A 134,300-nucleotide genomic window follows, 5' to 3' on the forward strand; every position below is an offset into this window, starting at 1 on the left:
GTCATGGACAGAATAAGCAGTTTCATGACTTTTCTCACCCCATTCTCCCCCCCCCCATCTTCACTGCAGTATGTCCAAAATTCAGGTGCCAGAATCCTGACCAGGTCTAGTGCAAGTGTTCACATTACTCCTATCCTGGAGTCCTTGCACTGGCTTCCGGTCAAATTCCATGTAGACTTTAAAATCCTCATGCTCACCTATAAGGCTTTACATGGCTTGGCACCTCAATACCTGTCTGAACTATTATCGCCCTACTCCCCACCTCGCAACCTCCGCTCTTCAAATTCTGCCCTCCTTACTGTCCCCCAAGCCCGTCTACATTGTATGGGCGACAGGGCCTTCTCCTGTTAAGCCCCCAAGCTCTGGAACTCTCTGCCCAAGGAAATCCGAGAGTCACCTTCTCTAAACTCCTTCAAACCCAGACTCAAAACCTTCTTCTTCAGAAAAGCCTTTACTGAACTGGTTCCATTCTTCACCCCTCTGCTCTTCTTAATACCATCTTCCACGGTCTCCACTATTGTTATTGTTGTATTGTTGTAATTGTAATTGTGTCTTATCTTGTGAAATCTTCTTATTTATTGTTGTAGTCTTCTTATTTATTGTCATTGTCATCCTGTAAAGCGCTGTGAGAAGCCACCTTTAAAGGCGCTATATAAAATAAAGTTTTTTATTATTACTACCGCTTTTCCACAGAGCAATCAGCTGGCTTTTATCATAGCCTTCCAGTTTATCTGGAATGCAGGGGATATTTATCTGACAGGGCCCGGCGACCTTTGCACCCACTGCTCTGCTGCTCCATCTGCTAACTGCTACCCCCCTCTGTGCACACAGACACACAAACACACTTCCTTCTCCTTCCGTCTCTGTGACAGCTCAAGGCTGTGCTGTCCCACCTCGTGACGCAGGAGGAGAGCAGGGGCCGGATCGGCCCGATCAGACTGTCCCCAGGTCTGTACCCCACAAACCCTCCTGGTGCCCCCTTCTCTCTTCTGATCAAAACTCCAACGCACATTGAAACCTACCTCACGTGGCAAGACATGCACTCCCCATAATTCTGTATCCTTTACTTCATTGTGTTGACGTATGTTTTTACACCACTGTTGTTGTTTTGCACATTGCCTGTCGTCTGTGTCTTTCGTTTCTTGCACATATTGTTTTTTGTACTACTTACCCCCTGAGAGCTAGCTAAATAGCATTTCTTTATACCATATACCTGTGTATGAGTATAATGACCATAAACTTGAACTTGTTTCCCAGATACAGGGGCTTTGCAAGAGAGTGGCCTGATGGGTTGATTAATGTGTGTGACAGTGCGTGACCGAGTGTGCTTGGTTCTCTGTTATGTGTGTCTGTGTGTTTGGTTCCCTATAATATTTTTCTCTTAGTCTCTGCAAGACCTGTCTGTGTCTCTATGACGTTTGTGTCTCTGTAATGTGTGCGTCTGTGTGTTTGTATCTCTGTAGTGTGTCTATGCATCTCTGCAACGTTTGTGCGTGTGTCTTTCTCTTTGTGTGTGCCATAAAAACCCACCTGTCTTTTTAACTTTTGTGTCAGTGTGTGTGTGTGCGGTTCATTCCTCTTCCCAGGACACCGTTACTGATTAACCCTGAGAGAGGGAGCGAGCAGGTCGACCCAGCACTCAAAGTGACAAACGGGGCAGAAGGGACGCTTTTACCGAAACCCTGCCTCTCTCTTACACTCCTCTCATTTGTCGTCGTTCAGTTTCTGTACAGATTATTATTTATTTATCGGTTTTAAGAGTCGTGGTGTTTTATCGAACACAGCGAGATCACAGCAGTCCGAACCTCGGCCGTTCAGACATCCGTTGGTCTGCGTTGACTTCTTTATTATTATTATTATTATTTTTAACTTCAACAGTGGGACGAGAGACCGTGGAAAGCTACGTTTTGTCATCTCTTCACATCTCACGGGTGAAGGGAGGAGACGGTAACTTTCTCTGGTTTAATTCTTCTCTGACCTTTTTATTTTTAAAACAATTTCTTGATCCTGACCTACAGTTTGTTTTTAATTGTTCTTGGTGGAAGCGGAACGCCCAACACGCAGAAGCAGCCTGGGAAAGCAGGATTTGGAAGGAAAACGCGTTTAATTCACGTCCTAAAGGAAAAAAAAAAAAGAACTGGAGATTGAAAACGGCAAAGCTACGTTTTACGGATCACTTTCGGAAATACAAAAAAAAAAAGAACAACGAGCACGGAGGTTTTTTTTTTCCCATCATATAAAAATGATTAACTGCCACATATAATAATGACGCTGTCACAGCCTGAACTATTAATATACCGTATCTAAGGTTGTATTTCTCTTTCTGAAAGGGGAAGTGTCGATAAAGTGCCACTGACGGACCTCATTTACGCAGCCCAGAGGTCGTTTTCTCATCTTGACGAGGGGGAATGTAGGTGTGTGGCTTCACCTGCGCGATTTATTTAATCCACATCCACCGCGAAACGAGACTTTTTTGGGCCTCAGAAACGGACGATTTCTCCCCGGAGGGAGAGGGCGGCCGGCGCCGCTTCGCCTCGTCTGAGCGAACGGGCGGGAACGGGCGCGAGGGTCGCCGCCGCCGCGGCCATGCCGGGGGCCGCGTGGGCGCTGGGCGCGCTGGCGGTCGGCGCGCTGGCCGGCCTCGCGCTGCGGCCCGGGGCCGACGCCTGCCTCTTCCAGCCGCACGTGCTGAACGTCATCCTGCTCAACGACACGGAGTCGCCCTGGCGCCTCAGCCTCGTGAAGCCCGCCGTGGAAGCGGCCCTGGAGTACGTCTCGGAAATCAACATGCAGGAAGGTAACTTCGGCGTCTACATCACCCCAGCCGTTACGCTGGGGGCTCCAGTCCCAGTACAGTAGACCAGTCCTGTTACACTGGGAGCTACAGTCCCAGTACAGTAGGACAGTCTGTTATAATAGGAGCTACAGTCCCAGTCCAGTAGGACAGTCTGTTACACTAGGAGCTACAGTCCCAGTGCAGTAGGACAGTCCTGTTACAATAGGGGCTACAGTCCCAGTACAGTAGGACAGTCTGTTACAATAGGAGCTACAGTCCCAGTACAGTAGAACAGTCCTGTTACAATAGGAGCTACAGTCCCAGTGCAGTAGGACAGTCTGTTACACTGGGGGCTACAGTCCCAGTGCAGTAGGACAGTCTGTTACAATAGAAGCTACAGTCCCAGTACAGTAGGACAGTCCTGTTACACTAGGAGCTACAGTCCCAGTACAGTAGGACAGTCCTGTTACACTAGGAGCTCCAGTCCCAGTGCAGTAGACCAGTCTGTTACAATAGGGGCTCCAGTCCCAGTGCAGTAGGACAGTCCTGTTACAATAGGGGCTACAGTCCCAGTGCAGTAGACCAGTCTCTTACAATAGGAGCTACAGTCTCAGTCCAGTAGACCAGTCTGTTACGATAGGAGTTACAGTCCCAGTCCAGTAGAACGACTGTTGTTATGAATTTGAAACCCCTGTGTTAAGCCCCAGGTGCTTCAGTCTGTCTGTCTTTCTGTCTGTGTGTGAGCAGGTGTGAATATGACCATGAACGCCACCTTCCGCGGGTTCAACAACGACCTGTACGTGAACAAGGGCTGTCACAGCACCGGTTGTGAGGGGGTGCAGATCCTCAAAGACCTCAGAGTAAGTAGGTGACTGTGTGATTCCAGGGGTTCAGGCTCTGTGTCGGGGGAACCGTCTCTCTCTGATGCGGTTCAGGCTCTGTGTCAGGGTAACTGTGTGATTCTGATGGGGTTCAGACTCTATTGTGGGGTACCAGTGTCTCTCTGTTGGGGTTCAGGCTCTGTGGCGGGGTAACTGTGCGCCTCTCTTTGCCAGATCACAAACGAGCTGGGCTGTGCTGTGCTGGGGCCGTTCTGCACCTACGCCACCTTCCAGATGGTGAAGTGAGCATCCGATTCCTCTTCCTCCCGTCTCCCCTCCTCCCATCCACTCTCTTCCTCCTGTCCCTCACGCTCGGTCAGCACCGTCAGGGAAAACCAGGTCTCTGCTGTGTGCGGTGCTGCTGGACCAGGTGGTGGCACTCCTTCCTCTGAAGTGTGGTAACACCGGAGACACTGTGCTGTAGGGGGGCACTGTCCCGACTAGTTACTCATTCAACATCCCAGAGTGTTGTTTGTAGGAATAGGAGTGTTAAAACCTGGTGTCCAATCTGGGATCCCTAAAGTTGGCCCTTAACTCAACAGGTGATTTGCCGGTGCAGAATGACCACTGTGTGTCTCCCAGGTGGGGCAGAATGACCACTGTGTGTCTCCCAGGTGGGGCTGCTGGTGCAGAATGAGCACTGTGTGTCTCTCAAGTGGGGCTGCTGGTGCAGAATGATCACTGTGTGTCTCCCAGGTGGGGCAGAATGACCACTGTGTGTCTCCCAGGTGGGGCTGCTGGTGCAGAATGACCACTGTGTGTCTCCCAGGTGGGGCTGCTGGTGCAGAATGACCACTGTGCGTCTCCCAGGTGGGGCAGAATGACCACTGTGTGTCTCCCAGGTGGGGCTGCTGGTGCATAATGACCACTATGCGTCTCCCGGGTGGGGCAGAATGACCACTGTGTGTCTCCCAAGTGGGGCTGCTGGTGCAGAATGGCCACTGTGTTGCTCAGGTGGGGTCGCCAGGTGACCTGACCCTGGGCCATCGGGCCGTCTCACAACTTGGTGTGGCACTAACGTCCTGGCTGAGCTCCCTTGCGTCTTCTCAAGAGGAGAAACCGCTGCGGTTGTGTGTTGTGTCCTGGTAGCCTGGAGACGGTGCTGGGGCTGCCCATCATCTCGGCCGGCAGTTTCGGGCTGTCCTGCGACTACAAGGCCAACCTGACCCGCATGCTGCCCCCCGCGCGCAAGCTGTCCGACTTCTTCGTCTCCTTCTGGGACCTGCAGCTGGACGGGCTGAAGCCCCACTGGACCACCACCTACATCTACAAGAAGCCGGAGAACTCGGAGGACTGCTTCTGGTGAGGGCTCCTCTCCCTCATCTCCTCCTCTGCCTTGTCACTGCCTCTCCCCGGTCATGGTCTCCCCACCTCTCCCCCTTCTCCTCCTGTCCCTCCTCTCCTCCCCAGCTGACATCGTCCCGGCTCGTGCTCAGCACATGGATGTGGCAGGGAATTTCTGGGCGAGGTAGGGGGCTGTGACCTGCCCAGCAGTCCGGGGGCAGAACGCCCCGGTGTTGAGGAAGAGCTGAGTGTGCTGCTGTCAAAGGGGTGGTGCCGTGTCTGGTCTGTCACCACCGATTACAAGCATGTCACTCTCTTTTCTCCTCCCCTCTCCCCCTGCTCCTCTCCTACCTGACCCCACCCCCACCCCACCTAACCCCCCCCTCCCCTACCGGACTCCACCCACACCCTCCCTCTGACCCCGCCCGCCCCTACCTGACTCCACCCATGCCCTCCCTCTGACTCCGCCCACCCCTACCTGACTCCACCCACCCCCTCCATCTGACCCCACCCCTCCCCTCTCTCTGCAGGTATATGAATGCGCTGGAGGCCGGTTCCGCCCACTTCTCCCAGACCATCAACCGCGTGGTCGTCCGCACGGTGAGGGACCTGCACGACATCCTCCAGGCCAAAAACAGAACCAGCAACTGTAAGCGTCTCCCCACTCACGTTCCTGTCCTCGGTCACATCGCTGTTTACGGCTTTATTATCTGCGGCTTGAGGGTTGTATTATCTGCGCCCTTCGATCGCCTGTTTGTTTCTATGCAAATCTTACCGCAGTTCAGCCGGACAGCATAACCGTCCTTTTCTTCAGGCGCTTTAACTTCTCCCTACAGCCCCTACACATGCTGTCCAGGTGACGCAGCCTCTAGAATCACCCTCCTTGTGTGTGAGGTGGAGCCCCGTGTGGGGGGGGGATTCCCACCTCACTGCACCCCAGTATTAAAACGGAGCGACTGTTGGGCTCACCTGCCTCTTGGAAATGATTAAAAAAATTGTTTTTTTCCCCGTTATCGTCTGACGTTTCCTCCTCCTTCTTCCTTCAGTGATCATCTTATGCGGGACCCCCGAAGAACTGGAGGAGCTGATTGGGGGGCAGAAGGTGGATCCGGACACCGTCTTCCTCCTGGTGGACGTCTTCAAGTCAGTCGCTGGTCTCCCTAGTTTTCCGCTGCTAGCGCCAGGATCGCCCTAGAGCCCGTCCTGGGTCCCGTGCAGGTCGGGGTGATACACACCACCCAGCACGCTGCAGAGCGCGCCCCATCCCAGCAGCGAGAGAGATGGTCAGGCAGAGCGGCACAGTGGCTGCTGCGATCTGTAATCCGTTAAGATGGTTACATACATTATTAGAAGGAATAGCAGACAGGATAGGAAGATAAGAGCGTCTCTTGCAGTGGCTTATGGGTCTGAATATTAATGAGTGCCATGTCCAATCACAAGGCCCCAGGAGGCAGGGTTGTGAGCAGGCTGTCTGTGTGTCTCTTACCCTGCAGCCATGTGTACTACACCAACGCCACCGCCAACGCCACCATGAGGAACGTGCTGGTGCTCACCATGCCGCCCGCCACCTACAACCACACCTCCATTGCCGGGCTCCCCGCCACTACGGTAAGAGCGCCCCCTGACTCTAATTCTGGGGTGCAACACTGGGCGACCACAGAGCAAGACTATGAGCGGGGTTTTGAGTGGAGAAAAGTGCGATCGCAGGGGTCAGCATTGCCCCCTCGCAGCGCCGGGGCCCTTGGGTTCAATTCTGGACCTGGGGTGCTGTCTGGGTGGAGTCTGCATGTTCCTCCCCATGCTCACGTCGGTGCCCCCCCACAGCTCAGAGACCTACTGGTAGGTTTATTGGCCCTGGTGTGAGTGTGTGTTTGTCAGCTCTTCTACAGTGGGCTGGGAACCTCATGATGGAACATTATCTATATAATATGTACTCTCACCCAGGGCAAATAGAATTAAACAACAGTCATGGCGATGATAATGATGATAATGATCTCCCTCTCTCCCTCTCTTCTCCCTCTCTTTCACACCACATCTTCTCTTCTCTCTCTCTCTCCCGTTGACCTCTGTCCTGTCTCCATCTCTGCCTTCTCCTCTCTCTCTCTCAATCTCTCTCTCCTGTGTCCTCTCCTCTCTCTCCTCTCACCTCTCTCTGTGGCGTCCAGCTCCACAATGACTTTGTGATGGGGTACTTTGAAGGCGTGCTGCTTTTCGGCCAGGTGCTGAGGGATATCCTGAAGCAGGGCGAGGAGAGGAAGAGGAGAGGAGAGACGAAGCCGGGAGAGTTCACGAACATGTTCAGGAACATCTCCTTCGATGGCACGATGAGTCATCTCTCGTTTACGTCAGATAAGAATAATGATTAGTGAGAGTTGGGAGCTCGTGAGTCCTGTGCTGATTGTGGAAGGTGACGGGGCTCAGTAACGTGAGACTGTGAGAGAGGTTCCAGACAAGAGCAGTCCATGGGTCACAGCTCTCTCCATGGGCTGCTAGTAGCTTATTGATCCAAGGATTTCTGTAGAATTCCTGGGAATGTATTGTTCCAGACACCCACCACCCTTTGTGCAAAGAGGCACGTCCTGTTTTCTGTCGAAGCGTCTCCTGTCCAGTACTAACAAGCACTTCAGTAAGACAGAGAGCAGGACCAGTAAAAGGCCACAGAGGGGAGAGTGTTGGTCGGCCTGCGGTGTGTTTTTGTGAACGTGCTCGTCTGTGCGCAGGTGCGGGCGGCCGCATCGAGCTGGACGAGTTCGGGGACCGAGACGTGAACTTCACGGTGATGTACATCTCCACCCTGGACAACCAGGTGAGGCGCGGGGTGGGAACGAGGCCGGGGTGACCGGGTGTGCTCCCAGCAGGGGGCGCCATTTCACAAAACATCTGCGGAGGGTGAAGACGTGTGTGAGAGTGTGTGTACTTGTGTTTGTAAGTCTGCAGGTGTGTGTGTGTGTGTGTGAGAGAATGTAAATGTGTGAGCATGTATGTGTGTGAGATTATGTGTACTTGTGTGTGTGTGTGTGAGAGAGTATGTGCATGTGTGTATGTGAGTGTGAGACAGTTTGTGTAGTGTACACTATATGTGTGCGTTTGCATGTGGCTGCGAGGAGCTGACTCTCCTCTCTTCTGTCTGCAGTACAAACCCCTGTTCCGCTTCAACACGGCCACAAACGACACCTTCATCCTCGACAGCAACCCCAGCTTCATCTGGGCCAAGAGGCTGCCTGAGGACAAGCCGCGCCGAGGTAGGGTCTCACTGCACCGTGTAGCACAATCTCAGGGTCTCACTCCACCCTGCAACTCAATGTCTCACTCCGCTGTATACCTGTGCTCTGTGTGTGTGTAGTGCTGTCTGACTGCAGACTGTGCTCTGTGTGTGTGTAGTGCTGTCTGTCTGTAGACTGCTCTGTGTGTGTGTAGTGCTGTCTGACTGTAGACTGTGCTCTGTGGTGTGTGTAGTGCTGTCTGACTGCAGACTGCTCTGTGTGTGTGTAGTGCTGTCTGACCGTAGACTGTCCTTTGTGGCGTGTGTAGTGCTGTCTGACTGTAGACTGTGCAATGTGGTGTGTGTAGTGCTGTCTGTCTGTAGACTGTGCTCTGTGTGTGTGTAGTGCTGTCTGACTGTAGACTGTGCTCTGTGTGTGTGTAGTGCTGTCTGACTGTAGACTGTGCTCTGTGTGTGTGTAGTGCTGTCTGACTGCAGACTGCTCTGTGTGTGTGTAGTGCTGTCTGACTGTAGACTGTGCTCTGTGTGTGTGTAGTGCTGTCTGACAGCACATTGCACTCCTGACGCCACTGTGACATCGTGTCCCCTGCTTTAGGAAACTTCACTGAAAACGCAACTGTCATCGCCCTGGCTGTCATTGTAGTCCTTGTGGCTGTGATCGCAATCATTGTGGTTAGGTGAGCACACCTGGGCATCTATAATCAATTTGAATGTGGTCCATTTCTTTCAACACAAGCTTTTAAGGCTGAGACTGTCCACTGTGTCAAAGAATGTGATTGGTGTTTTGGAGAATACCAAACTGTGGGTGGTGGGGGGGGTATGGGACATACCAAACTGTGGGGGGTATGGGACATACCAATGCCATGTGTGGTGGTGGGGGGGGAGTCTCACATTATGACTGGCCTGCAGGCAGTATCGGAAGGAGAGGTACCTCCAGAATAAGAAGTGGTCCCACATCCCGGCGGACCAGATCAGCCCGCTGGACTCCCGGGAACACAGCCTCATCTCCCTGAAGGTGAGCGATAGGTATCACAGTGGCGTCAGGAGTGCAGACGACATGATCGGCCAGGTTTCATCTACTTCAAAGGTCTCAAACCCAGTTCCTGGCAGCCTTGTGTCTCCTGGGTTTTGTTCCAGACGGGATAGTCAATTAAACAATTTAAGCTAATTATTTCCCAAATTTTATATGTAGAGAATTTTTCCTGATGTCTTCCACTGTTCCCTCTCTGGTCCTGGGGAGCCCCAGGTCTGTTCACCTTCTAGGTGACCCCCAGACCAGCTGTTCTAATGACTGGGATCAATTAAGCAAACGATTTGTCCAGTAAGGGAACTGAAGGATTTTCGTGGACCCATTCGGTCTCTAAATTACCTGATCTAGCAAATTATCCGTTTGACTGACGCAGGGGCAGGGCTGCAGAGTCCCGACGTCCCCTCTCTGGTCCCCCACCAGAGGTGGCGCCCCCTGCTGCCAGTGCAGCTTGCGGCTGCTCGCCGTCCCTCTCTGACGCTTCCTCTCCCCCTCCGCAGATCGATGAAGACAAGAGGAAGGACAGCACCGAGTGGCTCCGCCGGGGACGCTACGACAAGAAGGCAAGACGTGGTTCCCCTGCGCCCCCACCCCCTTCGGCCCGGCCCGGCCCGGCCCGTCAGCGCTCCGACTCCTCCCCCTTCCTGCTGTTCCCTTCTCGAGGCCGGAATCGCTCAGCGGCTGTGTCACATCGCCGCTCTGCGCGCGCGCGCCTTCCTCCAAGACCCCGGCGCCTCACAGCGCCTCCCCGGAGGCGGGGCTCTCACCCCCGCGTCACGGCGGGCCCGCAGGAGCCAGAGAGGCCACAAGGGGGCGCCGGGTTGTCAACACCTTGGCCAAGGCCAGGCCAGTCTGCACTGGGGCTCCACGGCTTAGAGAATCCCAGTTGCCGCCGACTAGTGGCACAGCCGGGGCTTTGAACCTGCAGCTCCTGGACCGCAGGGCTCCACACTGGCCACAAGCAAGGCTAGCAGCTTGACTCATCAGCCCCTGCAGGGCAAATCCCATTTGGCCACCCCATCGGCGGGAACAGTACCCTTCGTAATCCAGTGCCCAGATAACCCTGACATACTGGTCTCTGCTCTGGGTGAGCCATTGATTGATGGACTGGCCCAGTACTCTAGGCTGTGGTCTCCCAGTCTGTCCTCGTCGCCTTGTGGAGGCCACTCCAGCTGAGCTCCCTGTGGCTCACTAGAAGCCTGCATCCGCAGCAGGTGGCCCAAGGAGAACTCTCCCTGGTTTCCTGGTTTCATTCGCTTCCGGGCCCCGGACTCTTGGGTGCCGGGAACGCCGTGCATCCGAGAGGCGTGGGGCCCAGCCATAGGGGGGACTCGCGCGGCGGGCAGGCGGCTTCGGTCGCGCGCCTGTCCCTCTGGGCTGATGCGTCGGTGCGCCGTTGCCGTTGCAGGTGGTGATTCTGAAGGAGCTGAAGCACTCGGACGGCTGTTTCACGGAGCAGCAGAGGATCGAGCTGAACATGGTAAAGCCCGGTGCCGGTACCTGTGCCCATGTTGTGCAGTGCTGTTTGATCGCCACCTGCTGGCGGCCTGTGTGCGTTGCAGCTGGTAGTGATGCCACGTGGTCCGGTAGTTCGTGCTTTTAGGCGACGAGGTAATGCAGTTAGTGAAAAGACTGGAGCAGCTGTTGCTCGGTTTCCGGGGGCTGTTCTCAGGCCCGCATGTTTCCTGCGTCTGCAGCTCTTGCGGATTGACTACTACAACCTGACCAAGTTCTACGGGACGGTGAAGTTCGAGCATGGCGTCTTCGGGGTCTTCGAGTTCTGTGACAGAGGATCACTCAGGGTAAGACCGCTTTGTGACTGGAACTGCACACTGTAGACTCCTTCAGCCCGGAGATCACAGCCAGGGTCCCAGTCCAGGATGAGCCCCTACAGCCCGGAGATCACAGCCAGGGTCCCAGTCCAGGATGAGCCCCTACAGCCCGGAGATCACAGCCAGGGTCCCAGTCCAGGATGAGCCCCTACAGCCCGGAGATCACAGCCAGGGTCCCAGTCCAGGATGAGCCCCTACAGCCCGGAGATCACAGCCAGGGTCCCAGTCCAGGATGAGCCCCTACAGCCCGGAGATCCCAGCAAGGGTCCCAGTCCAGGATGAGCCCCTACAGCCCGGAGATCACAGCCAGGGTCCCAGTCCAGGATGAGCTCCTACAGCCCGGAGATCACAGCCAGGGTCCCAGTCCAGGATGAGCCCCTACAGCCCGGAGATCACAGCCAGGGTCCCAGTCCAGGATGAGCCCCTAGGTAGTCAGGTCCTATGCTTACTCACGCTCTCGCTGACGTCTCTGTTGTGTGTGCTCCCTGCAGTACGTCCTCAACGACAAGATCTCCTACCCAGAGGGGACCTTCATGGACTGGGAGTTCAAGATATCAGTGATGTACGACATCGCCAAGGTCAGCTGGCTTGAAGTCACACCACTCGGGGCATGTCTTTGTGCACCAGTGTGTTGGCATGTCTGTATGCACTCGGGGTGTGTCTATGTGCACCAGTGTGTTGGCGTGTCTGTATGCACTCGGGGTGTGTCTATGTGCACCAGTGTGTTGGCGTGTCTGTATGCACTCGGGGTGTGTCTATGTGCACCAGTGTGTTGGCGTGTCTGGGTTTTTGTGCTTGCTCATGTGTGGTGGTGTGCCAAGTGTGCTGGGCTCTACAGGAAGAGCTTGGACATCAGCAGGCAGCACTGCAAGGCTTATCTGTGTGTGTGCTTGACTGCCCAGGGCATGTCCTACCTGCACTCCAACAACATCGAGGTCCATGGCCGCCTCAAGTCCACCAACTGCGTGGTGGACAACCGCATGGTGGTCAAGATCACCGACTTCGGCTGCAACACCATCCTGAGCCCTGGCAAAGGTAGGACTGTCATCCTCTATCTCTCCCCGCGTCTGCTCCGGGCCCCATCTCCTCTGACCTCGGGTCTCTGAGCCGAGAATGGCCACTTCAGTCTGCACCAGCCTGGTTCTAAAGTTGCAGGTGATAAAACCAGCAGCTAATTGGTGCATCATCCAGGTGGTGGTGGAGGGGAGTCCCCATAATCTGTACAGCACTTTGAGTGGAGTGTCCAGAAAGGCACTATATAAGTGTAAGGATTATTATAAAACTGATTGTCCTAAATCAGGACTGTCCACTGAACCTAAATTTCCTGGAAAGCCTGGCTCTGCCCATACAGCTCTTGAAAGCAGAATGTCTGCATCTCTGTAAGTAATAAATACCCCTCCTGCCCCTGTGTGCCAGACCTGTGGACGGCCCCGGAGCACCTGCGCAAGGAGGGCATCTCGCAGAAGGGCGACGTCTACAGCTTCGCCATCATCTCCCAGGAGATTATCCTGAGAAAGGCCACCTTCTACACCGAGGCCTGCTCTGACCGGGCAGGTACAGCAGAGCCTCAGCCTTCCCACAACACCATCCTGTCCTGTACCAGTGCCACAACGCCCTCCTGTCCTATAGCACTGCCACAATACCCTCCTGTCCTATAGCACTGCCACAATGCCCTCCTGTCCTATAGCACTGTCATAATGCTCTTTCTATCCTATATCACTGCCACAATACCTAATCTGTAGCATTGGTGTGATATCCTCCTTGTTACTCTTTTAACATGACCATAATGCCGTTAGTCTATACTGAAAGCATTGCCACAGTGTTGTTTTGCTGCCCTATAGCATTTCCACAATACTCTTACTACTACAGATACCTTATAGCTCTGCCTCAGGACCCTCTGTACTGTCCTTTGGCACCACCACAATACCCTCTACTCAGGGACACGGGGAACCTTGCAGATTCAGCCATCATAGGCTGGTGTCCATTACAGTCACTAACGAGGCGTCTTTCTCTCCCTGACTAGAGAAGCTGCACAGGGTCCAGTACCCGATCGCCCTGTCCTGCGTGTTCAGACCTGACCTGAATTTTGAGACGGCGGGGGAGAAGGAGCTGGAGGTCAGTGCCGCGCTCCCTGTGTTTTAGATCAGACACTCCCTGTCCTGGTCACCGAAGGCCATCGTCCGCCTGGGCTCTTCCCACTGTCCCCTGCCTCAGATCTCAGAAACCGCTCATCTCACGGAATAATGAGTCCAGGTATCAAATTAGGAGCTCAGGGAGGAGGGTGGGGAGACAATGAAGAGACCCCGTGACCCCCAAACCTTGTTTCTGAGTGAAGGAGCACTGCTCGAGAAGCGCATTCACATGCCCCCCTGGACGCAGAGACAGTGACACCTGTTGGACGGGAGGCGTGCATGACCTGGGGTTTGTTGCTGTCAGGTGTACGTGCTGGTGAAGAGCTGCTGGGACGAGGACCCGGAGAAGAGGCCGGACTTCAAGAAGATCGAGAGCTCCCTGGGCAAGATCTTCAGGTGAGTCCTCCCTTCGGGTCCTCGCTCATTTTCCATCCGTCACAAGACGGACGCCCTTCCCTGTGGGAAGCTACAGGCCTTGGGAGCTCCCACTGCAGTCTTCCTCTTTCGCCTTACTCGCTCCGTGCTTGACCACCACAACGCCCTGCTTATGCTACAGCTCTGCCACGAAGCTCTGGTTCCTTTATGAAAGAAGGTCCTGGGGCATGTCCACTCTTGCGCCATACTCGCACAGGGCTTGACCTTACTCTCTGGCTTCCTGTGCCGCACCTGATGGGGACACTATATTGTAAAAAAGGTGCCTGACTCCCTGTGGTCATTAAAAATCCCAAGGCATTTCTCGAAAAGAGTAGGGGTGTTACCCCCAGTGTCCTGGCCAAATCTCCCCCTGGCCTATACCATGATGGCCTCCTAATAACCCCCCTCTCTGAACTGGCTCCATCACTCTGCTCTCCTCCCCACTGAGAGCTGCTTACCTGCACCACTCTGTGAACTGTGCAGCCCTTGGCAAAGCAGACCCAGGGATGTGGACCAGTGAAGACTCCATTATGGGCATCAGCGCAAGTGAGGGAAGCTTCACTGCTGGCTTTGTTCAGGCCTTGAACATGAGACAGTACTCCCATCCCTTTATACACGCACGCCCTGAATATACCAAACAAAGCCTCTCATAACACCCATGTGAGACTGGGCATTTTGAAAAGGGGTTACCCGCTGTGTCTATTTACAATCATTAGAGGGACTTTGGTGGCCTCTAGTGGCAGCTCTGCTGCAACTGCAGCTCCACCTGCTGGCCCACCATGTGCACAGGAAGTCTTGGGCTGGTTCAAGCCCACGTTCTGCCAGTAAGGTTCTGCGTGCCGTACGCTGAGGCTTGTCCCCCCGCGTCCCGGGATCCCGCAGCAACCTGCACAACCAGGCCAACGAGAGCTACATGGACAACCTGATCCGGCGGCTGCAGATGTACTCCCGCAACCTGGAGCACCTGGTGGAGGAGCGGACGGCCCTGTACAAGGCCGAGCGGGACCGCGCCGACCGGCTGAACTTCATGCTGCTGCCCGGGTGAGCGCCCGCCCCCGCTTACAGGACAGGCCCAGGACAGTGTCCTACACCCTCTGTACGTGCATAGGGAATACAGCATAGTCAGGGTGTCAGAGTACAGTACATACATACCGAGTACAGTGCCTGTAGTGATGGTGTAAGAGTATATACGGTACATACATAACAGTATATACAGTGTACATCGGTATATACGGCGTAGGGACGGACAGCGAGGGTGTACATCGGTATATACGGCGTAGGGACGGACAGCGAGGGTGTACATCGGTATATACGGCGTAGGGACGGACAGTGAGGGTGTACATCGGTATATACGGCGTAGGGACGGACAGTGAGGGTGTACATCGGTATATACAGGTGTAGGGACGGACAGTGAGGGTGTACATCAGTATATACGGTGTAGAACGTGATAGTATGACAGTATAGCCCTCCTCTCTGCTCCAGGCCGGTGGTGCGCTCTCTGAAGGAGACGGGGCGTGTGGAGCCGGAGCTGTTCGAGGAGGTGACGGTCTACTTCAGCGACATCGTGGGGTTCACCACGCTGTGCCAGTACAGCACCCCCATGGAGGTGGTGGACATGCTGAACGACATCTACAAGAACTTCGACCGCATCCTGGACCACCACGATGTCTACAAGGCATGACCCATCACAGAGTAGAAGTGATACACGCTAGTGGGGTACTCAGCGGCCATTGTAATTGTATTAGAATGAGGTCATTTGTCTTTCCGCTACAGTTCATCAGTGCTAGAAGAACACGTGGAGGCTGATGTATTTAAGAATCTACAAGGGACTGAAGCTCCATACAGACTGACCTGCTTTGTTTCATCCTGGTCTTTATCCTGCTGTTTCCTCAGCCGTTTCCTTCTTTGCTTGTGCATCAGTTTACCTGTTTGCCCAGCTGGAAAGGGAGCAATGACCTGACCCCTGACCCCTGACCCCTGACCCCTGACCCGGTCTGTGTTCCAGGTGGAGACGATCGGTGACGCCTACATGGTGGCGTCCGGGCTGCCGCGGCGCAATGGCAACCGCCACGCTGTGGACATCTGCCGCATGGCGCTGGACATCCTGGCCTTCATGGGCACCTTCCAGCTGCGGCACCTGCCAGGACTGCCTGTGTGGATCCGGATCGGCGTGCACTCCGGTACGGTACCAGGGAATACCGGGATATCACTGTCGCGTGGACACAGGGTGACCGACACACACACACACAGGACACTGCTGCATGGACACAGGGTGACAGGGTGACTGACTGACTGACACACACACAGGACACTGTCACATGGACACAGGGTGACTGACACACACACACACACACACACACACAGGACCCTGCTGCATGGACACAGGGTGAATGACACACACACACACACACACACACACACACACACACACACACACACACACACACACACGACCCTGCTGCATGGACACAGGAGACCAGAGCTTTTCAGAAGTCAGCTCTCTACGTTGAGCTAGCAGGTGCCCCCTCCTTGTTTCCGACGTGAGGACTCCCAGAACACCAAACCTCCCGGCAACAGTATCCCACGAGGCTGCTGCTGGGATAGCAGGTGACGCAAACATTATTCAGACCCCAGTGCGGTCAGACCTGCTGCACACACAGGAGAGGCTTGCAGGAACATTCACCTTCTGGATGCTGGCAGTGAACCTCAGAGGACACTTGTTGACTGAGACTGACCACCATGGACACAGGCGATAGTGTGGACATGTCACTGTTCCACAGAATACCCAGAGACTGACGCCTGAGATGTTGGTATCGTGATGCTGCAGTACCTGTGATGGAAACGGCGTAGGAATACTGCTGTTAACAGATGCTTTGTGGCCAGACAGACGACAGTACAAAGTCTGGTACTGTGGGGTGTCTGTGCGGTGTGGGGGGTGCTCTCTGAGGACACCAGGGGTCCACCCCCACAGTTAGCTGACGGCCGAAGTTGCCCTAACTCCCCTGTCTGTCTGTTTCTGCCCCTGGCACAGGGCCGTGCGCGGCTGGCGTGGTGGGGATCAAGATGCCACGGTACTGCCTGTTCGGAGACACGGTGAACACGGCGTCGCGCATGGAGTCCACAGGGCTGCGTAAGAACAGCGTGCACTGCTCACATGACACCACACGTCCCCTCCACACATACATAGCATACACACAGCACACCCACAGAGGCATATAGCACCAAGAAAGAAATTTGCCCCTTTCACTCATACTGTATATTACACACAGCACACAACATGCCCACAGACACACACACAACACGCATACAGCACATATCACACACACAGCACCCGCACATCACGAACACGCACTCGGCACGCTTACAGCACGCACACAACATACTGAGCACATGGGAGCAGCAGGGAGAGTGTCTGGTAACGGGCCATTAGTGGAAGACACTCAGCCCTGCTTGCCCTCTAGCTCCAGGTGACAGCCCTCCAACAGCCCCACCCCGCCCTTAAACTGACCTTCCTACCCCCCCCACCCCCACCCCCGTTACAACTCCCCTCTCTCTCCCGCTCCTCCTCCAGCGCTGCGCATCCACGTCAGCCAGCCCACCGTCAGCATCCTGCAGAGGACCGACTGCAAGTTCGAGTTCGAGAGGCGGGGGGAGACCTACCTCAAGGTAACCCGTTTCGCCCCGCAGTGCCGGAACCGAGGCCGGGCTGCACAGTCTGCATCAGCCCGAGCATCACTCGCACAGTGCGGGGAAGAGGCCCGTTCAGGAATTGCAAAAAACTGATAGCGGGAAATTTCGGTTGGCAGTTTTTGTGCAGAGTAAATGAGCATAGTAAAGTATCGTGTGCGTTGTTTTGCAGTTCCGTCGTACAGCTTAGTTTTGGAAATGCGTTGATGTTGGCTAAGGGGTGCGCAGAACTGCCTGGGACACGACAGTCTAACATCAAACTCTAAAACTGTACCAGCTTGTACAAGAGTCACTTTCGACTTGCACACATTTTGGTGTAAATAAGGGCTGTCAGATCTGATCCCATCCTCAAGTTGGAGCTATCTGTGCCTCACAACTGACCCCACAGTGCCATGTGTCCGTACAGAGTCTTGCGGCTCTATCTGCATCATGACTGAGCACCTAGTGCCGCGTATCGTTCCAGGGCCGAGGCACAGAGGTCACATACTGGCTGACTGGAGTAAAGGGACAGGCCTACAACCTCCCCACTGCGCCCACTGCGTGAGTATGAGCACACCCCACTGAGCAAGAGGCTCTCCTGCACTCCCACTTAGCAACAGGTTCTCCTGCACTCCCACTGAGCAACACTCCCCATCTCTCTCGGCAGTGAGAATTTCCAGCGCCTGCAGGCAGAATTCGCGGAGATGATCGTGTCCTGTCTGGAGAGGCGCTCCCCGGGGGGGACAGAGAAGAGGAAGACGTTGTCCACCCGGCTGAGGAAGAAGGAGAGCAGCGCCGGGGAGCTCCCGCTTGAGTACCTGCACCTGGTCGTCACAGACAAGTTCAGCACCTACCTGTAGAGCTGCTGGGCTCTCCTGCAGTCCTGCTGAGCAACTTGCTCTCCTGCTCTCCTGCTGAGCAACACTCTCTTCTGCACTCTGAGCAAAAGGTTCTCCTGAACTCCCACTGAGACAGGACCAGCAATGGACTCTCCTGCACTCCCACTGAGCAACACTCTCCTGCACTCCCGCTGAGACAGGACCAGCAACGGACTCTCCTGCACTCCCACTGAGCAACACTCTCCTGCACTCCCGCTGAGACAGGACCAGCAACGGACTCTCCTGCACTCCCACTGAGCAACACTCTCCTGCACTCTCGCTGAGACAGGACCAGCAACGGACTCTCCTGCACTCCCACTGAGCAACACTCTCTCCTGCACTCCCGCTGAGACAGGATCAGCAACGGACTCTCCTGCACTCCCACTGAGCAACACTCCTGCACTCTCGCCGAGACAGGACCAGCAACGGGCTCTCCCACTGAGTCTCCAGTCCACCGTTATGGAAGAAACATACTGGTCTCCGGCCTTTGAACACTCTCTATCCTCAATCCATACCTAGCGATAACTAATATTTAAAGGCCTGCAGCAATGCAAAATTAGATTAGTCTACGTATGAATATCAGAGATTTATAGAGATCGTGATAATTTGTGTTTTTGGCTAGTCTCTGTAACTGCAAGTCGGTATTTTCCTTGATTCAGAAAGATATTTATTACTTAGCACAACTTGAGCACAGTGACAAGGATGTAGATAATCTGTCTCGCTCTCATATTATTTATAAATAGAAATGTTATGTGCCTTTTTTGTCTCGTAATTACTATAACACGTGAAAGATGTTTCAACACTTCAGTAATTAAAGATCAGGTATTTTTTTTGTGGTGTCTAAAAACCCTTTTTGTGCAGTAGCTTTTAATTCACGTTGTTTTTATTTTCCAAATAAAGATTTATTCTGAATAATTTCAGTGCCTTTGTGATACATTTGTTTGTTTTTAATTCACAAAAGGCCCACAGAGTTCATTCAATGACTCCGCACTCCAAGAATAAGCTCCCCCCCCCCATCTATGATATTCAAAAGCGGAGAAGGAAATTCGAGTGCATTGTGGGAGCCTGGCTGTGGGAAACTGGAGGGACACAGAACCGGTCCCTTCCAAGTTCTGAGCACAACAGGTCCACCCAGGCCTGGGTTCATTACGGATTTCTCCCAGAGATCCAGAGGGCTGCGCTGATCCAGGGTTCCCTCGTCCAGCCCCCAGGCATTTCCGGTAGCGAACCTGCTCTGCCGATGCAGAACTTCAGCCCGGTGCGGCCTGGCTGCTCACCCAGAACCGGGCCGCACTCCATGTGCGGAGGACATGGAGGTGTGCAAACGAGTGGCGTAAATCCGGGGGCGACAAGGAAGCATCCCTTGCAGGACCCTGGGATCGCAGTTCTTTCTGGTTCGGAATTAAAGGTCTTCCCTCTTCTCTAGCTCATGGACGGAAACGGAGCGATTCTCTGGGCCCAACTGCTCCCGACCCAGGACCACAGGGCCCGCGAGGCTGGAGCTGCACGGGCTGGCTCTTGCTCGGCTCGACAAAGCAGCCAGAGTAAATCGACCCAGTCCTGTACCGTACAGAGCCTTCGACGCCCAGGCGGGACTGTGCGACAGGGATCAAACAGCCCAGCACCAGAGAGAGAAACACTGGTCAAGAACTGGGAGAAGTGAGAAGGAGGAGACCCAGATACCAACAGGCAGGCCAGAGCAGTCACATGCAGCACACTCTTCCCAACCACTCCCCACAGCCAGGCCAGAGCAGTCACACACAGCACCCTCTTCCCAGTCCCAGCATAACCCGATCTTGCACACATGCATCTGGGGGTGAAGTGACAGATTTAAGGACCTGAACCAACCCTATGAGGCAAACGCAAAAGGAAGTGTGACAAAAACTGCTTGAACGACAGAGTGCATCCATGACAGTGTAATATTTAAGACAAGCAACTAAACATTTTACATGGAAAAAAAAAAAACATTTTACAAAGTGGAAAAAAAAATAAAAAAAAGTTTTTTCTCTTTCGATTTTGCACCTGGTATCAGGGAAGCACCGCTGAAATGAATGCACTAGGAAGGCAGAAGAATGATCACAGAGTAAGACGGGAAATGTCCAGCTCGGGTGGTGGATGTGCTGGCGAACTGTCTGAGGCCAAGTCTGCACCCACGGTTCGAGAGAGGAGCGACCTCCTCGGATCTCTTGCCTATTGCAACTCCACAGTGTTGGCAGTCTGTCCTCGGCCAGTGAGCCCCACCCTCACTAGATCTAAAAGTATGCACACATAGCCCCTGGTTCTGGGGAGCCCCGGTCCCACAGATTTAATAGGCGACCCTGAAACCACCAGTTTCTAAACGCCTGGAACAGTCCTGTTGTGACCATCGAAGCAGGAGGTCTGATGCAACAAAGCAGCATCCTCCTACACGGAAATCCCACGACCCCTGTAGATCTTGGCGACCTCAGGCCCGTCCCGACTGAACGGAGACAGTTAACTGGCTCATTCGACCAGACGCCATGTGTTCCAGGTCTGTACAGAAATTGATGAGTTAAGGGAGAACTGGAAGACTTATTAGAGCTCTCCAGACCAGGGTGGGCGGCACCCATCCTGACCGTTGAGGGTCACCGGGAGTGCAGGGAAAGCAGTACATGCACGACAGGTGTGCAGGTACGCCCAAGCCCTACGGGTTTCCGACCAGGTGCAAAATGTTTACAGTAAACAGACCTGGCGTCGACGCACAGAGTGGGGATACTGTACACACCTGGCTCCTACTGCTGGAGAGGGAGGATACACTGCAGGTGCAGGATGGTGGCCCGCCGCCCAGGAGGTGGCGATGGAGAGCCAGCACTGGCCCAGCTGAGGTACACTGTCCCTGGGCCAGGAGGCTGGAAGATGTGTCTTTGGTTCCCAGTCTGCATCTCGAGATTTGTCCACGCAAAACATCGATACACGCGCACAACCTTACAACCTGCGGAGAAGATTCCGAGGTGGGTCCCCAAAGCGACCGTCTTGCAAATTAAAGTACAAATAATAAATACGCACAATTCCGGTTTCCGACACGGCAATGTCGTCTTGGTATCAAGGCACCCGATGTTCTGTATTGCTATTGACGCGCCGCAGGGCACCGGTCGCAGCCGGCTCGCTGCAGGGTGGGCCTGGGACAGAACGACAGCGCACGACTCCACTGGGGAAAACAGTCCTACATCCTACACCCTGTGCCCGTGGATCTGGAAAAGCTGCAAGGAGAAGAGAGAGAGAGAGAGAGAGAGAGAGAGAGAGAGGCACGTGAGAACGCGTTTTGAGCTGCTGCCGTCACTGACAGCCACTCCGAGACACCGCCATCCCAGAATTCGGTGCTCCTCTCGGCGAGGAGACTGCGGACCGACGGGCACGTGGATCCTCGCTGCCCCACGGAGAAAAAACAGTTCCGGAATTCCGTCTGGACGCCTCTTTTAAAAGCCGGACAGCGAAACGACTCCACACCACACCCGAGCTCAGGCCCATTCCCTCAAGACGCTATTCTCCCGTCTTTTCTGAGATCTTTAAACCCCGAAGAGACACAACACGGGCAAGAAGAGCTGAACGGAGCGCTCCGCATTGTCACTTTGTTCAGGGTCTCATTGGGGACACCTGAAATTAAAGCCCAGCTGGGCTGCGATGGCCCGTGGGCTCTGCTGGTGAAGAGGAGCAGGGCTCAGCTCGGAGTGCGAAGGTCTCTGCGCTGCGACGCAGATGGCACACTACCGGAGTGAATCTAGCCCCGAGGGCCCGCAGACTTCTTTTTTTTTTTTTTATGAACAAGCCTTGCATGCTGAATCAGAGCGCGCGCCTCGAAACACATTCGACCGCACGAAGAGAAAACGACCGATGTCATTCTGTCAGTTCAGGGACAACGAAAAGGCCACAGCGCTGGTACATCTTTTCAAATCTGCGAGGTCAAGGGTGTCAAGAGCCGAGAGAGGGAGGCAGTGTGGGCTAGTGGTGAGAGCCGAGAGACTGGGAGAGAGAGGGAGGGAGGCAGTGTGGGCTAGTGGTCAGAGCTGAGAGACTGGGAGAGAGAGAAGGGAAGGCTATACAGTTTTACAGCTGTATTACAAAGCAGTGCTGACAGACGGAGAGCCTGTGTGGATATATAAGAGCGCCCCCTACACCAGGATCCCCCAACACACACCATGTGGCACACCACTTCTAGACCTACTGCTACCCACCACCAGCACAACAACCACAAGACTGGGGTTTTTCTCACCAAGAAAGAACAGCGCCTCATTTTTTGTAACACGCAAATATATTTTTAATCACTAATCCACTCGTTCGGTTGGGCACTTCCCTCCCCTTCCGTCTCCTCCCTCGCTCCTTCCTCCTGCACTCCTGGGGGCTTTGCCAACGGGAAGAGAAAGAAGGAAAAAAATAACTAAAAGAGAAGTCGAGACGGAGTATAAGAGGTTGAGGAGAGCCAAACCATGTCCTGTGTTTCTTGCCATCTTACCTGCTGGGGAGGTGCGAGTGGGGAAGGAAACTGGCGTTGCACAGTGATCAGAGGGTGAAAGGGGAGACGCCGTATGGTATCGCACACTGGTGCAACAGTGAAAGGCTCTCCCCTAACAACTTAGCTCTGGCCAAAACTAAAGGCTTGTGCACCACATTCGCACACTGCGCACTCCTCCCAGCCAGTCCCTCCAGCCAGGCCAGAGCAATCACACTTCCCAACCAGTCCCCCCCACCCAGGCCAGAGGAATCGCACTCAGCACACTCCTCCCAACCAGTCCCCCCCAGCCAGGCCAGAGCAATCGCACTCAGCACACTCCTACCACCCAGTCCCTCCAGCCAGGCCAGAGCAATCGCACTCAGCACACTCCTACCACCCAGTCCCTCCAGCCAGGCCGGAGCAAAAGCACCCAGCACACTCCTCCCAACCAGTCCCTCCCAGCCAGGCCAGAGCAATCACACACAGCATTCCTCCCAACCAGTCCCTCCAGCCAGGCCAGAGCAATCGGACTCAGCACATTCCTCCCAACCAGTCCCCAGTTTCCTACCTTGGTCTTGTGGGTCTGCTCTGGGCCTGCCCCCCCTCCAGAGGTGTGCAGCTCCTTGGACACAACACACAGGAACTCCGCCTGGTCCTCAGTCCCGTAGCTGTAGGACGAGCCGATGTTCACCATCTGCAATGCAGGGCAGTTGTCAGGGCCTGGGCCAGGGTGCGAGACAGCGCTCACCGCAATCCAAAAGGCTTCTGGTCTTGCCCCAACCCGTCCAGGTCCAGCCCAGGCATGAACCCCTGAGCTGTCTTTAAAACCCGGTTAAGTAAAAAAATCAAGTGATGAATTCACGAATGAAGACCCAGCAACAAAAGAATGGAAACGGATCACCCTTTAGAGGCACAAGCACTGCACACACACGCAGAGAGGACCCACCTGCTCGAACCTCCACCCATCGGACATGGTGGACACCATCTGGGTCAGCTCCTCCTCCTGGCACTGCAGCACCCGGTACACGTGCTTGGGAGGAACCTGCTGGCATGGAGAGAGGAGAGAGGAGAGTCAGGAGATGGGAGAGGACGAATGGGAGAGAGGTGGGAGGGGAGAACGGACAGAAGGAGTGGGAGAGGGAGAGAGAGTGGGAAATGAAGGAAACACTTAAGTGACACTTCTTCAGAAAGAACAAGGTCCCCTAAAACGAAGTGGGGTTCTTTAACATCCGCACAGATCCCCGGGGTGTTAAAACACAGGAACTGTCCGGCCTTCCAGCCCCACACCCACACTTACACAGAGACAGGGGGTAGGAAAGACAGCAGCGTCGAGGAGGACGGGGAACTAGAAAGGTTCTCAGGTGTCAAGGACGTCCTGGATGCTCACCTGCGTCGCCTTGCAGTCGCGTTCCTGAATCCTCTCCTTAATTAGTTTAATTAAAGGCGTGATGTTGTAGAATTCGGCTTCCTCCAAAACACCTGGAAAAACAAACAAACAGCACTTAAAAAAAAAAATCTCACACATTCTTAAGACAGCTGCAGCCTGCAACCTACAGCCCTGAGATCACAGCCAGGGTCCCAGTCCAGGATGAGCCCCTACAGCCTGGAGATCACAGCCAGGGTCCCAGTCCAGGATGAGCCCCTACAGCCCTGAGATCACAGTCCAGGGTCCCAGTCCAGGATGAGCCCCTACAGCCTGGAGATCACAGTCCAGGGTCCCAGTCCAGGATGAGCCCCTACAGCCCAGAGATCACAGCTGAGCTACGGATCCGAAACAAGCTCGTATGAGTAGGAACAGTGACAAAGGCTCAGCGGGACTCTTGGTCTGTGGTCTGTGAACAGTAACGGTTCGTTAACAGTGTGTTATTACAGGACAGAAGCAGCCCCCGTCCGCCACTAAGGCAGGGAGCGTGTTCGCCCTTCCAGGAAGGCAGCAGAGCGGAGAGCAGGGAGGCCTCACCCTCCTCGGCCAGCTCCTTGTTGTACACCAGCTTGCCGTGACGAAGGTAGTTGAGAATGGGGCCGAAGTAGGTGGGGTCTCTGTCGATCACGTACGCCCCGGTCTCGTCCTGTGAACAGACGGAGCCGAATTAGTGTCAGACTAATCGACAGACAAATACAGGTGCTTCTCCTGCCTGCTCCTTGCTCTTATTAGACAGGAAAACAAGGAAGAGGAAGAGGAAAAAGGGTTTTGGGGACCTGCGTGTAGGGTGACAGAGGAAGAGGAGGAGGGTGGGTTTTGGGGGATGCCAGACAAGCCCAGGACAGCTGATCAGACACCCCACTGACGCTCAGGTAAGGGGGGCGTCTGCGAGAGGTTCCCCAGCTTTACTCACACCCTGCTGCAGCACGCAGGGTCAAGATGCCAGTCCAGCACCCCGCGAGGAGAAACCGGTACAGGCCGGTCCTGTTTCCGCTCGGCAGGTTCCCTCCAGAGCCTGCTCTCCCGCTGTCCACAGACGCGCTGGTGCGGGCAGGGTGACCGACTCCCGGGAATACGGCTGTGTCTGTGCCCGTGTGTGACCGACCCCTGCACCCTCCCCACTGGTTGAACCAGACCTTCGATCCAGCCGTTTCCGGAAAGAAAGCCTGTTCCCCACTCCCACCGCCCTTCGCGTACAGAACTGCCGCCTGTTCTCGGTTGGAAAAGCTGTCCCCCGCAGCCGGGAGCGGGCTCCTAGCCATGGAGTGGAACGGCCCCGTCTGGAGGGCCTGCACGGCGCTTCCTGAACAGCAACCCCAGCGATAAGATCAGCTGCTGGGAAAAGGGCCTGTTTGTTCTGGTCTCTCGGCTGTTGTGCCTGCAGGACAGGACTGCGCCGCAGATCCCCTCCACACACGCGCTCACATGCACACACACGCACGGCAACAGGCCTTCTGCACGCAGCCAGAGAGCAGGCACGAGAGAGAGAGACCGCACGGACTCAGGTGGGACCAAAAGCTTCGAATTTCAGGAAAGCAGAGTTCGAAAGCAAGAGGCGAAGCTTAAGAGAGGATAAGGCAGGGGCTGAAATCGAAGGCCACAGTTTAAACAGGTCTGGTCTGAAGCACAAGACATTTATCCCAAGCGGGACGAAAACAGGTTCCCAAACAGCTGAGCGCACCTAACTCGGAAAGGAAAAGAGGGGAAGAGAAAGAGCTTCGTAAAATAATCCAGCAATAAAGCAGGATCCAGTTAGAGGAGAGGAGCGCAGTTTATCGTGCGCTCAGGCTAAAGGCGTATCGGGGAAGCCCAGGAGATAGACCGAAAGGAGGCTAAAAAAAAATAAACAAACATCCTTCCGAGACACAAACGGGACCTTTCTAATCACGCCAGGGAGCGGGCCGAGGTGCAGAACAAGGGTTTCAGCTCAGGTGTTCGCCGAGGAAGGAGGCAGCAGCACAGCCCCGGGCAGCGGAAGCACTCAGGTCTGTGTCAAACACAAGAGGGAGAAGCCCTAAGGTCACTAAGGCCCGGCGGGAGCCCGCCAGCTGGACTCCAGGAAACGAGAGGCGTCGCTCAGACGCCGCTGAGATCGCACCCCGAGACAGGGCCCGCACCCGGGACTGGAGAACCGCTCAGGCAGAGCCCACCCACAGGGAGGGCGCCCATCTCCAGAGCGGGGTCTTGTTGGGGGTCCCTGAACGAGCAACAACGGTCTCGATGAACGTCCATCTCCAGGAGCCTCGATGGGATGGGGATGATGGAGTTAGGGGGAGCAGGGGCCCTCAGCTCTTCCCAGTTTATATCAACGACCTGGATTCCAGTCCAGTTAAGTGAACGAGTCAACACTGGAGGGGAAACCTGCAGATTTAAGAGGAGTTCACTTCATTGGCCAGATACAATTTCTTGCACTAGGAATCTGTGAGCAGCAAACTAGAGAAGCCACAAATGAAATTCGAGGGGATCTGGTTTCTAAAGAGAGGCGACCCAAGAGACCAGCGGACTCTTTAGAGCTGAGCGGAGAAGACGGGGTGGACCCGAAACCACTATCCAGAACCCTCCCAGTCACCCACCAGGTGAATCCAGCGGACTCCTTCAGAGCCAGCAGAGTAACACCCGCTGCTGGCCAGGTGGGAACTGAAACCGTGTGGAATACCGTTTGAAACAGAGAACAGGAGGCAGGTCTTTACACAGAGGGTGGCGGGGGTGTGGAACGAGAGCTGGACCCCATTCCGAATTGTCGCCATGGCGGACACCCTGGTTTCCCTTCAGGAAGCAGGAGGAGATCCTCGGAGTTCACAACCAAACGGTTCTTACATGTAGGGAGCAGACGCACACCCAGATCTTAATCACGAGCACCGAGCAGCTGAGCCCCAGACACAAGAAACTCAAGTGTGTGTGTGTGTGTCACGGGGCAGCAGGCCGGAGGGAACCCGGAGCCCACCCCCACGCCAACGCCCACGCCCCGAGACCGCATGTGATTGTCTTTGTCGTGTGTCACGTTGCGCTACGAGGTGAAGATGGGGACACAGCCCGGGTCGGGACGGGTCGGGACAAGGTCAGATACCCCCCCCCAACACCCCGATCCGCCCCACCTCACCGTGTCGGAGTGCAGGTCCTGATGCTGACACAGCCGGTACAGGAAGGAGGTCTGCTCCTTCAGCAGGGTCTGGCGGGTGGTGAGGAACACGGTGCCGCCCACGTTCAGCCGGACCCACTTGCCCCTGCCGTTGGGGCCGCTGGTGCCGGTCCCGGCGGTCCCGGTATCGTGGGAGGCGCAGTCCGGGCCGGCGCTCCCGGGCTCCGGGCAGACCGAGGTCGGGGTCGCCGCCGCGGTGTCGCAGACCTCGCCGTCCGCTTTGGAACCGGGGTCGCCCGCAGCGGTGGCGGTGCCGGTGCCGGTACCGGTGCTGTTGCTGTTGTTGTTGTTGCTGTTGCTATGACACGCACAGGGGGGCCCAGCCTCCGCCGCGCGCTGCTGCTGCTGCCGGCACCCCCCGCTCCGCTTCTCCTCCGTTGCCATTTTGACGGGTTTCCCGAGACAAAAATCTCACGGCTCCCTCTTTCTTCCTTCCTTCCTTTCTATCTATCTTTCTCCCCTGGTTCCCTCTCTCTCTCTCTTTTTCCCTCCTTCTCCTCGCCCCACGCCTCCTCCCCGTGCCGTGCATGCGCAGACGGGAAGTGTAGTCTTTAAACAGCCCGTGCGCGGTGCATTGTGGGGTCTGTAGGCTCCCCACTGGGAACGCCGTCGTGTAAATCGGGGTTTCCTGCGTGCAGTCGAGTGCAGGCTTGAGCAGTCACCCCAAATCGCCGATTTCTAAAGGGGAGCATCTCGTCATTCATAATTCAAATCCAGCGAGTACCTTAATTTATACAGCTCTTGTCCATGAAGACGGTTCACCGTTGCTGCCCCTGGTGATCTCTGAATTTCTGGATTTCCAATTACATGCTTAATTGTTCGTTTTTTTTTACGATTGACACCTGTATCCCCAACATATTTCCCAAAACTCTGAATTCAACTGAGTTCATAAACATACTGGATCACCTTCTAACACAACTAAACTGCGATAACTTTCATTTTATACTTCAATTTCATATGATATATTGTTTGCTTTTCTCACGGCCTATGGCTGATTAAGGCACGGTAACCCCCAGTGTTGACAGCACGGTAACCCTCACCCCCAGTGGCACAGAGCTCTTATATTCCTGCCCCAGCGCGGAGAGCAATAAAACTCTGGACAGCTGCAGTTCAAGTCTGAGGTTTTTATTTGCAGATAAAAAAGCAGCTTAAACGAAGCCCCTATAACTACGACCTTCGTTCATGAGGTCAGTCAGGCGCACGCATGACCACAGACACCCCCAGTTCTCGGCTGGTCGGTTTGACAAAATGGGATTTTTTTTCAAGAGAGCGCGGACGCAGGATGTCACGACAGGCAGCCGCTGCAGTTCCTGGCCTCACGGTGCAGCCCCGAGCCTAGAAGCGACCCCCCCCGGTGGCGGGGTATCACGGTTCTGGGGCCGCTGTCTGCACCCCGGCGCACCGTCCTCTCCGCTTCCCACTCAACACCGCCGCCTAGCGGACACTCCGCGCAACCGCGCAATCCGACTTCACTCGGCAGGCGGCGCGTCAGATGAGCAGACGAGTTTCCCCCCACAAACACACACAATAATAATAATAATAATAATAATAATAATTGCTTACACTTATAAAGCGCTTTACAGGTCACGGGGATCCCCTCCACCCCCACCAGTGTGTACCCCACCTGGATGATGCTCCAGTCCGCTCCCCACACACCAGCTCTCAGTGGGGAGGAGAGCAGAGTGATGAAGCCAGTTCAGAGAGGGGGGTTATTAGGAGGCCATGAGGGGTAAAGGCCAGGGGGAGATTTGGCCAGGACGCCGGGGTAAGACCCCTGCTCTTTTCAATTCCTCTCCCTGATCAATTCAATTCCGACACCCTGATCCTCCGAGCAGCTGTCGGGGGAGGTGGGGGGCGCCTCGCACGTAACCCCCTCCCCGAGCCCCGAGTCGGGAAGGGAGTGACAGGAATCGGGAAGGAAAACAAAAATCAGGGAGAAAGAGAGAAAGTGATCATCCCAACCCCCAACCCCTCACCCCCCCGGGGTCACCGTGCAAGGGAGCAGGGACAGGAGGCGCAGACGGATGAGGAAAACAAACGGGGGCGCCCCTGGAGGTCTCCCCCTGCAGCCGAGCCAGCGGGCGCCCTCCTGACCTCACAGAGGTCACACAGTCGGTGTAGCGGGGCTCTGATCGCAACGCTGCCGCAAGAGGCAGGGGACACAGGAAACAGCCGCTCGCCCCTGCGTCCGGGGGCCGGGAGGGGCCGGGAGGGGCCGCGCCAAGACAGCAGCAGCCCAGCGCCCTGCTCGCCTGAGTCGAGCCCCGGCAGAACGAAGAGGCCCGGCCCAGGGCAGGGCGCCCCCTGGGGAAGACGCGCGGCGGCCTGCGTCTGCGCGGGGTGTCCGGCGGGAGGCGTGGGGGCCGATGAGCGCAGTCTCCGCGGCCTGTCGAGCGAATGCAACGCGACAGCGGCCTTCCGCGGGATCTGACCTTTAACCCCCCTCCCCCCTCAATCGGCGCACTGCACCGTTTTGGTGGTCACCAGGGCGGCGCCGCCGAGCTCAGTGGCAGGTAGCGGAAAGCCGTGCTCTTTCCTGCCGTTGCAGATGTACACCTTCAGACGCCCCTCCTCCTCCTCCTCCTCCTCCTCGCCCGCGGGAGAAGAGTCTGCCAGCGTCCGGGGCGCCTGCACACCGGCCGCCACCCCGTTGCCGTTCAGGTGTGGACAGGAAGTGGGCGGCTGGTCGTCCTCCTCGCCCGGGGGGGCGCCCCCCGCTCCCACCCGCTGCAGCTCGCTGGGGGGTTCTGCTTCCGGGTCGGCTGGAGGGGAAACAGGAAGCACGTCAGCGTCACCGCCCACCGGCCAGGTCACAGCGGCGTACTGGCCTGTGACTACACGTGCGCCAACGCGGGACCCCCGACCTGCCGGGTGGGAGGGCGCGTGACGCCGCAGGACCGACGAGCGGCCCACTCTCAGGAGACAGTGCGGGCCACAGGCTGGGCCGGGTCAGTACCGCCATGCGGGTCCTCTAGGGAAAACCAGGTTGCTGCTGTAATGGGTGTTAGGGAACCAGTAGGTGGCGCTTTTGCCTGTGGCCACTGGTGCTGGGAGCTGTGTCTTGCCCTGGGGGGGCAGCTGGTGCAGACTGGGAGCTGTGTCTTGCCCTGGGGGGGCAGCTGGTGCAGACTGGTTGCTGTGTCTTGCCCTGGGGGGGCAGCTGGCGCGGACTGGTCGCCGTGTCTTGCCCTGGGGGGGCAGCTGGCGCGGACTGGTCACCGTGTCTTGCCCTGGGGGGGCAGCTGGTGCAGACTGGTCGCTGTGTCTTGCCCTGGGGGGGCAGCTGGTGCAGACTGGTCGCTGTGTCTTGCCCTGGGGGGGCAGCTGGTGCAGACTGGTCGCTGTGTCTTGCCCTGGGGGGCAGCTGGTGCAGACTGGTCACCGTGTCTTGCCCTGGGGGGGCAGCTGGTGCAGACTGGTCGCTGTGTCTTGCCCTGGGGGGGCAGCTGGTGCAGACTGGGAGCTGTGTCTTGCCCTGGGGGGGCAGCTGGCGTGGACTGGGAGCTGTGTCTTGCCCTGGGGGGGCAGCTGGTGCAGACTGGGAGCTGTGTCTTGCCCTGGGGGGGCAGCTGGTGCAGACTGGTCGCTGTGTCTTGCCCTGGGGGGGCAGCTGGCGTGGACTGGGAGCTGTGTCTTGCCCTGGGGGGGCAGCTGGTGCAGACTGGGAGCTGTGTCTTACCCTGGGGGGGCAGCTGGCGCGGACTGGGAGCTGTGTCTTGCCCTGGGGGGGCAGCTGGCGCAGACTGGGAGCTGTGTCTTGCCCTGGGGGGGCAGCTGGTGCAGACTGGGAGCTGTGTCTTGCCCTGGGGGGGCAGCTGGCGCAGTACAGCCCCACCTATATGTAAGAACGCTTTATAGATACATAGGCTTCTTCTTCTCTTCATTAGTCCTCCTCCTCTGAGCACTGATGCGCTTGGCCACAGTGCTCAAAACAAGCACACGACAGGGGTGTTTATCACTCCTTCAAGTCGCCTGAGGCAGGGCCCAGCATTTCGAAGAGGCGACACCACGAACTGCAGATTCACAATTTCAGCCCTTCAGGTATGACCGGTCCCGAAGAATGAATCTCAAGGATCAGCGAATCAGCGACCTGGTAGAAACCGCTGGTCTGATTCGGGGCTGCATTCGCAGTTTCCTGGGACCGTCCTGTGACTGGCGGGTACAACCCCCCCCTTTCACTTCCTGAGGTCAGAGGTCAGCGCTTCCTGCTGGGGGGTCAGGACGGTATTCGCAGCGCAGTGGGAGGAGCAGCGCCCCCAGGAGGCTGCACCACGGGCGCCAGGCCCTGCGGGTTCAAGAGAAGGCAGAGTCTCTGCAGCTGTGGGTTCGAGCGGCGGGCCTGACCTTGCCAGGGGCCCCTCGCAGCAGCAGATGTGAGCAGGGCAGGAGATTTGGGTTGTCAGGGTCCCTAGAGACAGACTCTGAAAACAGAGAAACGGAAACCTTCGGGGTGGGGGGCGGGGGGTGTCACGGTTGGGCTGCTGCAGACCAAACTCACCCCCCCCCTCCCCCATGTACACAGACCTCACCAAACCCCACGGGGCAGAGAGACAGAGAGGGGCGAGTCAGAAAGAGAGTGAGCACGAAAGAGAAAGAGAGAACGGGGGCGGAGAAAGAGAGAAAAAGATCCGGACTGGGAGAAAGAGAACGAGACAGAGAGCAAGTAAGAATGAGAGAAAGAGAAGCGATGGAGAAAGGCAGGCAGATAACCCCCAGCGGGCCAGGTGCAGCGCTGCAGGGCCTGACGCAGACGCTCACCCGCGCCCAGGTGCAGCTCCAGCAAATTCCACTGTGGTTTGGAAAGGAGTTATCGAGAAAACAGCAGGAGCGGACAGTCGTAGTCCCAGAGACCCCCAGTCCGGTTTTATGGCTCGACTCTGCGTCGTCCGATTCAGAAGGCTGGCATTTTCTCTAAGATCAAGGTGAAATGCCAACACTCTGTAGCTTCCACAGCCCTCGGAGGGCCAGTCCTGGGCTTCACCAAGCCCATGAACTTGCTACGTCACTCAGAACTCACATGTTCTAAGTCTATACTAAACTGCCGATTTAAGGGTGACCTACTGTACAAGACGTACTCGACTGGGGCTGTCCAGGACCAGGGATGGGGACCCCTGATTTAGGATGGCCCCAGCACAAGACCTCCTGAACTGTGGATCTCCAGGTCTTAAGCTGGGGACCCCTGATTTAAGGTGGCCCCGACACCCAGACTGAGGCTCCCCAGTACCAGGGCCAGAGACCCCTGATTTAGGGTGACCTATAGACTAACTGGACAGGTGCTCTCCAGGACCAAAGCTGGGGACCCCTGATTTAGGGTGGCCCAGACACAATCCCCCCTCGGAGTGGGGCTCCCCCCCCGCTGCCCCAGCCCGCAGTCTCACCTGGTGTGCGCGCGTGCTGCCTCCGGTACTTCCTGTAGATGATGAACCAGAGCAACAGGGCCAGCAGGGAGCTACACATCACCCCCAGCACGCACCCCCAGGCCAGGGGGCTGACCACCGGCGCGCCCGCACCGGGGGGGGTCTCGGCGCTGGCCTCCAGGACGGGGGCGGCCTCTGTTGAGGGAGCAGAAACACCGCGTTCAGCCGCGCACCCGCAGGGGAGCCCCTCCGCTCCGAGGGACTGCGGGGCCATCCCGAGCCCCAGTTCTCCCGGCGCGTTCCGCAGACAGGTCCCGGGGGGGGCAGTGAGAAAAACCGAGCAAATACTCATCCGTCGGGTCTCTCAGCGCGCCTGGGGGCGCCTGCTCGTTCGCGCGCAGCGAGCTGGCGTGAGCGGAGGACGACGCTGTAAAACGACGAGATGTGGCGCTGGCCCACGAACCGGACCGTGGGGAACTCCCGCCCCTGCGGACAACAGCAGAACCCAGCAGGGGGGCGCTACACCGGCTCAGTCTCCCCCACCCAACCTCGGGTCCCTCGAGGGACCGGAGTACATGTCTCATACTGTATATGTATGAGTAAGAAGTGAGGTCATCAGAATCCCCCCCCAGTCTGTGGGAGGCCAGTGATTCATGTGGGGGTTGCAGTGTGGAGTTCCCCAGAGAGGGCGACATCGACCACGGTGACATCAGCGCCCTCCGATGTGTTGTGCCATTGTCCAGAGAGGAAGGGGTTTTCCACTGCTCCAGCTCCTCACTGTGCCGGCTCACAGCCTGTCACTGGAACAGGCCAGCTGCAATGTCTCCATTTACAGTACATGTACTGCTACTCACACAGCTATTCCTGCTCGTGTGCGCTCTTTTATATCGAGATGCGGTCATTCATATCTGTGTGTGCTCTTTCATATCGACATCCGGTCGTTCATATCTGTGTGTGCTCTTTTATATCGACATCCGGTCGTTCATATCTGTGTGTGCTCTTTTATATCGACATCCGGTCGTTCATATCTGTGTGTGCTCTTTTATATCGACATGCGGTCATTCATATCTGTGTGTGCTCTTTTATATCGACATCCGGTCGTTCATATCTGTGTGTGCTCTTTTATATCGACATGCGGTCATTCATATCTGTGTGAGCTCTTTTATATCGACATCCGGTCATTCATATCTGTGTGAGCTCTTTTATATCGACATCCGGTCGTTCATATCTGTGTGAGCTCTTTTATATCGACATCCGGTCATTCATATCTGTGTGTGGTCTTTTATATCGACATCCGGTCGTTCATATCTGTGTGTGCTCTTTTATATCGACATACGGTCATTCATATCTGTGTGTGGTCTTTTATATCGACATACGGTCATTCATATCTGTGAGCTCTTTTATATCGACATCCGGTCGTTCATATCTGTGTGTGCTCTTTTATATCGACATACGGTCATTCATATCTGTGTGCTCTTTTATATCGACATCCGGTCGTTCATATCTGTGTGAGCTCTTTTATATCGACATCCGGTCGTTCATATCTGTGTGTGCTCTTTTATATCGACATGCGGTCATTCATATCTGTGTGTGCTCTTTTATATCGACATGCGGTCATTCATATCTGTGTGTGCTCTTTTATATCGACATGCGGTCATTCATATCTGTGTGTGCTCTTTTATATCGACATCCGGTCATTCATATCTGTGTGTGCTCTTTTATATCGACATCCGGTCATTCATATCTGTGTGAGCTCTTTTATATCGACATCCGGTCATTCATACCCGTGTGAGCTCTTTTATATCGACATCCGGTCGTTCATATCTGTGTGTGCTCTTTTATATCGACATGTGGTCGTTCATATCTGTGTGTGCTCTTTTATATCGACATACGGTCATTCATACTCGCGTGCGGTCATTCATATTTACACACGGTCAATCAAACTTGTGGGCATTCATTTATATTTAAACACGGTCATTCATACCCACGCATGGTCATTTATATTTACACACAGTCATTCATACTCGTGCAGGCTCATTTATACTTGTGAATATACTGGGCCACAGCGCTCTATATTTACTGTATATATATGGTTCCGCATATGCAAGCACGGTCTTCTCAGGCATTAAGCATCTGAAGACCCTTCAGGTCGTGAATCACGAGGCCACTGAAGAAAGCAGAGTGAGAAGAGGGAAAAAAGCTTAATGATCAGACAAGCGGACAGACAGGTACACACACAGGCAGGACGTCACACGAGGACAGGTAAGGAGAAGGAGAGGTGAGCACACTAGTGTAAAGAGAGACAGGTACAGACAGGCAGGACGTCACACGAGGACAGGTAAGGAGAAGGAGAGGTGAGCACACTAGTGTAAAGAGAGACAGGTACAGACAGGCAGGACGTCACACGAGGACAGGTAAGGAGAAGGAGAGGTGAGCACACTAGTGTAAAGAGAGACAGGTACAGACAGGCAGGACGTCACACGAGGACAGGTAAGGAGGAGAGCTCAGTACACAGGTGTGAAGACAGACACACAGGGCAGTGTGTTGATGGCCAGGCCAGTCTTACCTGTGGTGAGGTTCTTCTGCGCCTTCATGCACTGTCGGACCAGGCTATCCCAAAAGAGTCCGGCTGCACAGCCCTCTCCCTTCACAGGCCCTGCAGCCAGTTCAAAAAGCCTTTCGTCACACCAGGTGTGCGAGCAAGTCAGGCGTGCCAGTCAGGACAGACAGACAGTACACAAGACTCTGTGCCAGTCAGGACAGACAGACAGTACACAAGACTCTGTGCAAGTCAGGACAGACAGACAGTACACAAGACTCTGTGCCAGTCAGGACAGACAGACAGTACACAAGACTCTGTGCCAGTCAGGACAGACAGACAGTACACAAGACTCTGGTGCCAGTCAGGACAGACAGACAGTACACAAGACTCTGGTGCCAGTCAGGACAGACAGACAGTACACAAGACTCTGGTGCCAGTCAGGACAGACAGACAGTACACAAGACTCTGTGCCAGTCAGGACAGACAGACAGTACACAAGACTCTGTGCCAGTCAGGACAGACAGACAGTACACAAGACTCTGGTGCCAGTCAGGACAGACAGACAGTACACAAGACTCTGGTGCCAGTCAGGACAGACAGACAGTACACAAGACTCTGTGCCAGTCAGGACAGACAGACAGTACACAAGACTCTGGTGCCAGTCAGGACAGACAGACAGTACACAAGACTCTGGTGCCAGTCAGGACAGACAGACAGTCCACAAGACTCTGTGCCAGTCAGGACAGACAGACAGTACACAAGACTCTGTGCCAGTCAGGACAGACAGACAGACAGACAGACAGACAGTATAGGAGATTCTGGTCCCAGTCAGGACAGACAGACAGACAGAACACAAGACTCTGGTGCCCACCAGGACAGACAGACAGTACACAAGACTCTGGTGCCCATCAGGACAGACAGACAGTCCGCGAGGCTGTGGTGCCAGTCAGGACAGACAGACAGTATAGGAGACTCTGGTGCCAGTTAGCAGACAGACAGGACATGAGGCTGTGGTGCTGGTCGGGACAGACAGACACTGCAGGGAAGTGTACCGGTATCAGGAGTTTTCTCTTCTGAGACGCAGGCTTTCACCAGAGTGTCCCAGGACATTCCAGGCGGGCAGCTCGTGGCCATGGCGTGCTGATTCTCGCCGACCGAATGTCAGGGCAACCGGACCGTCTCCGAGCAGGTGCCACGCGCCGGGGGAGCAGGGCAGAGCCGAGGAGCGGAGCTGCAGAGAATGCGTCTCGGGGGCGGCCCTGGGGAAAGATCATGAAAAGACGAGATGAGAGATGACAAGGAAGAAGGAAAAAAACAGCCAACAGCAGCGTTTCACTTCTGCTTAGCGGTGGCAGGAAAGAGTGATTCACCGCGCTGCCGTCTCCAGGGAGCTCCGGGGCCCTGCTGACCCGCAGACCAGCCTGCTGTTCTCACCAGCAATTATCAGGGCCTCAGGGCACACACAGCTGAGGCCTTACGCACACGTGTCCCCCCACAAGCACACACACACGGACGTGTGCACAATCACAAGCACACACACACCCATGGATGTGTGTGCACAATCACAAGCAAACACACTTCCACGGTTGTGTGTGCACAATCACAAACACACCCACAGACGTGTGTGCACAATCACAAGCACACACACACACGGACATGTGTGCACAATCACAAGCACACACACACCCACGGACATGTGTGCACAATCACAAGCACACACACACCCACGGACATGTGTGCACAATCACAAACACACCCACAGACGTGTGTGCACAATCACAAGCACACACACACCCACGGACATGTGTGCACAATCACAAACACACCCACAGACGTGTGTGCACAATCACAAGCACACCCACAGACGTGTGTGCACAATCACAAGCACACACACACCCACAGACGTGTGTGCACAATCACAAGCACACACACACCCACAGACGTGTGTGCACAATCACAAGCACACACACACCCACAGACGTGTGTGCACAATCACAAGCACACACACACACCCACACCCACGGACGTGTGTGCACAATCACAAGCACACCCACACCCACAGACGTGTGTGCACAATCACAAGCACACCCACACCCACAGACGTGTGTGCACAATCACAAGCACACCCACACCCACAGACGTGTGTGCACAATCACAAGCACACACACACACCCATACCCACGGACGTGTGTGCACAATCACAAGCACACACACACACGGACATGTGTGCACAATCACAAGCACACCCACACCCACAGACGTGTGTGCACAATCACAAGCACACACACACACCCATACCCACGGACGTGTGTGCACAATCACAAGCACACCCACACCCACAGACGTGTGTGCACAATCACAAGCACACACACACCCACAGACGTGTGTGCACAATCACAAGCACACACACACCCACAGACGTGTGTGCACAATCACAAGCACACACACACACCCATACCCACGGACGTGTGTGCACAATCACAAGCACACCCACACCCACAGACGTGTGTGCACAATCACAAGCACACCCACACCCACAGACGTGTGTGCACAATCACAAGCACACACACACACCCATACCCACGGACGTGTGTGCACAATCACAAGCACACACACACACGGACATGTGTGCACAATCACAAGCACACACACACCCACGGACATGTGTGCACAATCACAAACACACCCACAGACGTGTGTGCACAATCACAAGCACACACACACCCATACCCACGGATGTGTGTGCACAATCACAAGCACACCCACAGACGTATGTGCACAATCACAAGCACACACACACCCACGGACATGTGTGCACAATCACAAACACACCCACAGACGTGTGTGCACAATCACAAGCACACACACACCCACGGACATGTGTGCACAATCACAAACACACCCACAGACGTGTGTGCACAATCACAATCACAAGCACACCCACAGACGTGTGTGCACAATCACAAGCACACACACACCCACAGACGTGTGTGCACAATCACAAGCACACACACACCCACAGACGTGTGTGCACAATCACAAGCACACACACACACCCATACCCACGGACGTGTGTGCACAATCACAAGCACACCCACACCCACAGACGTGTGTGCACAATCACAAGCACACACACCCACAGACGTGTGTGCACAATCACAAGCACACACACACACACCCATACCCACGGACGTGTGTGCACAATCACAAGCACACCCACACCCACAGACGTGTGTGCACAATCACAAGCACACCCACACCCACAGACGTGTGTGCACAATCACAAGCACACCCACACCCACAGACGTGTGTGCACAATCACAAGCACACACACACACCCATACCCACGGACGTGTGTGCACAATCACAAGCACACCCACACCCACAGACGTGTGTGCACAATCACAAGCACACCCATACCCACGGACGTGTGTGCACAATCACAAGCACACACACACCCACAGACGTGTGTGCACAATCACAAGCACACCCACAGACGTGTGTGCACAATCACAAGCACACACACCTTCCCAGAAACTCAAACACAACCACGTTCCTTCACAAACACACAGAAGTACACACACCCCAACAGAAGTGCACTCAGCATCACACAAGCGCACACTCACAGATACAAGCGTGCACAGGGACATTCCCACAGTGCACGGATGTCAGGAATTAGTTATTAATTATTCATTGATTCGTTCTTAATTGCGCGAAACACTGGCGCAGAGTTAAAGAGACAGCCCAGCACTGCTCTGAGGCAGGGATGAGGCCGGAGTTCCTCCGTCTCACGTGGAGAGTGACGTTCCTGTTCCCCGTCACGCTGCGATTCCGCCCGTTTCGGCGAAGCTGCGGGTGCGTCACCCCCTAAGCCCCCCCGCCCACGTCGCCCGAGCTCACCCGGGCTATTCTGAAAGACAGCAGCCGCGCCGGGACGCTGCTCGGGGGGGGTTTCGGTTCTGCTTTCGCTCCCACCTCGGCTGAGAGAAAGACCGAGAGAGAGTCACTCCCCACCGAGAGCAGGCTGCAGGGCTCGCTGGGGTCGTCACACACAGCCCCCCCCCGCAGGGAGAGAGAGCTCAGAGGAGCAGGCCATTCAGCCCTCGGAGCCTGTCGTGTAGCCAGGAGCGCATCTGGAGAGAAGCCGGGGTATCGGCTTCAACAACATGGCTGGGCAGCTTGTTCCCCACCCCCACCACCCTTGGTGTAAGGGACGCACCTCCTGTCCCGACTGGAGCGCCGCTTCTTGGGAGGAAAGAGGGGATCGATGTGTGTGACATGGCTGACAGTGCAGGACTGTGCCTGTGCCCTTGAGGATTCTGACTACAGGTGTCCTTGTAGTCTCCTTCATGTAAGACTAAAGAGCCCCAGTTCCTCCAGCCTGTCCCTCAAGCTGCTCTTCTGATTCTTTTACAACACCGTGACCAAGCAGAGCTACCAGATTTCACCAGGCCCTTTGAACCCTGCAGATGCGTTTACAAAACCGGTCTTCACCTGCCAGCTCCTCTGTTTTTAAACAGCCCACCCGGACCGGTCAGCCAGCCCAGACAGAGCTTTATTCGCCACTCAGCACAGAGTTAAAAAAATATTTAAAAATCATCACAAATCATGCAAACTCGTAGGCTCAAAAACAATGATCCAGCCACCCGGGATCGAGAGAAACCTGAGCAGCCCCTGAGTGGAGCCTAGTACTCCAAAACTCACTTGCAGTATATTTTCATACACTGTGAACCAATCTACTCAGAATAATTACGTACACAGACCAGGATTAGGGAAAAAAAGTGTTCTAGAACAGGAATATGGAATATAGATGAGATTCCCAGACAGACAAGCCAAAATTCCAGATCCCGTTCAGACACAATGACAAGCACAATGGAAAAAAAAGGGCAGGGATTAATCCGTTAGTCGCAGTTCATGAGCTGATTGGTGATCAATGCAGGAAACAATGCGAGCAGCGCCGCCGTCGTGCACCAGGGTAGAAACGAGCAGCCCCACTCGTAACCAGTGCCCGTTTCCCAGGCCCTGCAGTGTGGGCGCCAGGCTGCCCAGCCTGCCTCGTGGCAGAAGGGGTTGTATCTGCTCCGTTCTGTGCCCGGTGTTGTGCAGCAGTCCCTGTGTGTGAAGGCGTCTCAGATTCTCCCCCAGCGTCCGGTGCAGCAGGCGAAAAGTCGTCCGACAACTCCATAACAGCCTTTTCTCCCATCACTCTCCTCTCCCTCATTCCCTCACTCCTGTCCCCCTCCTCCTCTCCCTCGCCACTCACTCCTATTCCTCTCCTCCTCTCCCTCACTCCTATCCCCCTCCTCCTCTCCTCCTCTCCCTCACTCCCATCTCCCTCCTCCTCCTCTCCCTCGCCCCTCACTCCTATCTTCTCCCTCTCCCTCACTCCTATCTTCTCCCTCTCCCTCTCCCTCACTCCTATCTCCCTCCTCCTCTCCCTCACTCCTATCTCCCTCCTCCTCTCCCTGGCCCCTCACTCCGGGGCTGGAACAGCAGGGGCCTCATGCCCACGAAGGTGAAGTTGTAGGTGTCGGGGAGCCCCCGGTGCGCCGTGCCGTTGAAGTGGCTCCAGGAGAAGGCCGGCAGCCCCCCCTGCACTGTGGGCCCGCTGATGGCCTCCGCCGCCAGCTGCTGGGCCAGAGCGTAATCAGTCACCTGCAGGAGAGGAGAGGAGCGGGGTCACACCCTGGGTCCCCAGTCCTGCTGCTCTGGGGAGGGGGGTCAGTGTGTCTAGAGCAGGGGTCCCCACTCTCTGGGGAGGGGGGATCAGCGTGTCTAGAGCAGGGGTCCCCACTCTCTGGGAGGGCAGGGCCCAGTCAGTTCAGGACGGGTCGACTTCAGTGTTTGTGACGATTGAGGGTTCACAGTCTCCCCCAAGGCAGCGACCATGCCCGCCCAGCAGGGGGCCGCGCTGGGAGAGAGAGGGCGGCCGTGTGCAGGGATCTGGCCGTACCTTGGTGTCGTAGCAGCCTTCGGGAGAGGGGTGCTCCGACTGCAGGTCGTTCCGGCAGCAGATGGCCAGACAGGGGTTCTCCTCGGAGTAGGGGTCCCGCTTGTAATCTGACCACAGGAGGGGTGGACATAATTAACCAATCGGAGGGCAGCAACTTCCTGGCATGGATTCGACATGAATCCAGGAACTATCCCATGGAACCTAGACATCCCTCTCCCTCAAACCTCCGGAGGAGTGCTTGCTCGTGACCGCATCTCCGTTTCTGGATTTAATGAGCTGTCTGAGCTTGTTGCGCAGAGGACAGGGTAACATGAGACATTGTGCACACACCTGCAGAACCACACCTGCGCAGAGGAGGGGAGCTCGGGAACAGTGCATTCCCGACAGCTGACCGTTTTGGGGAACCCCCCCCCCCCCGGAGACTCCGGTTAGCTATCTAAGGCCAGGCTGGGACGTCCTGACCGAAGGGGTTCCTGCGAGACTCCGGCGATGTGCAGCAGGCAGGTCGGCCGCGTCAGTCGGGATGCTGGATTGGAACAAACCTCCGGATTCAGGGACCACGCGGAGCGCTCCGGGGTCCCCCCACCTACCGTTGAGCCGCATGATGTGCTTGAGGGACCGCAGGTCGGACACGCCCGCCTGGTCCCGGCGGAAGATCTTGGCGCGGGCGCACAGGTCGTAGGAGAACTGGTGCCCGTATTCCTGCCGCATGGCCGGGTAGCCGCTGAGGTTGTAGATCTGCTCGTGGAAGGGCACGTTGTAGGAGGGCCAGTACCCTGCACGGGGGGAGGGGGGACACAGGGCTCAGGGGGCAGGAGCCGACACCGACAGCCAGGAAACCAGGCCAGGAGACACGGACACTAGGGACCTGGTGGACAGGTACAGGCAGGAGGGAGACCCGGCGGACAGGTACGGGCAGGAGGGAGACCTGGCGGACAGGCACGGGCAGGAGGGAGACCTGGCGGACAGGCACGGGCAGGAGGGAGACCTGGCGGACAGGTACGGGCAGGAGGGAGACCTGGCGGACAGGTACGGGCAGGAGGGAGACCCGGCGGACAGGTACGGGCAGGAGGGAGACCCGGCGGACAGGTACGGGCAGGAGGGAGACCCGGCGGACAGGTACGGGCAGGAGGGAGACCTGGCGGACAGGTACGGGCAGGAGGGAGACCTGGCGGACAGGTACTGGCAGGACATGGATATTATCCTGTGAATGAAGCCCAGAAAATGTGACCGTCCAGACTCGCCCTGCTTTGAGAGTAAACAAGCTGCATTAATGAGGCAGACAGCTGGGCGATGGGATCTGCAGACAGAGACGGAGCTGTTCTAAGCGAGAAGGCCGGGGGCAGGGGACCGCAGAGAGGTCCCTTTCAGAAGACGAGGCAGAGCGTGGGCACAGACACAGAGGAGGGAAGGAGGGGCGCCGGGGCTCACCCCTGCGCAGGGTCTGCGTCTGGTCCGAGTGCACCACCAGCCCGGGGATCTGCTCCACGATGACCAGGGCGCCGTCCTCGATCCCGTGCCCGAGGGACACCCGGCTCAGGTCCACCACCATGTACTGGTTATTGTAGGTGCCTGCAGGGGGGCGACATGTGGTTCAGGTCGGGCGCGGGGCTGCATGTCAAGAGCTAAGCTTTGGCCCTCCGGTTCCAAAGGCTGGAGCACTACTCTTCCACTCCAGGACAGCACCTTCTTGTTTTATAAATATTCCATATTATATTAGCAGAAAAGCTTAAAACTACCACTTTTTAGACACCCTATTTCACATATTAGTTAAAGACTTAGGGAGAAATGGAATACTGGTGTGTACTTGACCGAGACCAGCCATATACTGTAGGTTTATGTTCCAAAATGAATATCGTTTATGGCCTTCACACGTGTTACAGTATGCTCCTATTCTTTTTATGCTCAGCTACTAAGATTTCCCTTCAGTGGTAAAATTCCATATAAATATTCAATACTAAAACGGGCACAGTAAAGACATTTAAATCTTTCTACGACCGACCAACGCACCACGAGTGCCCCTCGTTGAGAAACCAATCACGTACCGCGGTATTGCGCGAGGACGTAGCCAATTACCCGCGGTACGTGTCTGTGCCGCGCACTTTGAATGGCTACATCTGTACCTCTAATATACACCAGATGTGCTCTGTAGGTCACAACAATATCTGATGGAAAGACCACGCCTCTCCTTTCACTGCCTCAGACCATGTCGGTAAATGCACAGGAGTGGACGATGGGTTCTGCAACATATACTGTAAAAAAAGGGGACTGACTGGCTGGAGGTCAGAGCTGGGCTCACCGGAGTTGTATCTGGAGAAGGTCTCTGCCCACTGCTGCCCGTCCTGAGCCAGTGCATTTGCCAGGCGCACCCTCTGCCAGGCCAGCAGGCTCTGAGGGGTGATGAGGTCAAACAGTGATCTGTTGAACATGCTGTTGGTGGTCTGGATCATCACCAGCCCGCTGCCCAACAGATAGAAATCATCCAGGGACACCAGTAAACCTGCAGACACAGAGAGGGGGGTTCATACGGACACACTGACTGGACACTCCAGTACATGAACACTGCACTGAGAGAGAGAGAGGGGTTCATACAGACACACTGACTGGACACTCCAGTACATGAACACTGCACTGAGAGAGAGAGGGGTCAATACAGACACACTGACTGGACACTCCAGTACATGAACACTGCACTGAGAGAGAGAGGGGTTCATACAGACACACTGACTGGACACTCCAGTACATGAACACTGCACTGAGAGAGAGAGGGGTTCATACACACACACTGACTGGACACTCCAGTACATGAACACTGCACTGAGAGAGAGAGAGGGGTTCATACAGACACACTGACTGGACACTCCAGTACATGAACACTGCACTGAGAGAGAGAGGGGTTCACACACACACACTGACTGGACACTCCAGTACATGAACACTGCACTGAGAGAGAGAGGGGTTCATACAGACACACTGACTGGACACTCCAGTACATGAACACTGCACTGAGAGAGAGAGGGGTTCATACAGACACACTGACTGGACACTCCAGTACATGAACACTGCACTGAGAGAGAGAGGGGTTCACACACACACACTGACTGGACACTCCAGTACGTGAACACTGCACTGAGAGAGAGAGGGGTTCATACAGACACCCTGACTGGACACTCCAGTACATGAACACTGCACTGAGAGAGAGAGGGGTTCATACACACACACTGACTGGACACTCCAGTACATGAACACTGCACTGAGAGAGAGAGGGGTTCATACAGACACCCTGACTGGACACTCCAGTACATGAACACTGCACTGAGAGAGAGAGGGGTTTATACAGACACACGGACTGGACACTCCAGTAGATTATTACAGCCAGCCCCAGCCCAGGCCCGCACCAGGATAGCTGCTGAAGGACAGTCTCCCGGTGGCGGTGTGGGGCTCGGTCAGCCGGATGTCCCAGTGCTTGAAGATCCGCAGGGTGGCAGCGTAGGTGTACCAACTGGAGTGGGACATCAGCAGGTTCTCATAGCCGGGCAGCACCTGAGACAGAGCAGGGGAGAGTGAGGGGACACAGCCCGGCTGACCGGCCTGTCCAGAGAGGACAGGATCAGTGACCACAGCCCGGCTGACCGGCCTGTCCAGAGAGGACAGGATCAGCGACCACAGCCCGGCTGACCGGCCTGTCCAGAGAGGACAGGATCAGCGACCACAGCCTGTCTGACTGGGCTGTCCATAGAGGACAGGATCAGTGACCACAGCCCGGCTGACCGGCCTGTCCAGAGAGGACAGGATCAGTGACCACAGCCCGGCTGACTGGGCTGTCCAGAGAGGACAGGATCAGTGACCACAGCCCGGCTGACCGGCCTGTCCAGAGAGGACAGGATCAGTGACCACAGCCCGTCTGACCGGGCTGTCCAGAGAGGACAGGATCAGTGACCACAGCCCGTCTGACCGGCCTGTCCAGAGAGGACAGGATCAGTGACCACAGCCCGTCTGACCGGCCTGTCCAGAGAGGACAGGATCAGTGACCACAGCCCGTCTGACCGGCCTATCCAGAGAGGACAGGATCAGTGACCACAGGCTGGACAGATAGACTGGACACAGACAGACCAGAGAGGACAGGATCAGTGACCACAGGCTGGACAGATAGACTGGACACAGACAGACCAGAGAGGACAGGATCAGTGACCACAGGCTGGACAGATAGACTGGACACAGACAGACCAGAGAGGACAGGATCAGTGACCACAGGCTGGACAGATAGACTGGACACAGACAGACCAGAGAGGACAGGCTGCGCTCCCACTGCCAGCAGGGAGAAGCCCAGACTGAGCTGTACTTCCTGCTGCACTGGGATTAGACAAGGGTGATCCGAGTTCGGCACAGATCTCCGCCAAATCACGCCGGCAGTGGAGGGGAGCAGAGTATAACCCCACAGCAAATGACCTCTGACCTTGATGAGGGCGGAGCAGTGTCCCATGGCAGGCTGGCCGGGGTACCTGAGGAGGCCGGGGGGTTTCGAGGGGGGGTCTGGCACCAGGGCAGGGATGAGATCCAGCAGGTCCCCCAGCGCGTTGAGAAACTGCACTGCGAACAGAGGGAGGGGCTGGGGGAGACAGGGGGGGTGTGACTCCACGGCCACTGCTGCAGTCAGTTCGGTGAGCTGATGGACCATGTGCACAAGCGTGCTGCCCTGCTGACGTGCGTGGGGCTCCAACACGAAGACAGAGAACACAGAACAGCAGCAGCACCAACAACACGTGAAATAACATACAGCTTAAAAAAAAACCATCAGTGTGAGTCAGTTCGTGGCAGGAAACTCACACCCAGGCAGTGAGGGTATGAGGGTAGTATCGCCTCATACCCAGGCAGTGAGGGACTGTAACATGTAGAATCGTGCCTCTATATTCTATTCATGCTGCATTGCATTGCCCCGTTGGAGAACTGTGTTTTACAGCACGCTCGCCACACAACACAGCTGTGGCAGACACAGCTTTACCCACGGAGAAGCCAGTGAAACAGTGCTACGGTAAGATAAGGGAGAAGACAGTTATAATCCGTTTGTCTGAAAGAGCTCCTGCACTGGGGATGGAAGATTTCCTGTGTCTGTTAGTATCCCACAGCATTACAAGCAGGGGGCTGCGACAGCATGCGCAGGCAGCAGAGGAACAGGAAACACAACGTTTCGGCTGTGGAGTCACAGCGGATCTCGCCCCCCCCCCCCAGTGAGCACACAGGCCCAGTCCACTCTGAGCGTCTGTTACAGGGAAACAGCGTCCACAGGTGCGGGTTTGCTTGCGTTTGGCGTGGCTCAACGCTGCCCTCTGGTGGCTCAACCCCATTTTTACACATCCCAAACCCGGCTGCCCTGTCACTGGGACCTACAGCGGCCGGCTGACTGACCGACACTCAGACTGACCACAGGCCGGGCTGGCAGCCAGGAAGGAGAGGAGATCAGTACCAGATCAGTACCTCAGCAGCTGTGTTGTGTTGTGCAGTGTTGTCTTATCCTGTGTGCTGTTGTGCAGTGCAGTGTTGTCCAATACACTGTCTTTTAGAGTGTTGTGCAGCAGGTGCTGTGTAGTGCTGTACACTGTAGTGTTGTACACTGCAACACTGTATTGTGCAGTGCGGTGTACCATTATATAGGCTTGTACAGTGCAGTGTTGTGTACTGTTGTGCAGTGCAGTGCTGTGTAGTGCTATACAGTGTTGCACACTGAGGTACCTCCCTCTTGTTCTTCTTGGCCTAGTCCGCAGCTCCTGACTGCAGCCCGCTCAGTAGTACAGTGTTGTGTTGTGTTGTGTTGTGTTGTGTTGTGTTGTGTTGTGTTGTGTTGTGTTGTGTTGTGTTGTGTTGTGTTGTGTTGTGTTGCGTTGCGTTGCGTTGCTTCGTGCTGCAGTGCACACTTCAGTACCTCCCTCTTGATCTTCTTGGCCTAATCCCAGCTCCTGCCTGCAGCCCGCTCAGTAGTACAGTGTTGTGTTGTGTTGTGTTGTGTTGTGTTGTGTTGTGTTGCGTTGCTTTGTGCTGCAGTGCACACTTCAGTACCTCCCTCTTGTTCTTCTTGGCCTAATCCCAGCTCCTGCCTGCAGCCTGCTCAGTAGTACAGTGTTGTGTTGTATTGTGTTGTGTTGTGTTGCGTTGCTTCGTGCTGCAGTGCACACTTCAGTACCTCCCTCTTGATCTTCTTGGCCTAATCCCAGCTCCTGCCTGCAGCCCGCTCAGTAGTACAGTGTTGTGTTGCGTTGCGTTGCGTTGCGTTGCTTTGTGCTGCAGTGCACACTTCAGTACCTCCCTCTTGATCTTCTTGGCCTAATCCCAGCTCCTGCCTGCAGCCCGCTCAGTAGTACAGTGTTGTGTTGTGTTATGTTGTATTGTGTTGTGTTGTATTGTGTTGTGTTGCGTTGCTTTGTGCTGCAGTGCACACTTCAGTACCTCCCTCTTGTTCTTCTTGGCCTAATCCCAGCTCCTGCCTGCAGCCTGCTCAGTAGTACAGTGTTGTGTTGTATTGTGTTGTGTTGTGTTGCGTTGCTTCGTGCTGCAGTGCACACTTCAGTACCTCCCTCTTGTTCTTCTTGGCCCAGTCCGCAGCTCCCGCCTGCAGCCCGTCCAGCTGGGCCACCAGGAAGCCGGCGTGGCGCCACAGTGGGTCGGAGGCGCTGTGGTTCCGAACCTGTGCCCTCACCCAGGCGTCCTGTTTCCTGTGGGCATGGGGCAGAGACTCAGGCAGGGGCGCAGACAGCCCGGTGGACCCCGGGGCCCGTCTGGGACTCGGTCCTCAGTGCTCCAGGGTTCTGCGTGACCCCTGTCACCCCGCCTGGTGCCGGCTGTCCGGATCCCTTCACTGGTCTCACACAAACACAGAGCGCTGCGAGACCAGGCCCACGCTGCTTAAACTCCTCTATATTCTGAGCTCCACACAGAGACAAAGACGGGAGACGTCTTCCGAACCAACAGTGAAACTCCAATCCCAGGGCACAAAAGAGCCAGCTACAGGGCAGCGCATTTCAAACTGAGAACAGGGAGCGCTTCTTTACACAAAGGGTGGTGGGAGCGTGGAACAAGGTCCCCAGCTGTGTGGTGGAAGCCGATACCCAGGCTGCTTTCCAGACACAGCTGGATGAGACCCTCCAGTCAGGACAGGAAGCCAGATCTTTGCACAAAGGGCGGTGGGAGTGTGGAACAACCTGCCCTGCCTTGTTGTCGAGGCTGATACTCTGCCTTCTTTCAAGAAAGAGCTGGATGATCAATTAATCACTCAGCTGCTCATGACTGTATCCTTCCCTATGTTACATACAGGGAGTATGTGTATTTGTGTATTTGTTCATGGGTTCATGTTGTTAAATCCATTATCTATTGTGTACATGTCTGCAATGCAGATGTCCCATCTGGGGCAGTAAAGGAAGTGAGAAAGACAGGGGCTCAGTAAGTGAAGCGATTAACAGGATCCTCCCACCTCATGAAGTCCTGCACCGGGCCGAGAATCTTGGGGTCGCTGATCAGCTGGGGGTACATGTTGGCGTAGTGGTCGAACATCAGCCTGGGGGGACCAAGAGAAACCGACTGAAACCCCAGAAAAAAAAGAAGCCTGTTTGATTTCAGCTCTCGGGGGCTTTGGGGTCTCAAACTTACGGCGCAGTCAGGAAGCCCTCCAGGTACCCCGCGAGGAAAGAGGTGGTCTCGTCGGACTGGGGGGTCTGCCCGTAGCCGGCTCGCAGCTCCAGGACCCCCCAGCCGATCTGGGTCAGGGTGTCGCTGTAGTAGCCCTGGGCGTCGCCCTGCTTCTCCATCACCCCGTCCTTCAGCAGCACGCGCTTGTGAGACGGGTCCCAGTACACTGTGGCCATGTGCTGCTCTGAGAGAGCGGGATCACACTTCACACACTCCACTGGAGCAGGAGTGCTACATCACACTCTCACACACTCCACTGGAGCAGGAGTGCTACCTTACACTCTCACACACTCCACTGGAGCAGGAGTGCTACATCACACTCTCACACACTCCACTGGAGCGGGAGTGCTACCTTACACTCTCACACACTCCACTGGAGCGGGAGTGCTACCTCACACTCTCTCACACTCCACTGGAGCAGGAGTGCTACCTCACACTCTCACACACTCCACTGGAGCAGGAGTGCTACCTCACACTCTCACACACTCCACTGGAGCAGGAGTGCTACCTCACACTCTCACACACTCCACTGGAGCAGGAGTGCTACATAACACTCTCACACACTCCACTGGAGCAGGAGTGCTACATCACACTCTCACACACTCCACTGGAGCAGGAGTGCTACCTCACACTCTCACACACTCCACTGGAGCAGGAGTGCTCCATCACACTCTCACACACTCCACTGGAGCGGGAGTGCTACCTCACACTCTCACACACTCCACTGGACTGAGAGAGCTTAGACTGAGATCACAGCTGTTCACAAACAACACTCTTAAAATATACACACAGATGCTTTGACACACACACACCAATAGCCGCACACGCACACACAGACAGACTCACACACTCGACCACATACACCCACATTCAACACACGAAAAATACCGACTCTCACGGCTCCACTGGGAGCGACAGTCCTGTTCACCGCGTTATTTCTCACGTCTTGTTCATAACTTGTGAATCGTGTGTGTTTTTTTACAGAAAACTGTTTTCCCCATGTTGATAAGAAAACACGTTCTTACACGCCTTAAAAATGTACTTTTCCCACCCTGTGCCCTGTGTCCTGCTGTGTGTGTGACACACTGTTTTGAACATTTACTGCCCGAAAAACGATATCGGTAAATTATTAACTTTCTTCCCCTCCATTTCGTTCGTCTCCCTCTGCATTTACCCTAAGCTTTCACAAATTCGATCTTTGCCAGGAGCAAAAGCGGGCACGACCAGCTCCCCACACCTGTGGAAACCCCAGGCGGAGGACGGGGAAGACAGTCAGACAAGGGACAGAGAGAGAGAGAGAAGACAGGATAAGGTCCAGGCAGGCTGGAGAAGCCGACCCCCGGCGGTGGAGACTCACTGCTCGCCTGGGGGACCGGCGCGCACACGGACACCAGGAGCAGCGCCAGCGCCGCCAGCAGCGCCAGCCGGGACGCACGAACCGCAGCCATGGGCGGACTTCAGGGGCCGGTCAGGAGCGACACCGCTGCCGCTGCTCAGCCTGTCCAGCAGCCTCGACAGCCCGTCCCCGGGAGCTGGGCTGGCAGCACGACCGCGCTCGGAGGGAGGGAGGGGAACCGAGACTGGGGGCGGGTGCCCGTGCGTCAGGCTCAGGAAGTGTCCGACCGAAGTTCTGCTTGCGGTCTTTGCACTGTGATTCGAGAAAGTAATTTTAAAAAAAAATGCTTTACTGATAACAACTAACAAAACACGAACACCGCTAATTGACATTTAACGACATGAAATACTGTACACATGCATTCGAAGAATAGTCGGAGGTACTTAACTGATTTACAGAAACAGCTTATCATAACTTGACACGTCAATGGTATTTTGTTTTAATCGTTTCTCCCCTCTGCCCTGCCTCACCGCCGAGCCTGCGTGTGCTTGTCACTGTGATACCCAGCCGACAGCTGTGCTGACCGGGATCTGAGAAAGCGCGCCCGCCCGCCCGGACTCCTCAGGTGTCACGGGTTCTCCTCGGCCTGGTTCCGCGACTCCAACTGGACGGGCTGCACCGACACCGCGCTGAAACACGACTTCTGCAAACTCTCTGGCATAACTCACTTCACCATCGGAGTGCAGAGCAAAGATTTCACATCCTCTTTCCATCTTAAGCAACCAGCTCATACAGTTGTGTATAAACAGGCAGCTCTGCGGCTAAAATCTCGCTCAGGCAACTGCGGCACATAACGATGAAGAAATAACGGTCTGGCTGTGGTCAGAATACCTACCCCCACTAAATTAAGAAAGCATATATTACGTGGAAAATTCACAATTCGATACAACGGCGTCAATTATTTATACTAAAACAATATACAACACAATTAATTTTAAATAATAAAAAAAAAACAAGCCCACCCCAGATGGGACTCGAACCCACAATCCCTGGCTTAGGAGGCCAGTGCCTTATCCATTAGGCCACTGGGGCTGATTACAACACGTGATGGCACTCGCAGGGTTTTATCACTTCCCAGCGGCCCCTGCGCTGACAGGGCAACGTCGCGCATGACGCCATCTCCATGGAGACGGAGCTTATCTCGGAAGCGCCGCTTGGGCGCTTCCATTTCGAAACTCGGCAAGGGGGGGAAAATAAGTATGTATTGTCGAAATGTATACCACATCAAAACTATTCCCTGTCGTATTGTGGATTACTTAAGCATTATAATCTTAAACGTCTTATCCACGACAAAAACCTCAGGCTGTTTTAATGTAAATCACACGATAAGAATGTATTTTGTTTTCTTCTCCACCCCCGATGTAGTGTCCGTTGAAGACTTGATACGCTCGCACAGGCGCAGTAGCCGTGTTGATGCCGGAGAGCTGCAGCGAGTGTTGCCCACTTCAAACGCGTTTGTGAATTACTTTACTATCAAGTGTACACTTTGTGTCAAGAGCAATAGTAGCCAAAGCGCGTCGAAGGTGCGGGAAGTATTATACCGGACTGCAGGACATCACGGTAAGTCCATTCCAGTTTTCTTCGTTGACACTGTTGGCAACAGTGAGAAAATGATCGGGCCACATAAGTGTGCCTTAAACCGCGTCCGATCGGCATTTAACTAAAAAAACAACAACAACAGCTCGTGTCTTCGCCCTTTTCCGTATCGTGTTCTGCGCGGTGAAGCTGTGCTGATGTGCCGTGTCTGCATGGCCCGGAGCCCAGAGAGCGGACCTCTGGGTTAGACGCGCTCAGCAGCGCCGGACACAAGACCCCCAGGCGAGGCTCTCTGCCCCGCCCTGCAGCGCCGGGTTTGCAGGCGAGCGGAGCCGCTCGGACCCGTGAGGATCAAACCTCCCCCCCTGAGCTGCCCTGAGCTGCCTGCTCTTTCCCCGTCGGCCCGGCTCGCTCAGCTGGCCTCGTCGTCACTGAAAGTCTCTCCTTATCTGCCCGGGCTGCTGAGCTGGCGGGTTATTATTATTATTATTATTATTATTATTATTATTATTGGTAAATAATAGGACGTGCTGGTATTGAGAGACTGTCAAACGCTCGGCCTGCGAGGATGGGAGCTGGGGGGAGACGGATATTCTCTGGGCAGTTTTACTGCTGATCAGCCACATTGACACACCTGCTGCGTTCTCGGCTGCCTCTCCCTCTTCCCGATCTCTCTCCCCTTTTCTCCAGTCACGCTTTTCCCAGAACACAGCAGAAAGGAATATTAAGGTAACCCTGTCCACCAGCTGGAACAGAGAGTCCCGTGCGGCTCCGGGCGTGATCAGCAGCAGCAGTGGTCGTGATTGATCTTTCGGTGGGGCTGTGTGCTGCTGCTCAGCGGGTTCCAGCAGGGAGGTCCTGTCTGTGTGGGGTCCCCCTCTGACCTGTGTCTGGTTCTTCTGTAGACGCCGCCGCCATGCCCCTGTTTGGGAAGAGCTTCAGCCCCAAGAGGACTCCGCCCAGGAAATCAGCCTCTCTGTCCAACCTGCACACGGTGAGCCTGTCCACAGCACCTACTCACAGCTGTCCTGTCCAGCTCTGGACACTGGCCTGGCTGTGTTCTCTAGGGTCTTCCTCACAGCGGTCCTGTCCAGCTCTGGACACTGGCCTGGCTGTGTTCTCTAGGGTCTTCCTCACAGCGGTCCTGTCCAGCTCTGGACACTGGCCTGGCTGTGTTCTCTAGGGTCTTCCTCACAGCTGCTGTCCTGTTCAGTCCCAATTCCAGTGTATTCACTGCTCCCTGCAGTAGAGCTCCCCCTGGTGGACAGAAACAGACTACTAGGGGATTTAGAATTGAAGGTGTTCAGTGGAGGGTTGTCTGGGTCTGGGACTTCTCTCTTCTGACCCCTGTTCTTCTCTCCTTGCTCTGCCACAGCTGGACCGGTCGACCCGGGAGATCGAGCTGGGTCTGGAATATGGGGCGCCGGCGATGAATATTGGGGGGCAGAGCCTCAGGTTTGAGGATGGGCAGTGGATCACAGGTCAGCACTGATCGCTTGTCCATCTGAGCCACACTGACACCCCTAATCCGTAGGGTGTAGCGATGTTGCACTGTGATTTAAGTACTTCTGCAGTTGTAGGAAACATAAGAATATGAAACATTTGAGTGTATGAAAACGATAGGAGACCATTTGGCTACCAGTAGCTAATTAATCCTATAAAGCTAAGTGCTTTATAGCTATACAGTTGAATTGGTTGTATTGAAACAGACAGTATCACCAATAAATCTAAGTGCTTTATATGAAGCTAGAGGTGGTGTTTTACTCTGGTGTTGTGTGTGCGCCTGCTGCTATAAGACTTGCTGTGTTGAGGTGTACAAGTGTGCTGTACGGATCCAGTGTGTGTGTGTGTGTGTGTGTGTGTGCCGTGTTGAGGTGTACAGGTGTGCAGTACAGATACAGTGTGTGTGTGTTGCCGTGTTGAGGTGTACAGGTGTGCAGTACGGATCCAGTGTGTGTGTGTTGCCGTGTTGAGGTGTACAGGTGTACCGGTGTGCTGTACTGATCGGTCTGTGTCTGTGTGTCTGGTGTTCAGAGTCCGGCGGCAGTGTCTCTCACAAGGAGGTCCAGAGGCTGAAGAAGAGGAACCTGCAGCTGGAGGAGGAGAACAACCTGCTGAGGCTGAAGATCGACATCCTGCTGGACATGGTGAGCGGGGAGCACGGCCCCCTCTCCCTCTCCCCACCCCTCCCTCACCCTCACCCTCACCCTCTCCCCTCCCCTCTGCCCTGAGCCTGACGCAGCTCACCTGCGTGTCTCTGTCCGCCGCAGCTCTCGGAGACGACGGCCGAGTCCCACCTCATGGAGAAGGAGCTGGAGGAGGTGAAGAACCACAGCCGCCGCAGGAAGTGAGAGGAGGGGGCCGTCCCGGGACCGCCACCACCCCTGGGTGGGGGGAGAGAGAGAGACAGGGGCCGTCCCAGGACTGTTCGAGACGCAGCCGGACAGCAGTGAGGAGCAAGGAGGAGGGTCTGTCTGTGTGGCCTGAGCCTGTAGATCCTGACGTATCAAACTGCACTGTACAAGTACACACAACGCTCCCCCACATCCAGAGAGCAGCTCCTTCTGCGTGCTCTTGCTGTGTCTGTTCAACACACTCTCTTGCACCAGAAGGACTGTATTCCAGAGGAGGGCCTGCTCAGTTTTCCTGTCACTTTGTGCTTCACGTCTCCTTCCTTCGTCTAGAATAATTGCAGCCGCTTCGTTCCTCGAACGGTTTGTAACGGGTCAGTCAAGCCTGCGGAGCCAGACGTTCCTTCATTTGTTAGCTTTCAAGTCGAGGGGCGAGAGGAGAGCAGCTGCAGTCCAGGATGAAAAGCTTCAAGGCCCTGGTACAAAGGATCGGCCAAAACCAAGCCTTGCGTTCACCACTTGGCTTCCACGTCCACTGGAAGAGTTGGGTCAATTGGACACAGGAAATAAGGATGAGGAAACGCAGCAAGACCTGCAGGAATGATGAGCTGCCCCCTGGTCCCACGGACACCCCCCTCCTGCCTGTCCGTCGTCAGTGAAGAAGGTTTATACAGTCGAACGGGAACATTGGGATTCATTCGCTGCCTGAAGAGCTGTCTGCAGGAATCTGGAAGGCAGTGGGAGACTCATGCTATGGCTGTTGTTTTTTGGGTAGTAGTTGTGCTTTCAGTGTTTGTGTTGAATTTTTCATTTTAAATTAAATTGGTTGACCTAGTTCTTGTAGTCCTTAAATTTCTTATCTTCACAAAGACCAGTATAGGGTACAAGTTTATGCGCCTTATTAACTAAAGATACAAATGAATGTACCAGAGACACTGCTGTCCCTGTCCTCTCACACTGCCCCTGAATTCACACACTGAGACACTCCTGACTGGACTGGAGACACTGCTGTCCCTCTCCTCTCACACTCCCCCTGAATTCACACACTGAGACACTCCTGACTGGACTGGAGACACTGCTGTCCTTCTCCTCTCACACTGACACACTCCTGACTGGACTGGAGACTGTGCTGTTTTCTCATTTTGTAACTAAATTCTGCCCTCAGCGGTCTGAGTGCCGAGGAGCTGTGGTCCGGGGAGGAAGTGGGCTGTTGTTTTGCTGATTAATCTGCAGGTTGCTGCAAGGGGCCGGGGACAATGGGGCTCTTTGTGTGTGGTGACACGAAGGGGATTAAGGGCGAAGCTGAGGAGCGCCAAGCCACCCTCACAGAGCGAGGCACGCGGCCGGCCCCCCTCGCCACGCAGCTCCCCAGCTCTCCAGCAGGGGGGGCTCTGGGGATGTGCCACCCGAGAGCTCTCACCTCCACCCCAGCCCCTGTCAGGTGGACCAACCTGGAGTTTTTTATTCTCTCTTTTTACCTGTCAGCGTGGGACTTAAATCTTCATGCAAGAGGAACAAACTCCGCCTGCTCTTTATTCAGAGAGCTCCCTGCAGTGCCCAGCGCGACTTTAAAAACCTGCCATCGATACGACACTGAGCGGTTTGGCAGAGAATGCCCCTTGGGCACGAGACTGTAGCACCGGGCTCGTCGGGGTCTCTGCTTTCCTCACCCGGCAGGTTGCAGCTCCAGTGTCCTGCTGCTGGCAGAGAGGGTTTTGGGGGACATAAAAGTGGCGAAATTAAAGGAAATGGAAAAATCGAGTGGCCTTGTTTGTTGGGCGAGGGAAGCAAGTGGCAAGTTAAACTCATCTGGAGCAGGAGGAGGCCGGGGTTTGCAGGCGACGGGTGCGTTGTGCTGGCTCTGGCCACTGGACACTGGCCACTGGCCACTGGACACTGTCCGGGAGAAGAGTGAGCGAGGGCGGCTGTTTCAGGCCGGGCTGGGGTGCCGAGCTGGGATCTGGGAGTCCTGGCTCAGGAAGGGGGAGGCGGGGTGGAGAGATGGAGGGAGGAGGGGTGGAGTTGCGTCTCACGGCCCTGGTTAAATTAGCCCCTTGAGAGGTGGGAAGTGGAGAGAGAGAGGGAGAGGGAGGGCAGGGAGAGAGCTGTTCAGAGAGCTGAGCCGGAGGTGCAGGGACAGCCTTCATCCCCGGGAGGACTCTGGAAGGGGCTGGCTTGTGTTTGGAAGCTGGGCTCCGGATTCGCACCATGGACCCCAGGACAGCGGAGGAGCAGCGGCCCTGACTGGACTATCGCTCCAGCCGCCGGAGGCTGAAAAGGGGCAGCGCGGCTCCTGGCCCTGACCGCAGCTCTGTCCGGCTGCACCGAGACCGAAACACAGGGACAGGCGGCCGCACGTGGGAGGAGTCGGGGAGACCGGCAGGTGAGTGAGAGATCCCACAGGTGAACTGTCTTTTCTCTTCTAACCCTGATGGAGCCTGCAAGCAGCTTTCACAATGCTGAACTCCCCCCTGTACTTACCCCGAGATGGTGACTGTTTACACTGAACCCCCGATGAGAAAGACAGGTTAAAGGGCTGTCTGAGTCAGGGAGTACTGTGAGGAAGACACCTCAAAGAGAGACAGGTATATATAAGCTGTGTAGGGCCATATCCCCTTTGAGCTACGTTAGGCACTATAACTATTATGGTGCTTATTGTGGTTCCTTGTATTCATACAGTAAAGCTTGGCTGGACAGACACTTCGGACTCTAATTTCTTGGTTTCTACAACCCTAATGTACTTCACGTGGAATCGTCCTTTCGTTTGCGATCGCTCCTTCGGGACGAGCTGAGAAGGTGTCGCACTGTGTTGAAGTCCAAAAGATGTCGGTTTTGGAGAATTTATAGTGGAGGGTTTTACCTGTTCTGTTCTAAGTGCTTGATCGTCAAGTGCTCACGCTCAGGGGACAGCAGCTGGTGGACTGGGAGGAAAGTCCATCACTTCCTCCTCACCTGGTTTAAATCCTGTTCCTTAAACGGAACCGCAGTTGTCTTCTGATCTGCAGAGCTGGTGCCGTGCCCTAGTCTGAGGACAGGGTCATTCTCCATAACCGGAGCTTGAGAAAAATCCTGTTTGGAATTATTTCAGTCACCCCTGTCGCTGTCAGGACTGGGCTGAGACCGGTCGCTCTACAGGGGGAAGGAGTGATTGTTCTGCAGCGTCACGTGCCTGGGAGCAGGGCGTCCTGGAGCTCGTACCCAGAGCCACGAGCGCAGTGGCTCCCGGCCAGGCCTGTCTGCGTGGAGGCTGCGTGCTGCACGTTCTGCCGGCTCTAACGAGGCTGTTTTAATAACCTCTGAGCCTGATATAATCCTCAAAGCCTCTCATCTGGTAGGGCTAATCGCCGCCCAGCGCCTCTTGCCCGTGTCTAGGCGAGGGCGAAGGGCAGATGATCTCGCGGAGCTGCCCCGCGGAGACCTGGGCCTGGGAGAGGGACCCGGAGCGGGACAGTGACCTCTGACTGGTCCGCGTGTCGCCCGGGCTCACAAGCATGGCTCACCTGCCCAACACCCCTTAGAGCCCAGCGGCTGAACGCTGGGTTTTCTGACACGTGCGAGGAGTGAGGAGTGACTCACAGGCCCCCTCGCTGGGGGGGGGGTGACACCCCGGCCCCCGTCTGACGGCCCTAACAACTCTCTCTGCTCAGATGATCAAATAGGGATTATTTCCAGAAAAGAGGGCCTTTATTTTCGGAAGGTCTTAAGCTGGTCAAAGTGGGTCAGTCAGGGAGGCCCTTGCTGAAGGACAGAATGAACTGCTCAGATGCAAATCTTAATTAAGATGGGGAGAAAAAAAAAGAAAATTTGGAAAGAACGGTTTAACTAGGCGTGAAAAATTAAGGAATCACGCTGTACGGACCAGTCTCTTGACACCTCTTTTGCTCCCTGAGTAGTTTCTCATCCAAAATAATCCCCTGTGCCCACCCCAGAGTGTTCTGGAAATCCCAGCCAGGGTCCCAGTCCAGGATGAGCCCCTACAGCCCAGAGATCACAGCCAGGGTCCCAGTCCAGGATGAGCCCCTACAGCCTGGAGATCACAGCCAGGGTCCCAGTCCAGGATGAGCCCCTACAGCCCGGAGATCACAGCCAGGGTCCCAGTCCAGGATGAGCCCCTACAGCCCAGAGATCACAGCCAGGGTCCCAGTCCAGGATGAGCCCCTACAGCCCAGAGATCACAGTCAGGGTCCCAGTCCAGGATGAGCCCCTACAGCCCGGAGATCACAGCCAGGGTCCCACCCTCCCACCACTATGTTTACTGTGCCTTTAAGCTTTCAGCACTGACTTACACAAGAAAACGGGGGAACATCATGTTCCTGGTGTTGAAAGGCTTTCAGAGATTACTGTTAGCATGTTATGTGCCTGCTAATCGTATTACAGTTGTGATTGTTTTGTATTAATTCGCCGTGTGTGCACTCGGGGGTGGGGCTCCAAATGCCGACCAGTCTGAAGCAGCGGCAGGCAGCCTCAGCCCAGCGGGCCCGACCGGGGGCTGGTTGTCCGGCGGTCCAGCTGAAGCTGACTGGTGTTTCCTCTCCCCCCGGGGGCAGGGCGATGGGCGCGAGGGGTCGGAGGGCGGCGGCGGCGGCGGGGCCCCCGGATGGCGGCTGGGGCTGGGTAGTGCTGCTCAGCTGCTTCGTCGTCACGGGCTTCTCCTACGCCTTCCCCAAGGCGGTGAGCGTCTACTTCAAGGAGCTGATGAAGGACTTCGGTGTGGGCTACAGCGACACGGCCTGGATCTCCTCCATCATGCTGGCCATGCTGTACGGCACCGGTGAGCAGAGAGGCTCGTGGCGCTCCACAGCGGCCTGGCGGCAGGGAGAGGCCCGCTCGGGAATACCGGAGCCCTCCGTGTGGCGGTCCGGACATGGGTTCGAAATACACACCATACTGGCTGCAAGAGTCTCTCCCCTGTAAACACGACCCTCATGGCGACACCAGAGTCGGTCTTCGGATTAGCGCAGCCCTCCGAGAACGATTGAGAGCAGCAGGAAAGAGCACTGTTGCTCATTCCTGATCGTTCTCTGCAGACGGCCCCCTTATCGTACCAACTTCAACCTGCGTTCAGGCTGAACTCTTTTCACTAAACTGCGCCGTGACCCCTTGCGAAAGGTGAACATAAGACGTAGGACAGGAGGGAGACCTGGGGATCTGGGTTTCGGGGCGTCATCACGAGGCGTCCCTCCGAAAGAGAGGCCACAGTGCCAGGTCCCGAGGGGCAGCTCAGTTTCCTAGGGAGACCCTGTATTGCCCGTTCCATAAAGACATACGATTTTCAGCCTGATTCTAGTTAAAAGTTATAGAGAAAGGGCAGACGTTGACCCCAGAGGCTGGAGGGAGATTGACCAGGCTGGGACCCAGTGAGGACCGGATATCCGGCTGCACACTGCTGTTAACAGGAGGCCTGCACAGCTGGAAAGCACTTGCTGATAAGGAACAGGCTCCCCGGGCACCTCAGACACTGGCTGTCACACAAAGACCGCGGTGCGTTCGTATCCCCGTCCCCCGTGACGCGGACTGACCCCCCTCGCCTCGCCCCTCCCCTCCGCAGGCCCCGTCTCCAGCATCCTGGTCAACAGGTTCGGCTGCCGCCCCGTGATGCTGCTCGGGGGTCTCCTGGCGTCGGCCGGCATGGTGGCCGCCTCCTTCACCACCAACATCATCCAGCTCTACCTCTCCGCCGGGGTGCTCACAGGTAGGAGGCCCCGCCTTCACTCGCTCTCTCGCAGGCGGTCAGCCACGCAGCTCACAGGTAGGACGCCCCAACCTTCAGTCGCTCTCTCGCAGGCCGTCAGCCCTGCCGGATTCCACAGCAGGACGCCCTGCGTTCAGTCGGTCTGTCATGAGCCCTGCAGGCTGTCCAGCAGTCCTGTCGGGAGTGATCTCGTGGGTTGCAGTCTGGGAAGAAACCGCGGCAGGCAGCGACTTACTCCTGTCTCTCTTCTCTCTGCTTCTGGCTCTCCTTTACCGTCTTGCCTGCCCTCCTTACCCTCTCCTCCCCCCGCCCGCAGGTCTGGGCCTGGCCCTGAACTTCCAGCCCTCCCTCATCATGCTGGGCAGCTACTTCGACAAGCGCCGCCCGCTGGCCAACGGGCTGGCGGCCGCGGGCAGCCCTGTCTTCCTGACGGCGCTCTCCCCGCTGGGGCAGGTGCTGCTGGACCGCTACGGCTGGCGGGGGGGCTTCCTCATCATGGGGGGGCTGCTGCTGAACTGCTGCACCTGCGGGGCCGTGATGAGGCCCCTGGGGCGCCGTGGCGGGGGGCGGGAGGGGGCGGCCCCCCAGGAGCTGAAGGAGATGCTGCCGTCCAAGGGCGGGGCGGAGGGCGGGAGGGCCGGGAAGAGGAGCGACCGGAAGAGCAGGAGGAAGCTGCTGGACTTCAGCGTCTTCCGCAACCGGGGCTTCGTGGTCTACGCCGTGGCCAAGTTCGTGACCGTGCTGGGGCTGTTCGTGCCCCCCATCCTGCTGGTCAACTACGCCAAGGACCAGGGGGTGCCTGACCGGGAGGCGGCCTTCCTGCTGTCCATCATCGGCTTCATCGACATCTTCGCCCGGCCCACCTGCGGCGTCATCGCCGGGCTCCGCTGGGTGCGGCCCAGGGTCGCCTACTTCTTCAGCCTGGCGCTGCTGTTCAACGGGCTGACGGACGTGTGCTCCGCCCGGGCCACGGACTACCGGGGCCTGGTGGTCTTCTGCGTCTTCTTCGGCGTCTCCTACGGCATGGTGGGCGCCCTGCAGTTCGAGGTGCTCATGGGCATCGTGGGCTCCTCCGCCTTCCCCAGCGCCCTGGGGCTGGTGCTGCTCATCGAGGCCGTGGCCGTGCTCATCGGACCCCCCTCCGCAGGTGGGGCGTCGGGGACGGGCGCTAGAATGGGGAAGGAGGGAGGGGAGGGGAGGAGAGAGGTGGGACGAGGACTCGGGGGTTTAAACTGCAGGCTCCTGGGCTGAAGTGGTGCTGTAGCTCAGTGGTCAGCATCGCTGCCTCACGGCGTTGAGGCCCCGGGTTCAGGCGGGTCCCGTGTGGCGGTTGTATGTTCTCGCCGCGGTCACTTCCGGGTGCTCCGGTTTCTTCCCACCGTCCAGAGGCATGCTGGTACGTTAACTGGCTTCTGGGAAAACTGGTCTGGGAAAAGCGTGGGTGTGTGTGTTTGTGTCTCTGCGTGTGCCCTGCGATGGACTGGCCTCGCGCCCAGTGCTTGCTGGGAAAGGCTCCGGGTGCCCAATGACCCGAATTGATAGAAGCGATTAGAAAACGGATGGATAGATTCTGAGCTGCAACGGAGTTCGAGACTTAAAGGTCTTAAGAGGCTTAAGACTAAAGTAAGGGGCAGCGTTTTAGGTTTAATGTCCTGGTACAGATCGAGTCAACACAATGCCAACGGACTAACCCTGCCCCTGGTGTTTTCCAGGCCGGCTGGTCGACGCCTTCAACAATTACGAGCTGATCTTCTACATGGCCGGCGGCGAGGTCATCGCTGCCGCGGTCATCCTCAGCGTGGCCTCTTACTGCTGCGTGGGGCGGGGCCAGCGCTCCCGGGACCCGGCCAAGGGGGCGGGGACAGACAGGGAAGCGGACTCCCCATTGGCAGACGGCAACAACGCCCACCGAAACCACTCCTCCTCCGAGCTGGCCCCCCCCAGTCGTCAGGAGGACCTGGCCCAGGGGGGAGGGGCCTTGCGGGAGGAGGAGATGGGGTTAAACATGGAGTGTCCGGTGCAGAGAGAGAGCTTCTGAGGTTCTTCTCCGATACTGCACTTAGCCAGTAACGTCTTGCAGTAAACTCACTGCCCTTGTGAAAAAAATCAAGTCTCGTCTTAAAAGGTATTATAAACGTCTTGCATTTTCCCTCTGCTGTTAAATGCTCTATATAGATGCCTATCGCATCTAGACCTCTCTCCTCAGACTGCACTGTCTCAATATGTGGACTGAGCCCAGAAGGCCTGAATTAAAACTAAAAACAAAAGCCTCCATCTGGGCAAGAGAGACTTCAGCACCATGGTCACAGCCCACCTCCTCCTCTATCTTCATGTCCCCGCTGTCCCCAGTCATCGCCGCGTCAGGAACAACTGGACAGTGCCGTGGACTGTGGGGGTGCGAGAGGTGGCAGACTGCTCTCAGGGTGGACGTACTCCAGTTGTTCACCTTATAGAGGCTCATGAAGGCATGAACTACAGCCGGTCCTGCTGTACAGTACTATTCTACTTGCATACGCTGGTGTGCTGTACAGCTCTGTTCTCTTGTGTTACTGCAGCACCAAGCCTTGGGTAGGGGTGCGTGAGGGGTGTTAGTGCTGTACTGTTATAGACACGATGAATCATTCAGATTATAGACTCTTTTCTGTGGAAATAAATCGGTGTACACTTCAGGCTCCCTCACTGACAATGTCAGAAACTGGAATCTCTTGTGCTCTGTCCCTCCACGCCGCGACAGGGGTGGGGAAATGAGTTTTAACCCCCGTCCCCTGCTCACTGGCGGAGCTGCACTGAAACACCAACTTGCACTCGGGTACAGGTCCGTCACAGGGGTGCGGACCGCAGGACCCAGCAAACCCGTCCCGGACAGAACCGAAGCAGAGGGACTGGAGTGCAGACAGGCTGCCAGCAGTGAAGTTTATTAACCTCAAATGTCATCATTTCCAGTTCTCTTTACAAAGCATTTACAGAAGGCATCCCCGTAGTGTCCACGAGTTCATAAATAAATAGAGAAGAGGGACGCGTGTCACACAGAGGCACCACACAGATCGATCGACCGATTGGCGATGAGGGTCTGGTAACGGCGGGGGGTTCCTGGTCTCAGGCTCGTGTCCGGGAGCGTCTGACCTCACCTCCCTGCGGCTCGCGGTGCCCATCGCTGCCGGTGTGGCCAGGCCGGGCGGGAGAGGAGGTCAGAGGTCGAGCCCTCCGTCCAATCAGGCTCCAGGTCGGCAGAGGAGTGGAAGCGAGATGGCGAGGCCGAAACAGAAACCGAGATCGGGAGTGTGAGCGGGGGGTGGGGGGCGGGGGACGGGGGGGCTCGCCCGGTGGACACGTCGACCTGGTCGGAGGTTCGACAGAGTTTCCCAGCAGGCTCTCTGCTCAGTCCCCCCCCCCAGCGGAGGGGCTGCCCTACGCCGACAGCGATCGGCCCTCGGCCTGGCGGGACCAGCGGGGGCTCGGATACAGATCCCCGCTGCAGAGCGGGCCGATCCAGCTCGGTTCTCACCTGCTGCAGGCTCTCCGGCCAATTCTACTGATGAAATGCAAAAGCAAAACGTACTCCGGTCCATCTCCATGCCGACCGGGCATCTGCCTGGGAATGTGGAAATTTGGGAACGCTTCCAAAAACCGGGTGGGATCCGGCTTCAGAACCAGAGCCCTGCAGCAGGTAAAACCCGGACCGGCCCAGGCTGCTTTGCAAGAGGAGCTCCTGTTCCCGGCGCTAAGGCTGGGAAGTGGTGGGAATCCCCCCCTCCCCCAGGGCCCGCGGATTCACGGATGCCCTCACTCGTCGTCGATCAGCTTCTCTGCGCCGTTCTCCGCCTGCCCGGAGACGCCGTGGCCCGCTCGGCCTCCCTCCTCCTCGCCGCCCCCTTCCTCCTCCTCCTCCTCGGCGTAGGGGTCTCTCTGGCCCCCGTAGTTGATCATGGTGCGGGACAGGTCCACCTCGATGGGGAAGACGTCGGCCTCCTTCAGCACGGCGTAGCACTCGTCGTAGTAGCGGGACATCCCGGAGACGAAGCGCTGCAGCTGGAACACGATGTCCTGGACTGCAGACACAGGGGCGCAGGGTTACTGCAGCACGGGGCTCTCAGGGGTGAGCACAGTACTTACTGACGGAGTCACTGCAGCACTCGCTGTCCTCACAGAGTCACTGCGGCACTCGCTGTCCTCAAGAGTCACTGCGGCACTCGCTGTCCTCAAGAGTCACTGCGGCACTCGCTGTCCTCAAGAGTCACTGCGGCACTCGCTGTCCTCACAGAGTCACTGCGGCACTCGCTGTCCTCACAGAGTCACTGCGGCACTCGCTGTCCTCACAGAGTCACTGCGGCACTCGCTGTCCTCAGAGTCACTGCGACACTCACTGTCCTCACAGCGTCACTGTGACACTCACTGTCCTCACAGCGTCACTGCGGCACTCACTGTCCTCAGAGTCACTGTGACACTCACTGTCCTCACAGCGTCACTGTGACACTCACTGTCCTCACAGAGTCACTGTGACACTCACTGTCCTCACAGAGTCACTGCAGCACTCACTGTCCTCACAGAGTCACTGTGACACTCACTGTCCTCACAGAGTCACTGTGACACTCACTGTCCTCACAGAGTCACTGTGACACTCACTGTCCTCACAGAGTCACTGTGACACTCACTGTCCTCACAGAGTCACTGTGACACTCACTGTCCTCACACAGTCACTGTGACACTGAGCTCCTGTCCCGACAGACAGAGTCACTGAGACACTGAGCTCCTGTCCTGTTCTTGGAGGGATACACTGTAGACTCACTGCAATACCGAGCTACTGTTCTGACAGACAGGCGGACAGGCGGACAGGCGGACAGGCGGACAGGCGGACAGGCGGACAGGCGGACAGGCGGACCGTGCTTCTGGTCCAGCAGCTCGATCTTCTCCAGCACGTCCTTCCTCATCTTGGCGAAGCGCGCGCGGGCCTCCTGGCGGCAGCGCAGGATGAGCCGGTACTCGTAGTTGCCTGTGCTGACGCGGTACAGGGGCTCCCCCAGCGCCTGAGGTCAGAGGCAGAGTCACAGTTAACGCTGACAGGGCAGCCTGAGACCGTCCGGGCTGGACTGGACTGACTTTACTGTGAGCTGGATTAGTTATTGACTCTGACAGGGCAGTCTGAGACAGTCCGGGCTGGACTGGACTGACTTTACTGTGAGCTGGATTAGTTATTGACTCTGACAGGGCAGTCCGAGACAGTCCGGGCTGGACTGGACTGACTTTACTGTGAGCTGGATTAGTTATTGACTGACAGGGCAGTCCGAGACAGTCCGGGCTGGACTGGACTGACTTTACTGTGAGCTGGATTAGTTATTGACTCTGACAGGGCAGTCCGAGACAGTCCGGGCTGGACTGGACTGACTTTACTGTGAGCTGGATTAGTTATTGACGCTGACAGGGCAGTCCGAGACAGTCCGGGCTGGACTGGACTGACTTTACTGTGAGCTGGATTAGTTATTGACTGACAGGGCAGTCCGAGACAGTCCGGGCTGGACTGGACTGACTTTACTGTGAGCTGGATTAGTTATTGACTCTGACAGGGCAGTCCGAGACAGTCCGGGCTGGACTGGACTGACTTTACTGTGAGCTGGATTAGTTATTGACTGACAGGGCAGTCCAAGACAGTCCGGGCTGGACTGGACTGACTTTACTGTGAGCTGGATTAGTTATTGACTGACAGGGCAGTCCGAGACAGTCCGGGCTGGACTGGACTGACTTTACTGTGAGCTGGATTAGTTATTGACGCTGACAGGGCAGTCCGAGACAGTCCGGGCTGGACTGGACTGACTTTACTGTGAGCTGGATTAGTTATTGACGCTGACAGGGCAGTCCGAGACAGTCCGGGCTGGACTGGACTGACTTTACTGTGAGCTGGATTAGTTATTGACTGACAGGGCAGTCGCAGGGCAGTAACACTCACGATGCAGCTGTATTCCTCATCGTCCATCTCCTTCACCTTCAGGCAGTAGGACTGAAACAGACAAAAGGCTCGATCAGACTCTGGCCTGTGCAGTGTGTGGGGATCTGCTGAGCCTGTGCAGTGTGTGGGTCTGACCGCACACGAGCGCAGGGTGTGTGTGTGTGTGTGTGTGTGTGTGTGTGTGTGTGTGTGTTGAAGCACTCTGTCCTGGAAGGTGTGTGTGCCTGTCTATCAGTGCAGTCTTTACACTGTGGTGAACTGTAATGTGCACTGTCACCCACCCTCCATCCCCAGTGCTGGTGACAGTATTTTAAGGATCTGTTATACATGACATGACGACGAAGTTCGAGTGCGGAGCTGTCTCAGCGCGTGTTTATCGACAGGTTGACAATGTTTCAGCTGTGAAGCCTCCTTCAGCTCTGTTACTGCCAAAACATATGTAACACACCCGAAGGGGGCTCCACACCTGAAACATTCTGTCTCCCTTCTTTTCAGCGTGGAATAAACTTTCACCTGTTCCTTCATGCGGTTCTGCGATCATATTCTGGATACTGTAATATTACGTAATGCAGCTCATTAAGAAACCGTGCAGCAGTCAGAAATCACGGTAAGAAAGACAGATATAATGAATTCGACCTGTTCCGCTACCATAATGGTCACACATAGCGCCGGGTCACTAAGAGAACCAGCTCACCAGGTACTCGAACTTGACGTCCAGATACTTGCGGATGGTCAGCTTGGTGTCGGGGATGGCCTTGTGCAGGTAGGTGTTCAGGTCGTGCAGCATCTGCGGGGGGCCGGAGAGAGAGGGGGAGGGGGTGAGGACGGCTCCGCCCAGTCGACCCGTTTCACTCCGGCTCGCTCCGGGCTTTCCCGACATTCCTTAAATAGCCGGAGCGCTCCACGCCCCCTCGCCCCCCGTGCGTGTCGAACCCGTGGCCGGGTGAGCTGATCGCTCAGAGCAACAGGGGGCTGCCCGGCCCTCTCCCCTCTCCGTAAGAAACTGCTCTGTGGAGGCCCCCGCCTGTACTCTTCCTTCATCTCTTAACTCCCACCCCCCACCCCCGCCGAGCGCCGAGAGAGCAGCTGGGTCTCGAACCCGCGGCTTGACCCTCACCGGCTTGATGGTCTTCAGCAGCTTGATGCCGAACTTCTCGATGTTGCGGTGCGCCTCGGCGAACTTCACGAAGGCCTCGCTGGCCGCCGCCTGGGGCTCCCGCACCCCGATCACCGAGAACACGTCCCCGAACGCTGGGGGGAGGGGGGGGGGGGAGAGGCAGGGTGAGAGGGCAGGCGCGTCCGGTCCGGGCCCTGGGGAGAACCGGGCCCTGGGGAGAACCGGACTGGACCTCCTTTCAGCTTTAAGCGAGCGCGACAGTTCGGGGCAAGGAACGGGGCGCAGTGGTTCCCCAGGAGTGGGTCTGGGACTTGGGACAGCAGAGTCGGCGAGAGGGCTGGGCGGGTTGAGGTCAGGCAGGGTCGAGTGGGCAGGTGGACAACGTACCTCGGTGTGTCTGGGACAGCTCGAAGAAAGCCCTGAGCAGCCTCTTGGTGTGCTCCATCAGCCCTGGGGACAGAGAGAGATGGTCACAGAGCTGAGCACACCACGGCCCAGGTCAGAGTCAGTCACAGGGCTGAGCACACCGCGGCCCAGGTCAGAGTCAGTCACAGGGCTGAGCACACCGCGGCCCAGGTCAGAGTCAGTCACAGGGCTGAGCACACCGCGGCCCAGGTCAGAGTCAGTCACAGGGCTGAGCACACCGCGGCCCAGGTCAGAGTCAGTCACAGGGCTGAGCACACCGCGGCCCAGGTCAGAGTCAGTCACAGGGCTGAGCACACCGCGGCCCGGGTCAGAGTCAGTCACAGGGCTGAGCACACCGCGGCCCAGGTCAGAGTCAGTCACAGGGCTGAGCACACCACGGCCCAGGTCAGAGTCAGTCACAGGGCTGAGCACACCGCGGCCCAGGTCAGAGTCAGTCACAGGGCTGAGCACACCGCGGCCCAGGTCAGAGTCAGTCACAGAGCTGAGCACACCGCGGCCCAGGTCAGAGTCAGTCACAGAGCTGAGCACACCGCGGCCCAGGTCAGAGTCAGTCACAGAGCTGAGCACACCGCGGCCCAGGTCAGAGTCAGTCACAGGGCTGAGCACACCGCGGCCCAGGTCAGAGTCAGTCACAGGTCTGAGCACACCGCGGCCCGGGTCAGAGTCAGTCACAGGGCTGAGCACACCGCGGCCCAGGTCAGAGTCAGTCACAGAGCTGAGCACACCGCGGCCCAGGTCAGAGTCAGTCACAGGGCTGAGCACACCGCGGCCCAGGTCAGAGTCAGTCACAGAGCTGAGCACACCGCGGCCCAGGTCAGAGTCAGTCACAGAGCTGAGCACACCGCGGCCCAGGTCAGAGTCAGTCACAGAGCTGAGCACACCGCGGCCCAGGTCAGAGTCAGTCACAGAGCTGAGCACACCGCTGCCCAGGTCAGAATCAGTCACAGGGCTGAGCACACCGCGGCCCAGGTCAGAGTCAGTCACAGGGCTGAGCACACCGCGGCCCAGGTCAGAGTCAGTCACAGAGCTGAGCACACCGCGGCCCGGGTCAGAGTCAGTCACAGAGCTGAGCACACCGCGGCCCAGGTCAGAGTCAGTCACAGGGCTGAGCACACCGCGGCCCGGGTCAGAGTCAGTCACAGAGCTGAGCACACCGCGGCCCAGGTCAGAATCAGTCACAGAGCTGAGCACACCGCTGCCCAGGTCAGAATCAGTCACAGGGCTGAGCACACCGCGGCCCGGGTCAGAGTCAGTCACAGGGCTGAGCACACCGCGGCCCAGGTCAGAGTCAGTCACAGGGCTGAGCACACCGCGGCCCGGGTCAGAGTCAGTCACAGAGCTGAGCACACCGCGGCCCAGGTCAGAGTCAGTCACAGGGCTGAGCACACCGCTGCCCAGGTCAGAATCAGTCACAGGGCTGAGCACACTGCGGCCCAGGTCAGAGTCAGTCACAGGGCTGAGCACACCGCGGCCCAGGTCAGAGTCAGTCACAGGGCTGAGCACACCGTGGCCCGGGTCAGAGTCAGTCACAGGGCTGAGCACACCGCGGCCCAGGTCAGAGTCAGTCACAGAGCTGAGCACACCGCGGCCCAGGTCAGAGTCAGTCACAGAGCTGAGCACACCGCGGCCCAGGTCAGAATCAGTCACAGGGCTGAGCACACCATGGCCCAGGTCAGAGTCAGTCACAGAGCTGAGCACACCGCGGCCCGGGTCAGAATCAGTCACAGAGCTGAGCACTGCCATCCAGGTCAGCACAGAGAGAGACAGGCACAGCACTGAGAGTCTCTGCTGCTCTCTTACCTTTGTAAAGCTCGGCTGTTTTCTCCAGCTCCTCCAGTCTCTTCACCAGCCCGTCTGTAATCACAGAAAAGCAGTCACTCTGTCACTCCATCTCCCTATCACCGTCAAGAACCCCGTCCAAACAAAATTCACTCTGCTGTCTCCCGCAGACAGAGACCCGGGAGCAGAAGACAAAGAGAATAAATGAGAGCTGACAGCTGGTGGAGAAGGAGTGGACAGGGCGTCTGGACCGAGGGCAGGAGTATGCACGGAGTGAGGCGTTGGCAACAGGTTCGAACAGGTAGGAGTGTAGCAGGCACAGGTCCTGGTGTTGAGCAGGGAGTAGAGACCAGCAGTCAGGCATGGAGTGGGATGGAGGGACAGGGAGTGAAGGGAACAGAAAAGGAGGAAGAGAAGCGTGAACGGGACAGACAGCAGTGTGCAGGGGTCAGAGGTCAGGGCTGGAAGGGACAGAGGGACCGCAGTCGGGCCGCAGCCCCGGAGTGTCTCACCGTTGCACAGGATGGCTCTGCTCAGCCCCAGGGCGTCGGCCGTCCCCGAGCTCATGTTCTCCACCAGCCGGTGCTTCACCTTCTTCAGCACTGCAACACAGCAAAGCGCGGGCCTCAACACGGCGCGGGCCTCAACACAGCGCGGCGCGGGCCTCAACACAGCGCGGCGCGGGCCTCAACACAGCGCGGCGCGGGCCTCAACACAGCGCGGGCCTCAACACAGCGCGGGCCTCAACACAGCACAGCACAGCACAGGCCTCAACACAGAGCGGGCCTCAACACAGCGCAGCGCGGGCCTCAACACAGCGCGGGCCTCAACACAGCACAGCACAGGCCTCAACACAGAGTGGGCCTCAACACAGCACAGCGTGGGCCTCAACACGGCGCGGGTCTGAACACAACAATAGAAGCCTGCTGGCGACAGAGCAGCACAGGCCTGAGCACTGTACCTATGTCCAGCGATTTGCCTTGCTTGGGGTCGGCCTGCAGCTTGTTGTAGTGGATGTTGACTTCACCCTGCGGGGGGGAGGGGAGACAGAGGCGATGAGGACTCTGCGTGTTTCGCTCCCATGCGCATGAAATTAACTTCTTTTTCCTTCTGACTGCGTTTTCTGGGAAGTGGGAAAATCTCTCCAGCACCACTTATCGTGTCCCAGCGCTGCCCCACAGAGCCCTTTGTCTTTGCACAGCAGGGCCGCCTGAGTGAAGCACACTGCTCCAGGGGATACAGCTGTGCCCCAGCCAGTACGTGAATCAGCATCTTCCCAGGTCCCAGCTCAGACTCCAACACGGCTGAGAACCTGCGGTACGAGCTAATCCTTTAATACAGGCAGCACGGGCGCCCCTGATGATCCTTTCATACCACAGAGCCAGATCACAGTGTCAGCAGACACTGTACTGTATCAATGGGGCATAATCCTCAGTGCCTGGCTACTACCGTAATTATCAGAGTAGAGGGGCCTCGTCCGTTCTCACGCAGTGCCACTGTGTCTTCTGTTTTCTAGTACCCATCCCAGGACGCGGTGCGTTACGGTAGAGAGGGCAGCTGGCTTTGGAAAAGCCCAGAGACAGGGTGTTAGTCTGTCTGGACCCCCGCAGAGAGAGCAGGACTCTTCATCCGCACAACTGAAGTGTCTGAAGACCACAGGCAGGAGCCCGGTAAGTTCATGTCTTTTATTTCCCTCAGTGGTGATTATTAACAGGTCAGCTCAGAGCACACGCTAATGGAAAAATGAATGCAGCTGACGTTCTGTGTGAATATGAACTAGTTTTTATTTTCAAACTCAAAGTTACAGGGTTGTTCTGATATTTTGTAGCGAATCAGGTGAATTCCTGATGTAGCTGTGGCAGTGAGCTCTCTCTGTAGGGCGAGGAGCAGAGGGCTGGGCTGCTGGTTCTCAGGGGTCAGCAGCTCTAATCCAGTGATCTGCTCCTGCACACTGGCGGGGCACAGACACTGAGCACAGACATGGGGGTCACTGCTGCCTGTTTCTGGGCACGTCTGCTCTCCTCTTCTCCCCCCCCTCTCTCACTGTGTCTCTCCCCTCCCTCACTGTTCCTCTACCTCAATCTTTCAATCTTTCTCTCCCCACCTCACTGTGTCTCTCTCCCCCCTCCCTCACTCTGTGTGTCTCTTTGTTCTTGTAATCCAGAGGAAATGTTGGCGCGGGTGATGGTCAAAGGTATCTGCTCCCAGAATCCCTCCCGGACTCTCCCATCTCCCATTTCTCCTTCCTTCCCACCCCCCTTCCCACCCCCCTTCCTCCTCCCTCCTCTTCCCCTCGGTCTCTCACCCTGCCTGCCAAGACCCTTCCTCCTGACCTCTGACTCCTGTCATTGACCCTTGACCCTGACCAGAAGCTTGACTCTGATTGGTACAATGACCCCCCACCTTGATCCTGACCTTGACCCTTGACCCCGATTGGTATCCTGACCATGACCCTTGACCCTGGCCAGTACCTTGACAGCCTGGATCATCTTGGCCACCTCCACCTTGGTCTTGCCCTTCACCGGCTTGCCGTTGACCCCGGTGATCTCGTCTCCTGCCGCCAGTGTGCCGTCCAGCGCCGCCGGCGTGTTGTCGAACACCTGAGGGGGCGAGGGGCAGAGCCGTGACACGCTGGAGCGACAGGTAACAGAGCCACAGCGGTGGTGCCCGGCCCCTCACGACACAGCTGGGTGAGACCCTCTAATTAACAGAGGAGGCACGTCTTTACACAAAGGGTGGAGGGTGCCTGGAACAAGCTAGCCAGCCATGCTGTTGAAGCTGATACCTTGGCTTGTGTGTGGGGTACCTGCACTGCGTACAGACAGGGGCAGTACTGTAGAGTGTGGGGTACCTGCACAGTGTACAGACGGTACTGTGGAGAGTGGGGTACCTGCACTGTGTACACACAGTGCTGTAGAGTGTGGGGTACCTGCACTATGTACAGACAGGGGCAGTGCTGTAGAGTGTGGGGTACCTGCACTGTGTACACACAGTGCTGTAGAGTGTGGGGTACCTGCACTATGTACAGGCAGGGGCAGTGCTGTAGAGTGTGGGGTACCTGCACTATGTACAAACAGTACTGTAGAGTGTGGGGTACCTGCACTATGTACACACAGTGCTGTAGAGTGTGGGGTACCTGCACTATGTACACACAGTGCTGTAGAGTGTGGGGTACCTGCACTATGTACAGACAGGGGCAGTACTGGGCTCCCCCTCCAATGCTGATCCCAATCAGGTTCTGAGAGTCCTTCTTCAGGGTGACTGTGCCCGGGACGGTGGGGATCCCCCTGTGGGAACAACAGATATTGACGACCCCCCCTTCAGAGCTGTCAGGGAGGCTGCTGTAGGCCTGCTTCCCAGCATCAGGGCCAGTGAGCAGCAGCCTGGGGCCCAGTCTGAGCCAAGGAGGCAGAATGTGTTGAACAGCGCTGTTTATTTTTCTCGAAATATTAACGCAGCCACAGCAAAACACGTGACCATCTGCAATGAAGCCGTGCCTAGATAACGAGAATGATATCTCACAAGAGTTTCTACAGTTCTTTTGGCTCATGTCCTCCTGCAGGGAGATTTCTAGGGGTTACATATCAGCAAAATAAGCAGTGTCACAAATTAAGGAAATTATTTCAAATTCACTAACAGCAAATGGACACCAGGGCAATGACAAAATATGCATTTATAGTACTAGAAAGTAAAAAAAGTAATGAGAATGAGCAGATTGTTTGTACTACAATAAAATGTCCTCCATTGTTTAGCAGAACTTCCAGATGACTTTTTGCTGGAATCGAGTATATGCAAATTTAAGGCAAAACTGGTAACACGTCATGCCTCCTCCGGAGCGCTGGAATGACGAGCGCAGCTCTGTTCGCCGGTGTGCCTACATGCCAGGAGCAGATTCCAGACAGGAGGAGACATTCCTGCTCCGGAATGGGTCCGGGAGGGTGAGCACACGTGTTCCTGGGTGAGAAGCATCGTCCTGCACTGAGGGGCTGACGGAACCGATCCCCGCCAGCCGTGATCCGGACAAGCTGCCCAGTCAGGCTGCCGAAGCCTTGTTACATATCCTTGTTTCTCAGGGGAAACAGACGGACAAGATCTTTGGATCAATAACTTGCAAATGAGCTAACAACCTAGGAAATAGAGCTTCACCCAGGCCTCAGGTTCTGTCTGGCACTGTAACACCTGAGAGACAGGTGTGCTGAGGGGCTCGTGAGGCAGCTTCAGCCTACATTTCAACCAAACGGCAACGTCATCTTTCAAACCAGAAAGTGCCAAATGCAACTGTTTCAGGTCTCCTTCCACCCTGTTCATCTGAGCAGGGAACAGGACAGTCAACAGAACCGGGACCAGAGTCTCCCAGGACCCGCGAGAGGTCCTGACCAGAGTCTCCCAGAAGCTGTGAGGTCCTGACACAGACAGCAGTACAGAAACACCAGACTCGTGTGTCTTTTTTGTCGACTGGGGTTCCCCTCCAGTGTTCTCTCACCCCACACACCCCCCAGCACCCGAGTCACTCACAGCTTGTCCTCCTCCAGCTCGTACTCCATGTCTGTGAACATCCCAGGCCTGCTCACTCCCAGGAAAGCGCGCCCTGGTGGAGAGAGAGAGGCAGGGGAGACAAAAACCGGACAACACCTTTACTCACACTCCCTCAGGTACAACGAGCAGGGGGCACAAGAGGAAACTGTCTGGAGGAGCTTCTTTACACAAAGCGTGGTGGGAGCGTGGAACAAGCTTCCCATCTATGCTGTTGAAGTCATAATCCTGATTTATTTCAAGAGGTGGTGAACTGGATGAGGTCTTGGGATCCAATAACTGCGCAAGGGGGCCTTTTCATGTTCTGTTGCAACCATCCTGAATTATTTGAATAACGGCGTGTGTGTCAGAGGCTGGTTTGCACAGATCGCCCAGAGACGCCGCTGGCTGGAAGCCCCTGGGTCCCAGTGTTTGATGCACAGGAGTAAGGAAGCGTGCTGTACCCCAACACGCAGGCGTTCAAACCCGGCTCAGCGCGGAACAGGGCGCCCCCTAGCGCCTCCGCGCTGTAACGCGACACCTGCCTGGAGCGGCGCTGGAGCCGGGTGTCGACAGAGCCCCGTGCAAATCCTCGGGAGCTGCTGTGACGGGATGATCCATTCGCACTGTTGCCTGGACACAAATGAGATGCGAGCGACAGGAACACCCAGCGGGTCTGACCGCGCCGGCCCACCTGATCGCTTATCGACAGTGCGGTGTCCCCTGATCGATTACGGACAGTGCAGCGTCCTGACAGCTGACATCGTTTCACTGTGCCTATCACACCCTTACCGTCAACCGCTTGGAGGGAGAGATGTATAGTTTTTTTGATGCAATCGCATCATTTGCGTTTCGACCACCGGACGAGTGTATCTAGCCAGGCGATGTGTATGCAGACGCATATACATAAATAATTACCCACAGAATTAACATCGGCGATAATACTGGAATTCTCTTACCTTTTAGGTTTCAGGCGCGCCCGAGGCAAACGAGTGTGTTTATTCGTCCCAATTTTCCACACAGGTTATCCCCCTCTCCTGATTCATCGACACGTCGATCCCTTCTTCCTCCGTCCACCTGCATCTACCGACACAGGTTGGGCTCTGTTTGTTTAAACGCGTCACTTCCGGACCAACACCGGAAAAAACCCGCATCCTCCGCCTGGTCCCTCCAGCATCCCACAATTCCACTCTCCCCCCCCTCCCCCCCCTCCCACAGCCGTCTAGCCTCCAAAGGGTGACCTCTGCTGTTGCAAGGTGGTATTACACCCGGAGTGTTTTTAAAATGTATTACTACAGAAAGGAAAATACAGCAATTACGGGCAATTAATCTAGACACACGCGCACTTGAAGGAGGCTCCACAGCCGAAATAAATCTTGTTCCTACATATAGACACTGAAAAACAACAATAAAAAACAACATCAAATGAGTAAAGCTAGAACATTGTCCACTTTGTGAGCGTTACGTTCTAGGTGGAAGAGGGGTATCTGGTAGGTTCTGCTTCTACAAGAAGCTAAAGGTGAGTTTGACAGGTGTCAATCTGAAGAAATCACAGACTCCAATCCAGTTGCATGTCTGGCTCTGGTGAAGACTTCCAATCTTAGCTGAAGTCAAGAAGGGGAATTCTAACATCTGGGGTAGGAAATGTGATAATATAAACACATCTGGAAAAAGCATGACTGAGAGAACTTTCCCCTTCATCAGAGGACAAGGACATTCTGATGACAGAGATGATGAGTCTCTCGTCAGGGCAAGATCGCGTGCAGTTTTCTTCCCAGCCCGCCAAAAACTCAAGACAATCATTTTAAAATACCTAACAACATCTATCCTCCAGAGGAATTCCCAAGAGAAAGGCTTAACTGTGACTGTGGCGCCTGGAGCACCGATGAGGAAGGCAGCTGGGCTGCGCACAGCAAGCGACAGCTGGCGTCAGCGTTCCCGAGCTGTGTGGAGAATCAGGCGGGACGTCTGAATCTCTCAGCGCCATGGAGGGCTGTTAGACAGCTCAGCTTGTCCTTTCCCCACCTGCTCCTGCTCTGCTGCTCCGGTAACCCACTAATCTGCGCGCGGACAAGGGCATCGTTCGAAATGTCCTGGCGCCTAGTTACACCGATCGATGATAGATAAGGGATGACTTGTCGATGAAAAGTTTTTCAGCGTGTATTGGACACTGGTCTGGTTTAGGGTTGCCTCCCGGTATCCTGATCCCGGGGCAGCTGGTGACAGGGAAGGGTTTTCCGGTCGTTCCCAAACTTCAAACGGATTGCGCGAGGACGAGCTCACAACGTAGCCTCTGGTGTGCAAACTCACCCTTCAGATCCGGGATGAATGAAAACAGAGGAAAATGTAAGGCTATGGCTTTGCCAAGTACTGTAAAAGCCAGCCAGACTCACACACAGAGACACATGCTGCACACTGGGCACTGTGGGCCAACCTGCCCTGATCTGTCATTACTGACCACCAGCGCTGGGCTGGGCATGGGGGCAGGGCTGTCTGGTCAGCAGAAGATGGTGATGGGTGAGTCAGCGGTCAGCTGGTACAGCCTGGCACAGCCTGGCACAGCCTGATTCACAGGCATTGTCTGAAGTTGCTGGGGGGGTGTGAATTGATTTTTCAATCACACCCACTCTCTCTCTCTATCGCTCTCTGGCTCTTTGGCTCATATCGACCTCTGCCTTGCGGGAGGCTGCTGTGAAAAGTCACACGCAGGCGCCTGTAACCTGTGTGAATGAAGAAAGTCAAACCACTCAGTGAGTGCGTCTGGCAATGTGACAGCATGTTAGTCAGTCAGTGAGTCAGTCTGGAGGTGTGTCAGTCAGTCTGGCAGTGTGACAGTGTGTTAGTCAGTCAGAGTGGCTGTCTGACAGTGTATCAGATACTCAGTGTGTTAGTCAGTGTGTCAGTCAGTCTGACAGTGTGTTAATCAGTCAGTGAGTCAGTCTAGGGGAGTGTCAGTCAGTCAGGCTGACAGTGTGACAGTCTGTCAATGCCCAGTTCATCTGCTGGTTTGCCCGTTGATGGGTGTTTCCCAGTGCTCCCAGTCTCCCTGTCCATCGCCAGCTTGAGACCGTGAGTCTGAGAGTCACTGCTCTGTGCTGAGGGACAGCAGAGCAGGAACTACACACCCAGAGGCTCAGTGACCCTTGTCCTGTAATTGCTGAGGTCTGTTAATAAATGACTGGGGGAGAGGCAGGGAAGAGGTTCAGGAGATACACTGAGAGAGAGAGAGAGAGCACCTCTGCAGATCGCTCTCCTGCTTGAAGAAGTGCAACAGTCTTCATTCCTCTCTCTCCCACAGAGGACATCAGCACAAACGGCCCTTCTTGACTCTGGATCCGAGACCACAGCATGTCGGTAAGCGCCTATACCAATCCTCTACGTGCACATTACAGCCGGCTCGGTGTACTTGGCGGTCTCCCATTGTGATAGATAGATACTTTATTGATCCCGTGAGGGAAATTCTCAGACTTTCGGAGACACAGGCCATACACTCACAGCCCACTCAGTATTGATGGAACGGAAGTGGAAACAGTCACCAGCTTTAGGTTTTTGGGAGTTCACATCTCTAAAGATCTAACCTGGACTGTGAACACTGACTCTATCATGAAGAAGGCTCAGCAGCGCCTTTATTTCTTGAGGTGCCTCAAGCGATGGGGGATGCCAATACATGTGTTGGTGAACTTCTACCGCTGCACCATCGAGAGCATCCTCGCCAACGGGATCACCGTACCGTGTGGTATGGCAACACCTCTTCGCGAGAAAGAAAGGCACTGCAGAGAATGATCAATATGGCCCAGAAGATCATCGGCTGCGGTCTCACCGAGATTAAACAGCTCTATGAGGACCGCTGCCGTGGTAGAATTCTGGCCATCACAGAGGACAGTCACCACCCCGGGCATGAGCTCTTCACCCCACTGCCCTCAGGCAAGAGATATAAGAGCATACGGACACTTACCACTAGATTCTTCAATAACTTCTATCCACAAGCAGTGAGACTGGCAAACATATTTAGCCATCCCCCTCGAACCACACCTACACCATCACCATCTACCTCTTTATGATTTCTTATCTATTGCACATCTCAAGTCATTGTTTACACGTCTGTATTGTTTACATTCAAACTGTCTACATGTTTACTTGCACATTGTCTACTGTTTGTTTGTACATTGTCTTGACGCACTGTTTGCACTTTGTTTTGTTTTTTACACTTGTTTTACAATCGAGAGACTTTCTGTAAGAAAGAATTCCATTGTACCAGTACCGGTTACATATGGCAATAAAGTTCAAGTTCAAGAAATCGCCCATGATATGGCCTTGCACGCCCAGCTGTAGTGTTGGTGAAGAGACACAGGCTGTGTGGAACTGGCAGGACCCTTTCTGAAGCCTGAGGAGCACAGGCCTGTGTCTGTGTCTCCTAGAAAAGGGTCTTTTCCAGCCTGACGCAGCACAGCAGTGCTTCTCAAAACAGGGCCTCCGGCATTAGGGAAAAGAGCAGGAACTGCGCAGGACACTTCTGAGCTACTGGAGGTCACCCTGCCTCTACTGGTTGTCATTCCAGCTGAGCTCTGGTCCCCCAGTGGTGCTTGATGACTCAGTTAAGAGAGATCAGATCCCTTTATTGGCCCTGTACAATTTCTTGCATTAGGAATGTGTCTTTTCACAGACCCCAGCTTGCTCTCCATGAGACACACAGACAGGGAGAGAAGCTGGGGGTCAGAGCACAGGGTCAGCTGTTGTACAGCACCCCTGGAGCAGCTGGGGTGAAGGGCCTTGCTCAGGGGCCCAACGGAGTAGGATTCCTCTGCTGGCCACAGGATTCGAACCGGCAACCTTCCAGCACCCAGCACAGATCCTCAGCCACAGAGCCAACCCCAGTTGATCTGCTGGCTTGTATTTAAGCCTTTTATTGAACTTTTTTGTTTTTTTCCCATCAGTCCCGAATGTCAGAAATACCCGACTTCAGGGGCACTGCTTCTGACAGCCCCGCACACAGGAGTTCTTGATGTCTCTCCAGAATTTGCTGGCTGATATTTTTGATTAGACAGCTCTTAATTGTTTAATTTGATTGGTAACTGTGTGTCCGAACCCCCGGCAGGAGTTTGAGGTGAAGAACATGGAGCTGAGGCCTGGGGACAAGCTGAAGATCAAGGGGAAGATACTGGAGGATGCAGAGAGGTGAGCAGGTGTTACAGATTATTATTAACTGTCTAGAGTTCTGTTCTCCATAAAAACATTACAGACTTTCCTGCTGGCTATAACAATAGGGATCTTCACTTGAATTAAACACGATACAGTGCCCTTAGGTCAGTGATCTTACTGTAATAACACACTGTCAAGTGATCTCACACAGCAATCACACTGTACAGTCACTGGAGTCCAGTCCACTCATCTCACACTGCAGTCTCACTGTACAGACACTGGTGTCCAGTCCAGTGATCTCACACTGTAGACACACTGTACAGTCACTGGAGTCCAGTCCAGTGATCTCACACTGCAATCACACTGTACAGTCACTGGAGTCCAGTCCAGTGATCTCACACTGTAGACACACTGTACAGTCACTGGAGTCCAGTCCAGTGATCTCACACTACAGTCTCACTGTACAGTCACTGTAGTCCAGTCCAGTGATCTCACACTGCAGTCTCACTGTACAGTCACTGGAGTCCAGTCCACTGATCTCACACTGCAGTCTCACTGAACAGCCACTGGTGTCCAGTCCAGTGATCTCACACTGTAGACACAGTGTACAGTCACTGGAGTCCAGTCCAGTGATCTCACACTGCACTCACACTGTACAGTCACTGGAGTCCAGTCCAGTGATCTCACACTGCAGTCTCACTGTACAGTCACTGGAGTCTCACTGTACAGTGACTACAGTCTAGTAGTCCTACATTAAGTCAGAGAGTGGACAGGAGAAGATCATGATGTGCAGGAGTGATTCCCAACTCGATGTGAGTGACAGATACAGGCCCATCACCACCTCTCCTCCTCCAGGTTCCAGATTGACCTGGGGCGTGGTCCAGAGGACCTGGCCCTGCACTTTAACCCCCGTTTCCATGACGGCGCGGACGGCGAGGTCATCGTGTGCAACTCGAAGCGCGAGGGCAGCTGGGGCTCGGAGCAGAGGGACCGGACTTTCCCCTTTCAGAGGGGGGCGGAGGTCAAGGTGAGAGAGCGCGGCCCCCCCCCGGGCCGTCAGGCAGTCTGCCTCGCGGCCCAGTCTCCTCTCCCAGCACCCCTCGCTCTCGCCATCACTCTCCCTGGGAGACACTCCCGGGAGTGACGGGGTCTGCCCTCACCCCCCAGTCTCCCTGCCAGTCCCCAGCCATGGCCGCTGACCCCTCTCTCTTGCTTCACTGTCCCTGATGGGATATTTGATTTGCAGGCAGGTGAAGGCATGACAAGAGGGACGATTGAGTGGCTCTGTGGCTCAGGATCTGTGCCTGGGGCTGGAAGGTTGCCGGTTCAAATCCTGCGGCTGGCAGAGAAATCCTACTCCATTGGGCCCCTGAGCAAGGCCCTCAACCCCAACTGCTCCAGGGGTGCTGTATAAATGGCTGACCCTGCGCTCTGACCCCCAGCTTCTCTCCCTGTCTGTGTGTCTCATGGAGAGCAAGCTGGGGTCTGGGAAAAGACAAATTCCTAATGCAAGAAATTGAATAGGGCCAATAAAGTGATCTGATCTTAAATACATTTAACACACAATCCATTTAACAGTTGTGTGGTGAAAAAGAACATAAAAATATATAAAGTAAATGTATAGTCATAGTAAATGTGAGAATAAAAGATGACAAGTTCTATTGTTCTTGAATTAGGGCAGCTCAAATCTACACCCAGATGGAAATTCACTGTGCCAGGGTGTGGTCCTGACAGTCAGTGATTGAACTGGCCTTCTGCACTATTGCTTGACGTAGCTGTCTGAATGCCTCTGTCCCTGTCGATACCAGCTGAAGTGACGCACCATTCCTAACCCTCGCTCTCTGTCGCCCTCTGCCACAGCTGACCGTGAAGGTGACGGGGCAGGGGTTCGAGGTGGAGCTGCCGGACGGTCGGGAGCTGTTTTTCCCTGACCACCTGGGACTGGACACGCTGACCTACATCAGGGTCAGAGGTCTCTTCAAGGTCACCTCCTTCAAGTTCAGCTGAGCTGCTCAATAAACTGCTGCTGAGAGTCAGGCCCCTGGTGTCTGTGTGTTGGGGTGGAGTGGGGTCTGTGTGTGGGTGTGGAGTGGGGTGGGTCTCTCCAGTGTCTGTGTGTTGGGGTGGAGTGGGGTCTGTGTGTGGGTGTGGAGTGGGGTGGGTCTCTCCAGTGTCTGTGTGTTGGGGTGGAGTGGGGTGGGTCTCTCCAGTGTCTGTGTGTTGGGGTGGGTCTCTCCAGTGTCTGTGTGTTGGGGTGGAGTGGGGTGGGTCTCTCCAGTGTCTGTGTGTTGGGGTGGAGTGGGGTGGGTCTCTCTGGTGTCTGTGTGTGGGTGTGGGGTGGGGTGGGTATCCGGTTTCTTGTGTGAATGGCTTTCAGCTAAGCTTAAGCTATTGGACAAAAGATCTTATATTTCCCTCTGGAAGGCACTGGAACATGTGGGATTCATGCTGAGGTGTCCAGGTCCTACAGCTATAAAGCAGGTCCAGATCACAACCCCTCTCCACCATGCCTGACGGTGGGTATGAGGTTTGTTAGGTGACACACAGTGTTTGGTTTGCACCAAATATGTCATTTTGCATTATGACCAAATAACCCCACTTTGGTCTCATCTGTCCAGAGGACATTGTTCCAGAAGCCTTGTGGCTCATCCAGGTGCTGTTTTGTAAACCCCAGCTGTGCAGCAGTGTTCTTTGTGCAGAGAAGGGTTTCTCCTGGATGCTTGATCAGTCTTTTCCTAATGGCAGAATCATGAACTCTAATGCCTACTGTATTGACAGAGGCCCGTAGATCCCTGGATGTAGCTCTGAGGGTTTTCTGTGATCTCTAGGAACATCACACAGTCTGATCTTGGGGTGAATTTGCAGAGATGCAAATAGAAAGCTTCTGAATGCTGGCTGACATTTTTGTTAAATAATAACAATATCAGACCTGTGTGTGTTATTTGTGATGAGGTAACATTTATCTACCTTTAGGACTTGGTGAGGACTAGGTTAAGGTCAGATGTGTCTTAACATGCAAAACTATAGAATTTTAAGGGGTATACTTTTTCATATCACTGTATAATGTTTACCACTGTGCCTCCCAGGCCTTAATACAGTGGTTTTCAATCCTTGTCCTGGGGACTTGCTGGTGTCAGCTGGTTTTCCTTCCAGATGAGCTCCTGGGTATTTCAGTGACATGATGAATGATTGTTGCAGGCTGGTTTTCGAGCCGATCGTTGACCAACTGACTTGTTAAAGGTCTCTATTACTGTAAATAGACACACTGGGTGTTGGTTAATTGAGATGACTGTCAAAGGGATTTGAGGGTACATTTCACATGAGTATTGTGAAATCAGTATTGCCTCTCATCAGTGTTTTATGTGTTCAGATTGTTCAGTCCACTGTAGTTAATGGAGGGGTGCGTCACAGTGTCACCTGAGGCTGGTATCCAGACTGGGATGTTGGAGGTGTGACTCAGCAGCGCTAATCATCACACTGTCTGCCAATAACAGCAATCATTTCTCACCAATTTCCCTTGTTAAAACTCCTTGAGGCCGAGTCTATAGGTGACCCCACTGTGTATCAGTTCATAACTGCAACAGTTTAAAGTCTTAACACAAAACAGTTAGGATGTCTTTCAGCATCCAATCTTTTCTTACTCCATATAACTGCCGGGTGTGTCAGAGTAAATGAGTTTAAAGGAAAGGCCCTGCTGTTTAATCTTGCAGCCCACCACCTCAAGACCTGAGGCAAGATCATCAGCATTTACCAAATTAGCTACAGTGCTTACGAATTTTAAACATTTTAAACAAAACTTGAATCTTCAAACAGATCACTTTAATGATTAATAAACCATACAGAAACAAGAGTTCCGGGTGAGATTTTAAATTCTCACATGGAAATATCTCAGATGCAGTAAACCTGGATTTCTGTTGGTACCATTTGCCTAGTAGACTCAGACTTTCACTTTATTGGCCAAGTAAGCTTTCACTTACAAGCAATTTGACTTGGTGAGTTGCTAATACAGAACATATACATACAGATATACTTTATATACATAGACACATAAATCATAATATCCATTTCAGAATTTAGAGGAAAAATATATATTGCACTTCAAGAATGTGTCAAAACTCTACCTATGTGTGATAACACCATACAGATATACATATTTATAAGTGATAATTAAACTGTCCATAATAAATAACCATATACAGATAATAATATTATTAATGCATGTAATGCCATAGTTGTAAACTAATCAGTATTCAATTTTAATAACACAAATGTTAGTAATGTTCAGTGATTAATAGGAGTCACTGCCTGGGGAAAAAAAGCTGTTTTTGTGTCGTGGGTCCTGGTGCTGATTGACCTAAATCTCGATGTTACCTTGCCATAATCTGGAACAAAGAAACAAGCCAGAATTCAAGTAGATGACATTAATTTTATGAGTTTATTGTTCTACAGTAAAGAAGATTTAAATGCACCTCATTATTATAAAATGGTATATTTTCCATAGCAAGAGTGATTTAAAGTGATTATTACACGAAAAAAGCTACTATCACTGCTATTACAAGTTAAAGAATTAGTCTGTGAATCAGATCTAAATCATTTAAAAAGACTCATGAGTGGATTCAACACTTATAACAACAGAGCATCATGCGACAGGGTGACAGCAGGACCTCAGGCCCTGCAGCTGTGCTGGTGTTAACTGTGCACAGCAGAGAGAACAGTGAGCTCAGGTCCAGCTTTCTCTCCCCACTGATGCAGACCAGAGGAGCCAGGACAGCACACACACTGGCCAGAGCTACTCTTCTAGGCTTGTTAGAGCTTCTTGTTTTGTGATCTCCCTCCACTGCTGGGGAATCACACCTCTTCCTTGAAACTTCCTGGAGTAATACTTTTCCAGGTCCTCCTGAAATCGGCACACAAACCATTTCCAGTAGGGCTGCTCAGAGCAGTCAGGGGTGATGCTCCAACAGGCGTATTTTGGACCAGCTTCTCTGTAGCTCTTGTAAGGAACACGTCTTTGACCATCATCTAGTACTATTAAATGATCACTTGCAACTGCAGAGGTGCAGATGTCAACAGAGAGATTGTCTGTTTGATACCATTTTAACCCCTTAACCCCTTCAGGCCGATGGAAGGGGACACTGTGGTCCCCAGGGTGTCCTTCCATGGTGCTGGTACAGATGGCTTTACAGAGGGGGCACTGAGCCCAGCACCCACACAGCTGCCTGAACAGGATCTCATCCGGCTTCTCCCTGAACTTCCCCATGTCAACTGAAGAGAGGCTGAAGCCGTTCCTTAAACCCTCAGTGACCTTCTGGAGAGCATCAGTCATTGCTTTCTGAAGGAAGTCAAAGTCACTGATGTCCTGGTACTGGACACCTTTCAGGTCGTTCTCACTGAATTTCAGATTGTCTTTGAGTTCGTTGGAAAATGTTTCCAGCCACGTGTCCACATTCCCTTTCCTCGACATCACATCACCTGTTGCTCTTGAAACTGCAGCAGCTATACAGGACTGCTGCTGATCCAAGTTTTCTTCGAACAACTTGATCACAGTGGAATTATTTGTAAAGGACCACTTCAAAACACACTGGGTTATGAATTCTTTGAAGTATTTCTTTGGGTGATGGATATACGTTATGAACTGGTCAAAGTTCTCCTCTTCCGCCAGCGCCCTCAGGATGTGCTTCTCCAGGTTAGACCTGTTCCCACTGAATGCTGGGAAATTGGCCCTCATGTCTCCAGCCACGTCAATGGCTGTTCTGTCATAGACGGCCTGCAGGAGTGACGGCTTCAGTTTGCTGCACAGAAAGTCTGCAAACACAGTGGTGGATGTTGCACCTTGACAGAACTTCCTGAAGATGCTGTAATAGTCTCCTTTCTTACTGTTCAGGTGAGTCAGAGGGTCATTAGCCTCCCTGAATGCTCTGTGAAGGTCAGTGAACTTCGGTACTGCAATGCCACACACAAACAGTGAAACATCAACTTTAAATTCTTTTTTAAACACATATTTTTTGGTGTTTGATTCAAAAGCTTTGATACGTTCCAAAACATCATTTAAAATCTCCTGTATGTAACTTTCACTGTAACCCATCTTAGCCATATGCTTCTTTTTAATGTATTCCTCAGCCTTTCTGTCTAGGTCCTGCACTAAACGTTTAATTTCATCATGATCTGTAGACTTTAGTTGATAACTCATGAATCCAGGTGTATATTTGTGTTTGTTTATTATAAGATAGTCAGCATAATCTGACAGGTAGCAGATTTTTTTATAAAGACCATGATACTTGTTAGAATACACAAGCTGACTTTCAAACATCTGTGTCAGGATCTTCATCACATCCTCCTGTATGTTGATGTCTTTAATGTCTGGCATGGCAGATGTTATATCTGATGCCCATTTCTTCCAGACTAAATCAAACTCTCTCTTCAGATCGTGTTCATTGCTAGCCTTGTGCTTCAGTGTGTGAGCCAGCTGTTTGCTCCTGTTGAACAGCTTGTTTTCATACTGAGTCTTCTGATCATCCAGCTTTCTACAGCCTTTTTTCAGCTGGATCAGTTCATCCAATTTCCTTCTCGTTCCCTCAATTAGCTCATCCTTCAGCTCCTTGATTCTCAGCTCAGTTCTTGCTCTCCACTGAACCAAGATCTCGTTGTCTTCATCATTGAAATACTGATCCATCTCTTTCTGGATACTTTCATGAATCTCGTTCGTGTCCTGAAGCAGGTTGTGTTTGTCCACTGTCTCCAGTTGTCCATTCTCAATCCTGTTGTGCAGCTTGTTCTCGATGGCCAGCATGTGGCTTCTGAGTTTCCAGGACCAGTTTCCATACTTGACCTCCAGTTTCCTGTACGCTGAGATCTCCAGGGTGTTCTTGAAGCTGAAAACAAAGTTTTCATTCAGCAGTGCTTTCCAAAGATCCTGAATCCTGATTCTGAACTCTGACAGGTTCAAGCCTTTCTGCTGTGATGCAGTGGAGAGAATCGCCTGCTTGAGTTCCTGAATATTTTCGCTGTACCGGGGGTTAGGAGGAGCCATCGGAGGATTTCCTTCCCAGAGCTGTGCGAAGTAGTGAACGTCTCTCTTCACATCAAACCTGATGACATCATTGAAGCACTCCACGTCACACACCTCTTCCTTCGCCGCTAAACGAGCCATTTCGTCTAGTTTCTCCTGCAGTCGTCTCTTCCCCTCCATGTTCTTCTCTCCAGCTGTGATCTCCCCAACGTTCTGGTGAACAAACATGCAGCTGGGACTCAGCCTCACCTGCTTCATTCGGAGAAACGCCTGGACTGAGATCTGCAGGATGTCCTGCATCTCTGCAGGGTTCTCTCCAAATATGTTAATCAGGGTCATGTTTCCAAGACCGATGACGAATGTGGCCAGTTCATTGTCATGATGGATGGTGGATTTCCCAGCAAGCTCTAGGGCTCTTAGCCCCTCGGTGTCCACAACCAGAACATAATTGAACTTGAGCTCCTCTCTCAGCTCCTCCTTCACCTTGACCAGCTGCATGAAAGCCCCCCGGGTGCACCTGCCAGCACTGACCGCAAACTGCAGGCCGAACATGGCGTTCAGCATGGTGGACTTCCCCGAGCTCTGAAGGCCCAGCACTGACAGCACAAAGACTCTCTGGTCTCCCAGCCTCTCGACCACTGTGCCCAGGACTGAGTCTATCCACCTCAGAGGGACATGAGCAGCGTCTCCATCCATCAGTTCCACTGGATTCCCAGCGATCAGGAGATCTGCAGCCAGGTCAGGGAAAGAGGAAACGTCCTTCCCTGTTTCTCCAGGCTGGGATTCCCAGGCTTCATAAATCTGACCCATCTCTCTCAGAAGGTGCTCCAGCCCAAAAGTCGCTTCATTCAGCCGCTTTGACAGTGACTCCAGTTCTCTCTGTCTCCTGTTCAACACTTCTGATTTGTCATGTTTCTTTTTTAAAGTCAACACCTCTGTCCATTTGGCGTCATATTGGTGATGTAGCTCTGAAAGCTGATCTGAACAGTGAGCATCTATAAAGACTCCCAGCCACTTCAGGAAGTACATTTGTGGTATCATTTTGTGTGACTTCAGTTTTTTTAGATACATTTTCATCAGTTCGCTGAGTCCAAAGTCTCTTTGCTTTTTTCTTATTTTTTTTATTTCCTGCAGTATTTCACTCCTGGTCTGTTCAATGTTGCCATGTAAGCGATGAAGATCTTTGTTCTTCTGGCACCAGTCATGCCACAGTTTTCCCTGACAGGGCAGGAAGGTCTCCTTGATTTTGGAAATGTCCACTTTCTTCAGCAGCTGTATTACCTCCAGGGCACTGTCCTTCCCTCTCTTACAGTCCTCACTGTCTTCATCAACCCTGAACCCACAGCCTCTAGCAACACTCTCAAGACTGAAGGTGGGATGTGATCTCTTAAAACAATTCCTAATAGTCCCTGTCAGTTCTCCAACAATTTCAGCCTGATTTCTGTCCTTGAGTCCTATTTTAAACTTGTTCCCAGACACTCCAGTTAGAGGTGTGTCTTCTTCAGCAAGCAGACAGATCAGAGGCCTGGGGGAGATGAAGAGCTCCTCTAAGATGTTCCTGCCTTCATCATCGAGGTGACGATCAGCCAGGAGGACGACATTGACAGCTGCAGCACCAACTAGAAACTCCCTCTGCCTCCTGTGATCTCCTGCATCTCCACGCAGGTTACAGAAGGCAACACAGTCCTGAAAAACATCATCACTCCTCCCTGCAGGACAGTACCAGGCGATCTCCACAAGCCCGTCCAGCAAGAGACAGCTCCTGCTGCTGCCTGGGCAGTGTCTGTGGAAGAACGTGTTGTGTCTCTGTGTGCTGATGAGAGAGTTCAGGATCTGGGATTTGGAAGAGGACACAGAGCCAAGCCTGAAGAAGGACACCATTGGGACCTTGACCTTATAGACAGGCAGGGTCCTGCTGGTGACTTTGCCTGAGCTGTCTACTGTCTTCCAGCTCTTCTGAAGCTGTTGGAATGTCCACAGTGGGAACTCGATGTCTTCAGTGACAGGACTGGGCACTAGCAGTGGCAGGGCGTACTGACAGAAGCACAGCTTGGTCACCATGTACTGCCTCAGAAAACTGTCTGCACTGTACAAAAGAGCCATCTGGACATCCATCGGATGAATATGGACAAGCTGTCCCGTCACATCAGTGCTGGGTCTTTTTCCTGTATTTAAAAAGCTGCTGAAATCACTTTCCTTTCCTGCCTTCCCAGATTGAAAGCTTCTCCCCTCACTGCTCTCCTGTTTGACTGTCACATGTCTGGCTCTGTAATCCAGCATCAACAGCTTCTGTAGAAAAGCAGAAGACAGGTCCTGCTCTTCCAGAGGCTTGTCCTTCAGTAATGGAGATCTGCTGATTGCAAGAACATCAGATGTTGACATTTTACTGGGATAAAACCGTGTTAGTCCCAGCCTACAGACCAGCTCGCTGCATTTGTCTTTCTGTGTTTGTGGTGTCTTTGAAACTAACTTGTTTCTAGGTCTTTCTATCGTAGTCTTCAGAGGTTTTTTAACACTTTGATCTCTGGTAGCACAGTGTGGTTTGTTTCTGTTCTCCCATGTCTCAGTTGACATAGACTTTCCTTCCTCATGCTTTGGGTACCTGGTGAGGTCATCAGGCCCACTCTCCACAACATCAGTTGCTCTGTGATTGTACACCTCTGAGAGAGCAGTGCAGATTCTGCTCGCATCTTTAAAACAACCGCTGTGATTGGACATGATGATGTCCCACACCGGCAGGAGACTGAGGCTCCTGTCTATCACACTCCAGGTTTTGCTGTGGGAAACAATGCTAGCTTTCCAGGGAAGATAGCTGTTGCTTCCAGAAGGCCCTCCAGTCTGTGACACAGAGAATTCTATGTGTTTAATAGCAACCTGAGATAAACTGTTGAACTGCAACCCACAAAAGCCCTCACCAATGTACTTATTCAATATTTCATCCATGAGCTGCTTGTCATCCAAAAGGTCATTTGCACTGTGTCCCTCACAATGAGCTTTCCAGAAGAATATTCCCCCAAAGTGAAGAGGACCCCGATTCGCATGAGAACCAAACCTTTCAAAAAACGTCTCAATCCTCTTTCGCCTGTCTGAGGCTCCAGCATGATCCAAATTCTGTTCTATCTCCTGCAGTGCTGCGAGTGCAGAGTCTGAGAGACGGAGCTGGTCAATTTCAAACTGACAAGATGCTAATGGAATACAATTGTACTTTGTTATAGATGTGTAGGTCCTGGATGATTGGTTGTTTAGCTCCTCTTGTGAAAATTTAACGGACTGATACTCTGCATCCACTCTGGGATCTAGACTGGTGCTCTTCATGCTATAAGCTGCATTTTCCAGGGCTTTTCTGAACCTTGTCTCCTGCTCACTGGAAAAAGCTTCGTGCTGGTCAAACCTGGGTTTGTGCACTGGGTCAGAAAGACAGAAGCGGTCTGGTGTTTTTAGAAGACGGTCTCGTGTCTCCAGCATGCCTCCTGGGCCACAGGTCTTGTACAAACCCTGCAAGGCGAGGCCTCCTGATGCGGACGACAGAATCTCTTCATCGGGCAGCTTTTCTGGATTCAAAACCAATGACTCCATGACTTGTAATTGATCACTTAAGTGATATGTCAGGTCTCTTAAATGCATCCAGTTTGGAATCCAGTGCTTTATGGGTAAATCTAACGCTGCCTGGAGCTGCTGTAAGGAAGCCTGCACTGTGTTGTCTTTAACATTTTTACCTTGGGATCGGTATGTGTTCAAATTTTCAAGGGCCAGTTTTGCCTCAGTTAACTGAGTTTGCAAATCCTGCATCTGTCTCTGCTGTACTTCACTGAATCGGTTCTGTGTCTTCTCCGTTTTTACACTGGACATGTTCTGTGTAGAGAGTCCTGACTCCCAGTCAATTTTATGATGCTCTTTCTTGTAGCTGTAGTCAACAGATACGTTTTGATTTCCTTTGGTGATTTCCTTCAAAATGAATAACACATTGATTAGTATGTTTAATAAGACGGGGTTTCACTATGTACTTCTTTCATTAAAATAATTACAGGCAAGATAATTAAAAAATCTAAACCAACTGAGTTTTCACATTATGCACATTCACTCATTATGAATTAACTTGCATATGTAGAATTTACTAATTGTAAGACACACAATCACATTTCAATATAACAGGCCCAATCACAGTTTTAAAATGAATACATCATCCCTGGAACTGAAGGCAGAAGTGCCTGGTGATATTCTTTATAGTATGAGACAACCAAGGAAAGCATTTTAGGTTGCAGTCTAGTTTCTGAAATTGTGTGTTTTACACCAATTCTAAGGGAAATGAACTATCTCTACTACATCTGTTCCACAAGTTGGAAAGCTTTTGGACAGCTTGTTAGGTATTTATGTGATACTGATTAGATCAAGTCAAACATGATAATTTAAACATATTTTGGAACTAATCTTACCAAATGAATAGTACATTGGTGGCAATTTGTCCAGTGGTGGGGAAATATGGAAGCCATTGTAATTCCTTTACTGGTTTACCCTTCCTCAGATAGATCAGTGTAATAGTAATGAAGCTTGCTAATTAAACTGATTTAGGAAAGCAAGGATCATGAATGTTAGAAAATTCGGTCTGTGGAATAGCACAGCTCACCACTTAGTGAATAATGCACTAAGTCAGCTCATTAGAGTATATCCTCTTGTGGCACTGCTTTAATATATTAAATAATGCCAGTTTTAATAAAACCTCTTCTGAACCAATCACTGATTCTTTAAGGACGGTACAGATCGCCAACCAGTGCTGTTTTCTTGCTATCCAGGCATGGTGTGCCTCAAGGTTTGCACTGCCTGGTGCCACCAGAATCCACGTTCTGCCCACCAGTGTCAGGCTCCTTCACACTAGAGGGTTCTTGTCATTTAAGCCCTGGTGGAGTGCAGAGCTGACTGAAGATGGAGAACTAGGAGAGGTGGAGTCCAGCAATTACAGAGGCAAGACAATCATTGCAGGAGAAGAAATTAAAAGTCAGTCTAGAACAAGGAAGAGTGGTCAGGCTGGCAGACTAGTAATGTTCGGTGAGTACACCTCTTTGCACAACTGGTGAGACATTGGGCAGCTGCCACATCAGGAGCCTTTCTGCTAGTGTCTGTGACTAGTGTTATTATTTGTTATCAAAGTGTGAGAATTCTGTTCATGAAATGATATTATTTTGTTCTTCTAGTCAGAGAAGAGGAACTAGAGTTCTAATAGGGTTTCTTCCAACAGGGAACAGCTAAGGCTGTAAGAGAGAGTGCGATCACCCAGTACGTCAGGTCAAACGAGTCGACGGGCTCTGCTGATGTGTACGTGGAGAGTTGTAGATATCCTGCCTGGGCTGTTGGCAGGTGGTTAACAGGAGGGACTGAAGTAGGACCTTTATCTATACTGCACATATCCAGCACTACAATATTAGTACTGAACTATATTGTAGATGCCGTTAGAGTGATCACTGAAATCTGTTAACTTAGGGCATCTCAAAATATTTGTTAGAGCAAACAAAGGTGACCTGTACCAACAGCTGCAACAACAAATGCCCTGCTGCAAGTGTTAAAGGAGGAAAATAAACGGAGGAAGCCATGAGCAAGGAGAACACTAGAAACGTCAACTCCTGTCACATGTTAAAGTGTGAAGCACTGTCGTTACTTTTGTCTCTCAGTCCGTACTGTATATAAGAGCTGGGAACCCCTAGCAGTGTTTGTTCTGCAGGGCAGACCCAGCACGTGCTGCTGTACTTATTGAGTTCAGTAAAAATGAATCTGCACAAGAAAATTGGGCACAGAATATATTTACTGAATTTGTAAACTGGAGGTTCGTATGTGGGGAGATGACTGTATTTGCTCTCTGATCTCTCAGTTCATCTGCTGCCCTTCCTTCAGCACCTCAATCCCAGACTGATGTTCAAGGGAAGCATCTGTCCCTGCTGAGCGAGGAGCTCATGGCTGAGGACTCAGGCTGCCCTTGTAGTACAGTTTCTACAAACTGCAGACCACTTGTGTGTAGCTGCTGAACCTGGGATCTTCCTGTCGCGAATCTGAAACCGACTGAGCAGTAACGTTTAGCACATCGTTAACTGCCCTTACTGTATGTTACCTTTTGAATCTTAAGCCTGAGCGTTCCATTTCTTTGTGTTTTTTTAAGCAGAATCTTTAAGATTTAATTTTTTTTATTTTTCTTTAAGCCAAATCTTCTATCTGAGCCTCTAACTGGATTGCCTACCCTTATCAGCAATCTCCTTTATAAAACCCTCTCAATAATTTAATAAGCCTCTAATTATCGTCTCCATGCTACAAGACAGGCTGCAGTGTATGTCCCTTTACCCGACATATTCTTGGATCTTGTCATCCAGCTTCTGTCCACTGCAGTCTCAGGAAATGGAAGCAGTGGGGAATCTTTTCAGTGTCGCACCACACTGCTGTCTCAAAGGGCTGGTGCAGCACTGATCTCCTTCCCCAGTGTTGGATTAATAGCATTGTGAACAAAGTGAGCAGATCAAATATCCATATGAAACATTACAGTACACAAAGAAATGGTGTAGGAAAACTCACAACAGATATTTTGAATTATCACTCTCTTAGCTGCTTGTCCAGTTGTGCTCTTACCTTCGGCTCCGGACCCCATTGTTTCCTGTAGAGATGATCCTTGGAGTCGTCAGCAGAAAGATTATTCTTGTAATCTTGACTGGGCAGATTGTCATCTGAACAGGGACAAGGGTTTGACAGATGAGAGCACAGCTGACACCAATCAGAACTATTAAGACAGACTGGTCTGCTGAATTCGGTCTGAAAATATCCCTCACCAGCTGACGTCTTTTCACAAACGACCAGTACCAGCTGTGGGTTGTCAGTCAGCAGGTCAGAGAAGACGTCCTCATCGACTTCTGTCCCTGTGTCATCTGTCACCTCCACCTGAGTGCCTGGAGCCAAGGAGAATTTCTGTAGGACTGTAGAAGAGAGAGCAGTGACAGAAAGGCATGTTAATTTCATACATAATGAGTACAAATATATATACATCCTTCCATTTTCCTACCAGTACAGGGTTACTGGGGAGCCACGGTCCACCTCACCAAGCAAAAGGCACAAGGCAGGGTACACCTGGACAAGACGCCAGCCCATCACAGGACACACAAAGACACACACACACCCTGGACAGGACGCCAGTCCATCACAAGATACACACAGACACACACACTTACACACCCTGGACAGGATGCCAGTCCATCACAGGACACACACAGACACACACACCCCAGACAGGACACCAGTCCATCACAAGACGCACACACCCTGGACAGGACATCATAGGACACACACAGACACACACCCTGGACAGGACACAAGTCCATCACAGGGCACACACAGACACACACTCACAGCAGAACCAGCATGTCTCTGGACTGTGGGAGGAAACCAGAGCATGCAGAGGAAGCTCACATGAACACGGGGAGAACATGCAGACTCCACACAGACAGCACCCCAGGAACTGAACCCAGGGCCCCGGCACTGCGTGGCAGCAATGCTAACTGCTGTACCACTGCACCCCCTCTTTAATATACTGAAGAGAACTGAAAATCTTCAGTTTCTTCCCACTGCTTTCTCTGAAACAAGATGATTTAAAACATAAATATCTCACCATCAGAAATGAAACTTTGGTAGGAAAAGCCATCAGCATCTTTCTGCAGCTTCACGAACTTCATTTTATCTCTATATTTCACTTTCACAAGATTTGAAACACCTGGAAAAGGCAAAAAATGTTAAAATCCTTTCTAATTCTTCTATTCAATCTAGCAAAATCCATACAAAAGCATCACTTTATTTCTTCAGTGAGCTTCACAGACTCCCCAGAGGGAACCTGCGTGCCAAGGCAACACGACAGAAGAGGAGGAGGAGGGAGGAAAGGAAACTTCAGACAAGTGCGTGGTTTAAATAGCACAGAGGAAACTGAGTGATAGAGGAAGGGGAGGAGCACCCCCAGCTTCTCCCCTCGATCCCCACTTGTCAGTTTCCATTTAAAACAGGAAAGCAGAAGAATTTGACCTCCACCTGTTAAACAAACAGAATTCTGCTGGTGCAGAATGATCACTGTGTGTCTCCCAGGTGGGGCTGCTGGTGCAGAATGACCACTGTGTGTCTCCCAGGTGGGGTTACTGGTGCCGAATGACCACTGTGTGTCTCCCAGGTGGGGTTACTGGTGCAGAATGACCACTGTGTGTCTCCCAGCTGGGGTTGCTGGTGCAGAATGATCACTGTGTGTCTCCCAGGTGGGGTTACTGGTGCAGAATGATCCCTGTGTGTCTCCCAGGTGGGGCTGCTGGTGCAGAATGATCACTGTGTGTCTCCCAGGTGGGGTTACTGGTGCAGAATGATCACTGTGTGTCTCCCAGGTGGGGCTGCTGGTGCAGAATGATCACTGTGTGTCTCCCAGCTGGGGCTGCTGGTGCAGAATGATCACTGTGTGTCTCCCAGGTGGGGTTACTGGTGCAGAATGATCCCTGTGTGTCTCCCAGGTGGGGCTGCTGGTGCAGAGTGATCACTGTGTGTCTCCCAGGTGGGGTTACTGGTGCAGAATGATCCCTGTGTGTCTCCCAGCTGGGGCTGCTGGTGCAGAATGATCACTGTGTGTCTCCCAGGTGGGGCTGCTGGTGCAGAATGATCCCTGTGTGTCTCCCAGCTGGGGCTGCTGGTGCAGAATGATCACTGTGTGTCTCCCAGGTGGGGCTGCTGGTGCAGAATGATCCCTGTGTGTCTCCCAGGTGGGGCTGCTGGTGCAGAGTGATCACTGTGTGTCTCCCAGGTGGGGTTACTGGTGCAGAATGATCCCTGTGTGTCTCCCAGCTGGGGCTGCTGGTGCAGAACGATCACTGTGTGTCTCCCAGGTGGGGTTACTGGTGCAGAATGATCCCTGTGTGTCTCCCAGGTGAGGCTGTTGGTGCAGAGTGATCACTGTGTGTCTCCCAGGTGGGGCTGCTGGTGCAGAATGATCACTGTGTGTCTCCCAGGTGGGGCTGCTGGTGCAGAATGATCACTGTGTGTCTCCCAGGTGAGGCTGTTGGTGCAGAATGATCACTGTGTGTCTCCCAGGTGGGGCTGCTGGTGCAGAATGACCACTGTGTGTCTCCCAGGTGGGGCTGCTGATGCAGAATGATCACTGTGTGTCTCCCAGGTGGGGCTGCACTTCAGTAGGGCAGAAAATAGGACCCATGTAATGCAGGGGCAGTTCTGCCAATGGTTTAACATGGAGACAAGCCACCCCACATAGAAAAAATCTATTTCACAGACTCTATATACATGTATATCCATTTTCATATGAATTAGGTTTAATCAGCTTCCTGTCCTGTGGTCAAGATCTGCGCATGAAGATCAATGGGCCAAGGCAACGTTCTTTCCCGACTAACAGCAGTGGTTAATTTGAGAAGTGAACAATCTTACATTCGAAATCTGAGACTTTTACTTTCGTTTATGATGATATGGTGCAACAGATGTACCGTACTTGTATGGTGTTAAACTTCTTGTGTCAATATCACGTGTCCTCTTTAGCAGGTGTTGGTTAAAACTATTTCTCAGTAAACACTAATAATAAGAAGAGTTATTTTCCATCCTGTCTGGCTTGTTTGCAAATCAGTATTAATCCTTCAGCCATTTCTTGAACAAATGTGGATTAATGACGTGTGGTGACAATCATTTTCAAGAACTCGAAAGTGAAACAGTATCCTTCATTTTCCAACCACAATTTTAATTTAATGTTTGCAATTTTACTCTTTGGTTGGTTTTTGGATCGACTGTGGAGGAAAGAATTCAAGTGGAAAATTAAGTTTACAATAAAAATGCTAATCATTATAATAAAAAATCAGTATCTAAATCAGGCTGACAGAGAAAAAAACACTTTAAATCCTCACAGCACTTTTTTATAAAATAATTGTAAACTTATACCCTCAAAATAGGTGTAGAAACAAAACCTACAGTCCACGTAAGTCTACTCATGAACTGCAATTGGAATTATTTCATCTTCGGCGCATTTCAAGTTAATAACAATAGTTCTTCATCTCTTTCAGATTGAACGTGTCTGATGCTGATAAGTTTCCACACTTTTGCAATTGACACACCTTCAGGACTTAGCACACCACCCTTTGAAAGTGCAAGAACTACGAGAATTCAGCCTATTTGCTCAGTATTGTATATCTAATTGATTCAAGGAATCCAATCAGCTGTTTCCTTAAAGCAACCAGTCTATCGGCTTAATGTTAATAAATGAGCCATTGCTCAGAGTCTTTTTGCTTTTTGTAAAGTGAAAGTAAAACTGTATCCTCAATTTTTATGCCCATATTATCTTCACACACTTCTGTTTGATGTCACATTTTGTTTTCAACATGGAGAAATGAGGTGAACTCTTAAAGAACAGCTCAATTCCAATTCAATTTCAAACCACCCTTCGAAACTGACAGAAATACTCACTCGGACGAGACGCGCCGCCAGTCGCCATTTCAGAAGAGCAGAAGTAACGGTTAAACACCCCCTTCCTGCCTCTGTCATGAACACTAATAAGGGAGCTGAACAGCAGCGACTGGCTGTGGTTTATAGACTGAGCTTCAAGAGGAACCTCTTACTGCTGCAGTAACTTTCATCAGGAAGCGTGACAAGCGTGGCTTTTGTAGCTGCACTGACATTTTAAGCAACGAACACGACTTTGGCAAATATTCCAGATTAACACCTGTCATCAGCAATATCAGCAATATTGAGCAGCAGAAGATCTTGCTGTGAAAAGTCACAGGCTAGTACGTTTGTGATCACTGCTGGAAGCAACACACGCTGAACATCTGTCTCCTGTGTTGGTCCAGCTTGCAGATCTTGTGGGACTCTCAGCCTCTTGCAGGATTATCGCTTACAGCACAGTGATCTCCCTCTGTGAGAGCTGTTTCTGATTCATTCCAGAAATGCTGTGAATCTGCCAATATTTCAATCTACCGTGGTGCTAGAAATTTTCTGAATTTCTGCATAAAGTTGACCTAAAATGTGATCATATCTTCATCCAAGTCATAAAAATAGATAAAGAGAACCCAATAAAACCAATAACACAGAGAAGGATATACTTTTCCATTCGTTTATTGATTCTTAAAAGCTGGTTTTAACTGAAGAAAACTTTACATCTTAAAAATCTCATATCCAACAAACAGCAGACGGCCTTTGATATGTGAAGATATCCACGAGATTTAATGATTTCATGGATAAAAAGAAACCCGTATTCTCGAGGGACATTTTCAGGTGTTTATATTCCTATTATCACACCCCAACATCCTTTTTTTTAAATATAGATATATTTTTAAAATAAGTTTTTATTTAAACACCAGAAATACAAAAAAAGGAAACAGAATAATGAAATAGATACAGAAATAGAGACTTCACAGCCAGAGGAATTCACGAATGTAAAAACTAAAAATTGTACTTTTTACTTATTTCCATTGTATTTCTTGCCTTTTGATTCTTTAAATTTCTAATAGAATTTAAATAAAAAACGAATTCAACATTCACACCCCAACAGCAGCAGGTGGGATCAGCTCATCAAGGCGATAAGGGAGACCTTTTCAGAAGAAAGATCAGTCAGAATTCGTTTAGGTTTAGAATTCTCTTCATTTATTTAGGGTACACGAAAGAAAAAGACTTTTCTCTCCAGTGACTGTCAATTGTACAGCGCAGCAGGGTTTAAGAGTGTAGAGTAATTCAATAGGTACTATGATAACAGCACAAGTTCTCCCTGTTACTAAAACAGTCCACCAGATCAGAGAATCACAGTGCAGATTTTATGCAATTCTGAAAAGCAATTATTGCATAATTTTGACATGATTAATTTTTGAACAATAATCATGTTTTCCAAAATAGAGAAAACCTAATTATTCTTGTTTTCAATTTCGTCTGGTGGCCTTACTCTTTCAGGCTGTTTACAGTGTCCTCTTTGGTGATGTTCTTCCATCCTTCGGGAATCGCCCCACGATCGCAGAATATTCCAGAATACCTCTTTTCCAGGTGCTCCTGAAATCGGCACACAACCCATTTCCAGTAGGGCTGCTCAGAGCAGTCCGGGGTGATGCTCCAGTGGGCGTGCTCTGGACCAGCTTCTCTGTACATCTTGTAAGGCACACTCCTGTCGTTAGACAACATGATTAAATCAGTACTAGCAACTGCAGAGGTGCAGATGTCAACAGACAGCTGGTCTGCCTTGTTCCACTTCCTCCCAGTAACCCCTTCAGGCCGATGGAAGGGGACACTGTGGTCCCCAGGGTGTCCTTCCATGGTGTTGGTACAGATGGCTTTACAGAAGGGGCACTGAGCCCAGCACCCACACAGCAGCCTGAACAGGATCTCATCGGGGGTCTCTCTGAACATGCCCATGTCCACAGAGGAGACACAGCTCAAGACTCTCCTCAAACCCTCAGTGACCTTCTGGAGAGAACCAGTCACTGCTTCCTTAAGGAAGTCAAAGTCACCGATGCCCTGGTGTTGAGCACCTGCCAGGTCATGCTCTGTGAACCTGAGCTCATCTCTGAGCTCCCTGGAGAACATCTCCAGCCACACGTGCACACCTTCCTTCTGGTGTTGAACCCTTTCCACCGCGCTTGAAGCTGCAGCAGTTACATGGTGCTGCAGTAGATCCAGGTTGTCCTTGAAGATCCCAAGGATTCTGGGTTCAGAATCCATGAGATAAGACGGCCTTACAGACTGGGTGATAAATTCTTCAAAATGCTTCCTTGGGTGATGGATGTAAGTCATGAACTTGTCAAAGTTCTCCTCTTCCGCCAGCGCCCTCAGGATGTGCTTCTCCAGGTTAGACCTGTTCCCACTGAATGCTGGGAAATTGGCCCTCATGTCTCCAGCCACGTCAATGGCTGTTCTGTCATAGACGGCCTGCAGGAGTGACGGCTTCAGTTTGCTGCACAGGAAGTCTGCAAACACAGTGGTGGATGTTGCACCTTGACAGAACTTCCTGAAGATGCTGTAATAGTCTCCTTTCTTACTGCTCAGGTGAGTCAGAGGCTCATCAGTCTCCCTGAATGCTCTGTGAAGCTCAGTGAACTCCTGTACTGCAATGTCACACACATACAGGCACAGATCCACTTTGAATTCAGTTTTAAATTCAAATGATTTGTGCTGGGATTCATATTCTGTGACATGCACCAGTAATATACTGATTATTTCATGTATGTAGCTGTCACTGTAGTCCACTTTAACTACTTGCTTTTTCTTAATGTAGTCTTGAGTCTCTGTGACTGTGGTCTGTGTTAAGGCTCTAATTGAGTCATGATGTTCAGAGTTTAAATTGCTCTTAACTAAACCAAACATTTATTTGGTCACTTTAACGTAGGTGGAATATTCTGCCAAGTGGCACATTTGTTTATAATTTCCTTGGTTTTTGCTACAATGAACACATTTGCTTTATAAGTACGAGGTGAGGATTCGTATCACACCCTCCTCTATATCACATTCCTTCATTACAGGTGTGTCTGCTGTCAGGCCTGAAACCTATTCCACCCAAACAGAATCAAACTCTCTCTTCAGCTCCTGTTCCTCGTCAGCCTGGTGCTTCAGAGTGAGAGCCAGCTGTTGAACAGCTCGTTGTTATAGTTATAGTTGCCCCTGTCTGTACGCAGTGCAGGTACCTCACACACAAGCCAAGGTATCAGCTTCAACAGCATGGCTGGCTAGCTTGTTCCAGGCACCCTCCACCCTTTGTGTAAAGAAGTACCTCCTGAGAGCTGGTGTGTGGGGAGTGTACTGGCGCATCATCCAGGTGGGGCTGCACACTGGTGCTGGGGGTGGAGGGGATCCCCATGACCTGAACAGGTTACTATGATTATTGTAGATGCCAGTCAGGAGGTCGAATTCTTCCAAAAGTTTAAACTGTTTTTAGTCAATTCTGCGAGTTATTTGAATCATTTTCTTAAACTGCAGTGATGCATTATACATTGCATGAGACGTTGTCCTGTCTCGTTATTACTGTTTGTATTTTTATTAGTAATAAACCTCCCAGTCGATGTGTTTTGATGTCTGGTGCATTACTGTCTCTGTACAGGTCGGTTCTGTTAAATACGATGCTGTTCCGCCCATCCGTTCACAGTGATGCCCTCTCCTGTCTTCTGCTCCGCCGCCCGATCTCTCTCATGGCTTCTCTGTTCCCTCGCCTCTCCTCTGCCGGTTCGCTCGCACGGAGAGCTCACGACACTCATATCAACCGGAGCCCAGCGCGAACTGGCCGAACCGAGCAGACGCTCCACCCCGCGCCGTGATGAAGACGGCACGGTGCTGCCCACTTCACCAGAGGTCGCAGTTGCGTCTCCAGCCGGCGCCAGGAGCACACGCCTACTGCTTTAACACGTCACTCGCGCAGCCTGGGACTGGCAACAAGCCTGTGCGCAGAATTTTATTTTTCAATGGAGAAAAATGATGCAATAGTATAATTACCGTATGATCAAGAAAAAGGAGCGTCAAACTTTACGAGTATAAGCGGTGTTTCTTAGCTGTAGACAAAAAGCTGTTTCTACTTATCCACACCAGAAGCATTCCACTTGCTTTCCAGAACAGAAACAGAAAGTCCTATAAATATCATTCATTTATGTTGTGATTGTGCACATATTTTTGCGCTTCGTGCAGTTTTATACGGTACTGCTTTCCTCCAAAGGACTCGCCGGGATGTCTAAGTGGGCGGGGCGTACGAAAACGTGCTTGTCATTACCGCTGCCGGAAGTCCCGCTCCCCTTCACAGGAACTGCTTTTCTATTGGCTGCTGTCACACTCCATCAACCCCCCAGCCTGCGGCCCGTCACATTCTCAGAATGGATACACTCTGTGTCAATCTCACTTTAAGGCTCGCCATTGGTCCACTTTCGCACTTCCCGTCCCGCCTCCCCGGTTTTTTTTTTAGTTTCTTTACACAGAGGGAGAGAAACCCGAGCGACGCGGGAGGCAGGAGAGCGTGAGGCCTTTCCTAGGAAGAAGAAAAAAAATCAAGAAGAGAAAAGATTGTGTTTGAAGCAACATAACGGCCGTTAGAGACGTTTTGGTTTCGTTTCTTTTCTCTGCTTTGTGAGGCCTTATCCGCCACGCCTTAGACGGCGTCATGCCCAGAGGAGGTAGGTTACAGTAGGCTGTCGGGTTTAGGGTAGGCTCATCCTGGTGAGGCAGCTGCCGAGGCTCCTGACAGGAAAGTGCTCGTTAGTCTGGTTCAGCCCGCAAGCGTGGGGTGTCCTCCGACATGCCTGATGCCGTAGCGGCGAGGGACCCGTCTGCGGGCGGGCGTGCTCGGTGAGAGGGGTGCAGCTATGGACCGGGACCGGGACCGGGACCGCCAGCATGGCGCAGCTCGCTGTAGCATCTGCAGGCTGGTTCGCTTTCCGGGTCCGGCGGCCCGTGGGTCAGCCAGTACTGGTCCAAGGCTGCCCCGCGTTCCTGCGGCGGCTCAGCTCGTGGAGTCGCGGTAGTCCCGGCTGCTGCGGCCCCATGTGCTCCCAGACTTCGCGTTTACCGTCCTCCCTCTCCCTCTCTCTGTCCTCCCTCTCCCTCTCCCTCTCTCCGTCCTCCTCTCTGCTCCAGGGAAGAAGGGACACAAGGGCCGCGGGAAGCAGTTCAGTAACCCGGAGGAGATCGACAGACAGATGCGGCTGGAGAGGGAGAAGGTGAGCTTGTGGTCTCCCCCAGTTCACAGCCGGAGCCCCCGGCCCAGTGACGCCACACTGTCCCCGCTGACTCCAGAACCTCCCGGCCCAGTGACGCCACACTGTCCCCGCTGACTCCAGAACCTCCCGGCCCAGTGACGCCACACTGTCCCCGCTGACTCCAGAACCTCCCCCGGCCCAGTGACGCCACACTGTCCCCCCTGACTCCATAACCCCCCGGCCCAGTGACACTCCAGACCCCCCCCGGCCCACAACACCCCCTGCAGTCCCCCCTGACTCCAGAACCCCCCGGCCCAGTGACACCACACTGTCCCCGCTGACTCCAGAACCTCCCGGCCCAGTGACGCCACACTGTCCCCGCTGACTCCAGAACCCCCCCGGCCCAGTGACACCACACTGTCCCCGCTGACTCCAGAACCTCCCGGCCCAGTGACGCCACACTGTCCCCGCTGACTCCAGAACCCCCCTGGCCCAGTGACGCCACACTGTCCCCGCTGACTCCAGAACCCCCCTGGCCCAGTGACACCACACTGTCCCCGCTGACTCCAGAACCCCCCTGGCCCAGTGACACCACACTGTCCCCGCTGACTCCAGAACCCCCCCCGGCCCAGGGACACCTCCCACTGTCCCCCCTGACTCCAGAACCCCCCCGGCCCAGGGACACCTCCCACTGTCCCCCCTGACTCCAGAACCCCCCGGCCCAGCGACACCTCCCACTGTCCCCCCTGACTCCAGAACCCCCCCGGCCCAGGGACACCTCCCACTGTCCCCCCTGACTCCAGAACCCCTCAGCCCTCTCTGCACCGGGTCAGCTGCAGTGGTCAGCGCCGGTGCCGCCTGGTACAGCAGCGGTCGTCGTCGTGGTGAGGAGAGGAGGGACGATGAGGCTGTTTTCTCCCCTGGGCTGTGTTTTCTTCGGTCCTGTTTAACGGCCGTCTCTCTCCGGGCAGGAGGAGAACGGAGGGGCGGCCCCGGAGAGCCCGTCGGGGTCCGAGGAGGAGAGCAGCGACGAGGACTACGACGTGAGTGGCAGGGGGCTGTTTCGAGCGGGGCTGTGGGGGTCCCTCGGCTGCCTGCGGTCCGCTCGGCCCACGGCGCGTCGGTGGAGGGGGGGGCTGGCTCTTTCCCGGCCCGTCGCTGATCCCGGATCCGTGTGTTTGGCTTGAGCTCGTGGACACCGTCGAGCGGTCGGGATATTTCCGATGGTTTCACGGCAGAGCTCCCTGCCCCTGGAGGGGGGCCGACTGTCTGCTTCTCTGTCAGGCCCCACCCTGTTCTTGCGGTCAGGGCGCCGTGTGCTGGCCGGTCACCCTTACGCCAGTGTGTATAAAACCCCGGGCCGTATCCACGCGGCACGTCGCCGGTGTTGGGGGATATTCCTGAGACGGTGTCTACAGCGGCAGTGGCAGGTGCATCCTACTCTGTTGGGCCCCTGAGCAAGGCCCTCAACCCCAACTGACCCTGCGCTCTGACCCCCAGCTTCTCTCCCTGTCTGTGTGTCTCATGGAGAGCAAGCTGGGCTCTGGGAAAAGACACATTCCTCATGCAAGAAATTGTAAAGGGCCAATAAAGGGATCTGATCTTGGTCATTTTTCTCCCTGTTCCTCCCCCCACCGACCCCGTTCGGAACAGCAGCAGAAGAAGAAGGGCGTGGAGGGGCTGATCGAGATCGAGAACCCCAACAGAGTCACCCAGAAGAGCAAGAAGGTGGCGGAAATTGACGTCTCCGTGCCCAAAGAGCTGTCTCGCAGAGAGAGGTGAGGACTGGAGCAGAGGCCCGAGGGACCCGGTTTCTCAACCACACACACACACACAGTACTGCCAGTCTTCAGGCATGGCTGGGCAGCTTGTCCCCCACCACCCTCTGTGTAAAGAAGGGCCTCCTGTCCTGACTGGAGGAGCTCACCCAGTTGTTTCTGGAGAGGAGCCGGGGTATCGGCTTCAGCCGCAAACTGGGCGGCTTGTTCCAGACCCCCCCACCCGTTGGAGGAGCGTACCCGCCGGCGTTCAGTCGGGGCCGCGCCTGGAACGTCTCCTTTGCGGTGTTTCCAGGGAGGAGATCGAGAAGCAGAAGGCGAAGGAGAGGTACATGAAGCTGCACCTGGAGGGCAAGACGGAGCAGGCCAGGGCCGACCTCGCCCGGCTGGCCATCATCAAGAAGCAGCGGGAGGAGGCCGCCCGCAAGAGGGAGGAGCTCAGGAAAGGTGAGACGCGGGCTCCGTGTTCCTTCGGCACGCCGTGCACGCGCCCCTCCAGCCTGCTGGCTCGTTAGTAGCTAATTGATCCCAGGGTCTCGTCTCGGCTGACAGAAGCCGGGCTATCGGCTTCCACTGGGCGGCCCGTTCCATGCCCCTGCCACCCTTTGCGCAAAGGACCTGCCCCCAGTTTTAAATGCGCTTCCGCACCGTTTCCGCTGGTGTCCTCTTTCCCCTGTCGATTCTTCTGAAGGAAGGCTTGACCGTCTCAGAGGCCCAGGGAATAGTCAGTGCTTTGATTTGGGAATAACTGTCCGACCTGCGGAGGGCCGCCGGCCACCGGGGTCTCCTTCAGCGGCCGGGAAGCGCCGGCCTGCGAGGCGTGTCGGTTAGGGGCGGTCAGTCCACTCATCGATCCTGTGAAGACCACTTTGGTGGAGCTGGGAGAAAACCCACTTACTGCTGTGGTTCTCCTGGGCCAGGGCTGCAGCTGCAGGCTCAGCTGAGTTAAAGGGGGATCGGTGTGTACCCCAAAATCTGTCAGGGAGCCATAATGGAGTCTGCAACAGCTCTGCGCTGTGCTGTTGCTGGCCGGTTCTGCCGGCTCTCTCTCTCTGGACCCGGGCCTGGCTGGCTCTGATCTGGTCTCGGTCCGGCAGGTTTGTGGGAGCCCTGTCCCCGCCTCACTCACGCGCCTCTGTGGCTCTCTCTCTCTCCCGCTTCTCTGTTTCAGTGAAAGAAGAGGCCGAAGCCAAGTCCAAGCGCTAGGGCCCCCCCACCGCGACGGGGAATTTGGGGGTGGTGTGATGGACCGGTGGGTGGGGGGGTGGGAGGGTAAGGCTTGGGGTGTCCACAGTCTGCCCACCCCCCCCTTCACTTTCCTCTGGCAGGCTGGGTGTGGGGGGGTGCTTTGTGTGGCGGGACCGGGGTGACTTGGGGAGAGGAGGAAGAGAGGAAGGACACCCCCTGTGCTGTTCAATCCCGGAGACTAGAGAGTGACCCCCCCCTCTCCCCTCCCCTCCCCTCCCCCCCCACGCACACCACCAGCTCCTCTTCAGTTACTGCTGCTGGAAGTGTGTTCATTCCCAGTTTCTTCCAGAGTTTTTAATGGTTTACATCTGTGGGGGGAGGGTCTGGGGGTGTGGGGACAGCCGGAACCGGGACCAAGGGGAACCAGCGCCGCGATCCGACTTCACCGCCGACCCCTTCCTCCCGACCCCGGCGCGGGGGGCGGGGTCTCCGCCGGGAGAGCTGGGCGGGTGGGAGGCGGGGGGCCGCCATGTCCTGGTGGGAAATCTGGTCTCCGGCGGCCCCTGGCCCTTCCGGAATCTCCCCCTCGCGCGGCCGGCTGGGATTCCTCCGGCTCCCGGGACGGCGGGGCCCGGCGCCAGCTGGTGGCAGTCCGGGGCCGACGGCTCTGCCGGACCCGCGGCGGGGGGTCACTGGGGGGGCTGGGGGGTCTGGTCTAGCTCTCGCTGCTGTACAGTCCGGGGGTGGGAGGGGGGGGTCCGGTCTGTCATGGGGAGAGCCGTTTGACCTGCGGTGAACGGGGAGCAGGAGCCTGATCGAGCTCTCCTCCGGCCGGCTTCCTTGACCCCCTGCAGTATTACCGCCCCCTGTCCGCGCCGCAGGGCGGGCCGGGCGCGTCCCACACAGTCATCCCGGGGGGTCCAGCTGCTCCTGCACCGGGGATCGAGCTCCACTCTGATGCCAACGGAAGACCTGTATTTTAATGTAACTTTAAGCGGCTTTCTCTTTTCAAGACTGAATATTTAACTTAATACAAGCCATCTGAGAAACTGGTTTTGCATTGTGTTGGACTTTTTAACTGACTGAGACGGGCAGCGGGGGGGGTTTCTTGTGTAAAGAGAATAATAAAAAATAACTGAGAATGCTGCTTTTATTTAATTGATATCTAATTCTTGGGTTTATCCTATGCCTCCACCTCTTCTGCGGCTTCCTGTCTTTTCTGTGCAGCCCAGAGAGTGGAGGGAGTGTCTGTGTGGGTCTGTGCAATAATCAAGTTAATTGCACCTGTGCCTAAGTGGGTGCAGTTTTGAGTTTGTCCACCAGGTGGCACCGTACAGTCACAGAACAGGAGTTCCTCAACTGCGGAAGCAGGAGTTGGTCTTCCAGGCCTCTGGAGGGTCTGGAATGGGCTTCTAGTTAAACGGGTTTGCAAAGAGGGGGGGTTTATTACATCTTTGAGACTTGATAAACCAAATGTTTTGGTTTGCGAGAAGTTATTTTTAAACACCATGGTGCTGGGCTTGAGGTATTTCAGTTATGCAGCAAGGGACTGAAGTCGGGGGATGTTGGTCCCTCCAGCAGTTAAGGGCCGGACCCCCGTTCTGCTTGTTCCCTATTTCTATTTCAATGAAAAAGAAGGGGTGAGGCTTGTCTGCCTAATGACCGAGGGGCCGGTTTTCAGGCCTGTGTTTTATTCCCCACTTGGTAAACTGGTGCAGAGTTTGGCTTAAGCGGCGCAAAGCTGGAGTGTCTGGAGCTGGCGGGGGTCCGTCAGGTGGGCTGGGAAGCCGTTGTGCAAGTCGCTGACAATTGCAACACGCCCTACGCTTGGGGAAGTTTTCCCTTGCGTGATGCAGACGCTCTCGCCTCTGGTGCGCGCGCGTCGCTGGGCCTCTCCGAGCAGCGCTGCAGTTGCCGCAGGGCCTGTGGTCCGGGGGGGTCGGGGGGGGGCTGGAAGCGAGCTGCTCCCGTTTCCCCTTTTCTCAAGTCCCGTCCTCCTGCGGCCTGCTGTCTGCCGAGAAGGAGGAAGAGCTGCCTGTGAGAGCCGGGTGGCTGAAGCCTGTTGCCAAGACTGAGTGCGATCCCTCAGATGCAGTCTGGGCACCTACAGGACCTGCCCTGAGGGGTGGAGCTATAGAACCTACAGGACCTGCCCAGAGGGGTGGAGCTATAGAACCTACAGGACCTGCCCTGAGGGGTGTGGGGGCGGAGCTATAGGGCCTACAGGACCTGCCCAGAGGGGTGGAGCTATAGAACCTACAGGACCTGCCCTGAGGGGTGGAGCTATAGGGCCTACAGGACCAGCCCTGAGGGGTGGAGCTATAGGGCCTACAGGACCAGCCCTGAGGGGTGTGGGGGCGGAGCTATAGGGCCTACAGGACCGGCGCTGAGGGGTGTGGGGGTGGAGCTATAGGGCCTACAGGACCTGCCCTGAGGGGTGTGGGGGCGGAGCTATAGGGCCTACAGGACCTGCCCTGAGGGGTGGAGCTATAGGGCCTACAGCACCTGCCCTGAGGGGTGTGGGGGTGGAGCTATAGGGCCTACAGGACCTGCCCTGAGGGGTGTGGGGGTGGAGCTATAGGGCCTACAGGACCAGCCCTGAGGGGTGTGGGGGTGGAGCTATAGGGCCTACAGGACCTGCCCTGAGGGGTGTGGGGGTGGAGCTATAGGGCCTACAGGACCAGCCCTGAGGGGTGTGGGGGTGGAGCTATAGGGCCTACAGGACCTGCGCTGAGGGGTGTGGGGGTGGAGCTATAGGGCCTACAGGACCTGCAGGACCTGCGCTGAGGGGTGTGGGGGTGGAGCTATAGGGCCTACAGCACCTACACTGAGGGGTGGAGCTATAGAACCTACAGGACCTGCCCTGAGGGGTGGAGCTATAGAACCTACAGGACCTGCTCTGAGGGGTGGAGCTATAGAACCTACAGGACCTGCTCTGAGGGGTGCACCTGTGCTATAGCACCTGTTGTGAGGGGCACAGGGGTGGAGCTATATCACCTACACTGAGGGGTGCAGTTGGTCGTGCTCCAGGTTAGCTTCAGTTACTCGTCATGAGTACGCCGCAGATGAGGGCATTGTGGCCGTAACGTAGCCCAGAGTTTCAGACGAGCTGCATTGCTTGCTCTTGAAGTCCTGCAGTCCCCGGGCAGCGAGAGCTGGCCCCGCACAGGCGGAGTAGAAATGCCTGTCTCAGGTCGGTGCCCTCGGTCAGTCACTCCCACGTCACTGACAGTTTTACACCCTTCACGCTGGCTGCTCTCCTGGCGCCCGGACCCCTCCCACAGGGTGCACAGTTCCAGCTCGGCGGAGGGGCAGCTCCCTGAAGCAGGCGGGGGCTGGGGTATAAGGGCAAGAGGGGCAGATTTCTGCCGCTGGCTTCAGGGTGGGGGCGGGAGGGGAGATGGGGAGGAGAAGGAGAGAGAACGGGGAGTGGGAGATACCAGCTCGTATCGTTGTCACGATATGGTGTCAGTTCTCAGCTTCGCCTGCCTGCTGCTGCTCAGCCTGGTAACGGCCTGCCTTCTGAGAAGCCCTGTGCTATTTCTGACGGTATTGTGCAACCCACAGAAGCAGGGGCTGCTCTTCGAAGCCTGCAAGTCCCTGAAAAGCACAGAAATTGCAATAAAAAAAAGGAGGGTTGGCCCTCAGTGCTCATAGCTGCGTCGAAGCTGTTGATGGCACTACTGATCTGCCCGGGAGAGGGGTTCTGTCTGTTCAATCAGTACGCTCACCGCTCGGCTCTGTGGAGCTTTCTCTGGTACATGGTTTCCTTCCTCATGAGGCCTGTGGCGTCTTGTACTGTAACTGTAGCCCAGCGGCACAGTTCGGTCCCTTCTGCACGTGTGAGATACACCCTGGCAGGGAGTGAGACAACATCTCGCCAGTTACAGCCGTGTGACATCCTGCCTGGTGTGGGGGGAAGGACCCTGGAGAGTGGAGCGTCTTCTGTGTGTGTCCACTTCCTGCTGCCTGTCTGGACTCCCCCCAGGCCGGCGGCCCCCGTTCCTTTCTCGCTGGGGCTGTGGTCTGAGGCCTCCTCGCTCCCTCTCTGCCCCTGCTGCTCGTCTCACCTCGAGCAGGCCCAGCGGGGCCCGGTTCCGCCCCGTTGCTAAGTCTCAGGAAAGACCGGGCTTCAGCCATGCGTGCGTGCGTGTTTCTCTTTTAACCTTCACCGAACCCGAGACCACACAGCCTGCTTAATTTATCTTAATAGGCATGCTATTATTAAAGGTGACTGTGGTCAGTCGATTTCCCCTCCTGCTCTGAGCAGAAAAGGCGGTAAACAGTGGCGCGTCCGCAGCTTACAGAAAGGGGGTGATGTGTCAGGGCGGGTGGGTTTGTGATCCTGCCTGAACCCCAGTTCTATGGACACCCCCTCCTCCCTGTTCGCTCTTTCTGTTGTTTTCTCGGAGCGAATGCCTCTCTGCTAAAGACGTTGCTTTCTGCTCTGCCATGAGATCACCGAGCTCTCTTCCTGTTCCCCGTGCAGGGCGACTTCCTCTTTTGCAGTGACTGCGGTGCTCCGTGTGCGTGTGTGCGTCTGTCTGTGTGTCTGTGTGTGTGTGCAGGCGTGCGCGTCGCCATTCAGCAAGCAGGCGAAAACAAGAACTAGGAGTCCGAGCCGCTGCCGGGGGAGAGCAGAGCAGAGCGCTGGGGGCTGGGGGGGCCGGAGAGAGCAGTTAAGCGCAGAGGCGGCGGAGCGGGGCTGGTGGCTCCTGGTGTCCAGCCCGTCCAGACGGTGGCCGACCCCCGAGAGAGAGAGAGACAGACGGACGGAGAGAGGCTCCTCTTCCAAGCCATCATGCTGAAGCAGCTGAATCGCATGAAGCAGTTCACCACAGGGGGGAAGTAAGTCCGGCCGCCGCCGTGCTACCTGTTCTGCCTGCTCTGGGCGACGCCGGCGAGCCGCTCGGGTCGCCCGAGAGGTCCTGGGAAGGGGGTCTGGTTTGGAGGGGCTCGCCTCGCGCTCGGTCCCCTTTTAAAACATCCTGCCAGCACAGTGGGCCTGGGCCTGCGCTCTGCCCGAAGGGCCTGGGCCGAGGGGAGTGGGGAGCTGATGCGTCGAGCTGGCTGATCGTCCAGGTGCTAGAGAGGAGGGGACAATACTGACACTCGCGGGGCGAGGGAATTCTGGGGGAAAAAGATGCCAACCCACTCTTTCCCACCTTACCCCTTGAGCTGTCTGTGGTAAGTTAGTTAGCCTTTAATTAGGGTGTTGTGCAAACCTGCCGTCTGCGCTGGTGCCAGAACGGCGTTGTCTCCGGGGATGTGTGGAGTCCTCTGGGAGCAGGATGGATTATCCCAGGGCCCAGGAAGCCCCGGTGACGCCTGGAGCTGCTGCAGCCTGGCTGACACTGCGGTCTGCACAGCACAAAGCAAGAGCACTTTCGTGATCCCCTGCTGCCACTTCTCCAAACTGCAGTGCATGCTCGCAGGGCTTGCAGGCGCGCAGGCTTGCAGAGATCCGCTTGCTTCAGTCAACTTAAAGACGCACGAACCCCTCCCTGCGCTCTGTGTCATCTGTGGGAACAGTTTTAAAGTGTGTCAGATGGCCAGGGCCCCGTGCTGTCTCTGAGTCCGTGCTGGCCCGGACGAGGGAAGGAGTGTCGGGCTTTTCTGTTTCCTTGCAAGTCTCCTCCTCCGCTGTTCAGATCCAGGTACCTGGGCTGGAACTGTCCTGCGGAGCTGGCCTCTACTCTGGCCTTGCTGCCTGTCTGTTATCGAGTCAGTGACCAGTCCAGGCAGGCAGGAATACTGGGGTCTTCGGCCCGTGACGGGCAGTGTCTGCAAGACCAGGTTCTGGGGCTGGAGCTGTTACCTGGACCAGGACTGGGGCTCCTGACTCCCAGACAGCTTGAGAGGAAGAGGCTTGAACTCGTTGGTCCTTTATCATCCCTCTCTCCACCTGGCGCTGCACCAGGTGATGATTTGATCACGGACCCAAATACTTTCACAGTCCTTAACGCCGGCAGAGGAGCCCTTGTCCTGAGCTGCCAGCTGAGTGGAACCGGAGGCGTCTGTCGGAGCTCGGACACTGGGGCTCTCCGGGGCACGGGGTCAGAGCCTGAGCCACCGGACACTCGTCCAGGCTGACCGGCCGGCTGCCCGGGGCGCGTGATGAGTCACGTCATTGTGATTTCTCACATGGCCGCCCTTCGGTGCTGTTGTTCGCTGGTCTCCAAAGGGTGGTGTTTACAAAACGGTGGCGCTATTTGACGTCCTGTGTCCCGCCTACTGGTCTTGAAAACGGCCTGTCGGAGGGGAGCAGCAGCTGGTCCACTCCATCATCATCATCATCATCTTCCTCTCCCTGGCCTTCCCCAGTCTCTGGACTCGGCGCCAAGTGCGTCCGTGCTTAATGAGGTCATTCTGCTGGTCCGTGTGGCACAGAGAGCATCAGAAAGGTTAGAGACAACAGGAGGCCATTAGTCCCATACAGCCTGCCTGGTAGCTAGGAGCTGATTGATCTGAGGATTGATCACATTGGTAGGCGCCCATAAACCGGCATTGATGAGCAGTCCTGCCCCTGAAGTGTGGGGCGCAGCTCGGTCTGGTTCGGTGGAGAACCGGGGCGCAGGTGCCCTGGCTGTCACCCCAGCTCTGAGCTCAGCGGCTCAGCCGGTTGACTGAAGCGAAACCCCGGTGGTTTCTGGGGCGTGAAACAGCTTGCCGAGTGGGAACCTGCGCGAGGAGCTGCACGGCTCCCGGGTCGAGCCTCCGGAGCCGGGCCGTTGGCAGATCTGCGGAGTCGGGGGTTGAATCATTTCTCCCCTGGGGGGGACTTCTTCTCCAGCACAGCGGCTACAACAGAAACAGGCGCCCAGCGTCCCGAGTCTGTCGCTGTTCCGCCTGCGCAGTACCCTTGCCATGCGAGTTCACAGTGGAGGGGGTGGTGCCTCCCCTCCTAGTCCTTCTGCACAACCCCCTGCTGGCAAAGGGCGATTAGACCGTTCGGAGTGGCCCCCAGTCATTCCTCTGCTTGTCTTCGCTGATGCCCCCGGCCTGTTGTGCTGTAAAAGCAGTTTACAACATCCATGGTCCCAGACGAGCAAGACCGTGAGCCGTGTAAGTGGAGGACCCTGAGGTGCCCCCCGCGAGCCAGAGGCAGCCACGCGGCGTGGCCGGGGCTCGGCTCAGGTGATGTCATCTTGACAGGGCAGCTCGCAGAACAGTGCAGGAGGCTGAAGTGGGTGGCTTTTATTAATAGAAATATCAAAACCACTCGCACAATGAAACAGTAATAAAAGATGCGTGATCTGTGACCTAGATAGAACAGTGCCTGGTGCTATACATATATTCTGCACACAATGCAGGGCAGAGGAAAAAGTTTCAGCTTATCTTTCAATTGCAGGATGTCTTTTAAAGTGTTTCATTACCTTAAAAACACGAGAAATTGTTTTTTTTTGTAAAGGCTAACGTGGAAAGTGAAAACATTGGAAACAAGTGCATGTTGTTTTTACCCTTTTCAGACTTAAAAAAGCAGTATCTTTATCTTTTTGGCATGGTTGTGTGGCAGCTGGCACTGCTGCCTCCCAGTTCTTGGGTCCCGGGTTCGAGACTGGCCTAGCTGCACCTTCTGTATGGAGTTTGCAGGGACTGGGTGCTTTTTCCTGGGTGACCTGGTTTCCTTCCCCAACAGTATAAAGACAAGCTGACTGGTTAAGGTTAACCAGTGTCCCCTGTGCGTGCGTGGTGCGTGTTTGTGTGTGGCGTGTGTCCCTGTGATGGACAGGTATCCCATCTCCAGTGTCTCCCACATTCCCAGTACGTGTGGCAACTGCTTCAGTGCACGTTCAACAGATCTGGGAACACCACAGAGAGATCCCAGTGAGCAGGACAGGAAAACCACATGGACAGAGATAGAACCTGGAACAAAAACCTTGTGATCTGGGAGCTGGGCTGCACCTTTGACCCGCAAGAGACTAAAATCAACAAGCTCAGTTCCCCCTCCTAATTCTCAGCTACCCCGTCCCAGTGTGAATACCCAGCTCGCCGGAGGCACAGAGGTGTGGCTCTTAGTCCCACTGCCTCACAGCTTCCCAGTCCTGGGTTCGATTCGGGACTGTGGCACCCTCTGTGTGGAGTCTGCGTGTTCCTCCTGTGTGCCTGAGGGTTTTCTCCGGGTGCTCCAGTCTCCTCCCGTCTTCCCAAACTGTGCTGACTGGGCGAACCGGTCTCTCAAAACTCTGCTTGCGTGTGCGTGTACCCCACAATGGACTGGTGTGTCACCCCAAACCCCAGCAACCCCTTCAGGGGTGTCCAGGCCTGGTCTCGGGGTGCCAGTGCGTAACCAGGGGTAACCGCAGCTGAAGTCTCGCATGATGAGACATCAAAGACAGAGCAAACCCCCCGCGTGAGGGTCTTGATCTCTCCCCCTGCTGGACACGTTTGCCCTGTTTTTGCGGGGATCCTCCCGGATGGCCTGTTGGGGTCACCAGAGATCTCCAGACCGCCCCTTGTTAACGCCCCTCTCCCCCCTCCACTGAAAGCGACACAGTTTTCAGTCGCCGGAGCAGGCCACAGGTTTACCGCCTGACTGGCGATTCTGGCAGGTGTAAAGCTGAAGGCCGAGGGCCCGGCGGGCCCTGCCCCCAGCGCAGCGGAGCGCGACCCGCCCCCTGCAGTTCCTGTCACACGGGGGGAGAGGAGAGCGTGTGGGCGAGAGCCGGCAGGGCGCCACAGCAGCAGCCACAGTGGCCTCTCTCTCGCGAAGCGAACCTCCCCGCCCACAGCCGCCCCCCCTCCTCTCACCAGCGCCGCACAAACACAGCGCACTGCGGACAGACAGCACCACGGAGCAGGCTTCTGTCACCTCAGGGCCACAGCACCTGCGGGCCCAGGCCTGTGGCTGACGCAGGTCCTTGACGTTCTGATCTGAAAGAACATCCATCCCTCCGTCCCCCTGCAGGTTCTAACCCCTGCACCCAGTCCAGGGCGTTCAGCTCGTTGCTCTGGTTCGTGTTCCCAGAAGACTCGTTGTGTCATGGTCTTCGAGGGTTTAGATACCGGTATCAGGTCCCCTCATCATCTTCTCTGTCCGGGACCGAAGAGACTCAGCTCCTCCAGCCTGGCAGTAAACACTCAGTGGCTGACATGTTACTGGTTCCGAGCCAATTCCATCCCACGATCCTTTTGGAAGAACGGGTCAGGACTGTCGGGGCTGCAAATGTTCATTTTCCTGTGGAAACCTCATCCTGGTCCTGCGCAGGCAGACAACACGAGACAGACGGCTCAATGCTGTATTCGTGGCGGGGGGGGCATCCTGATATATTGGGCCAGTGAGTGTTGGAGGTCAGTAAAGACGAAGTGAGCTCAAGCTCAGTGTTTGGTTTTTGTGCTTCTCACGAAGTGTGGGTGTCAGATGTGTAGCTCTTCCTGAGAGCACTGGACCGCTGACATATTTTGCACATTTAGCTACTTGTAGGCGTCGGGCAGCATTTCTGAGATTCCTGACATTTGCCCGGTCAATCCGGCTGCTTTTCCATTGACTGGACTGGCTTTCTCTAATGCCGCTGTCCTGCTGGAGCTGTCACAGTAAAAACGGCTCATTGTGCCTCGTTATAGACCTGCTCTGAACTCGTTATAACCCATCTCATTCTGGCCCTGCCAGAATTCCTGGAAAATAAAAATAAATTATTGTCATATACCAGGACCGTGTGTCTGCAGGAAGCTGCTTAATTATTTCACACCCAGGCTGTGTGTCCTTCAGAAAGCTGGTTAAGTCTTTCATACCCAGGCTGTGTGTCCTTCAGAAAGCTGGTTAAGTCTTTCACACCCAGGCTGTGTGTCCTTCAGAAAGCTGGTTAATGGTTTCATCCCCAGGCTGTGTGTCCTTCAGAAAGCTGGTTAATGGTTTTTGTTGGCTCAGACCCGGCTGTGTGTGTCTGCGGTACGAGTTCACCGAGTGGCTCTTTTTTTCAACCTCCAGGGCACAGGATGCAACTGACCTCCTGGCTGAGGACCTCGTGCTGGTGAGTTGATACCGCTGGGCTGTTTCTGGACCCCCAGCTAACGGGGCTGGGGCTCCGCGGGGGCACTTCCACCCGGGCTCCGCTCCAGGGCTTCGATGCCGCCAGCACCTTCAGCGTGGTGTTGATCCTACAGATCTGGGAGTCTGGCCGCTGGAAAAACATGCCGCGGAGTGCGCTGGTAATGGAGTGGACTGCAAAGTGGCCTCACGCTTGCCCTCCTCTTACACTGCCGGCTCTGCACCGCGCGCGCTGGCGAGCTCGGGGCTTGTGTGGCCGACGATGGTGGCTTGCTGGTATGATTGGCTGAATGTGTTGTCAGTTCCCGCGCAGTTGCCTTCTGAGGTCCCGCCCCTCCGTTCTCATTGGCTGCAGGTGGAGCAGAGGGTGGAGCCAGCCAAGAAGGCCTTCCAGATCCTTTCCAAGAAGCTGACTGGCTGCTTGCAGAGCCAGCTGGGACCAGACATGGATAAGCGTATGGTACAGCACCCCCGTCTGTCTGTGCGTCTGTCGCCGTTCGGGGCTAGAGCTCTGTCTGCAGCAAGTACTGCAACAGGCTCGTCCCAGGCGCACGCCTGTAACGCTGTCTGGAAGCTCATGGGTCAGTGATCTTCACTCCTGGTCCCGCGGGGACACTGTGCACCAGGATCCACCCACAATCCTCACTGGGTGAAGAACTGGAAACAGTGGGAATAGAGCCCGGTTAAGTGATCAGACAAAGTCATTAAGAGTGAATAATCAGTGCCATAAGTCCCTCGTGTTCCTTACATAGCTTACACATCTTAGCCACTAGAGGGAGTATGTCACTATTGGTAGCACTGTATGTGCAGTCTCCCCGTGTTGGGGGGAAAATACACACATTTTTCACATTTACTCAATCAGTTTTTTCTTTTCCTCTTTCACCAGTCCTCCCCATCAATCTCCTCTCTCTCTCCTGTCTCTCTGACCTGTCTGTCTCTCTCACCTGTCTGTCTCCATCTCCTATGCCCCCCCTGTTTCCCCATCTCTCTTGTGTCTGTCTCTCCCTGCTATCTCTTTCATGTCTGTCGCTCTCTTCAAGCAGGGTTACTTACTCCCTCTCTCACCTGTCTGTCTGTCCCTCTCTCACCTGTCTGTCTTCCATCTCTTGTCTTTCTCTCACGTCTCTCTCCTGCCTGTCTGTCTCTCCTGTCTGTGTCCCATCTTCCTGTCTCTCCACAGAAAAAGATCCCTCTGATGATGCTGTCTGTCAGCATGGCGGAGAGCCTTAAGGACTTCGACGGGGATTCAAGTATAAGGTGAGGCTCTGAGACTCTGGGCTGCAACACAGACAGGCCAGGCAAGAGCAGACAGCCCAGGTGGCACACAGGTGGCACAGCACCTCCTGGGGGTGGGAGGTGGGATGAGACAGATGGGGCTTTCTCTGGGCGCCTGCAGGCTCGCTGTGATGTCAGCGAGGGACTTGCCTCTCCTCCAATCAGGACAGGATCACCTGCAGGTCGCTACAGAGCCAAATGCTCAAAGAGTGGATGTGGTGGGGAGCCAGTGTGCCTATAGGGGCCAGATTCAAGTGTGGCGACCGAGCTGTGAGTGTCCATCTGGGCCAGTGTCAGTGTGATGATCGGCTGTGTGTGTGTGTGTCCATATGGACCAGTTTGAGAATGCTGACCGGGCTGTGTGTGTGTCTGTCTGGGCCAGTTTCAGAGTGATGACCGAGCTGAGTGTGTCCATCTGGGCCAGTTTCGGTGTGCTGACCAGTCTAAGCATGTCTGTCCCTTCTGTGCGTCAGGAGGGTGCTGGAGATGTGCTGCTTCACTGAGAACAGGCTGGCCAGGATGCTGGCCGATTTCGAGGTCCAGATGGAGAAGGAGGTGCTGGAACCCCTGAATAAACTCAGTGAGGTGAGCTACCTAACTCCCCCAACTGTACCCTAATATAGGGTGTCTCTGACGTAGGAGGAAATAATATAATATAGGTGTTTTCTGTATAGGGGGTCTGAGGGGCATCTAGAATCCATAGGGGGTCTGTGGGTTGGGGTATCTCAAGTGAAGAGGGGTATAGGGGAGTCTGCTGGACTGACAGGCTGAAGGAACCAAATCTCTTTAGTTTTAATTGGAGAAGATTACGAGGGACCTGATACAAGTATTCAAAATCCCTGAGGGTGCTGACCCAGTGAACTTCTCCAGAATCAGTAGAGAAACCAGAAGTGGTAAGACTATGGAAGTACATTTTGAATTGAGAACAGGAGACTCTTCTTTACACAAAGGGTGCTGGGAGTGTGGAACAAGCTGTTGTTGAGGCCAGTGCCCTGGCGTGTGCTGCTGTGAGGCTGGAATCTGTGTCTAACACTGTGCTGTGTGGGCTGTTGTCACAGGAGGACCTGCCTGCTATCCTGAGGAACAAGAAACAGTTTGCCAAGCTGACCACTGACTGGAACACTGCCCGCAACAGGTCAGTCTGCCTCCTCTCCCTCATGCTCTCATCCCACTCTCATGTCTCAGACTCGGACCTCAGGCCCTCTGTCTGTCTCTGTACTGACCTCAGCCCCTCTGTCTGTCTCTGTACTGACCTCAGGCCCTCTGTCTGTCTCTGTACTGACCTCAGGCCCTCTGTGTCTCTCTGTACTGACCTCACCCCCTCTGTTTGTCTCTGTACTGACCTCAGCCCCTCTGTCTGTTTCTGTACTGACCTCAGCCCCTCTGTCTGTTTCTGTACTGACCTCAGCCCCTCTGTCTGTCTCTGTACTGACCTCAGGCCCTCTGTGTCTCTCTGTATTGACCTCACCCCCTCTGTCTCTGTACTGACCTCAGGCCCTCTGTGTCTCTCTGTACTGACCTCACCCCCTCTGTTTGTCTCTGTACTGACCTCAGGCCCTCTGTCTGTCTCTGTACTGACCTCAGCCCCTCTGTCTGTTTCTGTACTGACCTCAGCCCCTCTGTGTCTCTCTGTACTGACCTCAGCCCCTCTGTCTGTCTCTGTACTGACCTCAGGCCCTCTGTCTGTCTCTGTACTGACCTCAGGCCCTCTGTCTGTCTCTCTCTGCACTGACAGACCAGGCCCTCAGCCCCTCTCTCGTTCCCTCTGTCTCTGTACAGGCAGACTCAGGGCAGCTCCGGTGCCCAGGCGAAGCAGGAGGGGCTGAGGGAAGAGGTGGAAGATGCCTGGAGGAAGCTGGAGATAATCAAAGTCAGTCACCTATGTGGTACCAGACGCACCATCAGATCCTGTCATCAGCAGTATCAGTGTGACAGCAGGCAGCAGTAGAATCAGTGTTATTACTGACAGCATGTGAGGCTGTACTGCCTATAAAATGATATTCCAGTTATCACCAGTACACTGAGCTTTAGTTTCTAGTCATGTGAACACCTGTCGTAGATGTGCTGTAATAAGTCCAGAGTCCATTTGAACCATAGTGCATGTCAGGGATGGGAGCCATCACCTGTGATGGTTTCCATGGTGAAGGAAACAGGTGAGGTACCAGAGTGTCACCATGGGAACAGGTGGCCTGCCAGGCCTGATGCCGCGGTCCAGACAGGGGGTCAGCGCTGACCGCGCCCTGCTCTGTGTTTGCCTGCAGGACCAGTACTCCGCCGATCTCTACCACTTCGCCACCAAGGAGGATGACTACGCCAGCTACTTCACCCGGGTGGGTAGTCAGCTGCCGGCCCGTTCGGCGATCACACGCGATCGCATTGAATCGAGTTCGGCGATCTGGCGGGCGATCTGCGCGCGGCTCACCGGCCCGAGGGCAGTCGCACCTGCAGTCTTTCGGGAAGGAGTGAGTCAGAGTGTGTTGTCCTTTTCCCACAGCTCCTGGAACTGCAGGCCGAATACCACAAGCAGTCCTTCAGCATTCTGGAGCCCATGATATCAGAGCTGAAGGAGAACAATCACCACACCGGTGAGCCAGCAGGCCCTGCTCTATATACCCTACAGGCGCAGAAGGGTTTTGAAAAAATGGTTAGACTGAACAAGGGAAATTAAGAATCACGTTGCACAGACCAGTCCATTGCTTCCTGAGTAGTTTTGTCATCCAAAAGAATAGCTGTAGCCCCAGAGTGTATCTCGGAGATCATAGCCAGGGTCCCAGTCCAGGATGAGCCCCTACAGCCTGGAGATCACAGCCAGGGTCCCAGTCCAGGATGAGCCCCTACAGGCTGGAGATCACAGTCCAGGGTCCCAGTCCAGGATGAGCCCCTACATCCCAGAGATCACAGCCAGGGTCCCAGTGCAGGATGAGCCCCTGCTGCATTTGCAGTTGTGTGTCAGCGCCTCAGAGCCGTGGCTGGTGTGTCTTGCAGTGCCTTCGATGAGCAGTGGCCGAGCGAAGGTGTATGGCGAGCCCCTGCAGTCCCACCTGCAGTCCAGCAGCAGAGAGATTGCTCTGCCCGTCCAGGAGTGTGTCCGCCTGCTGCTGCTCACGGGCATGAAGGAGGAGGTGAGCGCGACGTGCCGGCCAGGGACCGAGACCCCCTGAAACACCACACGTACCTTCTTCAGGCATGAAGAAGACTCCTCACCCGAAACTTTGTTGAGTCTTCCGTTTGCTTCCCAGCGTGGAATTATCCTTGACTTGTTCCTTACTCGCTCACACAGCTCCCCTCTCCTGCCTCTGAGATCGTTTATTAGGTCAGAGCTTCTCACAATGTACAGTACCTGCACGGTTAATCTCCTGGGAAATGAAGTATTATTATATCAGAATAATGGTAATAGAATTCACTGTCTCCTGTTTGTGTCTGTGTCTCTTCTGTGTGCCTGTGTGTTTGTGTCTGCCTGTCCTGTATATCTGGACTGTGTGTCTCTGTGTTGCTGTCTGTGTGTCTCTGTGCTCCTGCCTGTCTCTGTGCTGTCTGTGTGTCTCTGTGCTCCTGTCTGTGTGTCTCTGTGCTCCTGTCTGTGTGTCTCTGTGCTGTCTGTGTGTCTCTGTGCTCCTGTCTGTCTCTGTGCTGTCTGTCTGTCTCTGTGCTGTCTGTGTGTCTCTGTGCTCCTGTTTGTCTCTGTGCTGTCTGTGTGTCTCTGTGCTCCTGTCTGTGTGTCTCTGTGCTCCTGTCTGTCTCTGTGCTGTCTGTGCGTCTCTGTGCTGTCTGTCTGTCTCTGTGCTCCTGTCTGTCGGCGATGTGTTGTCCGTGTGTCGGCGATGTCCAGGGTCTGTTCCGGTTGGCGGCAGCAGCCTCAGTGGTGAAGAAGCTGAAGTCCAGTCTGGACAGTGGGAATGCTGACCACAGCGAGTTCTGCACTGACCCCCACGCAGTGGCAGGTATGATGGGGGGGGTGAGAAGGGGAGGGAGACTGAGAATGTACAGGGCAGGGAGAGGTGGGAGGTGACAGAGGGAGGAGAGAGGAGAGAGATTTGGAAGAAGGCAGAGAGGTTGGGGAAAGAGTGTTTTCTTGCCTCGTTCAGAGCACTGAGACTTTGAGACAAACCTCAAGGGCAGTGCCTTGGAGCTTCAGTCTTTCCGATTGGAGCCCCAGAACCAGATGAAACTGAATGAAACTCTTGTGTGTGAAAATGTTTTCCCCTCTCATTTTGACGAGGGAGAGGGGTAAAGACGTGTGTCTGTACTGCTGTGTCTCTGACAGGTGCTCTGAAGTCCTACCTGAGGGAGCTGCCGCAGCCTCTGATGACCTTTGAACTCTACAGTGATTGGTTCGAGGCAGCTGGGTAAGCCAGATACCGCCCTCTACTGGAGCTTCGGCACCTGTAACCTTAGAGATCAGCCCGCACTTGGGTTCAGTGCCTTTTTACTGGTTGATTAACTTTTGACTCCCCTGTGGTGTTTGTATTAGCAAGAAGTTGTTGCTAAGAATTCTGGGATATTAGTAAGCTCTTCTATTTTTGAGACACTGGGAAGCAGCACCACCTGACCCTGCTTTCGTTGTCTACATTTACACAAATCAGCGTCTGAGCTCTCTTTGGGCAGGTGTGTTCTCTAGCCCTGTACGACTGTCAGCGCTATTTAGCATTGACGTATCCCGTTGTCGTATCCCTGTCCTCCTGCTGCAGGGAGAAGAACGTTTCTGTCAGGCTCGACAGGCTCAGAGAGGTGTGTGGCAGACTGCCCCCTGAGAACTACAACAACCTGCGGTCAGTGCCTCCTTCTCGGGGCTCAGTCCCCATATTGTTCTGACCCGTAAGCTGTGAAACCAGGTCTCACCCTCTCCCCTGTCCCCTCTCCTGCATGCTGTCTGCTGTCCGTGTGTCCAGGTACCTGGTGAAGTTCCTGGCCAAGCTGGCCGAGCACCAGGAGGTCAACAAGATGACCCCCAGCAACATCGCCATCGTGCTGGGGCCCAACCTGCTGTGGCCCCGCAGCGAGGGGTAGGGCAGCCCTCTGTCAGTGTGTGTGCGTGAGTGTGAGAGTGCGCGAGTGTGTGTGACTGTGCGTGAGAGTGTGAGTGTGTGTAATAGCAGTGTGTCTGTGTGTGTTTGTCTCAGGGAGGACTCTCTCCTGGACAGTGTGTGAGAGTGTGAGTGTGTGTAATAGCAGTGTGTCTGTGTGTGTTTGTCTCAGGGAGGACTCTCTCCTGGACAGTGTGTGAGAGTGTGAGTGTGTGTAATAACAGTGTGTCTGTGTGTGTTTGTCTCAGGGAGGACTCTCTCCTGGACAGTGTGTGAGAGTGTGAGTGTGTGTAATAACAGTGTGTCTGTGTGTGTTTGTCTCAGGGAGGACTCTCTCCTGGACAGTGTGTGAGAGTGTGAGTGTGTGTAATAACAGTGTGTCTGTGTGTGTTTGTCTCAGGGAGGACTCTCTCCTGGACAGTGTGTGAGAGTGTGAGTGTGTGTAATAACAGTGTGTCTGTGTGTTTGTCTCAGGGAGGACTCTCTCCTGGACATGGCTTCAGCCTCCTCAGTGCAGGTGGTGACAGTGATTGAGCCCCTCATTCAGTTCGCACACGATCTCTTCCCAGGAGGTACCCTGCCTGTCTGTCTGTCTGTCTGTCTGTCTGCCTGTCTGCCTGTCTGCCTGTCTGCCTGTCTGCCTGTCTGCCTGTCTCCCAGTCTCCCAGTCTCCCAGAAACCCTGTTCAGGTGTCTGTCCCTGTCCTTCTCTATTGGACTGTTTATCTACGAGCGGATCTCTGTCCTCATGCCTGTGTGTTTCTCAGCCCTCCGTACTCGTCAGATTGTGCAACAGTGTTAGCACGTCTCAGAGAGTGTCGCTGTGCGTGTGTCTGTTCCTCAGCATCTGTGCATGGCTTTGGGGGCGCTGTCTGTACCCCATCTTGGACAAGAGCCACTGCTCCAGTCTCTCCTTCTTGATGCAGAGGTGGACTTTGAGACCCAGGGACCCCAGGGTGCTCCAGAGCCACAGCACCCCAAGACAGAGACAGAGTCTGTGGAGATCCCCCTCACTCCCCCGGGGTCCCCCACCCCCTCCCGTAGGTACGGGACCCCAGTGCGGCTCACTCGCCCTCGCTATCTCACCCCCTTCCTCTCCTTCTGCCCTCATCCTGCTCTCCTCCCTCTTTCACTGCCCTCTTTGTCTCTCACTCTCTCTCCCCCTGCCTCTCTCTCCTGTCACTTTTGCCATCTCCCTGATCTCTCACTGCTTGATCTCTCTCCCTGATCGCTCCCCCCTCCCTGTCTCACTAATTGACGTCTCTCTCCCCTGTATCTCTCTCTCTGATCAATCTCCCTCCCTCTCTATTCCTGTTCAATCCCACTGTCCCTTATCAATCTCTCTCCCCGATCTCTTTCCCTGATCCCACTCTCTCTGCCTAATCTCTGCGTCCCTGGTCACCCCCTGACCCCTCTGCCTCTCCCTCTCGCCCTGCAGCTCCCAGGAGTCGGCGCCTGTCCCTCAGCAGGGCGGTTCCGAACCTGTCGTCCTCAAGCTGGGCTCAGTGTCCCGACGCACCAGCATGTGGGAGAACCCGGCTCCGGCCCCCACGGCGCCCCTCTCCTCCGACCCACCGAGCCAGAACCCAGCCCAGAGTCACAGTGGAACCCAGGCCCCAAGGAGACCGAGCCGGGAGACGAGCCCACCTGAGCCGAGCCCCACCCTGCCTCAGGGTGGCCCAGGAGTTGGCACAAAGCCTCAGAAAGGTAGCAGGGCTCTCGACAACCAGAGTGTGCCTACGTGTGTGCTATGTGTGTTGTGTGCACAGTATATAAGTATTTGTGTGTGTCACACATGTTATTTATACAGTATATGGATATATGCATGTGTATACAGTATGTATGTGGTAGCTTCCAAACGTATTTCTTACCCTTGGCGAACTGTGGCAAAGCTTACCTAAAGAAACTGCAGTTGTACGTCAGGATGTTATCCAATTAAAAATTAATAATATGAGGAAAGGTGTAAAGAGGAACATTTGTAGAAGGGACAGCGTAACTGTAACAAATAGTTCCATACATTTGTAAGACTGAAACATTTAGGTTTCTCCACCCCCTGTCGGTGTGACAAAGATAAACCCTTCCAGTTGAGCCCCCTGGCGGTCTCACCCAGACTCGGGTCAGAGTGTACGGACCTCTGTGGCTCCGGCGAGGGCTGTGCCAATCCACAGGACAGTCCAGTCCTCACCGAGGGGCTCAGGCTGATGGCAAGAAGAGGACAGAAGAAGAGTTTTACCCACATGTGGCCTGTGAGGCTCATTGACATGTAGGAATCACACGAGGACCACCTCCTGATGCTGCTGTTTCCAGCACATCTCCCTGCCAGCGGAGGAAGAAGAGACTTCAGTGTGCCAGAATCACCAGGAGTCACCTCCCCGGCCACACGGGCCCACACGATGCGTCTGGATGAAACTGGTCTCACTGGGCACACTGCGGTCTCCGGCAGGACCGTCATGATCTGAGCAGGAGGAGTGGAGAGTCGAGGAGTCGAGGAGCTGAGGAGTGCAGTAGGTCCCTCAGGAGGAGATTAGGAGCTGATTAAAAGGTCACAGGAAGGGCCACTTCAAGGTTGTCAAAGCCAAACAGGGGGTCTCAAAGTATGAAAGAATATGAACACTACATTTAGGAAATTCAGATAATTTCTTCACTTCTTACAGTCTCTACTTTTTATTTGTATTGCATAAATACAGTAGTGCAGATGCATCTGGATTTTCATAGACCAATTCGTAAAAGCTCCGGTTCAACAAGGGTATGAATGCATGCATACATAACAGCCCTGTGAGTACCTGCGCTTTCCTCACCTCACAACAGAGTCTGCTGGAGGGATCACAGGGGTCAGGCGCCAGCTGTGACACTCACATCTGTGCACTCGCACATCTGTAAAATCACACGTCTGTGCGCTCGGCAGGCTCTGGTGGGAGGTGAACTCCAGTGCGCGGTGTGTGGGTGTGTCTGTGGTGTCGGGTTCTGTGTGTCCAGGCTGTGCCCCGTGTGTATCACCAGCTGTGCCCTGTGTCTTGTCTTGTGTTGTGTGTCGGTGCTGCCAGGGCCCAGACTGCGATGCTACATGAGTCTCCTGCAGCACACCAACCCTGTCTTCCACCTGCTGAGCCCTCTCGGTGAGTCACAGAGCCTGCCACTGCTGAACAGGTCCATACTGCGGCTACAGCACCACAGCTCTAGTGTGACCCACTGGCCGGTACTGCAGCTACAGCACCACAGCTCTGGTGTGACCCACTGGCCCGTACTGCGGCTACAGCACCACAGCTCTAGTGTGACCCACTGGCCCGTACTGCAGCTACAGCACCACAGCTCTAGTGTGACCCACTGGCCCGTACTGCAGCTACAGCACCACAGCTCTAGTGTGACCCACTGGCCCGTACTGCAGCTACAGCACCACAGCTCTAGTGTGACCCACTGGCCCGTACTGCAGCTACAGCACCACAGCTCTGGTGTGACCCACTGGCCAGCACTGCATAGTCATAGTACCACAGCTCTGGTGTGACCCACTGGCCAGCACTGCATAGTCATAGTACCACAGCTCTGGTGTGACCCACTGGCCCGTACTGCATAGTCATAGTACCACAGCTCTGGCAGTGCACCAACACTACAACACTTCAACTCCACACACGGGGTAGCTGTGGTGGCGGCAGCCCCTGCTCCGATGATACCGCCTGCCAGCGCCATCTGCACCGCGGCCCTGGGCTTTAGGCCTCGTGTCTGTGCCGGAGGGGGCAGTGTGTCTTTTCTGGCTCTGTGAATCCCTGCGCCCTCAGGGTGGCCGGGACCGGCAGCGGCTCTTTTCACCCGTGCCGGCAGCACACGTTTTAAGAATCCGGACATTGACAATCCTCACGGACACGTCTGGTGGGGTTTCTGTGTGCTGCTCTTTGTTTATTTCTCCCGCCCGTGTCTTCTCTCCAAAAGCTAAGAGATCCTTCCAGCAGAGGCCGGCAATCACCCATGGCAAGGGGACAGGCCCCCCGTCGAACGTCCCGCAGTACCCCAGCACCGCACCCGCCAGGCCCCAGGCTCAATTTCCACCTCTTGCCCAGACGACGGCCCCCGAGCCCCGGCTGCAGCCGGCACTCCAGTCCCAGGCTCCTGGGACCAAGAAGGCCACGAACCGGAGGGGTAACGTCCGAGCTCCCAACTTCCCGCCCCCTCAGCCGCCGGGCGGCACGCAGGTGTCGTCCGAGGCCCGGTGAGCGCAGAACCCCGCGGCCCCGAGACTTGCCGACCGGAACCAGCCCTCCGGTCCTTCCCTCTGTGTGTCTGCTTCTGATCTGGACCTGGCATGTCCCATGTCAGCGATGGATGCAAACTTGTTTTTTTTTCTTTCTGTCTGGACTGGGATCCCAGGAAGAGAGGGGGGCACCTGGAGCTCCTTCTCCAGCCAGGGGACAGAGGCGCAGTTCTGACTGTCCACCGACAGGGGGAGCTGGTGTGCACAGTGCTCATGCACTTACATGTGCCACCACTAGGGGGGGCTCTTTCTGCCATTTCTGCCCCCACAATACGAGCATCTTTTTTCCCAAGATCGCATCCCATTAGGAGCGTCCCCAGACCTTCTCCTGCCATAGAGAGTTACCAGCTTGTCCTTTGTCACTTACCCACAGCTTCACAAGGGCTCGTTATCGTTCAGGCTCTTGCCAGAGAGCAAATCGCCGAACGAAGAAGGAGGAGTTTGTTAGTCTGCAGTGTTAACGTACATCGGCTGCTGGTACGGGAAAGAGTTACTAAATGGCCAAACACTGTCACTTGTACATAGTAACAAGCTTATTAAAACAGTTTTATTATAATTATTGTCATTAATACTGTTGTTGCTGTAATTATTCGTAAGTGCACCAAATACATGTTATATATTTATATATAATACAGCTCATTACATTTGTGATATAAAATAATCCAGGCTAATTCACTGCCTTTGATTGTACAATGCATAGCTATTACATAGTTGCAGATTAAACGATTTACACTTTTAAACATGTTAACGTGTCCAGCCTTTAATCCAACAGGAGACTGTCTGTCTTTGTACGCGTTTCGAACACCACATGGTCTCTGGGGAGTGGTTTAGAGCACCCGCCTGTACATTGTGATTTCTCTCTTCCCATCACATCTTACCACCTTGTTTCTGTACCTCTGGGATACCCACTGAGTTAGCTGTGTCATGGTTTCCCCATAAATAGAGCATACATTTATTCTGCTGTGTCATGGCTTCCCCATGGCCTGACCACACTTGAAGGGTGCAGCTGTGCACCGATGGCGTTGCAGAGCTCTGCTCACACACTCTGCCCAGCCTGGCTCCACACTGTCAGGCTAAATGAACGCAAGTCTCCACTTCACAGCAGACTTCTTTGGTTAGGAAAGTTAAATGCGGAGCAGCTTGTCTGAATGGCTACGACAGCTGAGAAGGGGGGTGTTGTGGCGCCTCGCAGTGAACACCCCTCATGAGATAACTCCATTACACAGACTCAAGACGAAAAAACAGAGAAAACAGAATTTTAGAAAGAGAGGGAGACAGATGACTACAAACACAACGGTCGCATAGTTCCCTTATCTGTCCAACGCATTAGGAAATCAGCATTTAAATTAGCGACAGTAACCAGAAGAAAAATTCCAGTCCCGGACATTGCTGGGTCTGCAGTTCCTCCCCTGCTGGACGGCGTCCCAGGAACAATCCCCTAATTCCTTCGGCTTGCTCCGGTAATGACTTCCAGCTGCCTGCTCTGGAAGACCGATCCCAGCTCGTTCCCCTGGTCGTCGTCTCTGGAACTCCTGGAGCCGAGAGGAAACCAGCCCCCCGACTGGGACGCTGCGGCCCTGCCCCTCTGGTCACTGCCGAACCAGAACCAGAACCGCCGCCGTCGGGACGCAGTGCGATTCCTGTCCGAGCCCGGTCCAGGGGGGCTGGTGGGGGGCAGTCTCGGCGCGCTGCGGCCCGATTTTTCTTTTGTGCTGTTGTGTGAGCAGCAGTAGCTCACGCCCGAGGGGGAGAAAGAGAGAGAGTGCCCCCCCCAGAGCGAGGGCAGATGCTCCTGTCTGGAAACTCAGGCCAGTCGGGAGCCTCTCTCGCCCCCGGTCATTCCAGACGTGTGCCCCGAGACTCGTCCCGGAGCGAGGAGGCAAAACCCGGTGGCATCACGGAGTCAGGGCTCTTACTTCCCCAGCCGGGAGCGCTTCCCATCAGCCCCTGCTGGCGCTCCCTTCTGCAGCCAATCAAGCGCAGAGCTCCACCGGGATCTAGGACTCGGCACCAGGACTCTTTCGGGCCCGCCTGAGAGGGTTCGAGGGCCAGACTGTTGATAAGCAGACGCTGTCTTCTTGAGTGACACCTCCCCCCTCCACACGGGGTCAAAGGTTAGGGAAATGGAGGCCTGAGGTCGTGGAGGTTATTGTTGGTGGTGGTGGTGGGGGGGTCTCCCCTGCGCAGATTCAGCCAATCAGAGCAGGAGGACGAGAAGAAGAGAACGCGTGATGGTCTTCCTCCCAGCAAGCGGCTGTCGGCCACGCCCACCCCCAGGCCCGGCTGACCCGGAACCACAGCTGCCCCACCGTGACGCCCCCCCCAGGGCCGGGCGAAAAGGGGCGCCTCGCTGAAGCTGCTGTCCCGTTCCCGGGAGAGGGCGGCGCAGGATCGGAGGAGAGGGCATCGGGGAGGGTAGAGATACGCCTGTGGAAGAGAATGAGTCTGGAACTGGGGGGGCGTGGGGTCCCCCGTGTGTGTGTGTGACCGTGCAGGCGTCTCAACATCCTCGCCCCCCCCGTTCCCTGTCCAAAGCTCAGTCTTTCTTTGCTTTGTAGTCCTTTATTTTTCTGGACCCCGAAACGGCGCCCAGCAGCTGTATATAGATCCTGACGTCAGCACCCGGGGGCTTGCAGGGCTCGTGAAGCGGAGCTCAGACCTTGATCTCGTCCTCCTCCTCTGGGTAGGCGTAGGGCGCCCTCTTCAGGGCCGTGCTGGAGTCCGCGTCTGGGCTGAACTGGTGGGCCCTGCCCTCGGTCTGCTGTTGCCCCTTTAAGAAGCCAGAGCCCCCGTAGTGCCGAGCCAGCACGTCGGCCGCCCTCTGGAACCTCTCGGCCTCCATCCCCGGCTCCACTCTGCAGGGGGACCCCAACACTACATCTGGGGCTGCTCTTGTAAGAGCCTCCTCCTTCTCAAATTCCAGCTCCCCCATGGAGTCCTGGTCTTCACAGTAGGGGCTTCCCCCCCCGTTGAGGCGTTGCCCTCTTAAGTCCTCGACCAGGGGGGACCCATCTGCGGAGGGAGGCTCTGATTGGCCGGCCGGGCTGACAGTAACCGGCTCGGAGGCGGTGCTCTTCTCCTCCCCCCAGCCCTGATTGGCCCCCAGGCTGCAGTCGGGGCTGTCAATCAGGCCCAGGACCTCGCTCATTAAGGAGGGCCCCAGGTCAAAGGTGAAGGACTGCAAGGAGTCGGACCGCGCGAGAGACAGGCTGCCGCTGTCCTGGAGGGAGTCCCGGCGGAGTTCCGAATCGCACACGTCGGGAGTCTCCTGCAGCTGCTTGTCCGAGCGGGAGAGGCGGGGCAGGGTGACGAACCCCGAGTGCACACCTGGAGAGAGACAGAGACAGGCGTGAGCAAGCTCAGAGATGGACACTGTCCAGCCAGGCAGCAGTGGAGCAGAATGACTGGTGCAGGTTGACCACTGTGTGTCTCCCAGGTGGGGTTACTGGTGCAGAATGACCACTGTGTTTCTCCCAGATGGGGTCACTGGTGCAGGTTGATCACTGTGTGTCTCCCAGGTGGGGTTACTGGTGCAGAATGACCACTGTGTGTCTCCCAGATGGGGTTACTGGTGCAGGTTGATCACTGTGTGTCTCCCAGGTGGGGTTACTGGTGCAGAATGACCACTGTGTGTCTCCCAGGGGGGGTTACTGGTGCAGGTTGTTCACTGTGTGTCTCCCAGGTGGGGCTGCTGGTGCAGACTGGCCAAATGGGATGAAAGGCGCTATATTTAATACATGCTAGATACTTTTCCTAAGAGCCCTTGGGAGTGACATCCCTGTAGAAATATCCCTCCTGGCCCTGGCGGCAGTGTGGGAGATCAGGAAGCCCGCTGTTGGGCCGGTGCTGTGACAGCCTTTCGCCAGCAGGGGGAGGCGCAGCCCCGGCAGTGTCTGTCCCCTGGGAAACAGCCCACATGCATTCCACTCCTGCTGGCTGTCCTGGCAGCCCCTGCGCTCGGGAGGGAGGAAGAGAGGGAGCGAGGGAGAGCCGGAGAAGGAGAGAGGACAGAGCTCTGCACCCCTCCTCCTCCTCCTCTTTCCCAGCTGAGGAATGTGCTCCTGCCCTCTAATCGCAATGCATTCCTTCCCTGTGGGCAGCACAGGGGATTCCCACACGGAGCAGAGCGGGTCGGGGCACGGAGGTCGGGCTGCAGTCGCTGAGAGAGGAGTCCAGCCCAGGCGGCCCGGTTTGCCCCAGTGGGTCAGCGGGTCACCCCGGACCTAGCCCGTCGGGTCAGCGAGGAAGAGCGAGGAGTGCAGGGCCAGACCGGCTGTGTGAACTGGACCGGTCTCAGTATCAGTACCAGCAGTGTGAACTGGATCAGTCAGTTTGTCAGTCTCAGCAGTGTGAACCGGGCCGGCGTCAGTGTCTCAGTCTCAGCAGAGTGAACCGGGCCGGCGTCAGTGTGTCAGTCTCAGCAGTGTGAACCGGGCCGGCGTCAGTGTGTCAGTCTCAGCAGTGTGAACCGGGCCGGCGTCAGTGTCTCAGTCTCAGCAGAGTGAACCGGGCCGGCGTCAGTGTCTCAGTCTCAGCAGTGTGAACCGGGCCGGCGTCAGTGTCTCAGTCTCAGCAGTGTGAACCGGGCCGGTGTCAGTGTGTCAGTCTCAGCAGTGTGAACCGGGCCGGCGTCAGTGTCAGTCTCAGCAGTGTGAACCGGGCCGGCGTCAGTGTCTCAGTCTCAGCAGAGTGAACCGGGCCGGTGTCAGTGTCAGTCTCAGCAGTGTGAACCGGGCCGGCGTCAGTGTCTCAGTCTCAGCAGTGTGAACCGGGCCGGCGTCAGTGTCTCAGTCTCAGCAGTGTGAACCGGGCCGGCGTCAGTGTGTCAGTCTCAGCAGTGTGAACCGGGCCGGCGTCAGTGTCTCAGTCTCAGCAGTGTGAACCGGGCCGGCGTCAGTGTCTCAGTCTCAGCAGAGTGAACCGGGCCGGCGTCAGTGTGTCAGTCTCAGCAGTGTGAACCGGGCCGGCGTCAGTGTCTCAGTCTCAGCAGTGTGAACCGGGCCGGCGTCAGTGTCTCAGTCTCAGCAGAGTGAACCGGGCCGGCGTCAGTGTCTCAGTCTCAGCAGTGTGAACCGGGCCGGCGTCAGTGTCTCAGTCTCAGCAGTGTGAACCGGGCCGGCGTCAGTGTCAGTCTCAGCAGTGTGAACCGGGCCGGCGTCAGTGTCTCAGTCTCAGCAGAGTGAACCGGGCCGGTGTCAGTGTCAGTCTCAGCAGTGTGAACCGGGCCGGCGTCAGTGTCTCAGTCTCAGCAGTGTGAACCGGGCCGGTGTCAGTGTCTCAGTCTCAGCAGTGTGAACCGGGCCGGTGTCAGTGTCAGTCTCAGCAGTGTGAACCGGGCCGGCGTCAGTGTCTCAGTCTCAGCAGAGTGAACCGGGCCGGTGTCAGTGTGTCAGTCTCAGCAGAGTGAACCGGGCCGGCGTCAGTACTCTCACCGTACGAGTATCCTGTGTCCGGGGGGCTGCCGGGCGAGCCGGGGAACAGCGCCCGGCGCGGTGAGCCGTTGGGGGTGCCCACGTCCAGCTGGGGCAGCGAGACGGCGTTCTTGATGATGGGGGAGACGGGCGGCGGCGGGGGGGACAGCTCCCGAGAGCCCCCCCGGGCCCGGGCCGGGGTCTTGCGCACGTGGCGCAGGGTGCGGGAGAAGAAGCCGGCGGCCTTGGCGCCCCGCTCGGGGGTCTCGGGGTCCCCGCCCGCCCCGCCGTGGTTGCTGAGGAAGGAGGTGTCCCCGAAGACGTCGCCGCCGCGCCCCACGTGCATGGTGTGGCGGAAGTCGCCCAGCGGGGGGCTGATCATGTCCACCGTCAGCTCGCTGCGGTAGCGCCGCCGGCCCTGTGGCTGGGGCACCAGCCCCTTCAGCCCCGGCAGCTTGCCCAGGCTCATGGCGCCCCCTGGCTGCGGCTCTCTCCTGCCCCTCCTCTCCTCTCCACTCCGCGCGGGTTCTCTGGGGTGGAGGCTGGGGCACGAGCAGGGCAGGGCACTAGGAGGGCTGGAGCTGGGGCAGGGACTGGGGCACTAGGAGGGCTGGAGCTGGGGCAGGGACTGGGGCACTAGCAGGGACTGGGGCACGAGCAGGGCCGGAGCTGGGGCAGGGACAGGGGCACTAGGAGGGGATGGGGCACTAGGAGGGCTGGAGCTGGGGCAGGGACTGGGGCACTAGCAGGGACTGGGGCACGAGCAGGGCCGGAGCTGGGGCAGGGACTGGGGCACTAGGAGGGGATGGGGCACTAGGAGGGCTGGAGCTGGGGCAGGGACTGGGGCACGAGCAGGGACTGGGGCACTAGGAGGGCTGGAGCTGGGGCAGGGACTGGGGCACTAGGAGGGCTGGAGCTGGGGCAGGGACTGGGGCACTAGGAGGGGATGGGGCACTAGGAGGGCTGGAGCTGGGGCAGGGACTGGGGCACGAGCAGGGACTGGGGCACTAGGAGTGCTGGAGCTGGGGCAGGGACTGGGGCACGAGCAGGGACTGGGGAACGAGCAGGGCTGGAGCTGGGGCAGGGACTGGGGCACGAGCAGGGCGGGGCACTAGGAGGGCTGGAGCTGGGGCAGGGACTGGGGCACGAGCAGGGCGGGGGCGGGGCGGGGGCAGGCGGGGGTCGACAGCCCAGCTGCTGGTGGTTAAGACGCTGGCTCGGGCACCAGCGCAGCGCCGTCACGCGGATCCCTCTCCGGCCCCATGCTGTTTCCCAATCCTGCGGTTGTGCAACGGGAGAAAAACCAGATGAAAGGGTGGGGGCTGGGAACGAGCAGGAAGGAATTTCCGAGCCCAGCTTTCGGGAATGCGCGCGTGCGGTTTGTATACACAAACAATCTGGCCTGCCTGGAGCGGCTCCCGGCTCAGTTCGGGAAAATCTCGCTGCGGCAGCAGAACCCCGACGCTCCTCCCTGCTCCTGGCGCGGAGACCGGCCCTGCCAGCCCACCGGAGACGCCGCACCACAGAGTGGCCAGCACGCACACCAGCTATGAGACTGGCTGTGGTTACCCTGTGCTGGAAGGGTCTGTGCGAGAACCGGGTTCTAGAACGGGCCGGGTTCTAGAAGGGGCTCTGCTTCTGCAGGGAGGATCTGAGGCACAGAACAGATCCTGGGCCTCCACTCTGCGAAGTCTGCAGACCACCCGGTTGTCTAGACCCTGACTTGGGCACAGTCTGGCTCCGACCCCCACTCTCACTCCAGAACACAGCCAGACCCTCAGCCCAGACCCCCAGAGCGCGCCAGCCCGCTCTCCTCCTCTCCTCTCCCAGACCCTCTTTTCCAGGCTTCCTGCCACATGCCACGGGCCTGGCTCTCCAGCAGCTCCCCCCAGACCGTCTCCCGCCGCCCACACGAGACCAGCGTGTACGAGAGAGCTCGCCCGGCTCTTACAAGTCACTGACCCGCCGGGGGGGCCGCCCTCTGGCCCCCTTCATCTTCACCCGCGATGGAAACAAACGCCTTTATAAACCCAGACCTGCGCCGGTGAGACCGGCAGCACACCGCGGACAGGGACAGACACTGGGTCGTGACTGAAGGCCTTTTAAACGTTGGGCTTTTAAATGCGTACGGTACATGCTACCATCATGAGCAGGTCCTCCTGTCAATATAGTGGAGTATACACGCCTGTCTCAGGGCCTTCCTCCTGTCAATATAGTGGAGTATACACGCCTGTCTCAGGGCCTTCCTCCTGTCAATATAGTGGAGTATACACGCCTGTCTCAGGGCCTTCCTCCTGTCAATATAGTGGAGTATACACGCCTGTCTCAGGGCCTTCCTCCTGTCAATATAGTGGAGTATACAGGTCTGTCTCAGGGCCTTCCTCCTGTCAATATAGTGGAGTTTACACGCCTGTCTCGTGTCCCTCTTCCCTGAGTGCTTCCACGCTGTGTGTGGTGGGCTGTGAGCTGCTCTCCACCCGTCTTCGCGGGGAGTTTATAAATAAAGTTGTTAACGAGCTCTAATTGGATTTCGGCGGGTTTAAAACAGCTTGTGTTTTTTTACAGAGAGCTGACTTTTTTCCAGGAACTTTCTCTCCGCTTCTCAGATATCCTGCGCCGCCGGCACCTTTTCCTGAACCAGAAAATAAGACGTGTTTTCCCCAACGGGACCCTGTGCCCCGCGACCCGACGGCCCTGCCCGCTTGCCTCCGCCGGGAGAGCGATGCCCAGTTGGCACTTCCAGCAGGATACAGCCCGACACAGGTCAGAGGTCACAAACTCACCCGCCGCCTCGATCCAGACTGAACGCAGGGTCTTCCTGCAGCCCGGCCGGCCGGTTTGTCGACCCTCAGGAGTTGTACCGCTGCAGAGAGGGAGGGTCCGCTTCAGCCCGGGGCCCAGCTGGGATCCGAGGACTGGGGCAGAAACGGTCCGGTCCGAATATGGTGCGAAGCCCGCTCCGGTGCGGGTCTGGTCCGGTCCGGTCCAGCAGGGTCGCCAGTGCCCGGGTCACGCCCACAAAGAGCGCGGATCTCGGGTTCTTGGTTTGGAACGGAGAGTCCGGGAATTCAGCCTCGGGGGCCAGTCAAGTGACAGTTATAGTATCCAGTCGGGAGGCGAGAGTGCAGCGATTTACACTTGTGTCACAGCAAATCCTGTAGGATCCTATAATGTCCCTTGTCCCTTCCCTTGGGATATTCCTTCCCCCGGGAAGAGTCCAGCCGCTCCGCAGGCGCCCAGGTCTCGCCCTGCCTGCTGGGATCTCGCTCGCGTCCCAGATTAGACTCTAATCCCGCAGCTCCGCTCGGCCCCTCGGCCCGTCTCCCTCAATCCACTTAGCGCGGTGATCCGGCGGCGCCCTGCGAGACACGGAGGGGAGAGGCTGAGAGCGAGGCAGGCTGGTCGGACCCGGGCCCGCCGTCACCGGGCCGCTCCTCGTGTCACAGCAGACTCTTACTGTCGCGGTTTGTGGGCGCCAGGTCTCCCCAAGCGCCCGTGCGGCGGGTCAGTGTGGTTTAACTCGCGTTTCTGCACAGGGCTGGGGAACTTCTCTGCAGAGACACGAGCCTCCCAGTTCTGGACAAGATCCCGGTTCCGGGGAGCTCTCTCTGAACCTCGGGGTGCGAGGGCGCTCTGCGCGTGGGGGTACCCCTCTCTCGCGCTGAGACAGGAGACCCTGCTCCGCGTGCCCCCGGTGACAGACCTCACTCGCTGTCAATTCTGCTCTGACTGGCACTGACCTGGATTAGCAGATGGCTAAAGACATTTAGCTCATTAGCGCTACAAGTCAATTAGCCTTGTTGTGGTTATTCCAGTGGTGTGAACTTGCCTGTGGGCACCAGAATTTCAGACTGAGAGAGAGTCTTTACTGTCCCCAAGGGGCAATTTGTTTTACAGCAGCAGATACATTTCAGATTGATCTAATCTTTTAGCTACAGTCCTAATATAGTAGGACAGTCCTATTACACTGGGGGCTACAGTCCCAGTACAGTAGGACAGTCCTGTTACAATAGGGGCTACAGTCCCAGTACAGTAGGACAGTCCTGTTACAATAGGGGCTACAGTCCCAGTACAGTAGGACAGTCCTATTACACTGGGGGCTACAGTCCCAGTACAGTAGGACAGTCCTGTTACACTGGGGGCTACAGTCCCAGTACAGTAGGACAGTCCTGTTACACTGGGGGCTACAGTCCCAGTACAG

At 55.0% G+C, this 134,300-nt stretch overlaps 12 protein-coding genes and 1 non-coding gene across 25 annotated transcripts in view; 6 read left to right on the top strand and 7 right to left on the bottom strand.

Annotated features, from left to right (window-relative positions):
• Nucleotides 1-1,406: 1,406 nt before the first annotated feature.
• gucy2cb (guanylate cyclase 2Cb) lies at nt 1,407-19,033 on the top strand. Of its 4 annotated transcripts, none has more exons than XM_069196939.1 (28): nt 1,410-2,217; nt 2,331-2,797; nt 3,524-3,636; nt 3,832-3,899; nt 4,747-4,959; nt 5,472-5,590; nt 5,988-6,084; nt 6,435-6,549; nt 7,107-7,260; nt 7,662-7,747; nt 8,075-8,183; nt 8,760-8,841; nt 9,074-9,179; nt 9,692-9,754; nt 10,600-10,671; nt 10,889-10,993; nt 11,515-11,601; nt 11,926-12,058; nt 12,440-12,577; nt 13,047-13,138; nt 13,460-13,551; nt 14,452-14,610; nt 15,052-15,244; nt 15,575-15,749; nt 16,601-16,699; nt 17,141-17,235; nt 17,720-17,796; nt 17,903-19,033. In XM_069196939.1, exons 2-28 carry the CDS (start codon nt 2,587-2,589, stop codon nt 18,093-18,095), a joined length of 3,246 nt encoding a protein of 1,081 aa, XP_069053040.1. In that variant the 5' UTR covers nt 1,410-2,217; nt 2,331-2,586; the 3' UTR covers nt 18,096-19,033. The 4 variants fall into 4 exon arrangements, with proteins under 4 accessions (XP_069053042.1, XP_069053040.1, XP_069053039.1 ...); XM_069196938.1 differs by having other exon boundaries at nt 1,410-1,947; nt 2,046-2,797; XM_069196940.1 differs by lacking the exons at nt 1,410-2,217; nt 2,331-2,797; nt 3,524-3,636; nt 3,832-3,899 and adding an exon at nt 5,068-5,125 and having other exon boundaries at nt 4,897-4,959.
• A 981-nt stretch (nt 19,034-20,014) lies between these two features.
• kctd17 (potassium channel tetramerization domain containing 17) lies at nt 20,015-27,657 on the bottom strand. Of its 3 annotated transcripts, none has more exons than XM_069196942.1 (7): nt 27,084-27,657; nt 24,521-24,629; nt 23,948-24,039; nt 23,507-23,605; nt 23,129-23,254; nt 22,342-22,470; nt 20,015-21,331 (listed from the first exon to the last, which is right to left on the bottom strand). In XM_069196942.1, the coding sequence occupies exons 1-6, from the start codon at nt 27,504-27,506 to the stop codon at nt 22,387-22,389; spliced, it is 933 nt and encodes a 310-aa protein (XP_069053043.1). In that variant the 5' UTR covers nt 27,507-27,657; the 3' UTR covers nt 20,015-21,331; nt 22,342-22,386. The 3 variants fall into 3 exon arrangements, with proteins under 3 accessions (XP_069053043.1, XP_069053044.1, XP_069053045.1); XM_069196943.1 differs by having other exon boundaries at nt 23,507-23,602; nt 27,084-27,654; XM_069196944.1 differs by lacking the exon at nt 22,342-22,470 and having other exon boundaries at nt 27,084-27,653.
• A 574-nt stretch (nt 27,658-28,231) lies between these two features.
• On the bottom strand, nt 28,232-39,424 carry LOC138242056 (uncharacterized). The gene is made up of 5 exons (XM_069196949.1): nt 38,922-39,424; nt 36,074-36,280; nt 35,046-35,135; nt 32,501-32,674; nt 28,232-29,884 (listed from the first exon to the last, which is right to left on the bottom strand). Exons 2-5 carry the CDS (start codon nt 36,153-36,155, stop codon nt 29,574-29,576), a joined length of 657 nt encoding a protein of 218 aa, XP_069053050.1. The 5' UTR covers nt 36,156-36,280; nt 38,922-39,424; the 3' UTR covers nt 28,232-29,573.
• A 104-nt stretch (nt 39,425-39,528) lies between these two features.
• On the bottom strand, nt 39,529-51,070 carry LOC107076483 (phospholipase B-like 1). 3 transcript variants are annotated; one of them, XM_069196945.1, is made up of 13 exons: nt 51,010-51,048; nt 50,518-50,828; nt 50,009-50,299; nt 48,613-48,835; nt 48,437-48,520; nt 47,540-47,681; nt 45,431-45,583; nt 44,373-44,517; nt 43,274-43,474; nt 42,406-42,546; nt 41,565-41,750; nt 40,975-41,081; nt 39,529-40,676 (listed from the first exon to the last, which is right to left on the bottom strand). In XM_069196945.1, the coding sequence occupies exons 3-13, from the start codon at nt 50,097-50,099 to the stop codon at nt 40,467-40,469; spliced, it is 1,683 nt and encodes a 560-aa protein (XP_069053046.1). In that variant the 5' UTR covers nt 50,100-50,299; nt 50,518-50,828; nt 51,010-51,048; the 3' UTR covers nt 39,529-40,466. The 3 variants fall into 3 exon arrangements, with proteins under 3 accessions (XP_069053046.1, XP_069053047.1, XP_069053048.1); XM_069196946.1 differs by having other exon boundaries at nt 50,436-50,828; XM_069196947.1 differs by lacking the exon at nt 50,518-50,828 and having other exon boundaries at nt 51,010-51,070.
• trnar-ccu (transfer RNA arginine (anticodon CCU)) lies at nt 51,007-51,079 on the bottom strand. Its single transcript has one exon. It is a non-coding gene; the product is annotated as a tRNA-Arg (tRNA).
• Nucleotides 51,080-51,363: 284 nt separating this feature from the next.
• cby1 (chibby 1, beta catenin antagonist) lies at nt 51,364-54,769 on the top strand. The gene is made up of 5 exons (XM_069196948.1): nt 51,364-51,607; nt 52,489-52,577; nt 52,959-53,064; nt 53,618-53,730; nt 53,854-54,769. The coding sequence occupies exons 1-5, from the start codon at nt 51,379-51,381 to the stop codon at nt 53,932-53,934; spliced, it is 618 nt and encodes a 205-aa protein (XP_069053049.1). The 5' UTR covers nt 51,364-51,378; the 3' UTR covers nt 53,935-54,769.
• Nucleotides 54,770-56,017: 1,248 nt separating this feature from the next.
• slc16a8 (solute carrier family 16 member 8) lies at nt 56,018-61,902 on the top strand. 2 transcript variants are annotated; one of them, XM_006636885.3, is made up of 5 exons: nt 56,018-56,317; nt 58,482-58,705; nt 59,483-59,626; nt 59,943-60,773; nt 61,339-61,902. In XM_006636885.3, the coding sequence occupies exons 2-5, from the start codon at nt 58,486-58,488 to the stop codon at nt 61,662-61,664; spliced, it is 1,521 nt and encodes a 506-aa protein (XP_006636948.3). In that variant the 5' UTR covers nt 56,018-56,317; nt 58,482-58,485; the 3' UTR covers nt 61,665-61,902. The 2 variants fall into 2 exon arrangements, with proteins under 2 accessions (XP_006636948.3, XP_069052538.1); XM_069196437.1 differs by lacking the exon at nt 56,018-56,317 and adding an exon at nt 57,026-57,265.
• A 612-nt stretch (nt 61,903-62,514) lies between these two features.
• Nucleotides 62,515-74,541, bottom strand: pick1 (protein interacting with prkca 1). Its single transcript, XM_069196570.1, has 13 exons — nt 74,361-74,541; nt 73,405-73,477; nt 72,065-72,176; nt 71,361-71,489; nt 69,851-69,917; nt 69,402-69,491; nt 68,911-68,964; nt 67,072-67,134; nt 66,685-66,818; nt 66,262-66,354; nt 65,568-65,618; nt 64,506-64,650; nt 62,515-63,675 (listed from the first exon to the last, which is right to left on the bottom strand). Exons 2-13 carry the CDS (start codon nt 73,443-73,445, stop codon nt 63,410-63,412), a joined length of 1,245 nt encoding a protein of 414 aa, XP_069052671.1. The 5' UTR covers nt 73,446-73,477; nt 74,361-74,541; the 3' UTR covers nt 62,515-63,409.
• LOC102697830 (galectin-2-like) lies at nt 70,474-80,572 on the top strand. Of its 2 annotated transcripts, XM_069196572.1 has the most exons (6): nt 70,480-70,559; nt 71,454-71,532; nt 76,700-76,755; nt 78,497-78,576; nt 79,396-79,567; nt 80,401-80,572. In XM_069196572.1, exons 3-6 carry the CDS (start codon nt 76,750-76,752, stop codon nt 80,545-80,547), a joined length of 405 nt encoding a protein of 134 aa, XP_069052673.1. In that variant the 5' UTR covers nt 70,480-70,559; nt 71,454-71,532; nt 76,700-76,749; the 3' UTR covers nt 80,548-80,572. The 2 variants fall into 2 exon arrangements, with proteins under 2 accessions (XP_069052672.1, XP_069052673.1); XM_069196571.1 differs by lacking the exon at nt 71,454-71,532 and having other exon boundaries at nt 70,474-70,559.
• Nucleotides 80,573-82,956: 2,384 nt separating this feature from the next.
• On the bottom strand, nt 82,957-96,075 carry LOC102698030 (interferon-induced very large GTPase 1-like). Of its 2 annotated transcripts, XM_069196991.1 has the most exons (5): nt 96,005-96,075; nt 93,186-93,287; nt 92,353-92,496; nt 92,156-92,250; nt 82,957-89,494 (listed from the first exon to the last, which is right to left on the bottom strand). In XM_069196991.1, the coding sequence occupies exons 1-5, from the start codon at nt 96,030-96,032 to the stop codon at nt 83,330-83,332; spliced, it is 6,534 nt and encodes a 2,177-aa protein (XP_069053092.1). In that variant the 5' UTR covers nt 96,033-96,075; the 3' UTR covers nt 82,957-83,329. The 2 variants fall into 2 exon arrangements, with proteins under 2 accessions (XP_069053092.1, XP_069053093.1); XM_069196992.1 differs by lacking the exons at nt 92,156-92,250; nt 92,353-92,496; nt 93,186-93,287; nt 96,005-96,075 and adding an exon at nt 89,983-92,116.
• Nucleotides 96,076-100,455: 4,380 nt separating this feature from the next.
• pdap1a (pdgfa associated protein 1a) lies at nt 100,456-105,301 on the top strand. Of its 2 annotated transcripts, none has more exons than XM_069197056.1 (6): nt 100,456-100,671; nt 101,132-101,214; nt 102,165-102,236; nt 102,847-102,971; nt 103,267-103,418; nt 104,143-105,301. In XM_069197056.1, exons 1-6 carry the CDS (start codon nt 100,659-100,661, stop codon nt 104,175-104,177), a joined length of 480 nt encoding a protein of 159 aa, XP_069053157.1. In that variant the 5' UTR covers nt 100,456-100,658; the 3' UTR covers nt 104,178-105,301. The 2 variants fall into 2 exon arrangements, with proteins under 2 accessions (XP_069053157.1, XP_069053158.1); XM_069197057.1 differs by having other exon boundaries at nt 102,850-102,971.
• Nucleotides 105,302-108,586: 3,285 nt separating this feature from the next.
• sh3bp1 (SH3-domain binding protein 1) lies at nt 108,587-125,257 on the top strand. 2 transcript variants are annotated; one of them, XM_069197004.1, is made up of 19 exons: nt 108,587-109,007; nt 114,088-114,130; nt 114,503-114,607; nt 115,328-115,404; nt 115,896-116,007; nt 116,481-116,557; nt 117,202-117,292; nt 117,684-117,752; nt 117,917-118,007; nt 118,408-118,544; nt 119,252-119,363; nt 119,687-119,768; nt 120,111-120,191; nt 120,312-120,425; nt 120,921-121,018; nt 121,372-121,489; nt 121,884-122,152; nt 123,490-123,561; nt 124,370-125,257. In XM_069197004.1, exons 1-19 carry the CDS (start codon nt 108,961-108,963, stop codon nt 124,648-124,650), a joined length of 2,076 nt encoding a protein of 691 aa, XP_069053105.1. In that variant the 5' UTR covers nt 108,587-108,960; the 3' UTR covers nt 124,651-125,257. The 2 variants fall into 2 exon arrangements, with proteins under 2 accessions (XP_069053105.1, XP_069053106.1); XM_069197005.1 differs by lacking the exon at nt 123,490-123,561 and having other exon boundaries at nt 108,589-109,007.
• Nucleotides 125,217-134,300, bottom strand: part of cdc42ep1a (CDC42 effector protein (Rho GTPase binding) 1a) — a 13,701-nt gene continuing 4,617 nt past the window's right edge. The window contains exons 2-4 of the mRNA XM_069197026.1: nt 132,883-133,458; nt 130,121-131,377; nt 125,217-128,015 (exon numbers count right to left, since the gene is read on the bottom strand). Of these exons, the coding sequence (XP_069053127.1) occupies nt 127,342-128,015; nt 130,121-130,568 (1,122 nt within the window). The 5' untranslated portion in view covers nt 130,569-131,377; nt 132,883-133,458 and the 3' untranslated portion in view covers nt 125,217-127,341. The remainder of the gene's footprint in view (nt 128,016-130,120; nt 131,378-132,882; nt 133,459-134,300) is intronic.

This window comes from Lepisosteus oculatus, chromosome 12 (assembly GCF_040954835.1).
Source record: "Lepisosteus oculatus isolate fLepOcu1 chromosome 12, fLepOcu1.hap2, whole genome shotgun sequence".
NCBI lineage: Eukaryota > Metazoa > Chordata > Actinopteri > Semionotiformes > Lepisosteidae > Lepisosteus > Lepisosteus oculatus.

Coding starts and splice junctions, on each gene's coding strand:
- gucy2cb (XM_069196939.1), top strand. CDS start 2,587: ATGCCGGGGGCCGCGTGGGCGCTGGGCGCGCTGGCGGTCGGCGCGCTG. Junction 9,755..10,599: donor GGGGACGCTACGACAAGAAG/GCAAGACGTGGT, acceptor TTGCCGTTGCAG/GTGGTGATTCTGAAGGAGCT. Junction 11,602..11,925: donor TGATGTACGACATCGCCAAG/GTCAGCTGGCTT, acceptor TTGACTGCCCAG/GGCATGTCCTACCTGCACTC.
- kctd17 (XM_069196942.1), bottom strand. CDS start 27,506: ATGGCAACGGAGGAGAAGCGGAGCGGGGGGTGCCGGCAGCAGCAGCAG. Junction 23,606..23,947: donor GCGACTGCAAGGCGACGCAG/GTGAGCATCCAG, acceptor TCTCCATGCCAG/CAGGTTCCTCCCAAGCACGT. Junction 22,471..23,128: donor AGCAGACCCACAAGACCAAG/GTAGGAAACTGG, acceptor CCGTTGGCAAAG/CCCCCAGGAGTGCAGGAGGA.
- LOC138242056 (XM_069196949.1), bottom strand. CDS start 36,155: ATGGCCACGAGCTGCCCGCCTGGAATGTCCTGGGACACTCTGGTGAAA. Junction 35,136..36,073: donor AGAGAAAACTCCTGATACCG/GTACACTTCCCT, acceptor AACTGGCTGCAG/GGCCTGTGAAGGGAGAGGGC. Junction 29,885..32,500: donor GCAGCACGCGCGCACACCAG/GTGAGACTGCGG, acceptor TTTCCCCTCCAG/CCGACCCGGAAGCAGAACCC.
- LOC107076483 (XM_069196947.1), bottom strand. CDS start 50,099: ATGGCTGCGGTTCGTGCGTCCCGGCTGGCGCTGCTGGCGGCGCTGGCG. Junction 48,836..50,008: donor GCCGGTCCCCCAGGCGAGCA/GTGAGTCTCCAC, acceptor CCGCTCTCTCAG/AGCAGCACATGGCCACAGTG. Junction 42,547..43,273: donor CTTCTCCAGATACAACTCCG/GTGAGCCCAGCT, acceptor GCCCCCCTGCAG/GCACCTACAATAACCAGTAC.
- cby1 (XM_069196948.1), top strand. CDS start 51,379: ATGTATTTTGTTTTCTTCTCCACCCCCGATGTAGTGTCCGTTGAAGAC. Junction 51,608..52,488: donor CCGGACTGCAGGACATCACG/GTAAGTCCATTC, acceptor GTTCTTCTGTAG/ACGCCGCCGCCATGCCCCTG. Junction 53,731..53,853: donor TCGACATCCTGCTGGACATG/GTGAGCGGGGAG, acceptor TGTCCGCCGCAG/CTCTCGGAGACGACGGCCGA.
- slc16a8 (XM_006636885.3), top strand. CDS start 58,486: ATGGGCGCGAGGGGTCGGAGGGCGGCGGCGGCGGCGGGGCCCCCGGAT. Junction 58,706..59,482: donor GGCCATGCTGTACGGCACCG/GTGAGCAGAGAG, acceptor TCCCCTCCGCAG/GCCCCGTCTCCAGCATCCTG. Junction 59,627..59,942: donor CTCCGCCGGGGTGCTCACAG/GTAGGAGGCCCC, acceptor CCCCGCCCGCAG/GTCTGGGCCTGGCCCTGAAC.
- pick1 (XM_069196570.1), bottom strand. CDS start 73,445: ATGTTCACAGACATGGAGTACGAGCTGGAGGAGGACAAGCT. Junction 68,965..69,401: donor CAGAGCCATCCTGTGCAACG/GTGAGACACTCC, acceptor CTGTGATTACAG/ACGGGCTGGTGAAGAGACTG. Junction 64,651..65,567: donor ATGAGGAATACAGCTGCATC/GTGAGTGTTACT, acceptor CTCTGACCTCAG/GCGCTGGGGGAGCCCCTGTA.
- LOC102697830 (XM_069196571.1), top strand. Junction 78,577..79,395: donor ATACTGGAGGATGCAGAGAG/GTGAGCAGGTGT, acceptor CTCCTCCTCCAG/GTTCCAGATTGACCTGGGGC. Junction 79,568..80,400: donor AGAGGGGGGCGGAGGTCAAG/GTGAGAGAGCGC, acceptor CCTCTGCCACAG/CTGACCGTGAAGGTGACGGG.
- LOC102698030 (XM_069196991.1), bottom strand. CDS start 96,032: ATGGCGACTGGCGGCGCGTCTCGTCCGA. Junction 93,288..96,004: donor TGGCGGCGCGTCTCGTCCGA/GTGAGTATTTCT, acceptor TGCCTTTTCCAG/GTGTTTCAAATCTTGTGAAA. Junction 92,251..92,352: donor TTGTGAAAAGACGTCAGCTG/GTGAGGGATATT, acceptor GTCCCTGTTCAG/ATGACAATCTGCCCAGTCAA.
- pdap1a (XM_069197056.1), top strand. Junction 102,237..102,846: donor GCAGCGACGAGGACTACGAC/GTGAGTGGCAGG, acceptor CGTTCGGAACAG/CAGCAGAAGAAGAAGGGCGT. Junction 103,419..104,142: donor GAGGGAGGAGCTCAGGAAAG/GTGAGACGCGGG, acceptor TCTCTGTTTCAG/TGAAAGAAGAGGCCGAAGCC.
- sh3bp1 (XM_069197004.1), top strand. CDS start 108,961: ATGCTGAAGCAGCTGAATCGCATGAAGCAGTTCACCACAGGGGGGAA. Junction 121,019..121,371: donor ACACGATCTCTTCCCAGGAG/GTACCCTGCCTG, acceptor TTCTTGATGCAG/AGGTGGACTTTGAGACCCAG. Junction 122,153..123,489: donor TGGCACAAAGCCTCAGAAAG/GTAGCAGGGCTC, acceptor CGGTGCTGCCAG/GGCCCAGACTGCGATGCTAC.